This window comes from Chenopodium album, chromosome 4, assembly GCF_948465745.1.
Source record: "Chenopodium album chromosome 4, dcCheAlbu1.1, whole genome shotgun sequence".
NCBI classification, from domain to species: Eukaryota; Viridiplantae; Streptophyta; class Magnoliopsida; order Caryophyllales; family Amaranthaceae; genus Chenopodium; species Chenopodium album.
This window is the reverse complement of record NC_137837.1, coordinates 10,647,294-10,791,171: the sequence shown is the minus strand read 5'-3', so window position 1 is coordinate 10,791,171 and position 143,878 is coordinate 10,647,294. Positions and strand designations below refer to the sequence as shown.

General features: G+C 36.8%; 10 protein-coding genes and 1 pseudogene across 14 annotated transcripts; 7 read left to right on the top strand and 4 right to left on the bottom strand.

Moving 5' to 3' along the window:
- The first annotated feature begins 5,630 nt into the window (after window positions 1-5,630).
- On the top strand, window positions 5,631-10,332 carry LOC145628894 (putative serine/threonine-protein kinase WNK9). The gene is made up of 7 exons (XM_081681327.1): window positions 5,631-6,100; window positions 6,224-6,261; window positions 6,478-6,705; window positions 6,976-7,196; window positions 8,126-8,283; window positions 8,411-8,849; window positions 8,960-10,332. The coding sequence occupies exons 1-7, from the start codon at window positions 6,026-6,028 to the stop codon at window positions 10,024-10,026; spliced, it is 2,226 nt and encodes a 741-aa protein (XP_081537453.1). The 5' UTR covers window positions 5,631-6,025; the 3' UTR covers window positions 10,027-10,332.
- A 19,747-nt stretch (window positions 10,333-30,079) lies between these two features.
- On the bottom strand, window positions 30,080-39,376 carry LOC145628893 (FLUCTUATING-LIGHT-ACCLIMATION protein 1, chloroplastic-like). Its single transcript, XM_081681326.1, has 6 exons — window positions 38,579-39,376; window positions 37,281-37,383; window positions 35,979-36,034; window positions 32,875-33,039; window positions 30,470-30,583; window positions 30,080-30,302 (listed from the first exon to the last, which is right to left on the bottom strand). The coding sequence occupies exons 1-6, from the start codon at window positions 39,242-39,244 to the stop codon at window positions 30,210-30,212; spliced, it is 1,197 nt and encodes a 398-aa protein (XP_081537452.1). The 5' UTR covers window positions 39,245-39,376; the 3' UTR covers window positions 30,080-30,209.
- A 1,777-nt stretch (window positions 39,377-41,153) lies between these two features.
- On the bottom strand, window positions 41,154-48,330 carry LOC145626662 (uncharacterized). Of its 3 annotated transcripts, none has more exons than XR_014111050.1 (5): window positions 48,194-48,330; window positions 44,659-47,700; window positions 42,641-43,606; window positions 41,908-42,187; window positions 41,154-41,757 (listed from the first exon to the last, which is right to left on the bottom strand). XR_014111050.1 is itself a non-coding variant. In XM_081679128.1 (3 exons), exons 2-3 carry the CDS (start codon window positions 47,641-47,643, stop codon window positions 43,562-43,564), a joined length of 3,030 nt encoding a protein of 1,009 aa, XP_081535254.1. In that variant the 5' UTR covers window positions 47,644-47,700; window positions 48,194-48,330; the 3' UTR covers window positions 42,242-43,561. The 3 variants fall into 3 exon arrangements, 1 of the variants encoding a protein (XP_081535254.1); XR_014111049.1 differs by having other exon boundaries at window positions 41,154-41,752; XM_081679128.1 differs by lacking the exons at window positions 41,154-41,757; window positions 41,908-42,187 and having other exon boundaries at window positions 42,242-43,606.
- A 1,825-nt stretch (window positions 48,331-50,155) lies between these two features.
- LOC145626661 (guanosine deaminase-like) lies at window positions 50,156-52,785 on the top strand. The gene is made up of 4 exons (XM_081679127.1): window positions 50,156-50,275; window positions 51,092-51,282; window positions 52,216-52,320; window positions 52,433-52,785. Exons 1-4 carry the CDS (start codon window positions 50,260-50,262, stop codon window positions 52,616-52,618), a joined length of 498 nt encoding a protein of 165 aa, XP_081535253.1. The 5' UTR covers window positions 50,156-50,259; the 3' UTR covers window positions 52,619-52,785.
- A 953-nt stretch (window positions 52,786-53,738) lies between these two features.
- LOC145626660 (guanosine deaminase-like) lies at window positions 53,739-56,900 on the top strand. Its single transcript, XM_081679126.1, has 4 exons — window positions 53,739-53,940; window positions 54,896-55,086; window positions 56,286-56,390; window positions 56,500-56,900. Exons 1-4 carry the CDS (start codon window positions 53,925-53,927, stop codon window positions 56,683-56,685), a joined length of 498 nt encoding a protein of 165 aa, XP_081535252.1. The 5' UTR covers window positions 53,739-53,924; the 3' UTR covers window positions 56,686-56,900.
- A 13,888-nt stretch (window positions 56,901-70,788) lies between these two features.
- On the top strand, window positions 70,789-86,105 carry LOC145627628 (uncharacterized). The gene is made up of 7 exons (XM_081679993.1): window positions 70,789-71,478; window positions 71,541-71,936; window positions 72,411-72,780; window positions 72,928-73,166; window positions 73,286-73,939; window positions 74,057-74,211; window positions 85,541-86,105. Exons 1-7 carry the CDS (start codon window positions 70,789-70,791, stop codon window positions 86,103-86,105), a joined length of 3,069 nt encoding a protein of 1,022 aa, XP_081536119.1.
- A 528-nt stretch (window positions 86,106-86,633) lies between these two features.
- LOC145628892 (guanosine deaminase-like) lies at window positions 86,634-89,876 on the top strand. Of its 2 annotated transcripts, XM_081681324.1 has the most exons (6): window positions 86,634-86,984; window positions 87,558-87,615; window positions 87,930-87,989; window positions 88,175-88,365; window positions 89,285-89,389; window positions 89,475-89,876. In XM_081681324.1, exons 1-6 carry the CDS (start codon window positions 86,970-86,972, stop codon window positions 89,661-89,663), a joined length of 618 nt encoding a protein of 205 aa, XP_081537450.1. In that variant the 5' UTR covers window positions 86,634-86,969; the 3' UTR covers window positions 89,664-89,876. The 2 variants fall into 2 exon arrangements, with proteins under 2 accessions (XP_081537450.1, XP_081537451.1); XM_081681325.1 differs by lacking the exon at window positions 87,558-87,615 and having other exon boundaries at window positions 86,638-86,984.
- Window positions 89,877-97,468: 7,592 nt separating this feature from the next.
- LOC145628891 (putative transcription factor At3g04930) lies at window positions 97,469-99,459 on the bottom strand. The gene has a single exon (XM_081681323.1). The coding sequence runs from the start codon at window positions 99,266-99,268 to the stop codon at window positions 97,766-97,768; it is 1,503 nt and encodes a 500-aa protein (XP_081537449.1). The 5' UTR covers window positions 99,269-99,459; the 3' UTR covers window positions 97,469-97,765.
- Window positions 99,460-107,192: 7,733 nt separating this feature from the next.
- LOC145628890 (uncharacterized) lies at window positions 107,193-108,048 on the top strand (annotated as a pseudogene).
- Window positions 108,049-111,255: 3,207 nt separating this feature from the next.
- On the bottom strand, window positions 111,256-127,342 carry LOC145628888 (5'-3' exoribonuclease 4-like). The gene is made up of 22 exons (XM_081681322.1): window positions 126,826-127,342; window positions 123,133-123,235; window positions 122,967-123,043; window positions 122,684-122,875; window positions 122,403-122,522; window positions 122,232-122,294; window positions 122,004-122,141; window positions 121,732-121,896; window positions 121,436-121,513; window positions 119,984-120,070; window positions 119,071-119,163; window positions 118,025-118,120; window positions 116,608-116,678; window positions 116,232-116,360; window positions 116,071-116,147; window positions 115,952-115,992; window positions 115,745-115,819; window positions 113,596-113,747; window positions 113,411-113,515; window positions 113,254-113,329; window positions 112,956-113,038; window positions 111,256-112,303 (listed from the first exon to the last, which is right to left on the bottom strand). Exons 1-22 carry the CDS (start codon window positions 127,030-127,032, stop codon window positions 111,703-111,705), a joined length of 2,829 nt encoding a protein of 942 aa, XP_081537448.1. The 5' UTR covers window positions 127,033-127,342; the 3' UTR covers window positions 111,256-111,702.
- Window positions 127,343-138,486: 11,144 nt separating this feature from the next.
- LOC145628887 (cysteine synthase) lies at window positions 138,487-143,609 on the top strand. 2 transcript variants are annotated; one of them, XM_081681320.1, is made up of 11 exons: window positions 138,487-138,641; window positions 139,591-139,645; window positions 139,738-139,847; window positions 139,969-140,026; window positions 140,278-140,541; window positions 140,631-140,768; window positions 140,917-140,968; window positions 142,430-142,509; window positions 142,866-142,925; window positions 143,049-143,129; window positions 143,275-143,609. In XM_081681320.1, exons 2-11 carry the CDS (start codon window positions 139,604-139,606, stop codon window positions 143,365-143,367), a joined length of 978 nt encoding a protein of 325 aa, XP_081537446.1. In that variant the 5' UTR covers window positions 138,487-138,641; window positions 139,591-139,603; the 3' UTR covers window positions 143,368-143,609. The 2 variants fall into 2 exon arrangements, with proteins under 2 accessions (XP_081537446.1, XP_081537447.1); XM_081681321.1 differs by having other exon boundaries at window positions 138,630-138,713.
- The last annotated feature ends 269 nt before the right edge of the window (window positions 143,610-143,878 follow it).

The following is a 143,878-nucleotide window of genomic DNA, read 5'->3' as shown; positions in this document are numbered from 1 at the left end:
ACTTGGGAGGTAAGAAACCACAAATTTTTTTTTAAGACAAAGAAGTTGATACCTATGTACCAATACACTTCATCACATACAAATTTACAAAATATTGGACTTATTCTTGTCATATTAATTTTTAATTAATCATCTAAAATAGATTCAGATGCCTTAAGAATGATATGCTAGTTCAAATATACAATTGAAAATTTAATAAGATTGATATGAAGATTGAAGAATAATATTGTTGTCTCTTTGAAAGTGTGAAGGGTGAAGTGATGAGTTGGCAATCATCCGAAAATTTATCAAAATCTTCCTTTACTTCAATGCGACTGCCAATCTTAGCTATTTCTGTGTGGGTCCCATCTACAGTTTTACCCGTACTCACCCGTACTAGTACTTATTGATTATATAATTTGTACCTTTCCTTTTTTTTTTTCCTTCTTTTTTTTTTTAGGTGAGAAATGTGTACATGTATGTTTGTTCTAATCCACTTGCTTAAATTAAAAAAAAAACTTGCACTCGTAGTTAGTTACATTGATAAAATTGTTGGTGTTTCTTTGTTTGTAATTGAAGATTCTGTGTTATATAGATAAATTATATGTAGTGAATTGTCCCATATTGAAAAAATACAAGTAATATGAGATTATTATTATTACTGTTTCTTTGATTGTAATAAGAAAAATGAAGAGACTAAATTATTTTATTACTATCCCATTGTTTTGGGATAGAATCTAAGTTGTAAAATGTACTCTCATCTTCTTTAATTTTAATTTTGATCAACAATCAGTGATCTTAGTGGAATATAATTTGGGTCGTGTTAATTCGGGCATCGATAGTGCTTGATTTGTATGGTGTGGCTATACATATTTTTTGGTGCAAGGACAAAATTTTGTTTAATAATGCAAAAGACTGTTAATTTTTCTAATAACAACAATTATTACTCGAAAATTATAACTTATTTTATTATAATGCTCAAAAATTAGAGTTCAAAACCCATAATCGACATTATAATGCAAATATGTAGAGCAATAAGAGCATCAAATACCATAATAATTTTTCCACGACTAAGCATGGCTAAGTTCAATGATCGATTATATAGGTTTCTTAAGTGATAATGCCAAAAAATAAAAATCATGCAAGTTGAGTTTTAGAATTCCCAACGAAAATGTATCCTAACATGCAACCAAAATTTGAAGATGTTATTCTTTGTGCCCTTTATCTAAACAAACTCATTACCACCGCTAATATCTCACACAATGCAAGAAACGCTTGAGTAGCCTTATTCAAAACAAGAAATTAATTTAATAAACTTACCCTAATTTTGTCTTATCTCAAGGCAACTTTCTAGCTAGTTTAATTCAATTGCTAATAAGATTTATTTTATAGTCTCTCCATTCTTTTATTAGATCGAGTTTCACTATTTCTAACATTTATTACTCACATAATAAAGAGAAATGAGACTTTAATAAAAAGGACGGAGGGAGTAGTGCATGTAGACATTCACTAATGTGCATATAATCTTGACTTTGGTGTGCAATGGTTGTGAAATAAAGTATTTAAAAGTCCACGACTTTGTTAGCTTCTCGAAAACATGTAAGTTGAGGCTCTTAAGGCATGACCGCTAACAAGAATACACTAGGTATTCGATCCGTCACTATTGTTAAAATCGAATGTATTATCTCCCGTTCAATGTCCTAGCTAGCATGTAAGAAATAAAAAGGAGATTTTGCCAGATTCACAATCAATACGTTAGGATTTTTTTTTATAGGCAATTGACTTTTTCTTTTCTGTCATCGTACGTTTATTTCGGTAATTGTCATATTGACGATTGAGGTATTATTTTTATCCTCTCAATACTTATTTCATCATCTAAATCTATGTTATTCCATTTTCCTTCCTCTAATCTTTTTACTACAAAACTATTTTGTTTTGAATTAATACATATATTTATTAATGCATGATGTTGAATTGTTGACTGTTAACCTATTTCAAAATTTTGATATTTTGAAAATATATAAATTTATGACAAAATCATTAACCTTTCCTATACTTTGTACTAAAAAATATCGAATAAAATCCATAATATATGTAGTAGTTAAATGGTGCAAGTGAATATTGTCAACAACTTAAAATGACAAAAACAACAACTTATATTTTCCCTGGCTTCCTCGTATACATCCGTCAGCGCCCGTGGTATAGCCTTGAATAAGTTACGTTAAGTCCACTGAATTGCATCAAATGGCCAAAATTCAACAGCAAAATATTAACTTATACGAAGTTGTTTTCATGTTAACCCAAAATTCCAAATCCAAAAATAAAAAAATAAAAAAAGGAAAAGAAAAATATCAAGAACTAGTGTATACAGTGGAAATATTAAAAATATCAAGAAATAGTGTACATTATTGTGGTCCCTAAACCTCACGGATCTAGAATCAATATCATTATACAAGCAATATTTTTAGCATAATATAAATTACATAAATAATGTTACAAATAAATTTGTGGCCCAACATCCTTCTTATATTGGATATATTTAAAGTTAGGTGTATATACATGGTTTTATTTTAATAATCAATTGTTCAATATCCCTCATATTAAAGTCTACAAGTGACGAAATGAGTATAAAATGAGTAAATGAGCACAAAATAACCAATCTCTTCGAATATATCCGTCTAAAAATTGAAAACTAGCCTAATGTATGGTATTAGTTTTATATTCCACTGATTAGTGTAGCGCAATATTCTACTCATATGTAATTGAAATAGTAGAGAGAGATCGAATAGATAAATGAGTGATTGTGAGGCCTAATTCAAAATATAAAGAGAAATATATAAACCTAAAATGAATCAAAATAATTAAGTAAATTATTTAGCTAGACCTAAATGGAAAGTGCATGGTAAATTAAAAAGGACAAATGGAGTAAGTTGATGTATATTTTTGGCAAAACATCAGGTAGTCATCGAAGCAACAAATAGTTTATAGCTTATATTGATAAAGGCTTAAAATTATAGTGAAGGTTGACGGTATGAGTGTTGGGCAAAAATAGTTTTTGGAATTGTAAGTTAAAGAAAGGCCACATATTTTTGTTTAACTTAGGTATAATTTGAATGCTACTCCGTACCTGCTATATTTGAAGTAGTAATATATTTAAAGTTTGATCATAATTGTTATCTTTACTATTAATTATTACCTGAACCAATACCTTGTCAAGCACTTATAATTTATCCAATTAACTAGTGTTTTGACCTAATCAAGTGCTACCTCGAATGCCACCCATAGAAAATTATATATGAGTGTGTCAAAACTTAAGTGCAATACAATATCAAAACTTATTTACAACGTATTTTACCTAATCTAATCATATGTTATCTAGTGTAAAAAGTTAAATTAAGGCCCTCTTCACTTCACCGTAAAAAATTAATATTTAGTAAAATTAATTTCATTTCAATAAAAATAATTTTGGTTTAGCAAAATTAATTCCAGTTCATTACAAATAATTTTAGTTCAGTAGGTAAAATCAATAACTTTAAATAATAAATACAATGGAGATCCAGTAAAAATAATTTCAGTTTCAATATAATGCAGTAAAAATAATTTAAGTTCGCCAAAAATAAGGTGAAGTGAACATGGCCTAAACGAAATCTAACGTATTACTATCCCTTGTCCCCCCGCCCTCCCAAGATAAATAAAAAAATAATAAGTTCATCCAAAATATTATACTATTTTTAAATAAAATTTCCATCTCAAATTGATTTATTTTTCATTCAATTTTAACATAACCAAACCCTACCATGCATTTTCCTTTATATTCCCATATATAAACCCCATTATATACTACTTCCCCCATTTCTTTTTAGTTGTCACGTTTCTTTAGTCACGTTTGCTGCCAATGTACAAATTCAACTATTAATATCTTTAATTACCATTAAGAAAAAATTATGAAAAGTTGATATTAATACATATATCGTGATGAATCTAACAAGCTAAGGTCTCACATGACTATATTTTCCATTACGTTTAAAGCACAAACCATGGTCAAAGGCGAGTGTGTGAACAGTGCTAAAGTCAAAATGTGTTGACTAAATAAAAACAGAGGCGGTATGTGTTATATATTCAAAATCAACCAAATATTAATGTATTATTTGCCCTATGTAAAATCTTAGGAGACTTCAATAAAAATTGAATCTAATATTTATTGTATAAGAATATAAGATATATATTACAAAATATATTCATATTCATATGAGATTTGTAGATTCGTCTTGATTTTTAATTTCCAGATATATAATTGTTACATTTTTATACAATACGTAGATTGAGATCTTTTAATTGCAATATTATGTTGAAAAGCATGCTGATATCAAACAGGACAATTAATAAAGAACAAAGTGAGTATTAAAAAATTTCAAGTAAATTCATATATTGTTGAATTAGTAAAACATAGAGCATGTTCACTTCAACTTAATTTCAGTTAAATTCAGTTCAGCTCCAATCAGTTTTGTTCAGCTCTTAATTTCTTTCTCTCATAAAATATTCATTTCAGCTCTATTCAGTTCAATTCAGCTCAGTTCAGTAAACTTGAACTGACCCTTAGATTGAAGCCTTGTGGTTTTTTCAAAAATTTAAAAAAGTAGTGCAGAATGCTAGATAAATCATTATTTTATTTACATTAAACAAAAAAACTAATATTCAATAAAAATAATTTGAGTTTAGTAAAAATGAGTTTCTATTAAAATTGGAGTAGTTTTAATTGATTAAAAATAATTTTAGTTTGAAATTAGTAAGGAAAATAACATTATAGAAAAAAATATACTCCCTCTACCCTCTGTGTCTAAATAAATAAAACGTTTTGACTTTCATGAAGTTTTAGAAAAGCTAGTTAAATTTAATAAAATAATAAATAGTGGGGTATAAGTCGAGGAAAAATAAAAGAGTAAGGAATTTTGTGGGGACCATTAGTTAGTACGGAGTAGAATGTTACTCCCTATTAAAATCTAGAGAGAATATTATTCAAAAAAAAAAAAAATACTCCACTAAAAAAATATTAATAAAATAGAGAGAAGATACAAAAAAAAGGGAAATATTTCATTTATTTAAACACATTCGAAAAATAAAAATGTTTCATTTATTTAAATACATAGGGAGTAATAGAGAATTAATATAATATTATTTAAGTTCAGTAAAATTAATATCAATTCAATAAGAAAACTAATTTCACTTAGTATATCACAGTTATTTAGGGCCTGTTTACACTTACTTAATTTCAATTCAGTTCAGTTCAGTTCAGCTCTAACCAGTTCAGTTCACTTCAGCTCCAAGCCTCCAATCATTTCAGTTCAGCTCCTAATTTCTCTCTCTCATAAAATATTTATTTCAGCTCAGCTCAGTTTAGTTTAGTTCAGTAAATGTGAACAGACCCTTAGACACGAAAAGATTGCTACAAGTTTTTTGTGATAGGAGAGCCACCAAAATAAGGTAACTAGAATCAATCCTAAAATCTCAAAAAATTAGAAGGAAAGTTGTAATCACTAGAGCACCACGCTCTTAAAGAGTATTACAAGTTGGATCCAATGTGCCAGAATCTCCACACATATAAAAATATATAATCCCCTCAAAATTTCATTTCATTTCGATTCATAATTTGCAACAAAAGTATACTTAAAACTTTCACGAAATTTAGAGAGAGAAATAAAAAGGATAATCAGTATTATTATAACCAAACACACAAATAAAAATCGAAACAACTCCTCTTTCTTTCTCTCTCTTGCTTGTCATGTTCCCTGCTTAGAAGTGGGTAGCTCTGTAAATGTCTTGCATAACGTTTTTTTCCTTCCTTTTTTCTCATCACATGAATAATTGATCAAACTTTTTATCAAAAAGAAGTGGGTGTTTTTTTTTGTGTGGTGTCAGAGCTTAAAGATTAAATCAAATTAAAAATAAAATTAGCTGTTACATTTTTATAGATATATATATTTATTGAAGAAAAAATTGGGGGAAAATTAATTAAAGGGGTTTATTGAGTTAGTGATTGGTGAAGGAAATGAATGGTTTTTCACATCTTGAAGATGAGTGCTCTGAGTTCGTTGAAGTTGATCCAACTGGTAGATATGGCAGAGTAAGCAGAAATTAATTATTTTTTCTTAATTTTTAAAATTTATGATTACCATTTTAGTTTGATTTTTCTGGGTTTTATTGTTAATTTTTTCAAAAAAATTGATTTTTTTTTTCTGTGTTGCAGTATAATGAAATCCTTGGAAAAGGAGCTTCCAAGATAGTGTATGAAATCTGAACTTCTACCCTTTAATTTTAGATTTCTTTTTTTTTTTTTTTTTTTTTTTTTTTTGTGATAATGAGTAGAACTGATTTAATTGATTTATCTCATCAAGATTAATTATTTTGTTAATGGGAAATATTTTTGGGTGATTTTTTGAGATGGGTATTTGCTAGATTTGTAAATTAATTATTTTTTTTTTTGGTGATTTGTGTTGACAGATATAGAGCATTTGATGAATATGAAGGGATTGAAGTTGCTTGGAATCAAGTAAAACTTTATGATTTTCTTCAAAGTCCAGAAGATCTGGAAAGGCTATACTGTGAGATTCACCTACTAAAAACATTGAAACACAAGAATATAATGAAGTTCTACACTTCCTGGGTTGATACAGCTAAGAGGAATATCAACTTTGTTACTGAAATGTTCACTTCTGGCACTTTAAGACAGTAAGTCAACATTTCTCTAGGAAGTTCTGTGTTAATATTCGGGATTGATCAATCTTACACACATGAACTAGCTGCAAATCCGCTTCTTGGATTAGCGAGTGATTTTCAATTAGCTGTATATATATATGTATTGTTCGTCGTGTGTGTCACATTGATCAATCTCGGATATTAACATCTGCCAACTTTTCTTTTTCCTTGACCAATTGGATTTATTTTATAATGTTATTGATACTTTTTTACTTATTATTTGCCAATCTTTAATTTGGTTAGGTATAGGCTAAAGCATAGGAGAGTAAACATCAGGGCAGTGAAGCACTGGTGTAGGCAGATCTTAAAAGGGTTACTTTATCTTCATAGCCATGACCCACCAGTGATTCACAGAGATCTTAAGTGTGATAATATATTTGTTAATGGTAATCAAGGAGAAGTTAAGATTGGTGACCTTGGTTTGGCAGCAATACTCAGGAAATCTCATGCTGCTCATTGTGTCGGTATGCTTCTTCAATCATCTTCTTAACTTAGATTTATTTATGGGTTTTGTGTCTGCTCTTGGAAGGTTGACATTTGTATGGTGTAAAAGTTGCAGACCTGTGACCTCTTCAATGCCCCAATAAGCATACCGTGACACTAAGTTGTCATTGTTCTAATAATGTAATTATGCATGTATGGTGTCTGATTTGGTTATGTAATGGACTGCCTTGACCCCACCGTCGACTTAGGTGTTGGTAATAGGGGGTAATAATGAGCTGAGCTCGAGCGTGGGACTTTTTTGGCTCTGCTTGAAATAGTTCAAACTCGAGTTAGTCGAGCTTGGAGAATATATTCTTTTGCTCTACTTGCCTAGGTTAAGGTTGTTCTGTGCTTGAGCAATAAGTTGCAATGAGGCAACTTTAGCTTCAAGTTGCAATATTTCTGTTGCACCATATTCTAATTTACAATCTTTGCTAGCATGCTCTGAAATCAATACTCTTTAATTTACAAAGCTATGTTATGTCAAGGTATAATAAGAATGCTAGAAAAAAGTTGACGTGAACTACTTTTGAGCTTCCGAGCAATTGCCTCAGCTTCAAAGATCTCACTCTTGATCGAGCTTTGACCACTTTGAATTGGAGTAAACAAGCTCATTAACATCCCTAGTTGTTGTCATTTGGCTTGCTCTATATTTGGTGTGGTTTTTGATGCAATTTTTGTAAATAAATCAACTTTACTATTTTAAATGAGGTTTCGATGTCCTGTCATTCAGCTGTGACATTTAGCTGAATGTGATCTGATTAGGTAATTATAAACTTACAAGGTTTATGGAGTTTAGAAGTTATTGGTGTGAATAGGATTATAGGGAGTAGAAGATTTACTGGCATTGTTGGCAAATGGGTTTAGAAACTTTATGATGAATGTGTGGAATTTTTTTTTTAATCTTCAGGAACACCAGAGTTTATGGCCCCGGAAGTCTATGAAGAGGAATACAATGAATTGGTTGATATTTATTCATTTGGGATGTGCATACTGGAAATGGTTACTTTTGAGTATCCATATAGTGAATGCTCTAATCCGGCTCAAATCTACAAAAAAGTTATATCTGTAAGAATTCTGTTCCTCCAACAAAAACCCTCCATGAGATTTCTCGAGTACTTCTGTACTTTCTTTTATTTCTTTTGGAAGGACACTACCATATTCTTATCAATATTCGTACACTACTAATTTTTAGGGTAAGAAGCCTAATGCTTTGTACAAAGTGAAAGATCCAGAGGTACGACAATTCATTGATAAATGTCTGGCAACTGTCTCATCTAGGCTCTCGGCAAGAGAACTTTTGAATGACCCATTTCTCCAAATTGATGATTATGATGATGATTCAAGGCCAACTGAGTGCCAAAGTGAATTTGATGATCTTGGTTCTTTAATGAGACAGCCTTCTTTCCTTGAACATTACAACAGTGACAGCTCCTACCTTAATGGGTACTCCAATGGCGTTGATTTGGAATCCTATGAGTGGGGGTATCATCCAAGTGAGATTGAAAGTTCTGGTATTGACTTATTTGAACACCATGAGGATGACCATTCTGCAGATGTCGACATCACTATTAAAGGAAAGCGAAGGGAAGATGGAAGCATCTTCTTACGACTTAGAATAGCTGATAAAGAAGGTCATCCTCTTGATATTCTCATTTATGTTTATACCATGTAAACCTTTTTTTTTGGTTCTTTTTTTTGTACGTGCACGGATCTAAGCCTGTCAAATTATTTATTCGTGCAGGACGCATCAGGAATATTTACTTTCCTTTTGACATCGAATTGGACACAGCTTTAAGTGTTGCAACTGAAATGGTTGCTGAGCTTGAAATTACTGATCAAGATGTAACTAGCATTGCAGATATGATTGATGGGGAAATAGCCGCACTGGTACCTGGCTGGAAGAAAGGTCCAGGATATGAAGAAACTCCCTGCTTTTCTGATATGAAATTGTGTGAAAATTGTGCTTCTACCCATACTTCAATAGGCTCCTTAATGGATTTTTTATCGAGCAATCCTGGAGCCTTCAATCCAGCATTTTTAGAATGCCCTAATGGTTGTGCTGCTGCTATACATGGAAGGTTTGAAGAGATCACATTTCAAGTTGATGGATCTGAGGATCATGGAGTGAAAGCTTCAAAACTATCCACTTCATGCCATACTAATGGTTGCGAAAGTGTGGAACTTAGCTCACCTGGCTTTGGAGGAATTCATTCTGATGAAGAGCATGAAACATCAGGTAACCCTGGTTTGCCTAAGGTTGAAAATAATGTAGAAAACCTGACCCAATACGAATCCAATGATGGTGAAAATGAAGTTCAGTGGGGGCTCAGATGGCTTAAAGCCAAATACCAAATAGAGTTGAGAGAAGCCAAAGACCAGAAGCTCGGGATTTCATCAAAACCGTCAACTCCACGTTCCTGTCATGGAGATCAAGATCAAGGAGATGACAGGTTCACACAATCTTTACACCTTAACCTGTTATTAGAACACGAAAGAAGGATCTTGCAGTCAGAGTCTGACAGTCTTCAGCATTCATTAAACATCGAAGATTTACACAGGAGCTGCCCCAAACACGAAAGAAGTGTCTTGCAGTCAGAGTTTGAGAGGAGTGTTCAGCATTCATCAAATATCGAAGACTTAAAAAAGAGCTGCCCCATTTCAAGAATCCCAAGGATTCAGAAATGTGAGGCGATGGAAGGTTCTTATACTACACAGAATTTGGCTACTACAAAGAACTTTACTGGTTCACTCTTACCAAGTGCTCTTCACAGGACTACATCACTTCCTGTTGATGCTGTTTATATATAATAAAATCTGTGAGGTGTTTATATGATTCTTTTTTTTTATCGACTTCGATACCAATTATAGAGCCTGGCCTGTATAAACCATATCAGTATCCCCATTTTTGTCAAGAAATTGGGAGGAGTTGTGGTAGCTATTTATGAGATATTTAGTCAATTTTTTTCGAGAGACTTGTAAAATCTCCCGGGTTAGCGATGTTTGGGTCCATTTGGCATCCATGTACATTACTCATTTACCTTAGATTAGGAAAGGAAATGTGTTTATCTTATAATTAATTTTCTCATAATATAAATTATTTTCCTTTTTGTCAAATTAATTAAGGTGACTAATTCAGTATCTCTAGACTATCAAAGATCTAATAAAAACAAAGCGAATGGAGTTTCGACTGTTTACTATATTGAGTGGCTTAAAATCAAGAACTTTGTTTCTAGGATTATATACATTCGAATCTGAATGCATTTTAAAATAAGCTTATGGCCTGTTCTGCTTGGCTGAAATGAGCTGAACTGAATTGAACTGAATTGAATATTTTATGAGAGAAGGAAATTAAGAACTGAAAATAATCTGAAAAGAACAGGCCCTTAGGCGATGCAACCATTTTTCCTTAAAATCAATAGACCTTTGTTCTTGCTTAACTTGTGAACCTAATTGACATATTCCTTCTTGTTATTCATCTTAGGGCGTGTTCTCTTTAGCTTAATTTCAGTTCAGCTCCAATCATTACAATTTAGTTCAATTCCTAATTTCTTATTCTCGTAAACAATCATTTTAGCTCTGTTTAGTTCAGTTCAGTTCATTTTAGTTCAGCTCCAGTCAGATCAGTTCAATTCAGCTCAGTTTAATAAATCAGAATAGATCCTTATTCTTCTTTACCTTTCTTGTTTATGTCTTATAGATTAACGATAATTTATTTTTTTTTATAAAAAAAGAAAAGTAAGAGAAGAATTATAAGGATATTGAGGTGGATTCAATGTTCTGCACACTGTCCATTCCTAAAAACAACCAAAGAAGAAAGCAAAATCTAAGGTGGACTTCATAAAGAGGGTTTGCATTAAAAGACAATAGGAGTGAGTGAGTAGTGATGGATGAAATTCAATTCAATTATTCTGGCTTTGTCAGTTTACATAAGCTGCCATACTAGAAAGAAACTCCAATTTTAAAATTTTTAATATAATGCTTCCACCGTCTCAATATTACAACAATTAATCTCTTTCACTATTTATTACTCGACCATATAATATAATTCATACGTTAAGTAAAATATAGTCATATGAAAACTTGTTAGATTCATCTCATAAAATGATTTTACAATATTAACTTTTTTTTTTAAAAAAACTATTACTCTTATAAAATTTAATGTATTTTGAGATGCGTAATTTCATTCTTGTAATATTATTGGAATGAAATAAATATACTTGTATTTTTTTATTGTTAAAAAATGAATTCTTAAATTTTACTCCAATAATAGAAGAGCTTTGAAGAGGGACCCCACAATTTCATGCATGTAATCTACTACTTGCAGCATGGCTCTTACTCAACGGGCCCACTTAGATGTGGGTTTTATGTATTGGGACTAATTGAAGGTCCACATTATCATGATCCTTCACATGATCATGATTTTTAATTTGACTGCTCCTCCCATGAATCTATTTTTTTCAACATCATTGCAATAATTTTATTGAATTTATTGCTCTTACTTCAAATACTGCCTCCATCTGAAATTAATAATTCGTTTGAAAAAAAAAACCTACAAAGTTACGATATCTATAATATTATTAAAACTCATTGGGACAACATGCTAACGATATGTGTCACTCATATGCCACATATGCACTACATGTCATCCTATGTGTCATCCCTCTTCTCTCACCATATTGAATTGTAGTAATGTTTAGTCTCTTTAACAAAAACACTTCATTGGTCTAACTTTAATGTTATATAATATAGTAGTGTTTTAATTTAATTGAAAAACTTTTCATATTGACCTCTTATAACATTGTTATTTAGTTATTATTATTGTTCAACATTAACTCTTCTAAATTAATTTAATCAAACTTATAATTTATGATGATTCGGACATCGCCCGGGTCAATAACTAGTTATAATAGTAAAACTAATGCGTATTATATTCACTTGGATCTTTTATATTGCATAGTGATAGAATGAGTATAAGAAAATTTAAAACTTAATTTGGTAAATTCATTATGAATCCTTAATCAAAACAGTAGTATAAATTATATATAATGAGTATTTTCAATACATAATATTTACCACTTCTTGATTGCCAACTTTCTACTTTAATTTTTTTTTTTTTTTTTTAAAAAAAAATAAATAAAAAATCATCCTCCATTTGTCTACGAGTTCTAGCACAAATATGACATTGATACACCTTCAAGATTGAATGACCTAATAGCAGAACAAAGTGAAATCAAGCGATAGAGTTAATAATCTAATGACTCAGAACTTTAGCTTAAGTTTTTATTTTTTATTTATCTTCTCTATTCTATTTCTTGAAGTGTCAAGTGTGTGTTTATAGACTTTTTATAATTTAATGTAATTTGAAACAGAAGAAATAGTTTGAAACAAGTTTCTAATAACAAAGATAAATTGCTCGACAATTTACAACAACTGTTACCCTTAACTCATTCATATAACATTGACAAGACTAACTAAAAATTTTAATTGATGGTGGAAACATAATTTGTGTATGACTGGTAGAAATTTTCTCCAAGAGTTTAATGCACAATTATATTGCACATAACATTTGATGCATGTACCAATCAAAGGAAACATATATCAAAGTTTATTAGGTGCATTTATATGGGATACACAATAATATAGATGTACTCATTGTGAGCCAATAATAACTAATTAACTATACCCTAAAAGGCAAAATTACAATAAATTACATTATCCAATTGTCCAATCAGGCAGAATTTCTTGCAATAACTACAACTACTTTTAATACAAAAAATAAATAAATGGATTTGTAGGTTATCCACCCCTTTTCTCATAAAACTTGGAATGTCTTTCATTTATAGTTACATTATCACAATGATTGTGCGTGCAAAACATATTGTAAATGATCATATTTCTCATTATTGCAACAAATTTATCAAGGTGGCAAAATGATAAATGCAAATTATTAAGAAAATCATTGTCATAACATGCTAATGTATAGAACTTAAATAATACACCTTTAAACATTATTATAGCTAACTTCATCATATAATAAAACACGTTTTATTATATCTGTTTAAGGATGCTTTCATTTCGCTTAAAATCATCTAATTAATTCTAATTCCGCCCTTTTCTTTATTATTATTTTTTTGCTCATGAAAGATTTTAAATAGGATGAACAGTACAAGAGGAATTAGTTGACATATTGACTGAAAGCTAAAGGTAAAATCTTTTAGATACTTTGGTCTTAATAATCAAACATATAGATTCAACATTCAAGCACCATTAAGCAAGGCCAACCTTTTTGAAAATTGCAAGCAGTCAATTGTATAAAACCAAGGTAAGGAAATCGGTAAAAGGGATTTTGAAAACTTAATTAGCGTACATCGATCTAGAAGGTTGGACTAGCAAAATTTTCATGCTCTCTCTTGTTCAAAGTACATTACTTTAACCAAAATTTACTTAACAAGCAATATCAATTGAATGATATTTGAATCTAATTAGCATTGATATTGCAAATTGGAGACATTTGTGTAGGTAAAGGGATAAAAGTGTAATATTGGATAACAAATTAACAAGAAAAGAAATACTCTTAAGACTAAAGTATAAAGAATAAAATACAGACCAATTAATGTTAAATTAATAGCATAAAACGTTAAGGGTATGTTCTCATTGACTGAACTCAGCTGAACTGATGAACTTAGCTGAGCTGAACTGAACTAAATTGAATATTTTATAAGGGAAGGAAATTAGGAGCTGAGCTGAGCTGAGCTGAACTGAACTAAAAACTGAACTGATCGAACTGAAAATAAACGTATGAGAACAACCCCTTAGAAATTAAACTAAGGCGATATAAAATAGTATAAATGACTTTCTTGTAGAACTTTCTAATTCATGCATGTATCTATATAAAGGTGAATGGTTAAAGAATTATTAGGATGAGGTTAGACTAAATAAAGTGATGGCATTGGTAGGTTAGGTCATGATTAGATAACTTTTGGAACATACTTAACTTTATTTTCTTCATATCAATCATGTGAAGATAATGATGATGGATAGATGACATGCTTTTTTTTAGTAGTTTACGATCATGATCAATTAATTAATTAATTAATTTCATTAATAAGCACAAAAGAGAGTGATATTATTTGACAACGCCTGTGTTCCATTAAAGGGCAGAAAACACAAAAGCAAAGTGACGCAAACATTTTTGTAAATTTTTAAAAAAAAAATTCAGAAAGCAAAATAAAAGATAGATTCCATGTTGAATGCAGCACACGGACACCAGGCCAGGTTAATTATTTTAAAATTTTTAGTTTTTAACTTATATTATTACGTGAGCCTTTTTTTTTTTTTTTTTTTTTTTGATAAAAGTAGTCTTTGCACGTCTGTAATTCATTAAATTTTAAACCTATTCTTCCCTAACAAAAATTATACGAAGTAAATAAAATAAAGCTATCCATTTTTAGACCCCTCTAGTAATGGGAACATTATCAATACTTAGTCATCATGGAAGTTAAAATTGTACCCGTGTTAATATATAAAATTTTTATAAAGTTACTCTAGAGTATATGCTTCTTCCGTTTCTTTTTAGTTATCCGTTTATTTAGTTACGTTTGTCAATGCACAAATTAAATCATTAATATCTTTAATTATCGATAAGTAAAAATTATAAAAATAATTGATATTATGAAAATATACATGGTGACGAATCTAACAAGATCTTACTTAACTATATTTTTCCTTACATTTAAATCACAAAACATAGTCAAAAGGTGATATGTGAATAGTGTAAAGTCAAAACGTGTAAACTAATAATAAACGGAGGTAATATCTCTATAGTCTATACTGGTTATACAATTAAACTGTAATTATTATTATTATTATTATTATTGGTTTCCAGCAGCTAGCAAAGTTTTTATCCTAATCTTTAAATAATCCAATCATGAGTTTATAAAGGATTTGATGGACCAAACAGCCAACCGCCGACGTTATAGTGTAAATGTAATGCAACTTTTTACCTTTGTTAATGCTACATGCATGGCCGACATGTCATCTACCAACATTGTGTTTTACATCTCATCTCATCTCTTATTATTATTATTATTATTTTTATTTTTATTTTTATTTTTGGCCATATTTAGTTATTCATATTAAATATTTGACGTATTTGTCTTTTGTTGTTTTTAAATTGTGTATTCAAAACTCAATTAAGAAGGTTTGTGATTTGTATTAAGAAGTAAATAATGGGTGATATGATTACTTACTAGACAAGTAATATTAGGTCAAGCTAATAGGCAAATAGTAGATTTATTGCATAGTTTTAACTTGTCATTTTTTATTGTTTCAAAAAAAAAAAAAAAAAACAAAAACAAAAAAAAAACCTTGTTAATTATTACTTATTATTATTATTATTATTATTTTGAAACATTCTTAGCAACTCCAATGGTTGCTTTTAGGGACTAGCTTGCAATTTTAATAATTTTCAAGCTAATAGCCAAAGCATTGGAGGATAGTTTAATAATTAGCTTGGCCAAGCTAATGCCAAGCAAATTAGCTTAGCTAAGCTAATTAGCTTAAAAATTCATTGTCTCTAATAAAATACTAATTATTTAAAAAATAAAGGTGAAAAATCTAAATGCTAATTAGCTTAACCATTGTGGCATAAATTAGCTAGAATGAAGAATAGCTTTGCAATTCTATGTGGCATGGCAAGCTAATTTGGCAATTAGCTTGCTGTTGGAGTTGCTTAGTTACTTGTATTACTTGTTCTTGTTAAACTTAGACATTATTACCAAGTAGACAAAATATTGGACAATTTTGATTAATGTCTATTAAATATTTAGTCCAATGGGTAATAACATATAATCTAACCCAAACTTATAATTAATGTCTAAAAAATTGATTGTTGATTCGAACTGATCGATAAAATTAGGTAAATGGACATACTTAACTCGAATTAAAAATTACTCCATTGCATCAATCCTAATTTCTAACAACTTATTGTCACCTTTACTGATATGGATCATTTAAAGATTATTTTGATGGGTATTTTCTGACTAGATATGGAACTTTTTGAGAAATACAATGGATGGAAATAAATATGTGAGCATGATTGATGGTTTTTAACCTTCTTATCATAAGAGTACTATATAATTTTACAAAGGTTATTAATTTATTCTGAATGTTGGACTTTGGCATTAAATTAAATCATACTCTATTACATTCCAAGGTGGACTATAAGTCAAATATAATCAACCATATTACAAAGGACAAAAATGTATCTAATCATGATGAGGCTATTCATGACAAATTTGTCTACCATCTTTAGAAAGTTTTACAAAAATAATACAAAAAATTGAAAATATCTATTGATTCTTATTACATAAAACAAAACGTAGGAATATAAATTAAAGAGATTGAATATTTGAATGGTATTGAATGATACATGCATGGGAATCCAGTTAAATATTACAAGAGAGATTCGGTTGCACCCACCATTCTACAACTAATGCTCATGAAAGTAACGTTAGATCCACATTATCAATTGAGGCAGAAATCATATCCTAATGACAACACTTTGTAGTTTGTACTATAAGTTATAAAAACGGCTAATAATTTGGTTGATGATATTAAATGATAGTAAAGATAATGAATCATGAATTCCTGGTAAATATATAAGAAAGCTATATGTAAGTTTCCGTGAATAATTCTATTGTTAAACATGTGTGCGGTGGTATTAAGTGATAAATTTAAAAATGGATAAATAAAATGACACTTTTGATCTGTATGAAATCACATATCTATGACCAATCCCTCGTTAGAGGAGTTTGATTGACCAAATATTAAAGTATCAGGTTTCCACGATGGTAATAAATTAAGTAGAGTAGCTCGTTTAATTTTAGGAATAGTTAAAGAAAATTTAACTTCATATAAAACGAATTCTATTCTAAACTCAATTGGTTATATAAAAGTAAATTACTCTGTAACTTACTAGACATAAATATTGTTCATTCAATAATTCTTGTTATTCAATGTGAAACAACCAATCCCAATTCAGTAGTAGATTTTCGACTAAAATTAATAAATAAAGGCAAACCAAACAAGTGTAGGAATTTTTGATCAATAACCCGACATTTTTTAAAGGTGATGTGTATTTGGAACGTATCAAAGCATTTAATATACCACGTAGAAATGAACGAATGATCGATATTGATTGAGAGCCAACTTCAATTCATTCTTGTGTCCCATAGACTACTTACAAGACCATTCGATGTATACTTGGAACTGTCATATGTCCCTTTGTTACAATACCTCTCCCTTTCATTTTTCCATTTCAGGATGCTGCTTTTTTGGATCGAGGACTTGTAAACTAGTAGGTCAAAACCTAGCTATATGCGCTTCAGCAAATTCTGTGCACAATGTTATTTTATTTATTTATTTAATTTTTTAAAATCTGCCTAACTTGTACGGAGTATAATTTTAAGGGTAATGTTATACATAATCCTTAGGGTTACATATAAGCATTAAAAACGTTATTAAAAATTGTATAAAACTGGGAATTCATGACAAAAACACACGCAGATCAGTGTAATTAGTGTGTTTTATACAATTTATACAATTTTCAAGAATGTTTTTAATGCTTATATGTAGCCCTTAATAAACAATCAAGGACTCTGTTGAGAAATTATTGGGTGGTCTAAGATTATTATGCTGTATATAGTCGTATGCTTGTAGCTAATTCTAAAATTACGTGTATTAGTTTCCTCATAAGTTAAAGATATTTAAGGTTGATCAAATTTGTAGAACCCTAGAACCTTTAGGATTTTTGACAATATAGTCTTAGTCATTTACATATTTTTCTATTTAAAGTTACAAATTCATTGAACAGATTTAGAAAAAGTTAGCATCAATAGCGTACATCTACTATGCTTGCTTGATTGCTTCTTTGAGGATCAATCACAAATTCACAAGTATTAGCACAAAATGAGACGAAAGTCACTTTGTCTTACACAATAGTTAATTATTCCATAGATGGTATATGGTGTTGAACATAATATTATTCATATTTGCAACGTTACAAGTTTTAAATTCCTTCTACATCATTATTCTTTACGTCTCTAGAAAAAATGAGAAAGCCTATCTCCATAGACGATTACCAAACTTCATATCAGCTATCACTCGTGAGGCTAATTTGAAGTTATAAATTCAAATCGAAGTTACGCAAAGCTTGTCATAAATTCTAGCAAACCATCATTAATACGGAGTAATCTCTAAGAGTACTCAACTAGTTTTCAATGCTCAATAGAATAGATGAAAGCGATATTATCATAATAAATTCCTATGATTGAATGGAATGAACTGTAAAAGACCAACCATTCATAATCTTAATGAAGATTTTTTTCGAAATTTATTCTCTATATTGGAGCATGCATTTTTGTTTCCAACACCATTGCTAAAATTTACTGTTTGGGTCCAATTTAGTCCAATTGGGCCTAGACATTAAATGATCCAATTAAAAGCCCAAGGTCAAGGTTCAACTCTCCAATTGTGCTAAAGTCAAGATCAGTCCACAAGACATGTCAATTGGGCCAAGGCCCAAATTCTCCATATATGCAAAGGTATAAAAGCCACAAATATTACATTCGTACAGATGGATTGATTCACACAAAGCCTCAAGCAATTAATTCTCTTGCATAGCTTTCTCTCTCTACACATTGTACTGACTTTAGCATCGGAGGGGCCTTCCTCGGCAACACCCCCGAGGCTAGTTTACGTGTGTTTGCTGTGCAGGAAACCTTCGGCCCAACGTCACTTGGACCGAATCCAGTCTTCACCACTTCAGTGGGCCTTCGGCGAGGCCCCATTGTTTTCACCCGAAACAATTTGGCGCCGTCTGTGGGGAAGACTTTCAAAAATCTTTAAGCCAAATTTCTAATCAAAATCATCTTGCAATCCTCTTAGTAACAATGGCTAAGAACCGCAAGAGCAAAAGCCTCCGTCAAGGAGCAGGCGAAAAGCCTAAAACTCCATCACTCTCACCGGACCGGAACTCTCCCAAGGGTGCCAGTTCGGGGGGAGGGTCATACAGGGAGGATTCCCTTTCTCCCGTAATTCACAACTCTCATCATAGGCCGAGTCCCTCTCGGTCTAGCAGAGGTCAGTCCGATCACAGGACTCATTCAGTGCCCCAAAGCCAACCAAAGACCATCCGCTCTCATTCCCACACTCAGCCGAGGACCCCTTTGACGGGGCCCAGCTCGGAGGAGGTGGCGAGAGCGCTGGCAGTGCTCATGGAGGCAATGAGGGCACAAAATATGCCTCCACCTCGCGATCGAACTCCTCCGCATACCTGGCATCAGCGGAGGAAGCTAGACCATGATGGTGGGAAACCTCCTTCCTTCCGGGAACTGGAAAAGTGGGAAGAGGATACCTGGAGAACTGAAAGAGAGAGGAAAAAGAACCCTCAATTTTTCAGAGGATCCTCAACCTCCCGACCAGAAACGCATAAGAGCAGCAGCTCAGCTTCTCGGCCAGAATCTGCTCGCCGAGAACAACCTGAGACTGTTCGCCAAAGCGTCCTCGACCGACTCGGCGGTAAGGAACCGAGCGTGCACAGTCGCCTCTCGTTCCCTGCAGCCGAGGCCCAAACTTCCCAGCCAGGGACGAAAACCACTCCTACCTCTCTAAGAGGGCGGAGCGCGGTCCCTTCGGCCAGGAACAAGGGCAAGGCCGTTATGCTACCCACCAGTTCCCCATTCGAGCAATGGATACTGGAACAGCACGTGCCCACGGTTAAAATACCGTCGCACATCACGTATGATGGGACTTCGGATCCGAAGGACCACATTGCCTCGTATGAGGCTCATATGCATCTTTGCCCCAGGTCCGAAGCGACTTGGTGCAAATATTTTCCAACTACTCTCAAGGGGGTCGCGCAAGCATGGATCTCCAAAGGAGTGAAACAAGGCTCTATAACAGGGTGGGATGATCTGTCCTCCAAATTTAGGAGCAAGTTTTCCACGGCAAACCGCCGAGAGAAGACTACTGCAGAACTCATGGGTCTGCAACAAGGGGAGACCGAAAGTCTCCGAGACTATCTGACCCGGATCAGTAACGAGTCATCCAGCGTCTCTCAACTGGACCAGGGGCTAGCCGTTTTTGCAATGCAGAATGGCCTTCAGCCTGGGAAGTTCCTAGACTTCATGGTCATGCATACCCCGCAGACCTTGGAAGAAGCTCTGAATGCCTCGGATAAATTCATCCGAGCCGAAGAGTGGAACAAAACAAAAACCCGACCTCAATCTGGGGGAGGGAAGCAAAAGCAAACACCCTCGTCTGAAGGCCAGGGCCAGAAGACAAAGGGAAAGGCGAAAGCCTCGGAGCAATCTTCGGCTTACGAGCCGAAGAAGGAAAAATCTGCCCCATTCACAGGCAGATATGAATCCTATACTCCACTCTCTCTTCCACGCGCCAAAATTTACAGCATGACAAAGGAGGAGCAGAGTTACAGAAAGCCGAGACCACTCCCAGAGTGGTATCAGCGAAAAAATAAAAATCAGTGGTGCGAGTTCCATAAATCACCGGGACATAACACCGAGGAATGTATCCAGCTGAAGGACCAGATCGAGGACATGGTCCGGAAGGGATACCGGAAAAAATACATCGCGGATTACCGCGAGAAAAAAGAGGCCGAGAAGTCAGCAAAGGACTCTCGGCAGGACCTCGACTTCCCCCGGAAGAACAGCAAAAGTGCGGAGGGAAAATTCTCTCCGATCAATGTTATCTCGGGAGGAACATGCTCTCGGAGGGAACACAAGCGACACCTTAGGGCTCTGACCCACCAGGTGAACAACGCTGACGTTCAGCCTCCCCAGTCGCCGGTGCCGAACATGACGTTCACAGCCGCCGACTGCCGGGGGGTAACATTCCCTCACGAGGATCCGTTGGTGATCATCGCCACGGTGGCCAACCACGACGTCAGCAAGGTCCTTGTCGACGGTGGCAGCGGAGCAAACATTCTGTTCCGAAAGGCCTACAATCAAATCAAGCTGAAGCCCAAGCACCTTACGCCGGTACCCTACCCGGTATCCGGATTCAACGGGGCTTCAACTTATCCAGACGGGAAGGTGACACTCCCTGTCACCATCGGCTGCGATGAGGCAGCCAGGAACGTCATGACCGAATTTTTGGTCATTGACGCTCCTTCAGTGTACAACGTGATTTTGGGGAGACCCATAATTCACGAGATCCAAGGGGTCGTCTCAACCTATCATCAGCTGATGATTTACGTCTCGGACGCCGGCTTCCCCGAAAGGATCCATGGCAGCCAAAAGGACGCCCGAAGGTGCAACTACCTCAAGCCATCCACTAGTCGCCCAGATGACGACGACAAGGATGAGGAGGAGAAAGAAAAAGAAAGAGAGCCAAGCACAAAAAAGCCGAAAGGCCTAAGTGCTTCGGCCCAAGGATCTGTGCCCAGAGAAAAAGGGCCAGAAAGGGAAAAGGCTAGCTCTCCATCTGAGCCGAAAGACTTAGAGAGCCAGCCGAAGAACAAAAAGTCTGGGACGCCTGCTGACATAGACAGCAGGCCAGATTGTGAAGAGTCCAGTCCATCAGCAATGGACATGGACCAGCAGACTGAAACGGTCGAGTTGGCCGAAGGAGACGCTGAGAAATGTGTAACAATCGGGATGGACCTTGATCCGAACACCCGTTGTGAACTTATTCAGCTCCTTCGGGACAACAGAGATGTGTTTGCTTTCTCGGCAGCTGATATGCCCGGGATAAGTCCAGACCTCATCTCCCACAAGCTTAATGTTGACCCAACGTGTCGACCAATTAAGCAAAAGAAGCGGAATTACTCCGCTAATAAGAACCGAGACATCGCAGCCGAGGTCAAAAAGTTGCTGGAGGCAGGCTTCATCGAGCCTTGTCAATATCCAGAATGGCTGCCAAATGTGGTGATGGTTCAGAAGGCCAATGGTACCCGGAGGATGTGCGTTGACTTCACGGACCTAAATAAGGCCTGTCCGAAGGATTTCTATCCCTTGCCGAGGATCGATCAGCTAGTCGATTCGACAAGTGGCCACGCCTTGCTTAGCTTCATGGACGCATTCTCGGGGTATCATCAGATCTTCATGCACCCCGACGATCGAGCAAAGACGGCATTCGTCACGAACGCCGGGGTGTACAATTATAAAATGATGCCCTTCGGATTGAAAAATGCGGGGGCAACCTATCAAAGGCTGGTGGATCAAGTTTTCGCCGATCAAAAGGGCCGAAACATGGAAGTCTATGCTGACGATTCGATCGTCAAAAGCAAAAAATCCGAGGACCATGTTAAGGACCTGGCTGAAACCTTCGCCACCTTAAGAAAGCATCAAATGAAGCTGAATCCGAAGAAATGTGTCTTCGGCGTGAAGTCGGGGAAATTCCTTGGGTTCATGGTCAGCAAGAGGGGGATTGATGCCAATCCCTCCAAAGTCAAAGCAGCGCTTGACCTTCCTGAGCCGAAAACAAAGCGGGACGTTCAGCGGCTCACCGGAAGAATGGCAGCCTTCTCGAGGTTCATTTCCAGAGCTTCGGATAAGGGGTTACCCTTCTTCAAAGCCCTGAAACTCCCAAAAACAAAAGAGCTCGTTTGGGAGGAAGAGCAAAAAGAAGCCTTCAAGCAGCTTCGGGAACATCTGGCTCAACTCCCAACGCTGGCTAGCCCAGCAGAGGGAGAAGCTTTGTATCTGTACGTGGCTGTCAGCCCAGCCACCATCAGTGCAGTGCTGCTGAGGGAAGAAAACAAAATTCAGCAACCGATCTACTTCGTCAGCCACACGCTGACGGATGCCGAGACTCGCTACCCTCTACTCGAGAAAGTCGCTTTTGCGGTAGTGGTAGCTGCTCGGAAGCTAAGGCCCTATTTTGATTGCCATCAGATAGTGGTCTTAACTGATCAGCCGCTGGAAAAAGTCCTCGGCAAAGTTGAAAAATCTGGTAGGCTGGCCAAGTGGGCTTTTGAGCTCACCGAATTCAGCATCAGCTACCAGCCGAGGGCTGCCATCAAGGCTCAAGCTCTAGCGGATTTCTTGGCCGAATGCTCGTACCAAGAGACGCTAGACAATGAAAGGAAAGTCTGGACCGTGTTTACGGATGGATCCTCCACCGTAAATGGTTCGGGGGCGGGGGTAGTGATAACCTCTCCCGAAGGCAAATCCTTTGAGTATGCACTAAAATTTTCTTTTAAGGCTTCGAACAACGAAGCTGAATATGAGGCAGCAATCGCTGGCCTAGAATTGTGCATCTCCCTGGAAGCCGAACATGTCTGCCTGAAAACAGACTCTCAGCTAGTTGCATATCAGATCAGTGGCAGCTACGAGGCCAAAGAGCCCTCCATGATAGCCTATCTTGCCAAGATCAAATCGGTCATTGCAAAGCTAAGAACTTTTGAGGTTCAGCTGATCCCAAGGGGTCAGAATGCTCAAGCCGATGCACTCTCCAAACTCGCCAGTTCAGCTCTCACTGAGCTGAACAGATCCGTATATGTGGAAGTGCGTCGAGAAAGAAGTGTCGACGAAGCACCTGAAGTGTGCTGCGCCGACCCAGAGCCTAGCTGGATGGACCCCATCCTAGCTTTCAAGCTTCGGGGAGAAATTCCTGAAGATAAAATTTTGGCCTCCAAGCTAAAGAGAATTAGCTCAAGGTTCATTGTCTTCAGGGGGGAGCTTCTGAAAAAATCCTTCTCAGCCCCATTGCTGAAATGTGTGGGACCAACAGATGCAGATTATATCCTACGAGAGATTCACCTCGGCATCTGCGGGAACCACATCGGGGGAAGGACATTAGCCCACAAGGCATTGAGGGCCGGATATTACTGGCCCACCATGATCTCAGATGCTAAGGAGCTGGTTCGGAAATGCGAAAAATGTCAAAAATTCGCACCAGTTATCCATCAGCCAGCCAGGGATCTTCAGCCGATCCTTAATCCACTCCCGTTTGCCCAATGGGGACTGGATATACTGGGACCATTTCCAGATGCGGTGTACCAGAAAAAATGGCTGATAGTCGGTGTTGACTACTTCAGTAAATGGATCGAGGCCGAAGCAGCCTCGAACATTACCGAGCAAACTGTCAGAAAGTTCATCTGGCAGAATATCATCACTCGTTTCGGCATCCCGAGAGTATTTGTCTTCGATCATGGGAGACAATTCGATAACTTACCGCTGAAGCGGTATACAGATCAGTTCGGCATCAAACTGGCATATTCAGCGGTATGCCACCCGCAAAGTAACGGACAAGCTGAAGCCGCAAATAAGCAGATCCTAAATGCCCTCAAAAAGAGGGTGGAAGATCAAAAGTCCAAGTGGCTGGAGGAGCTCCCAGGAACCCTATGGTCCCTTCGGACAACGGAAAAAGAGGCAACGGGCTATTCACCTTTTGAACTGGTGTATGGGGCTGAAGCCGTCCTTCCAGTGGAAATCGGCTCTGAGAGTTTACGAGTGCACCGCTTCTCGGCTGAGAATGAGCAACTGATGAAGGAATCTCTCGATTTCCTCGACGAAGTAAGAGACTTAGCCCGAGGCAGAATGGCTGCTTATAAGCAGAGAATCAGCAAATTTTACAACCGAAGGGTCCATGCAAGGCCTCTTAAAATTGGAGACCTTGTCCTTCGGAATGCTGCTGCAGTTCAGAAAGGCCGAATCCATGGGAAACTCTCAGCCGCATGGGAGGGACCCTATGAAATCTGTGACGAGCTTCAGCCAGGGACATACCGACTTCGGCAGTTGGATGGAACTGAGTTGAAAAATCACTGGAACGCTGATGTACTGAAGAAATATCATGTGTAAACCCTTCGGGGCAGAACAATCTTTGTAAGTACGTTTTGAATTAATGAAGGGCCTTGGAGCCACCATTTATATAAATATTTGCAACTTTTTATTCTTTCAAAGTTTTCTTTACTCTATCTACTCTTTAAGGGTTTTTATTCAGCCTCGTCTGAAACCTTCGCCTTCGGGTAACTGGGTTTCAGATTGCTGACAAGCCCGTCTTTTTAAAGAACACTGGTCTTTCAGCTGAAGTCAAACTTCAGTAAGACTTGTTCTCCAAAGACGTGAGTCCATGGACAAGTCTGGGATATTGCCTTAACTGAGCCTTGTATCCCAGAAAGCCATTATCCGAAACATTGCCTTCAGTTGGCCCTGTGTTTCGGATATCCATTTTTTAAAGATAGACAGGAAATCAAGGATAACAACAACTGTTGGAAATTTTTTATTTAGCCTCGTGTGAAACCTTCGCCTTCGGGTAACTGGGTTTCAGATTGCTGACAAACTCGTCTTTTCAAAGAACACTGGTCTTTCAGCTGAAGTCAAACTTCAGTAAGACTTGTTCTCCAAAGACGTGAGTCCATGGACAAGTCTGGGATATTGCCTCAACTGAGCCTTGTATCCCAGAGAGCCATTATCCGAAGCATTGCCTTCAGTTGGCCCTGTGTTTCGGACACCCATTTTTTAAAAGATAGAGAAATTGCTTATTCAGCCTCGTCTGAAACCTTCGCCTTCGGGTAACTGGGTTTCAGATTGCTGACAGACTCGTCTTTTTAAGGAACTCGGATCTTTCAGCTGAAGTCAAACTTCAGTAAGACTTGTGCTCTAAAGACAAGAGTCAACTTCATCTGAAAGTTAAAGAAACAAAACCCAGCTCAGTAATCCAAAGATATGAATCTTCAGATTTCTGAGGGGACAAGAGGCACTACCAGTGCAAGTTTATGTTCAGCAGAATTCTTCAAGCCGAAAGCTTTGTACTTGGCAAATTTTTGCGAAAATTTCAAAGTCCAGGAATAGCAAAGCATTCAAAATAAGACAAAGCAGTTGAAGAAAGGAACATCAGATTAATGATTCATGCTCAGAAAGTGAGCTACAAGTTCAAATAAATTAAAGACTATATCGGCAGCCGCCCACAAGCGGAAAATAACAGCTGCCGAAATACGTACAGAAACAAAAATAAACTGTTTGTACGACAAGGCAAGCTGAAGCAAAAAACAAGGCAAAAAATTCAGAAAGCGGCAAGTCTAAAGTTGAGCGCACGATGAACCGCAAGATTCTGAAGACGACTGCCCGAGTTCCTATGCTTCAGCCCGAGGATCAGGCTGATCAGCATTGTTGGGCCCCATGGTGGCCTCAGCCCCAGCAGCAGAAGAAGCAGGCTTTGCACTCTGCTGAGCCTCCCTTTCCCTCTGTTCAGCCTCCAACTCCTTTCTCTCAGCTTCTTCTTCGGCTTCTTCAGCCTTAAGGATTTCAGCTTCGATTGGAGTTGCATACTTCATGTGAGGGTCTTCGGGATCCTGGACCCATTCAGCACATTTGGACCAGTCGAGCTCCGGCTCAGCATGTAGGCAGACTCTCCGGCACACTCTGAACCCGTTTCTGAAACCCATTTCATACTCTTCTTGGGTGTAGATGCGGACCTTGAGTAGAGCCTCAGCATCAGCCAGCTTCTTCTTCGTCTCCTCCAAGTCCTCCTTGGATTTCTTTAGCTCATCAGCGAGCTTGGAGGAAGACTCTTTCTGCTCGTTCAGCTCCTGCTGAACTTGGGAAGCCTCGGTCTGTGTTTGGGTCAACTTATCTTCCTTGACCTTCAGCTGATCCTCAGCCTCTTGGAGCTTAGCTAGTTGAGCTTCAGCGGCAGTAGCAGCTTCTGAGAGTTGGACATTCCGAGCATGGAGCACCTCTTCAGCAGCCATTCTGCTGGCTTCAAGAGCTTCCAACTTCTGCTGCACTTCAGCTTGTGCAGCAGTTTCTTCTTGGATTCGGCTCCCAATGGCAGCTTTGAATTTGGAAATATCCACTCCCATGTGCTCCTGAAGGAATTTTTCCCCTTCCATCAGTGGGGGGAAAACTTCCTTCTCCATAGCATCGCAGAAGGTCTGAAGGGCTTCAGCAGCTTTCTTTTCATACTCTTCACCCTTCTGCTGCTTCTTTTCAGCCGCTGCCTGCTTCAGCTTAGCAAGCTTTAGCTCTTCCTCAGCTACCTTCTTGTCATGCTCAGCAGCGTCTACCCTATCTTGTAGGGTATCTATCAGCTCTACAGTAAGAGTCTGATTTTGCACAAACTGGAAACAGGGGCACAAGTCAGCAAAAAAAAAAAAAAAAAAAAAAAAAAAAAAAAAAAAAAAAAAAAAAAAAACAGAAGAGCTGAATTGAAAAAGAGATAAAGGCAAGGAGAGAGAATCACCTGCATCATCAGCAGTTGGTTAGACCTAGCTGGGTCTGGAACTGATCTGCTGGATTTGCCCATCCCAGCAGTGGCCTTCAGCGACTAGATCCTTGCCCTATCTACTTCGGACATGCCAGCAAAATTGCCGAAGTAGGCTGCAGCACCTTCTCGGTTCTGACCCCATATGAGGTCCCAGATGTGATCTGGGATTGGCATTCGGGGGGCCGAGAAACCCATTTCTCCAGACTGCAGCATCTGGAAGGAAGGGAAGGATGACGATGAAGCTTCTTGAGTCTTGGATGGCTCGGCATCCTCCTTCTTCTCAGCAGAGTCAATTATTATGACCTCTGCTTCTTCTTCAGGTGTGAGGACGAAAGCCTCAACCTCTCTTGCAATGTCAGCTGTGAAACCCTCAGCGTTGGGCATCACAACATCCTCATCTCTGTGCTCAGCAGCACTCTCTTAAACTTCCTCTTGAACCCCTCCCTTAGGATCGGGAGTTTTCTGATCCACCTCCATCTCGGGAGGTGGCGGAGGGGTCCTCGGAGGTGATTGAGCCGGCGGCCGGGGAACCCTCGGCGATCCACCGCCTTCCTCAGGTTCCCTTATCTCGATGCCGATGGTCATCGGCCTCCTCTGAAAGTCATGTGGGCCGATGATGGCCATTCTTCGTCGCCTTTTTTAAAGCGGCTGCTCATCCATGTCTGAGTCTTCAGACTCTTCTTGTACCTGGTCTTCGGGACGAGCAGGGGCTTTACCCTCTCTCTGTCTATTACTCTCCTCGGACTGTAAAAGACAGGGGGGGATGAAGAATATGAGTAACAGCAAAGAAAGCAACAGCAAAGCTGAAAAGCTAAGTCTAAAAAACTCACCGAAGTCTTCAGCAAAGCCTCGTCTTCTTCAGCTGCCCTAGCTGCAGCTTCTTCTTCAGCAGCCCTGGAGGACCCCTCTCCTCCTTCACAAGCTTCAATAACCCGTGCAACCTCTTCGGCTGTACGGGCAGCTTCAGCTTCTTGGTCTAACAGCTGAAACCAGGGATCCCTCTTCTTCCACCAAGGCTTCTGCTTCTGCTTCTGATATAGAGCAACGACCTCAATTTGGAAATGGGAAGAGTCTAGATGGACTTCCCTATGCTTCGATTCAGTGATAGAAGGGGCTCGATCAATTACAACTCGTTCTCGGTTAACGCCGAGACGATCGTAGTTAATGCCGACGTTGGTCTCGTCACGCTCTGAAAAAAAGAAGAGGGAAAAGATTAGTTCAGCTGGGTTGGCACAGCAGAGAAGTGCGAAGCAAAAACAGAGAAAAAGAGATAATTAAAAGGCCTCGGCCCCAGCCGAAGAAGCTTACCATCCCTAAACTTTCGGCTGAGGCCGACAGCTGCTAACATGTTCTCTTGGAAGACATAATGCGTATCGGGGAGCCAAGTCTCCGGGATATGCTGCATTCGACCGTTGCCCCCCGGGTTCGGCCGCTTGCCGAAGATGTTCTGTTGATTAAGGTTCGGATCTGAACCGTCATCTTCGGGGGGACCCAAGCTTCCCATGTCGGGATCAGGCTCGGCAAGATACCTGGGAGCGCTGAAGACGCAAGGGTGGTCCGGGTCCGTGGGCGCCCTAACCCAGATCCATTGACCTCTCCAGTCCTTGTCTGAAGAGTCGTTCGGCCACATGGTTAGGTACTGGGGCCGAGACTCAATCCGGTACCACCCAGAACCGCCCATTATCCGTCCAACTTCCACAATTATTCGCCCAACCGCCGTTATTTCCTTAATTGCGGTTTAAATTCAAATTTCTTGGATTAATTAAATCATTTACTTCCCTCCTTTTCTGATTAATCAAACCCGACCCGTCATCCTTCCAAATCGGGTCTGGGGGGCAAGTTGTTTGGGTCCAATTTAGTCCAATTGGGCCTAGACATTAAATGATCCAATTAAAAGCCCAAGGTCAAGGTTCAACTCTCCAATTGCGCTAAAGTCAAGATCAGTCCACAAGGCATGTCAATTGGGCCAAGACCCAAATTCTCCATATATGCAAAGGTATAAAAGCCACCAATATTACATTCGTACAGATGGATTGATTCACACAAAGCCTCAAGCAATTAATTCTCTTGCATAGCTTTCTCTCTCTACACATTGTACTGACTTTAGCATCGGAGGGGCCTTCCTCGGCAACACCCCCGAGGCTAGTTTACGTGTGTTTGCTATGCAGGAAACCTTCGGCCCAACGTCACTTGGACCGAATCCAGTCTTCACCACTTCAGTGGGCCTTCGGCGAGGCCCCATTGTTTTCACCCGAAACATTTACTACCTCACTATTGTGAGTTTTTCCTTCAGGATCTTGGAGATAAAACTCTGGTTCCGCCACTGACCTGTATTGTTTAACCCCTCATCGCTTGTTACCATCACAGCGGTTGTAATGAGCGCAGTCCATCTGTTTTCCCTGCCTTCCAAAACAATACACTATTCTCATCTAAATACTTTGTAGTATTCTGTACACCATTTGTTTTCAACTTATCCACGATAAATCTTTCAGTAATTATATCTGATATTAGCATTGTATTCAGAGTTTCTGGAGCTCAAAGAGTTTATGTATTACTTACAAATGCTTATAGGTTATATAACCTACAGTATAATGGAAAGAGAAAAAACGTAAAAAAGGGCCATCCGAAGAAATGAAAAAAGAAAAGAAAAACATGTTCAACACTCCAATTAGTATAAGACATATCCTATCAGTATAGCTCATAGTACTCAAGTTATATATATATACAGGTAAATAAAAGAAAAATGTGGGTAGTAACAGTACTCATAGAGGCTTCAGAAGGGGGTAATCTTCAAGTAATTCTCTCTCTGACAATGTATCATTTTCATTCTGAGGAGTCCAAAGCACCTCTACTGCCTGCAAGGATTTTATTATCTTTTAAAAATACGCCCAAGACGATGGAACAATAAATCAGATAAGCTGAATTTGTTCCCACAGAACTTGCTCTTACTTCCTTTTATGCAAATTATCTTCTTGTGTTCAAATTTTAACGGATTGAAAGAAAATTAAGCAGGATTACTTACCATGGTTTTACTTGACGGGATGGATCCAAGCTTTTGCAGGGCTTCTTTCAAATCCATGCTCCCGTTAATGGTAGGCATTTTAACTACTCCTTCAGCAGCCACCAAAATGGTAATCTGAACAAATATTGACATTGGCATTACAGAAATAGAATCTCACATATATTGACATTGGCATTAATAAAATCTTGAGTGGTTAAGTACAAGATGATTACTGTTCCAAAAAAAAAAAAAAAAAAAAAAAGAAAAAGTACAAGATTATTAAGTCAAAATGAAGTTTCATTAAACTCCAACAAGTACCCTTTCAATTTGCAGTGGGGAAAGGGGATTAAGTTTAAAAAAAAAGTTCAAAATCAAATGACAAGAATGTAGCAATAGCCAACCATGCTATGAATACGATGCCATACTTACTAGCAGAGCCAAAATAGACTTAAAGCCGCGGAAAAACTAGAATAAAAAAGGGAAATATCACCTCTGTTGGTGAGACTCAAAAAGCTTCTATAACTAGTTAAATACGCACAATTTTTTAAGCACCAATGGCTAAACCCAAAATCTATTGTATATCAAGGACTCAATGTCCAATGGCACAATTCTCTTGTGAGTTTATACACTAAGCATTTATAAAATACAAGAAGAGGCTTGGCTTAGTTGGCCAAGTCTCTCAAATTCCAGGTGAGAGACCTGGGTTCAGAGGCGTAGCCAAGATTTTTAAGCTAGGGGGGCCGATGGTTGAATTATATAAATATATAGCTTATTATTATAACATTTTTTTCCTGAATTGCAATTTATGAGTTTTCAAATTAAAAAAATGCCAATAATAACAGATTTCATGTTAAAATTATTGACAATTTATTTTCTTATGTATAAAACCAGAGTAAATTCACTTGTTGACTATCAACCACTCACTTTAAATTAAGAGCTTCTTATTTCATGATTATACCCATCATATTAATAAAAAAAAAAAAAAAAAAAAAAAAAAAGGTGATGTATAGACAAATTATTATATTACTGAACTAGTAGACAAAATTATCCAATTCTATAGACAAATTAATTAGACAAAATTATCCGATTGAATACAAGTAGAAGATTGAAGAATTGAAAAGATAATTCACTTATGGAAGAGTTGAAGAACTTTAGTATAGAATTTTGGCAAAAAAAAAAAAAAAAAGAGAGGAAAAAATAAAAATGTTGAAAAAATATTAATAATAAATCACTAAGTAAGATCAAACCTTGAACCTATGGGGAAATGGTAAACCCACTTACCACTAGGCTACCAGAATTTCAACAACTTATATGAAATTATTAACATATATACTATTAACCTGGAGGGGCCGGTTAATAAAATTAAGGGCCGCGGGTTTGAGCTAGAGGGGCCGGGCCTCTGGGAGCCCCACCTATAGCTCCGCTCCTTCCTGGGTTCGATTCTCATCAAACTCACCTTGGGAGGATTTCCCTTATTCCCCCCTCTCAAGGTTAGTGTTTACCTTACCAATTTTACAAAAAAAAAAAATACGTAGTAGGAAAAAAAAAAAAAAGTTACAGGTGAATTTAATTGTTTCTTTCATAAGACAGAAGAATTTCTATTTTTCTAGAATGAGAACTATTGAAAATTTAGCAAATTTCATCACCATTCTCAATTTTGCTAAAGCATCTAATTAGCAATTAGAAAATGGCCAAGTAGAAGAGGCTTATTTAGAATAAATATGGCTTTTAGCAAGCTTTATATTAGCATTTTGGTAAGTTTGCGTCTTTGAGCCTAAACATCAAAAAAATATGTTTGGTAAATGACTTTTCAATAGAAAAAGCTAAAGAAAAGTTAAATGACAGTTTTTACCAAACTGTAGTCATTTCAACAACCAAAAAAATGTTTTATCAAACATCTTTATTAACTCAAATAATACAAACAGCCCACTAACATGATGGCAATCAATTGTAGGCTAGTTCACTTGGCTTGTTTGGCAACTGTTTGAATCAGCTATCGATACAAACAACCCATGACCATGATGGTAGTCAATTGTTTAATGCTGGTCAACTATTTGCATTAGCCATAAATAAAAATGTTTCGTAGAAAATAAATTGCTGGTTGTTAGATCTTAGATGTTACTATGTAGTAGTAAGCAACTTGTACACTTTTAGCTAAAAAAAGTGCCAAAGAGCTGCTCTTGACAGCTTATTCATCTTGGCTTATTGAAAAACCATTTACCAAACATTTATTTTAATTGATTGACCAAAATATCACACTAATAACCAACAGAAAAGCCACATCAGAAACAAAAGAGAAAATGCTAATCCATCCCCCCCCCCCCCTTCCCCCGGGGGGGGGGGGGGGGGGGGGCAGAGTTACTCAATCAAAGAGCAAGCAATTACTAAATTCAGCATAAGAAGTTATCCAATGATTAGTTGATTACCACTATGTACTCATTGCTATATCCACTGGCTCTCGTGCTTCTGGTGCTCTGCCTCTTTAAGTTATTCACATTTACGAGTGTTTCTTCATCAAATTTACCACGTTCCTCAATGGAAAGTTGATTGAACCTCTTTTCTCCCTCCTCAATACTCTTTTTGATGTCAACCTGATGATTGTCAAATTGAACATATCAATTACCCATTTTATAAAAAATAAGCAAAGAAGCATCAATAGGTGAGGTCACAAAAATTGCTGCATTAAGGAAAAGATAAAGCAAAAAAAAGAGATAAAAAAGTAATACCTTGGCATAAATCTGAATAACAAAATAATAATCAGTTATCATATACTAAGGGCAAACAGGCAAAGTGATCCAAATCCCAATTCCAATCCCAGCCCCAACAAAACCACGAAAAGGAAAAAGAAAAAGAGGAAGGGAGAGCTTACTCCTCTTTTCTACCTCAGTCACAAACACCTCCCTACAATTTATGGGCCTATGAGAACCACAGCGGTTTGGATCAAAGGTAAGCCTTACATAGGTGCTTCCACAAATTTTGAATATGTATATCATAAGCAAATTGGAAAAAAAAAACTTGAGCCATCATTTTAGAGGTAATAGACTAATAGCTAATTTCCTCTCAGATATTCTTTGTTGCCAGAAGAGAAGCTCTGGATTCTGATGGTTGTGAATTAAGTCATACACCTACATCCAAAATGGCTTTAACATATCATCATCCAACAACTCTAGATAATTACATCCATTTACTATCCCTTTTCAATTATTCAGGGTCAATGGAAAGGGGTATGAATAGCCAGCAAGCAGGTTCAACCTTTCCGATGGTCAGGAAGGCCTTAGGATGAATGGTTAAATAAGAAGTTCAGAACAAATCTTCATCCCCAGGGGGCCAATTTTTCAAAGCAGTAATTCATACCATGGAAAATTTCTGAGCATATACGACTAAGCGATAAGATATAGTGTGCGCACAGAGTCAACTTGGTGGTAATGTAATTCCGATTGTCTTCCTGTTCTAGAGAGTTTCTCTAATATTGTACCAATTAGCATATTAAAACTCCTCATAAAGATACATTCAGTGATTTCACCAAAAGCTTTTGATGAACATTGAACAACAACAATGAACAATGTTGAAGTCTTATTCCCAATATGATGGGGCTGCCCACATGAACCAAAAAATTAGGCTTCAGTGATTGACAACATCAATCCTCTCCCTTCACTTATCAAGTGATATACACTTCCCTAAACTTAATTTCCTCAAATCATTCTTAACTCTCACCAATTAAGTCATCTTTGGCCTCCCTCGGCTGGTTTAAAATTCCCATAACCCCAACTGCCCACTTTCTTAGTTTCTTATTCATCTTCTTGGTTAATGCTCCACAAGCTGATCAACATAGATGACTCTTATTTCAGCCTCAAAGCCCTCAATGGTAACCTTTATTCCATATATCTTTAAACTATATTTTATTTCTTAAGCTGTTCACACAAATTATTTGAACAAACAAATTTCAAATACTCCTAAAGGCCAAAATTCCAACACATAGAACTACGATTGTCTAATAGCCAGCTTATAGAAGTTTCCTTTTAACCTCAGAGGTGCTACCATCACGCAATATCCCAATTGTTGGTCTCAAATTGATCCATCCAGACTTAATTCAGTTAGTGGCATCTGGTTTTAAACTGAACTCACTTTTGGTGAGCTACATACAGCTAACAAGCTTATTATCTTGAAAGTTTCCATGAGATGAAATTGTGCAGTAGCGTGCTAGTATAAATCAAACCAAGTCTATGGCTTATGCACTTAAGCATTGTTCATTATCTCAAAAAATATTTTCAAAAATCATAAATTTGAGTAAGTTCAGACTTCAGGTAAAGAACCAATTTGTAACAAGTTCAGGTATGTTCAAAAGGCTTTGAGTTGGGGAAAAAAACCCCAAAGCCTTATATCCTTGCAATTGATCAAGATACTAGTGCATACCCACTTTTATGATGATCTCTAATCCCATTCCCTAAGAAAAAAGGGACACAGGATAGTGGAAGTAATCGCCAGTCTTTCTCTTTTTCAGACACATTAGCTGGACTTGATATCAATTCAATGGTATTCAGCTTCAGCTATCAAATTTAGGGTGAAAGAACTGTAGGCCAAAGGAAGCATAAACAAGAAAGATAAGCTGAGTAACCAGCCAGCCTAAATAAAGAGTAAAAGTAGAAAGATGTCTCTCAACTTACAAAATCTTTTGATCAACAGTCGGATATCTATTCAAAGCAGTAACTAAAGCAAAATGTCCTTCCTGTTACACTCCTTTGATTTCACACCGGAATGACTAAACTTTATTCTATGGAAACATACCGTATGATGCAGTATTCCCACTGCTCCCTCTCTTTTTACTGATTCTAGCCTCATATAACCAGGTCTGAGTGTCTGACATGTAATTATAAGACGGTGACCCACAAGCTTCTACAAGACACCAATTAGTCAGCCATTCTTGATACCAATTCTGGTCCTTTTAATCTACCCCCCTGGTCCCTGTTCATGAAGTGGGAAGCTGATTTCACTACCATCAATGAACCTTGCAAGGACATTAGTGCTGGAATAGTGTGTGAATTTTAGAGTATCTGGCAGCCGATATATAGGAATGTTAGTAGCCAGTCCCATCACTAGCATTATATTATATCAAGTGTCTCCACAGTGTGGCCAGCACAAAATCAAAGTAGGGGGACACTGTGTCACTGTCTATTTTCTTTTTCCCAATCAATAGGTTTCTATTATTTTGCAGAAAACAAAATATTAGCATACTCGGTACTCAACAAAAAAGCATTTAGCAAAAAATGAATGTCACAGCTTAAACTCTTCAACTATGAGAACAGAATTATACGGAGTAAATATGAAACTAATTCTTATTACTACGTATATCATATCGAAAAAAATGATATCAGATATTAAATACATAAATTCTTTCAATAAATGATGTCAATTAGCATATCAATTAAAAATAACTCGTCTGAGTGTAATAATTAATAATAAATAATAATGATAATAAGTTTTAATTTCTGTAACAGAAAATCGTTCCCAATCCAAAAGTAAATCAACTCACAGATGAATAAGCTGAGATGCAATAATCAGGATGACGAAGCAAGGCCAGCATTGTTTCTGCAAGCATCAAAATTAAACAATCTTGCATGCGTAAGACAAAGTTAATATAGAAGAATAGGCTTTCAACAAAACACCCACACCCCCTCTCCACCCAAAAGAAAGAAACAAAGAACCGTCAGCTAAGACCTTAAATAGCACGCCGAGAAGAACAGAAAAGGAGAAAGCAAATACAGTAAAGCCTCCCATGATATAGGAAGATGAAGCAAGAAGTGAACTAGATGACCGATATGAATATATGATAAGCTGAAAAAAGCAATTTTCTAGCAAAAATATCACAAAACAGAAAGATCATTGTATTTATTCTTTTCAAAATGGGCAAAAAGATCACAGAGTGATCAAAGGTTTGCAGATAATGAAACTAACATGATAATATTTTGAATCATCATTAGAGCACTCAATAAATTCAAAATAAGTGATTCATAGTGAAAATTATACTGTATAATATTTAACTCAATACCATTAAAACCATAGCTAACAAATCTAGTCATTCCTCCTACTCTCCCCCCGCCCCCCCCCCCCCCCCTCCCCCACACACACACACACATACACAGTCCCAAAAAAAAAAGGAGAAAGAGCAAATTAAAGAACACAGTAAAAAGCTACTTTATCGATAAAGTATTCACACAAATATAATTGGGAAAAAAAATTAAGAAGCTGCTAGTCAGCTGCAAATCTGAGGAATTAGTAAATATTCACAACCCACATTAGTCTACACTTATCGGCAATCATAGTTGCAACCCCTTAAGCCAGCAGTAGCTAGTTGCTATGATTAAAAAAGGAAAAAGAAGAAGAAAAAAAAAAAAAAACACTTCACTGCCACTTACTTAAAAAGACAATCCGGCACCCTTACCATTGCTATTCTAATCAAGCCGAAACCAACTAAACACTACACAGCTGTTGTCCTCTCAACTGCCAATAAATAAATCAACAAGGACTATAAATTGCAAGAAGATTATACAGCAATTCCAAACCAATTTTAAAAAGGTCTAGGCAATATCATGGCTTCAAGTAATACCCATAGATAGGACTCATAGGAGGCATTTACCCCCTGCTAGCTTCACTCCCTAATTTCATCTTAATAGACAACAATCACATGCAAGGCACACCATAGCAATACTAAGAAGTTATATAATTACATGCCACAGAAGCTATACACTGCCATGGAATGAAAAATCACAAATGGACATAGTACTTTAAGCAGAGAAAGATTAATGTCAAATGAAGAATAGAATGCTATACCCACCTGTTAAAACAAAGTTTAGACCCTCTGGGGTTGATGTATCAGCAACTTCAGCAATCCGGTTGAGATCACTTTGAAGTGATCGTGCCATGCCCAACAGTCCAACCTAAAAAAAATCAGAACTAATGAATAAATAACAGCAATAATATGGACCAGAAAATTCAAATCATACATTCAATAAAGGGCTAAAGGCTATATTACAATACTTAGAAACATGGTTCAATACTTCCAAAAATAGTCGAGCCAATTTTCTGCAAATAATGCATGCGAGGAGGGCCCTGTTACAATACTTAAAAACATACTTTAACACTTCAACAAATGGACATGGTGGTTTCAAAAAAGGTTCAGATGCACAGTACAGTTTTACCCCTAGCCAACGTAACCAGTAAAAAGGTTGTTGTTTCAGGAACAAGTGAACCACAAACAACCATTTTAAGGAATAATTATAAGCAACATAAGATTCCTATGAGTACTTAAATTAAGGTGTAATCCCAAATCTATTAAAGTCTTCCACGTCAAATATACAATCATCTAGAGTCCTATATAAGTTACATGATTTTCCAGCTCACTTCCAAAATCATAATGCTCTTGTTCTCAACTTCTCATCCCAATTACCAAGTGAAAATATCACAAAATATCAGCACTATTTAAAGAAAGCAAAAGTGCCAATCCCTCAAGCTGTACTTCAAGCCCTCCTTATCCAATTCCCAAGTTATTGAACTAAAAGATAGCAATACACTAGTCAAGGCTACTACTCCCTGCATCCCACTTTAACAAAGCCACAATTTACTTTGGAACGTCCAAAAATAATAGGCCACTATTCATATGTAGTAAGCAAAAACCATAATTTTTCCCATATTAATCTTACTAATATTAGGTTTAAATCTGCAGTATCTTAATAAGATGATTGTTCTCAATAGTCACAAAAGTTTTCAAGGGATATATGGTATATCAAGCCAATTTCATAAAAAGACATCTTACCAACTAGGGCCTACTAAAGTGTCCGGAAATAGAGTAATAAGTTAAGCATCCCAATACATTCTTGTCTAACTCTAAAATTACCAAATGAAAATCAGGGAAATGATACACAAAGTAAAACTCTTTATGTATTTCCAAACATCCATAGTTGAAATTTAAATGAGTTCTTTCCAAATTAGAACATAAAAAGCTACCACTAAAATATTGATCAAGCTAAAAGCCAAAGTAGAAACTTAAATGAGTTATTTCCAAATTAGCTCATAAAAAAAGCTACCACTAAAATATTGATCAAACTAACAACAAAAGTACAAAAAACACATTACCTGAAGCTTGATCACACTAGTTCTCTCAGTAGCAGTCATAACCCCACCATCAGACCGATCAGAAAGGAACCCAGAAACCAAAATAAATGCAGCAAATCCCATCATAATAAAGAACAAACTAGAACCAGCTCCAACCCCAAACGCCGGTCCAACATACAACCCAGCACCTCCAAATGGCGATGGTGCGAAATACGGTACCGATTGTGAAAACCCGGGACTCGAGGGCCGAACAGTGTAGCTCTGAGACCCTGACATTGACGATCTTGAAGAAAATGATCGCCCTCCCATTCTCCCACCGGAAGCCGCCAAAGCAGAATTTGGGTCATACATTAACAAAGCACCAACTAACAAAGCCGCAATTGCAGGCTTCTTAAGCGCCTTTAAGGCCTCAGAAATCTTATCAAGAACAAACCCAATTGAATTTAGGGTCTTCTCTTTGATACCCAGTTCGGAATCGGGAGAATTCGGGTTTTTGGCGTCGCATTTAGGGGTAAATTTGAAGGGTTTTGGGAAAATTTTAGGGTTTATAGAAGGGGAAGAAAATGGGGTTAATGAGGTTAATCGAATTGGGTAAGGACGCAAAAGAGGGGTGGATTGAGGAGAGAGAAAATTAGGGTGTTTAGCCGTGGTTAATGCGGAAGGTTCGAGAAGTAAGGCAGTTGCCATTGATGATGAAAGCTTGGATTTTGAAGGTGAAATTATTAATTTTTTTTTTTTAGGGGTTTTAAAGGGGAAGATATTTAAAGGTGTGTTGAAGAAGATGAACCAGAGAATCGAAGTAAGGTGGGAAATGGAAGAGTGGTGGGCTGCTGTCCATGCAAGCGCCAAAAATGAAAAACCTCATCCTATTTGTATTTTGGATTTTAGATTTTACTTGTAAAAATAATTACAGTATAATTTAATTTAAAATTAATTTAGAAGCCTAATTGCACGTGACTTCTCTGAGGAGCACGTGGGATGTGGTGTGATTTGGAATTAGAAATTGGTTAATTGGACTAACAAATAACAACTACTACCTCTGTTAAATATTATGATTACTCCCTCCGTCCCAAAAAGAACGACTCATTTGGGTTGATTACGCGGGTATTACGGAAGTTAAGTTAAAAGAAGTAAAAGTATATTGGAAAGATAAATTTACATGGGGTTTGTATAAAAAAAAAATAGAGAGAAAAAGTAATAAAATAACATGGAAAATGAAATTTTTATATGGGAAAGCTAATTTTGCACAAATATTGTTGCAAATTGGTGGTGTTTTAATGCAAATGGGTCATTCTTTTTGGGACAAAGTTTTGGCCAAATGGGTCGTTCTTTTTGGGACGGAGGGAGTAGTTGCAATTTTAAAATATTTATATCTCACAAATAATATCCCAAACTTGCAATTAATACTCAATGGAGGTAGTAATTCCATCACTCACTAGTCACTAGAGTTATTATCGAGGGTCAAAATTCTCTAAAATGCACCTAATCGCAAATTAAATTGTCTATGTGTAATAGATTATCCACTCTTCAAAATTCTTATTTAGGGAATTAATCTTCCTCCTCGAATTTTGTAATTTAGGCTCTGTTCAATTCATTTTAAAATAATACTATGTAGTATTCAGTAAAAATAAGTTCAATTCAGTAAAAATATAATTTTCTTTTGATATGTAGTAAAAATAGTGTCAGTTTAGTTCAATAAAAATAATTTTTATTTAGTAATATTCAGTAATTTCATAAAACAAATATACTTGAGAATCAGTAAAAAATTTGTAAGCTTTAATCAATAAAAATAATCGGTAAATCCAAGTTGATATGTCATATTAACGAATTTTGTTGATCAGGTGGCAAACTTGTAAATATGAACGCTACTATTCATTATTTTAATATTACTTTTGCAAGCTGTTTTATTGTTTTCAAGTTGATTGAAAACGACATGTTTCTATCGTTTGGCAGCAGTAACAGTGAATTGAAAGTGGGCTTCAGTTTTCATTTTCTCTATCTTTCTCAATCATTTCCCCCCTCCTTCTATCGATTAATAACACCAACAAAGCAACAAAATTATCAATGTAAATTTCAGTTATCAATTGCACAAAAAAATGAGGTAATTTCTTTTTAATTTCTTTTTAATTTAGCTTCAATGGTGAACGGGGGAGGGAAAGCTCATCACCTACCCTTTAGGGTTAACCATACCTTTTATTTCTCAATTTGTTTTTAGGGTTTTCAGTTAATTGGTATTGGTGATGTCAAAATTGAAGTAGCTTGAAGATGAGTGGGAGGAAGAAGAAGATGTTGGTGTTGATGATGTCCCAGTCCAAGTAGCTTGAAGATTTGTGGGAGGAAGAAGAAGATGAAGGTGGGTGAGGAAGGGGAAAGATGACGAAGGTTAACGTCACTTAAAAGGCCATCCAATGAAGTTTGCTGCAAATGACGCATATATCCCTAACTTATAATTTGAGAAGACTATAATACCCCAAGATAACGGAAAACGTTTATCAAGTAGATCAACTGAGTGTGGCTCAAAAATAATTTCAGCTCAACAAAAATAATAGTTAATGGATAAGCATTTCACATCGACGTACATAAATATTTAGCGTCTTCAAGAATCATTAATGGTGATAGCAGAGTTTTCTTCATTCTCCTCCATACGCCCTGCTCCCCAAAAACGAGCAACAGTGACGTTCACAAATCTTTTATTAGACTAGAAAAACGGCCATAGGATAAGCATGGATAAAATTCCAGTCAAAAGCCATCTAGATTAGCTTTCCAAATTTCAACAGAAGGATACATATTTTCTGCCAAAAAATGCTTATAAATAGAGGAAAACTCTCTCAGTAGCTTCTACAGACTTACAAAAGAAAACGTATTGACCTTTGTAAGCTGACAAGATGGTATTCCATCTGCCTTCTTCATGAGGTAGTCCATCTTGTAGTTGGTACAAGTAATCAACTTCAAGACTGCTTCATCCTCACTTCAACTTGTGCCGAAAAAGTCAAGTGTGCTAATGGTTGATGAACAATGCAGGCCTAAACCCAATAACCCATATCACCAAAGCTCGAATGGCAGGATGATACCCATTTTTGCATTTTGCTTGTCAAAATAAACAAGAACTGCAGGATGTCACTAACATGCTGATTCTGTACCAGTTTCATGTATAATTTAGATCTCTTGAAGATTGATACAATATGAAGACACATCCTGCACTAGACATGCAGAAAACAAATTGAATTGCTAAAATTGCTTAGGAAATAGGAACAAGAGACTAATTTAAACAGGATGGATGGGTAAAGATCTGCAAAACTACTGTCCAGATATTGTATTTGGAGTGAGAGAGAGAGATCTTGCAAAATTACCAGAAGGTTATACAGAGAAGTTGCTCAAAAGTATCACATTTATGGACAGGAAGACTCCTAATGCAGCTACCTTTGCCAAGTCAGACTGTGTGAGGCAATTTATTATTAGCTGATAATAATGATAATCATCTCTACATAGTACGGGATCCTGGTCATTCTTTTCTGTGAATGCTGTCAGAAGATGTCCTGTGTTCCCCTGATGCCTGTTGCCTTTAGATTCTTAGTTATTGTCCTCCATGCCAGAAGTCTTTGGCAAGATCTGTCTAAAATTCTTTAAGCTCTGCAAGTAAACAGATCAATTTGATTATTTGAAACTTACATATTGTGACCAAGACTTACAAAAAAAAAAAAGCAGCAGCCTGAAGTAAAAGTAGGTGATCAGCGGAGATGTGATAGCTATGATGTCCATTGATGTGATGACTACGGAACTATGATGTACATATAAAAACAGTAGGTAAAAAGGAGAATGGTTGAATCGTTTAGGCTATCAAATGATTATTCTTAGCTTCACACACAAAGCAGTGAGGTAGTGGTTCTCAAAAAAAATAAAAAATAAAAAGCACTGAGGTAGTGGACATACATAATTATGCAACGGTCAGGTAGGATATATTGTACAAACAATCTGTCACACAATCAGATTGACAAGTTGGAGTAAAATAATTGTAACGAAAGATGAAAGAAAATTCTGCATATGGCAAGCTGTGGTTCAGTTGTAAAAATATTTTATACATACCTTGTTTGCTTCCAAGTCCTGTTTGATGAAGAATTTCTGATCAACGTTGCTGACATCGATCAATGAATAAACTCATGAGAACTATTTGGTCCTGTTTTTCAAATCACATAAGGCAAAGCTAAGAGGGTTGTTCTTGCTCCTTCATTCCCAATCTTTCTATTCAGGATAATGCTCTATATTGTGCAATAAAGTATTTCACAAGTCCTTGTGAAGCAAGAAGAAAACAGAGGAAAGAGAGTAGATTCCACTCTTACAGCAAGCAATGGATGCACTTGGGTGCGAGGCCAATAAGGACACTTGACGTTGAAGAAGTACTGCCAGCCAGCTGAAGTCAAGGCTTCGTTGTTACTTAGGACAATGGTTTCCAAGCTAGAGACTAACAGTCACTCGTACCCTTTCCTTTAATAGGCTCATAAGCTTATGGGCTTCTGGGATTTGAAGATCATAGCTACATCTTAAAATTTCTTACAATTTCCTCTGATGAAGAAACAAGAGGTATGACAATCTTACTTTCTATTGCTTCCCAAGGCCTTGATTGAGCCCTAAAATTGGCACCAGTTGTATATCAAGAAAAGGTATACCTCATTTACACTGAATCGAATTCACAAATCTTATATGCATCATCAGACAACAGTCAACTGCAGAACATGCAGCTCGCCTACATTGAGGATCAGCTTGGTGAAAGGCGTAAAGCTGCCATACAGCAATGTCAGATACATCCATTGGTTGATGGAGCAAACTAACAAGTGAAGAACTTTTAAAAGTTTGATATCCTTTGTAATAAAGCACACATCCTTCATACAGAGCCCACTTCCATAATATTGAAGACTCCAGTAAATAGCAGCAGATGACTGGAATTAACAAAATTGATCAAGCTTTCCTTTCGAGCATCATCGTGTTGTAATGAACAAGTAGTAGTAATTAGTTTCTTTGAACCATTTCCTTGGAAGGGAGCCACTTTAAACCCTGGGCAAGTCATTAGAATCAACAATTGTCACAAACTATACACCCAAAAGAAAAAGGAAAAACAAACATCTGAAAAATAAGGACCGGCGGTAAATATCATTAAGCTGCAACTCTACATGGACTAAAATTATCCACAAATACTGAATTACTAGATCTCAGACTGGCCATATTTTAGAAATTTTGCATCTTTGACCAAAGATGAAAGATCCAGACGGCCACACACATTTATCAGAGAATTTAGTTTTTGAGTATCTGACATGGGCACTTTTGTTGATCAAAAGACTAAAGGTATGTAAGATATGCCAACAAAGGGTGCAACAGATAACTAGAGCTGTCTCTGCATTGTCAGATTTGTCACTCTAAATTGGCAAGTCAGCTACTAAGCAAATTAGTAACAAGTTAATATTCATCCTAGAAAAATGACCTTGAAAACAAATTTGTATGGTCAACTATAGAATTGTGGTACCTTGAAGTTCTAGAATATTTGGAGAAGTTGCCAAAAACCAACAATAAAGGGCTCATTTGGCAATACTATCAGTTGTGGTTTTATGATTTTGAAAGTCACAAGATCTAAATAGAATTATGAAATAAAATAAGTTAACCTACACTAATGAACACAAATTCTGACAAAAATGTTGATAAAGAACAAGCCCTAAGATTCACATTTGAAAACAGCGACCTTAAAAAAGACAGGAATATTTGTCAAAAAGACCTTTTATGTTACCCATTTTGTGAGAAAGGACCTTTAAAAAAAGGTGGAGAAAAGGACCTTTTATGTGTTTTTATATCATGAAATGGGACCTTACATCAAAAACATATATGCCTCTGTGGTTTTGTACATAAGTGTCTTGCTTCTTAACATTAAGGTTCAGGCAATAACTTCAAAGATAAATAATTTAAAATTGTACAAAATTTAGAAACTTAAGAAGTTTAATAAATCAAGCCACTTTAGAAATTGGAACCAGGAAAATAGCAACTTCATCAACATTCTTTAAGCACACAACGAAAATTATAAATGCAAAGGTAAGAAAAGAGGGAGAGAAGAAACAAACCATCAGGCATGTGCTATGTGAAATTTGAAGAGCTTCCTCCCAGCGATTTGATTTGATGAGCCCCATGATAAGGTGGAAAAATACACTTGGCTCTGGAACTCCTCCATTCCTTGTCATGTCAGCAAACAACTTAAAACCTTCATCAACTTTGGATGCAAGACACAAATTCTCAATCAGTGAGGAATAAACATGAGCCACTGAATGACTGGGGGCAAATGACGATATCTCTTTACACAATTGTACTGCTACATCCAGTCTTCCTGCCTTACAAAAGCTATCAACTAGAATTTTGTAAACAGGAGCAATAGGCACGAGCTCATTATCACTTAAAACGTCTAGGAGACCTAGGGAGACAATAAATTCTTGGTTGAATCCTTCGATAACTTTCTGATAGCTTGCAACATGCATAGGCCAATATGTCTGCTTCATCTCCTCCAGAAGGTCGTGAGCCTTATCTAGAAGGCCAAAAGAGCAACAGTGATTTATCAAAACCCTATAGGTCACATAATTTGGAGCACACCCCTTCTCATGCATCAAGTTGAATAGCTCAAGGCATCTCTCAATTTTACCAGCTTTCCCAAATCCATCAATCATTGCAGTATAAGTCACAACATTCGGACTGCAACCCTTTACATCCATCATCTGCATAAGCTTATAAGCCTCATCAGTCTTTAGTAATTTACACAACCCATCAATCATCTCAGTGTAAATTACAACATTAGGGGCGCAATCACTTTCCAGCATTTTCGATAAGATCGTTAAAGCAAGATCCATCCTTTTATCTTTGAACATCTTGTCAATAAAAGAGGCATAAGTGTATATGTCAGGACTGTATCCACGTTCAGACATTTTTGTAAATATCTCTTGTGCTTTATCAAGCTCCCCCACCTTGCAAAATCCATCAATCAAGGCATCATAGACAATGTTATTTGGTTCACAACCATCAGCAAACATTGCATCCAGTAAGTTGTGAGCATCTTTTACCTTGTGTGCCTTGCACAACCCGTCTACCAAGGCTCCATAAGTGAAAACATTAGGTGCATTAACATCAGAAGAATTTACCTTAAAATACATATCTACATCAGGTAAATTTTCTTGTCCTCTCATCCTAGCATATATTTGGCTAGCTTTGTCAATGTTTCCAGATTTGCAGTAACCATCTATTAAAGCAGTATAAGTCACAACATTTGGTACACATCCATCTGATAACATCATTTCAAATAGCTCATTGGCTTCACCTATCCTGCGTGCTTTAAGGTACGCATGAATTAATGTGGTGTAGGTCACCACATTAGGAGAACAACCATCTAAAACCATTTCGTTGAACCACTTACGTGCTTGGACAATAAGACCAGCCTTACAGAACCCATCAATCAGAATAGTGTAAGTATATACATCTGGAGTAATACCTGATCTTTTCATTTCTTCAAATAGCAAAAAAGCCTTCTGTACCTGTGAATTATTGCAAAGGAATTCGATAACCTTTGAGTATGTACTGTTATCAGGCACAAAACCCTTACTCATCATTTCTTGAATAACATTATATGCTTTGTCAAACTTCCCAGCGTCACAAAGGCATCTGGAAAAGCTGCTTACATTAACCTTATTTAACACCAATCCCTGGTCAATCATTTCAGCATAAACTTGCTCTGCCAATTCTAAATCATATGAATTAGGTAGCTCCTTACAACAAATTCCACCAATTAATATGTTATATACCAGATAGCCGGGTTGGCAACCACAATTTGCCATATTCTCAAGCAACTTGTATGCATAAAAATAGTCACTTGAAGCGCAATATGCATGAATAAGTGAATTAAATATTCTACGATTAGGGTAACATCCTTCAGCAATCATCATGCTTAATATTTTCTTACACCTACCCAGCTTCTTTTTCTTCAAACACCCACAAAGCAAAACCCTGTATGTTACTACATTGGGCAATGAAGAGCTGCATCTCATTTTGTTCAAAATATCCATGGCTTCATCAAAAAGAGAAGCTTCACATAAACCAGATATCATTGTTGTATAAAGTTTTGTGTCGGGGACAAAGTCTTCCTTCTCTACCAAGTCCAGGGCTTCACCGCACTTTCCAGCCTTGCACAGAGCATATGCAAAAGAATTCAACGTAGAGATATCCATTTTAAACCCAACATTTGACATCTCTGAATGAAGTAGATGGGCAGTGTCTAACCTACCAGCTTCTACAAATACCTGAACAAGAACATCATATGTTGACTTAGATGGTTTGTGACCAAAATCCTTCAGCCTCCCAAGCTCCTCCAAGGCCACATTCCACTTCCCATCACGGCAACACTTCCTGACCAGAACATTAAGCAAGTTTTCCAGAACCCCCCTATCTTCGTCCTGAATATCTTGAAGAAAATGCTTGGGTATCCTATCATTCTGATCACACCCCATTACATCCAACAATGCATCATAAACAGGAGTAGTATGACTATACCCAACTTGCTGACCAGCCCATAAGAAAAACTGAACACTCAGCTGAGGGTTTTTAATAAGCTTCATCACATCAATTAATAAAGATTCGCTCAATTTGTCCCTAAACTTCCGAAGAAAGTTTTGGGTTTTGAACTCAAATACATTGCTACTCTCATTTATTGCACCTGAAATCAATAAAGCATCAGCTGAGAAATTACCCTGCTCTGCTACCAGCAATGAAGAATCCGAAGAACCCACAATGCAGTCACGCAATTGTGAGAATTCTTTGCTGGAAAGTGTATCTTCATGATAGTTGCTTGATTTAGAGAGAGCATCAGAATCAATCAATCCTCCAAGGGTATCTGTGGAAGAATGGTCACTGCTGCTCAAGAACTTGATGTGGGCGCATGAGAATCGGATGATACGAAATTGGCCGAAGATGAAAGAATAAGAGTTTGAAGAAAACGTTGAAAGCAGCGGAGATGACTTGTTTAGAGTCAATCCCAGCAATATTTTGCTCATTCTTTGGAGGATAAGGGGCATAGAGTCATGATCACCACAATTCTGCTCAATATTATTTGTTGGGTGTTTTGATTACACCTAAAAAATTCACACAACTGATAAATTAATGGGGAAGAACTGAAAAATAAAAAAGAAATTAAATAATAAAATTCCAAAGCATATAGTAGGTTGCATCACTAATGTAATGACCCATTAACAATGAATAAACCCTATATGCAAAACTCCAATTCAAGCCTACTTACATGTAAATTATAATATGACCAACAATATTTCAAAGCATATAGTATTTCATAACATTGAATTTGTTACATACTACTACATGTGTTCATTTGATTACCAAACTTGTTATATCCTATTCCTATATTCTCCATAATCACGAAGCTATGTTAATGTCAGGCAGATTCTTCCCTTAAATGTACAAGAAACCACAAAAATGTAGCAAATTTGTGGGCATATTGAAATTTGCAAGTTACCCAATACAAACTATAAGCTAAAACTCAAAATCAAAACCCCAGTACACCCATTATTCCCAAAAATAAGCAAAGTTATTAAGAATTGAAGGGAATCTAACCTTGATTTGAAAGTCACAGGTTGAGATATACTGCAAGGTGGTGGTAGAGATGGTGGTGCCGCTAAGAAGACGGAGGAACTGACCGTAATGTTGGTGTTGGAGGATAGAACGATGGCGGCGTTGGTGGGGGGAAGCCGGGAGGGGTTTAGAGCATATTTTGAACTAGTGTATGCTCACTCTTCTAATTACTGCTTCCTCCGTCTTTTAATAAGTATTATAGTTTGATCAAACACGTATGTTGAGATATGATTTTGACCATAAATTTTTCTAATTATATGTTAGTGAAATTATATAATCATTCATTATTTGGATTAAAATCGAAATTCAATCCAATCAAATTGAATTGTTGATTTTGATAGGATCTGAACTTTATATTGTATTGAATTGGATTGATTTTTTTTATCCAAAAAAAAAAAAACCGAAATATGAAAAAAAATATATAAATAAGAATTTTTAATATTGATTATATTAAACTATGTTTATAATTACATTAATCATGTAAAACTATGTTTTCAATACTCATATTAATCATGTACAACTATATTTTCAAGAATTGATTTTACTCATATTAATCATGTACAACTATATTTTCAAGAATTGATTTTATATAATTGTATTTTTTATTTTATAATCACATTTAAGCTCGAAAAACCAGCAACTTATTTTCATTTAGATTTTCATATCAAATCCAAATAACCGAATTTTAATTCGGATTGGATTTAGGGTCTGTTCACATTTACTGAACTGAATTGATTGGAGTTGAACTGAACTAAATAGAGCTGAAATGAATAGTTTATGAGAGAAGGAAATTAGGAGCTGAACTGACTGGAGCTAAACTGAACTGAAATTAAGCTGAAGTGAACAGACCCTTAGTGAGAAATTTCGGATCAGGTTGGATTTAATAATTGAAAAATTAAAAGTATTTCGCATCGGATTAGATTTGGGCTAAATCCAAACCGTAAACCAAATGGATGCCACTATATGTAATATGACTCATGATCAACAGTGGGGCTCGATTTTAATGAAAAAATTGTTGATTTATTAACGAAAATATCATGTGATAAATAAAATTGTTTATCTTAGTGATAAACTTGTATAGTTGTATTTCTCGATTTTCAATTACTATATATAAAAAGATCAACGGGAAACAATTTACACGATAAAATAGGTTGGATTAGTGGTAAGACTTTTGAACTTCATTTTCCTTTCCTTTTGTACTAAAGGCAGGAAAAATAAGTTAGTGAAATAATGGAATAATACAAGTTTGATTGATTAAAAATAACAACCAAGTCCCAAAAAAATTAAGGGGTTGTTTAGTTACAAAAAGAAAATGGTGGAAGTGGAAAATCATGGAAATTTGAAAATGGGTGAGTTGTTTGATTGACAATAAAAAACGTAAATGTGGGAATTGCAAATTTATGGAAATTTTGACTTTCTACAAAACATTGGAAGTTAATTAACTAACCCTCTAGGTAAGTCAAACTTCCCATAATTTGTAACTTCCTTCATGTCAACCAAACAACTTTATACAATTCCCATAAATTTGATATAAAAATTTAAATATTTAATTCTCCTGAAATACAAATTTCTATAGGAAGTAAATTCCCATGGCGATCAACTGACACCTAAAATATAGAGGTAACAAACATTGAAACATGTGTGATGTGTTGAGTATTTTTTTAATGCAAACATAAACACCAGGTTACAGTCGTTACACAATACAACTATTTTTAATCAATTATTATCCCAGCAAACAAACAGGCTGTAAAAGATGAGGGAGCCCCAGTTAATCTCGGAGATTAACATTTCAGTTTATCTCTCCTCACAACTTTATGCATTGATCTCTGTGCCACTTTATTATTTTCATTTTATCATTTAAATAATAAAAGAAAATGAATAAGTTGTGAGAGGAGATATATTCACAGATTTATCTCAGAGATAAACTTGAATTTACCCGTAAAAGATGTTTGGGACATATTAATTCTTCCATTCAACACTTTCTCTATGTTTATGTCCCAATTTCTGAATACTCAGAATTCTGTTCATTGTTGATCTGCATTCAAATCATGGAGTATCCTAATAGTATGTCTCTAAATTTTTGCCCTTTTTATTTTCCTTTGTTTTCTTATTCTGCTCATTTAAAATCCTGTTTTCCTGAAATTCAATTGGACCTAATAATTGATCAACTTTTTATTGAATTTTAGTGGGTACTGAATTATTTGTTCTGATGTTCTGTGTTAGTCATATATGAATGATTTAGTAGTCATTTGCATTTACCCGCTTTAATCAGTGATTGAGATAGCTGATTGCTTGCTTGTCCACTCACTCAATCTAGAAATTATCCTGAGATTCTTCCAACCTGTGTGAGTAATGTGACATCTCTATTACCCGTGTTGGATCCTCGACACTCTAACATGACATTTCAACATTTATTTTAAAGCCAAAATCATGAAATATTTTCACAATATAACCATTAGCCAAGTCAAATACTTACGCACTTACCAGTCCAGCACAAGTACTTGAGTCCGAGTAACAATAGATTCAACCTAATGGTATTTTAATAAAAGTATGACATGTTTAATAATAGTTGGGCTAATCCTAATCTTGATAGTATTCACTATATGATTCTTGTGATCTTGTCAGTATGAAGTCAAAATTGAGTTGAAAATTTGTATGATGATATGTACAGGGAAAATACAAATTAATCTTCGTGATAACAAAAATTGTTTATTTAGTGGCATTTTCGTAAATAAATCAACAAAACATCCTAGCCAGTATGACATTATTGTAAATAAGTCAACATTTATGGGACCCGCATTTTAATGCCACGATCAACAATGCTAAATGTAATGTATTTTTTTTTTTTTTTAAAAAATCCAATTTGGACTGCCTATGCAGCTGTACAGGATAGAGATGAGAAATTCTTGACAAAAGCAATAGAGGAAGCTTACAAGGGGGTGGAATGTGGACATGGGCGCCCCTTTGGTGCTGTTATTGTTTGTAACGACGAAGTAGTGGTCAGCTGTCACAACATGGTGTCGAAAAACAAAGACCCAACTGCACACGCAGAGACCACGGCTATAAGAGAGGTTAGATTACTAGCTCTGCTACACAATGGACCTCATTGCTTAGGACATTGACTAAAGCAAATCAGTGATATTTGTTTGACAGGTTTTATGGATTTGTATGATCAATGTGTGTCTATCTTCTGTGAATTCGTTCAACTGTATATCTTGTGCTACAATATATCCACTCAGTGTTTGAATAGAGTGGATAATTCAAACTTTAAAGGCTGTTGATTGCTTTTATTTATCTTGAGTGTCACGACTGAGGTTCATTACAATAGGGCTAAGAAAATACTGCAGAGTACTCGATTTGATGTTTGTGTTTACTGAATTCTGCTATGTGTTTTGTCTTAGTGAACTGTCCTGTGCTCCAACAAGCAAATATGCCTTTCAAATTGACTTCTAAACAAGTTTTGGCTTTATCACATTTACTTGTTGCTCTTGTGCTATTTCTATCATTAGAAACTTCGTGAATTTAGTTAGTAATACAAGGATTGATGTGCTGTATAATTCTGAAGCTGTAATCCTGTAACTGTATGCTAATTTATTGAAATTTACATTATCGTTCATTAGATTTCTACACATCTTAAGTTTCATGACATGTGTGTTAGTAGAAGTTATACAGCACTTTCAATCACTCAAGGCCTATTTTGAGGATTATAGTATAGATATATGCATGTAACATTGTAACCTTACCAATTGTACAAATGAGAAAAAAGGGGAGGCTAGATGTCCATTATATACCAGAATTTTGTTGGGTAATGCTCCTGAGACTGTACTGAAGTCAGTTTGAAATTCTGAGCCAAAAGTGGACGTCGTGATCTTTAAGGATTATTGTGGTATTCTTCTCTGTGATAGGATTTGCGAGTTACAAACTTTGCAGTTTGAACTATAACATGTCAATAAATCATGATCATCAGATACTTCATTTTTTTTTAATTAGATTGATTATTTCAGGCATGTAATAAGCTTGATCGAATTGAGCTGTCAGATTGTGAAATGTATGCATCTTGTGAGCCATGTTCAATGTGCTTTGGCGCTATACAACTTTCGAGAATTAAGGTTAGTTTTAATGTCTATGAACATTACTTAATTCTGATGACTATGCCCAGGTTGCTGATCTTTATAGCCTGTCATATTTCAAAAAACTTATTAAGTTATTATACTTGAACAGAGGTTAATGTATGGTGCTAAAGCTGAAGCTTCGATAGCAAAGGGCTATAAAGCTTCCATTTCTAATGCATTGAGGGGCACTGGAGTTTATCAAACGACGACTGACATCGAGATCAAACAAGCTGATGGCAATCTAGCCATCATTGCTGAACAAGTATTTGAGAAATTTCCTAAATCCAGTGCTTAATAATAAGTACAGCAGTCAGTCAATTTTCGAATTTTGTAAAATGACTCCATTTCTCCACCAATGTGGGGATTAAGAACTTTATTATCTTCAATGAAGATGTTCATGAATTATACAAAGGAGTCTTTTATGGCTTTAATTGAACTAATATAATCAATTTCTTTATGTAAGTTTAAGCCTTTGTTTAGTTTACCACCACCTCTTCCTCCTCGTCCTACTACTACTACTAGAGATGAACATAATTGAAATGGACAAAACTGAAAGGAGCTGAACTAAACTTGACTTAATTGAATATAAATGAACATAACTGAAATGGACAAAACTGAATGGAGTTGAACTAAACTTGACTTAATTGAATAGAATTTAATGGAGCTAAATTGAACTTGATTGAGCTTAACAAAGTTGAATTGAAATGAAATTTTGAAATATACCATTAAAAGAACAAAGACTAATGGTTTTGAGAGTCTTGTTAGGGCCTATTCTCATACGTTGAAATTCAATTCAATTCAGTTCAGCTCCTAATTTCTTTCTCTTATAAAATATTCATTTCAGTTCAGCTCAGCTCAGTTCAGTTCAGCTGAGTTCAGTCAATGAGAACAGGACCTTAATGACTCCCTCCGTCCCAAAATTACCGTTACATTCGACTTTTTATTATTGTATTTTTCTTGGTATGATTTTGACCATTAATATGTTTAATTGCTTACTAATAAAAACTACTCCCTTCCCATTATTAAAATCCAACTTTTATAACTTTTGCTAGTGTGATATTAAAGATAAATACGGTTTAAGATTTGCATCAATATACGTAAATGAAAATTTATAGAAGAAGTTTTAAATTTTATTTCACTAAGTTAAGTGACCAATAATTAAACATTTTTCCCCAAAAATGCTAGAAATTGCTCAAATTTCAAAAATATCATCCTTTTTTACATTTTATTACCTTGGTAGAAGGAATTATTTTTTATCAGTACACGAAATTTGAAGTAGCAATTTTTTCATACTTGAAAACCTTTACTTGAAGATGACTGTTACTTCAAGTAGTGGTTATTGCTGTACTTTTTTTTTTTTTAAATCTCCTTGAACCCATGAATAATAGATTGGAAAAAAAAAAAAAAAAGAGATTGTATTTGTGGAATAGGGTCATTTATCAGCATTATTGAATATTGAGGATAACATTCCAATAATTAAAGGTCCAGCTACATGTTTGACAAATACTCCATTCTTAAAATATTTGTACTGTGTCAATTCCATTCCACACTTTCTCCAATATATCTTGGACTTTTACTCATTCTTAAGCTCAATTCAATTCATGGAGGATGCTAATGGTATGTCTCTAACTTTTAGCCCTTTTATTAATGATCCTATTTTGCCTGAATTAATTTCAATTTGACTATATTGTAATTGATTAAGTTATTTGTGTTCACTTTATTGACTAGTTTATTTGTGTTCCCTTTTATTACCCAAAGTTAGTTGTTACTCAGACTCTATACTTTGTCTCAAGTATGCATCAGTGTATATACTATTAGTATTGAACATGTTATATGTTAAGATGCTTACTGCAAGCTACATAATTCATGTACTAATATTTATTAATTGTGATTTAAGCCAATCTAATGGCAGTGGTCTTTTTTCCCTCTTACTATTTGCTCAACTTTAGGAATTTCCCCTGTCATCACCGATTTTAGCTTCTACACATCCCTTAGGCCCCGTTTGGTATGATGTAAAATGTTTTCATGGAAAATGATTTTCCCATTACGTTCCATTTCCCTATGTTTGGTTTGTGAAGGAGCGTAAAATAATTTTTCCAATGGTGGAAAACATTTTCCTTTCCAAAACAAGAGAAGCTAAGTTTTTCTCCCTTCTTATTTCCATTTTACTTTCCTCTCATCCATTCCCACATTTTTTCAAACCTGTTTTAATTTCTCTTTAACTTTTCTTGTAAAAACCAAACAAAAGAAAACTATCTTGCAAGTGTCGTGGTTTCCCTTGAATATATGTTTTTCATTAACCCCGTTTGGTTTGATGTAAAACATTTTCATTATAAGGTTCCCTTTCTAGTATTTGGACTGTACTCGCTCACAGCAATTCTGTTTTCATCTTCTAGCATCTCTTAATTAAATAGTAACATAAGAGGAAATCAAATCATAAACCGTTACTATAATATAGTTGTATGTTTGGACGAAGGGGATTAAGTTAATCCGCCTTTTGTGTAATAGTACCCAGTGTATGACTTACTGCTAATTATATTGTTTCCTTCTCATATTTGGACTGTCTAAACAGCTATAAAAGATAGAGATGACAAACTGTTGACAAAAGCAATTGAAGAATCTTATAAGGGAGTTCAATGTGGACATGGGGCTCCTTTTGGTGCTGTTATTGTTTGTGATGATCAAGTAATTGTCAGCTGTCACAACATGTCGCGGAAGTACAATGACCCAACTGCACACGCAGAGGTCATAGCCATAAGAGAGGTTAAATTACTAGATTCGTAGTTATTCGTGCTTGCATTAATTTGCTACATACAGAATGAAACTCATTGCTTAGGACATTGATTTACTGCAACAAGTACTATATGTTTAGGAAAAGTTTCGATATAAAACATCATTTATTTTTTAGCTATGTTATATGGTCTCTTAATATTTGTTTAGGAAAATTAAAGTTTCGATTTATTTCTTTGTGAATAAGTTCGATCAACTGCATCTCTTGTACTTCAATTCTTATGTTTCTTCCGGGTTGTTGAATAGAATAGACAGTTTTGAGGTTGCTATGCATTAAGTTGTTAGTTTGTTACTGTATCTTGAATGACAAGCTAGGGCATCTTCAGGTTCCTTTTGCCTTATTATTCAAGCTTAATTTATCTCTTTTTGTTTTGTCAAAGATGCTTTAGTTAGGGATGGAACGTTAATGAGATGTTTGTGCTAATTAGAATCTTCTTTGCTCCAACAAACCCAATATGCCTATAAAATAAGTTTTTGGCTTTCACAATTGCCTGTTGCACTAGTGCTGTTTCTACACCTGACACTTCTCGAATTTAGTTGCTGATTCTGTGATTAATATGCTATTTCATTCTGTTAGCCTAATTTCTATCTTATTGCAATTTGATCAAGAAATTATAGTTTTCCTCTGCACTTTCTACTTCTCTTTGTACTTGTATAACTCTAAAACGGCCTTATGGTTATGTTATAATTCGTATCATTCTTCCATCTTGGTTGGATAGTACTGTAATAAATTAAAACTGAATTTGTGTGACAAGGGAATTCATAAACCATAGGGCAAATGGGCAATCCCTCTTGGTTGAATTGGCTAATGCTGTAATACTCAGGGTTCTTTTTCTGAGTATCTTGGAAATGTGTAACCATATGGTTGTACAAATTAGTGAAACGGAGACTAGTAGTTGATTATAATCCAGAGCTCAGATGATTTTTTGAGGCCTCATTTGGTATAGTTTGATTATCAGTTCCTGGTTTAAGTTTCTGTCATCTATATCAGGCCTTGTTTCAGTTTTTTTTTCCTTAAATCATTTTCGGTTAACAGTATATCTTATTAGGAGGCAATCTGTAAATTTTTTTAGTCTGCTTCAAATAAGTGTAGCCAAGTGAATCCTCTGCTAGTTGTATTTGTTTTCAGTTGTGACCTCCCTTTTTATTTTTCACAACATTGGTTTTTTCAGGCATGTAATAAACTCAATCGAATTGAGTTGTCAGATTGTGAAATGTACGCTTCTTGTGAGCCATGTTCAATGTGCTTTAGCGCGATACAGATTTCAGGAATTAAGGTTTGTAGTAATGTTTATGAATACCACTTATTTCTGATGATTATGCCCAGATTCTTGCTGATCTTTGTTCTTGATAATAATGTTTTAAACGCTTGCATTTTATTAACAGAGAGTAATCTATGGAGCAAAAGCTGACACTGCTAGAGCAATGGGTTATAGATCTCCCATTTCTGATGCATTGAGGGGCACCGGAGTTTATCAGACAGCAGCTGACCTCGAGATCAAACAAGCTGAGCACAATTTGGTTATCATCGCCGAGGAAATATTTGAGAAATTTCCTAAATCTAATGCTTAAGAAAATAAAAATACAGCAATAATCAATCAATATATGCTGGGACTTGCTCACATTATTCCAGGAAAACCATCTATCTGAATTTGATCCCATGCATGAAAACACATTTTTGTAAGAAGGCATAATTAATATGAAATGATTTGTAATATTATTTTAGATTAAAGGTGTTATATTTATAGGACGAATTCAGTTTTTAATATCTTATTTTTCTTTAATAATTACCTTAATCTTAAGTGCTAAAATGGTCAATCATCACAATTTCACAACTAGCTTAGTCTAAATTAGTAAATGACACCATAAGTGACATTGTTGGTGTTAATATAACTTCTTTCCTACATTTACCTCCTCTTAAAAACTTAATATGCGTATAGACAACATCATTTTGAGGATTACTTAATGTTAGTTGAAACGAACACTATAAGAAGGGGGGTGAATTGTAGGTAAGTTCCTAGTGACTACTTTTGCAAATTAAAACACGGAAAATAAAAGGAACTTTGCAATGCACACAGAATTTTACGAGGAAACCTTCCAGGGCCCAACTGGAAGTATTACCTCAACCCTTCTAAGGGATTTCAACACAAAAACCAATCCACTATAATAGGGCAGACACCAAGTTATAAACCTATTATAAGACAGACCTTTACTCACAAGTTCCAATTAGAACTTGCCACACAGTAGGACTCTATCCTACCCAATTCAAGTTCCCAACTTGAATTCTCTCGTACTCTCACAGTACTACTACACAGTTCTTGCACTCAAAGCCATATAACCTGTATGCAATATAAATTTTGTACACCCACACCCAATAACCCAACCAATTACAGAAACTATAACACCTAGAATATGTTAGGCAAGCAATGCACGAAACCCGAAACTAATATGACAAGATTAAAGCTTGGCAAACTTACACAAATTAAGCTCAGAGATTCTTCACGCAAAACTCGCAAAAACTTATGAAGAGGTGATCTCTACTATTTATACAAGATTAACTTGTATATCTAGTAGGGTTTTTCAAAAGATAAATAAATTAAATTAACTAAATCACAAAATATAATTTTAAGTAAATCTTTTTAGAAGAAAATCTATTTCGGAAAATAAGATAAAATAAGTTTTAGCAAAACGAATAAAATCTTTTGTTAAAACTGATTTTAAGAAACAAAACAATTCGAAAATCTTTTCTTAAATCTATCTTTTATCTTTTTCCGTTTTAATTATATTTGCCAATTATCTTGTCACGCTTCTAATAAATTTCGTGCATATCTACTTAACATATTTAACAATAAATCTAGAAGATAAAATCTTAACTACTAAATTAATATCGATGTGCCGCGTTTCTGTAATCCAGAGTTACTTGGGCTTCACGTAGACCAGGAACAAGTTCCTACTGTCACTCGTTCTTCGGCCTTCAATTGGAACTTCGCAGACTAAGTTCCTTCCAGAACTTACGGTCTTCAGCTTGCATCCTCCAAGTTCCTGTTAGGGAACATTCCTGTTAAGGAACTCCGTTCTTGCATTGTTAGAGAACTCTTCTTCTATATTGTTTGACTTTACGTTAAAAGACTCTTCATGTCTTCATAGTCCAAGTTATTTTTCCACCTCCAAGGTCAACTTCACCTGTACTAGTCAAACACTTATAAACCTTTATTAGTTGAGTTTGCTTTAGTTTAATTTCATCATCATCAAAACCTTTAAGTTTCAACACTTAACAATAAGAAAACACAAGTTTATCACCTTGATAAACAAATGGTAAAAGTGTAAAAAATTATGATATAAAAAATAAATTTATATAATAATTTTTGAGAATTATAATCTAATATTTTTTTGAATAAAATTATAATTCTATTTGTACATCTGAAATATAGGTATTTTATTGAAAATAAAACTCTAAACTAACAATTTTATTCTAAAATTATATCCAAAATAGAATTCTAAACTAACTTTTCTATAAAATCTATTTAAATCTATCCAACGTGGTGACACTTGGTGAAAATTTGGAATGCCAAGTGTTGCTGCTTCGTGACATGACAAAAAATTTAGCTTTATATATTAAATATATGATGAATTTTTTAAGGTGAAATGAACAGGGCCTAAATCAGTAAATGACACCATAAATGGCATTGTTGGTGTTAATTTATCTTCTCTCCTACATTTACCTCCTCTTAAAATCTTAATATGCATATAGACAACACCCATTTTGAGGATTACTAAACAATAAGAAAATACAAGTTTATCACCTTGATAAACAAATGGTAAAAGTGTAAAAAATTAACAACTTTTTATTAAAATTGGGTGCCATAATTGTTGATATAATTACAAAAATGTCATTATATGGGTAGAATTTTTTTGTTGAGTTATTTACCATTTTGCTATTTTGATAAACAAATTTTGTTTCTCAAGGTGATGATAATGAGGGCTTCCTCAACAATTTGATTATCTATAAAGCTTGCGGAGGGAGAAGGGGACAAGGGGGAACAACTGTCACCCCACTTAAAAAATTATATTAGCGAAATTATATTTTTAATCTTTAAGTTTAATTGTTTAAATCTCAATTTCTAATTGTTTGAATGATACCATTTTATATGGATAGTTTGTATCACTTGAGTTGTTTTGTTAACATGTAAATTTTTCACACTTGTTTTAAATAGAATTATAGAAATTCGTTAGTTTGCTAGAATGTTACGGTTGTTCAAATGTTAAATTGTTGATTGTGTTAAGTTGTTTGATAATTTAATTGAATTATTGATTCAAAATTTTCAATTTAATTAAGACAAGATTTCAAGTGTCCCTTTAATTCAAATAAGTCCAAGGCAACTAGAAAACTACACAAGCAATCTTTGACAATTCACATTTTAATGAATGAAATCCGAAGAAAATTAAATGATTATTTTAACTCAAGAAAATGATTTGAAAATAAGTACTAGTAATGTACCATGGGAAGATGAAGAATTGATATGTGATGTTGAGTTTCTTCCTCATGATCTGAGAGAAATAATAATGAACATAATGGATTATTATCCCCTAAATTAAAGAAATGCGGTGAGGAGAACTTATATTTTTTAATAAAAAACTTTCCAACCAAAAAGCTAGCCATAACTTTCCTCCAACAAAAGTGCTTGATTTATGTAATTTTTATTATTTTAATTTGGATTATATGACCAAGTATCTTGGATAATTATTTAACTATTTATTGGTCAAGTAATTTTTTTAAACTTTTTTTGTCAAATTATGTGATACCTTTTTGTCTATCTGATTTGAATGTTCTAATTCCGCCATTATTTAAAGTTACATTGACTTAGGGCACGGCAGCATGGATGCCTAACATCCTTCGCACTCAAAATTGATCAAAGCATAGACAGTGGATTTCCTATCATTAGAATTTCTTATTATCAATCAATTTTCAAACATAAAACCTTTAGCATAAATCAATTTTCAAATTAAAAACTAAGATTAAATTAACTACCACAACACTGCCATTCATAATATAGTGCAAAAATAACACAATTAACCAAAAAAATCATTCATCTCCACTATTATTGCTTTCCTAATATATAAAAACTAGTTATTGGCCCGAGCAATGCCCCGATACATCGTAAATTAATAAGTTTGATCAAAATTAATGAGAAAGGTTAATGTTGAACAAGATTAATAAGTGGGTGAAAATATAAAAATATATATTATCTTCCATTAACATATAAAATATGTCAAATTTAGATATAGAGGTTATATTAATAAAGAATTTTAATTTTAAAATAAATTTTACATTATTATAGAGGATTAAAGTTACTCCAATAAAGAATTTTTTAAATTAATTACACATTATTACAATTTAGTACGGTGAGCGAAGGGTGGTACTCATAAGATGACATGATAGACATGACGCACATGTGGAACCAAATACTTCCTCCATTCTATTAATATTGCAACAAGGATGAAACCACGTATCACAAAGCACATTTTATATGCTAAATATCTATAATTGTATAAGAGTAAAAATTATAAAAAGTTGATATTGTAAAAGTATTTTATGAAATGAATCCAACAAGATCTCACATAACTATATTTTGTTTAACGTATAAATCATATTATATGGTCAAACAAGCTAAGAGTGATGAATAGTGCAATAAGTTCATTGTTGCAATATTGATAGAGCGGATAGAATAATAAATAAAGGTGACACATGGCATTAGCATGTTGTCCCTATGAGTTTTAATGATAATAATATTAATACAACAAACTTTAATGCACATAAATGTATTCACAAACACAATAAGTACCAAAAGTCGCGATGATAAATAAAGTATGACCAAAAAAAATTTGTTATTATGCAAAATAAGATTATTGCAAGTCTATTATTACAAAATACATCTTAGGTAAAACTAAAGATATAGAGAGAGAAAGATCACTTTCTCTTTTATGTATCTAAATTCCTCAAATGCAACAAATTGGAATTATATTGTAGAAACCAAAACTGAAATTTGTAACCTATGGTAGTCCACCATCAAAACTTGTGCTAACGATACCAGGATTTGCATTGGCAATATTGCCATCTTCTTTTCCAGATTTACCACCTCTAGATTGTTCCTTTTTCCTTAACTTCCAACACGTATATTTGATATGTCCTTTGGCATGACAATAGTTACAAACATTGTGCATATTAACATTCTTGCCACTATCAGGTGTTTCATTTTCCAAAAATCTATCTTTGACAACCAAAACATCATTTTGAGGAGTACCTGACTTAAGAATTTTACTATCTTTTATGTCTCTTTGGATAAGGGCATTAGTAACATCATTCACGCTCAAAATGTTCTTACTACGTATCATGGTATCACGAAATTGTTTGTATGATGGTGGCAAAGAGCACAACAACTTAATAGCCAAATCTTCATCATCCATTGATACATTGATTTTTTGTAAATCCGTTAATATAGAAAAAAAACTCATCTAAATGAGGCTTAAGGGAGTTACCTTCTTCCAAACGTAGATCATGAAGTCTACTTTTGAGGATTAGACGGTTGGTAATGCTATTTGTCATGTATAAGGACTCTAACTTCATCCACAAACCTAGTGCAGAAGTTTCATCGGCAACTTCTCTCAGAATTTCATTAGAGAGACAAAGTTGTATTGCTGAAAGAGCCTTCAAATCAATCTCTTCCCACTCCTCCATGGTCATAGTCTTCGGCTTCTTAGAAACACCATCAAGAGCCTTGTAATAACCGTTATGAACCAAGATAGCCTTCATCTTCAATTTCCATATAGCAAAATTGACTGATCTATCATACTTCTCAATATCAAATTTTGTTGTTGACATGATGACAACTCAAGATTTGAGAAAATGAAACCTCAATTTATTAACTTGAACTTCTCTCTGATATCAATTCTTATTTTGAACAATAGTTTTAGTGTTTGAAACTAACAAAACAAAGGCAACAAGAATACTTATATTGATAAGAGTAGGAGGCGAGGGTAAAAGTACAAGGATTTACATGGTTTAGTCAATTTGACTCATTCCATGAGTAAGGAGATCAAGGCCAGGGCTTCCCCTAAATTCAATTTCGGCTTTCCTCTTCTTTGCTAGATTAAAGTCATAGTAATAATTATTGACAATCCATTTTTTTTCTTATAAACTAGAAATAATAAATCTTTGCCTTTCCTTTATAAGGAAAAATAATATATTTCCTTTTTACTATGATTTATGGCCATATAGGGAGAACAAATAAAATCAATTTCTTAAGGTAAGCTTGGGACTTAATTACGCTTTGCGAAACTGAATTAAAACAACATGGAGTATTTTTGAAATATGCCTCTAAAAAGCAAGGGCTAATTTAATTAAAGTCCTATTGGTTACTCTCTCCATCCCATAATAAATTCTACATTTGACTTTTTATTATTTTTGTAGTATGATTTGGACTATTAATAATTTTTTTGAAGGAAATTAATATCTTTAACTACTTGTTAATAAAAATTAATGAAAAGTTATATTTTATAAACCATATCGAAAAAAAAAGCTAATAATATCATATTGAATGATATTTCATTTAAAAACCATAATTCATTTTTATTTCACTTCAACATGTTAAATGTTGCCAATAATTGGATGCTTTCCCTCAATAATATATTGCTAGACAATGCTCCAATTTCACACATATGGTCCTTTTTTTTTTAAAAGCATTTTTCCAATCCATCATCTACATCAACAATTAGGAAATTTTTTTCCCAGATTGACAATAGATTAAAGTAGTGATTTTCAATCTTAAATTCTTGAAAACCATTATTTAAAATAATAGCTTTTAGGTAAGTTAGAGATGAAAGAAGACAAAACTTTTCTAAGAAAAAAAAGGGTTGCTTTAACTTAAAACACCAAAAAAAAAAAATATTCTTTTACCACGCAATTTAAACAAATAAATTTTTTATTTTACTACCAAAAAGAAAAATTAAAAGTTGGAATTGCCATCACTTATCAATACAAATTGAATTCTTTAGTAGGGCCTAGACTTTAACGTTTCCCTCTAATTCCATCTTCAAATCCACTATTTTCTCCCCTTACATCAATTTAGAAACCAAATCAATCTCGGTTACTCTCTTCTTAGGTCTTAATCCCATAAATTGAAGCTTTATAATTTGATCATTCATCATGTTTAAATTGATGTATTAATTAACTACCAATTTTCAAAAAAATAAATGCAAATGTTTAGTTGACTATAAAGATTTTTACTTTTTAGTGTTGAACTATTTTGGTTAGATTAAGTTTACCACGTGCTAACTAACATATAACTGAGCTATTACCTCATAATTAATTATTTTAAAAATTTTAAATAGTAATTAATTATTAGCTTATGAGGGAGAATTTGTTTTTTTCTTGCTTGGTGGATTGCGGATAAAGTTGTTTCATGGATAAAGATTTGTGTGGAATCGAAAAAGAGGTTAATCCTTTTATTACAATCAGATTAATCAGACAGAAATTGTTGTTCACGGCTACAATAGATTAATACACCCCTCGTCAAAAGGTCGTAAATTACAGCGATATGAAAGAGGGTATTAAAATATGCAATAACTACTAGAAAACATTCGATTTTTGGCGGATAAGTTCCGATGGACATAAAAATCCGTGGATTTAATTTCCATTGAACATCCCTCAGAATTTCTGACGGAATTTAAATCCATCAAAAAATATAATTTTTAGTGGAAAATTTGCAACGGATTTTAAGTCTCTTATCGAGGGAATCATCGTCAAAATAAAAATAAAAATAAACCCAAAATAAAGTTTAGTACTGTGGGGAATAAATTTCAAGCCTTTAAAATCCCACTAGCTTGAACCCCACTGTGATCATACACTAAAGTACGATGGCGTCCAAAAGGGAAGAAGATAGAGCAAAAGAGTCGCCAACAAGTTTTTAAGGAACTTGTAAACCGTTCACGAGGTGAAGGTTACACCCCTTAACGATCCAAGAGATCGTCAACTCCATAAGGTCATGAACCAAATAAGGGTTCGGGGATGAAGGTACAAATCCAACCTAAAAGAGATTGAACCTGCCCTAATAATAGGCCTCTACTTTATTCTGATCGTATTCATGTGCGCTTTCTGACTAACATGCAATCAATAGGATTAACCCTAAACCTGTTTAATCTATGTTGGTTGAATATTAATGCACAAACAAACTATTATTGACGATCACTTGAATTATAATCATAATTAACCTAACAAGATTATTAATTATCTTATTAAGCGTGGTTGCAAGTACCAAATTCCCTTTAAACATGCAATAAAGGGTGTGATCAAGCAATAACAATATAAAATAATATGTATCAAGCAACATAATAAATAATCAACATCATTAATAACAATAATATCAATCATAATTATAATAATCAAAATCATGTTAAAGCATAGCAAGATCCTAGGCATGATACTAACAAGATTAATAACAAACCCTAGCATGTCACTAAACAATAAAAATCAAATCTTTAGCCCTAACATGATACTAACATGAATAAATATTAGGAAGAATATAAAAGGCATCGTACTTTTAATCATACTTAATATTAAAATTACCCTAGACATGATACTAGGAATCATAATAACAATATAAACATGATATCTACATCATAATATCAATTAAAACCATTAAAGTACTTACTTGGATGCCTCGTACCTCTTTCTTTCACGTCTAGGGCGAAGGCAACTTCGAATATGGCTAGGTGTATCTAGATCTTGTGAATGCGGAATTTTGTATTAAAAACAAGAAAGAATTGAATGCTAGAGAATTAATGATTGTTGATGAAAGCTAATTAAAACTAATTGTTGATGAGAATTCCTGAATGAAAACGGAGTTTTTGATACGATATTTATAGAAAAAATTAGCCAAAAAAGATAATTTAACAAAACAGAGTCTGAAGATCGCAAAACAGGATTGGCGTCAACCCTGGCTAGCTGGCGCCAGGCACCAGTGGCTAGCGCCAGGCGCCAATGGCTAGCGCCTGGCGCCAAGCCTGGTTCCAGGCGCCAAGGCCTGGGGTTGGACGCCAGTCTTGATTCCAACGCGTTTTCGAAAATATGATAAATTTCTCGTACTGGAAGATAAAATAATATAATTTCTTCGAAAATGCTATTTGATCTTGATTAAAACTCTGAAAAGTCCTAATTGAATTAGGAATGAAAAGAACCTTCTAGAATATTCTAGAAGACTAAAACCATTCCTAATTGCATTAGGAGTGATAAATCATATTAGGCCCTCCCCTAGATCATTGGGCCGCACATAAAGCTCAAACCGGGCCCAGTTTAGTAAATTGGCCATAACTTCCTCAATATTCATCGGAATTGAGCTTATAATATATCGTTGGAAAGGTCTTTGCAAGCCCCATCCAACTACACCACTATTGGACCCATATCATGGACCAACCAAACTGGATTGGCTGTTTTCTTAAAATAAAGTTTTCAAAAACAGGGAGCAAAGAAAAGAAATAAAACTTTCCGCAACACTAGACCTTTCCACACTTTCGTTTCATTTGATTATGATTCGACGTGAAATGTACTCATCACTGGGTTTGGTTTTGGGGAGACACAAATGGGTGTCTACAAGTACACCAACCTTAATTAAGAATTTATGAAAGATAAAAAAAAAAAAAAAAAAGTAATGTAAGTGCATTTAGTGTTAAATAAATTTTAAACAATTTGTTTTTACTCCGTAGTACTAATAAGGTTAGTGTGGAAGATAAATAATAAAATATATCGAATCCTTAAAGAAAAAATATAACCAATGAAAAATACATGTGTTGCCATTAATCGCCAAGGGAGCACCTAGTCTTGAAAATACAAGCTCATTGTAGCGAAAAACAAATTTTGTTAATCATATGACATTTTCATAAATAAATGGAAATTTTAGATTTTAACACCACACAAAAACCCGAAAATGGTTTTTAACACCCCAATTAATAAAAATTATTTTAACACCAGACAAATTTCCAAAAAAAAATGGGTATTACCACCACTTAACGATTTCCGTCCCAATATTCCATTACGTGTTGTCCACAATAACACGTGTCACCATTTTATTTGTTTTAAAAAAAATTAAAATTAAAAATCCTAAAACTACCCAGCCACCACCATCGCCCTTACCCAACCCACCCCACTGCCCTCCCCGAACCCACCACCGGCGACGCACTCGCACCCCCAACCCACTTGAACCCTTCCCTCCCTTTCCCGTAGCCGTTTCACTCCCAAAAACCACCAAACCCAAAACCCTCCTTCCCAAAGCAACCACGAATCCGGCCACAAATGGCCGAAATTAGCCGGCAGGAGGAGGGTTCAAGTGGGTTAGGGGTGCGGGTGCGTCGCCTGTGGTGGGTTTGGGGAGGGCAGTGGTGGGTTTGGGGGATGGTGATGGTGGGGCTGGGGTAGTTTTAGTGATATGTCCATTTTATATAGTGTTTTACCCCGTCCCTTGGTCGTAATTGGTAGTGTTTTTGGCTCTTTAGAACCACTTTTATTACTAATTGGTGTTTTCGTAGTTTTGGTTGACTTTTGTAGGGATTTGCAATTTTGGAGCATTTTTCCGAGATATTATGAAGTGACTACGAGCATTGGAGGAGCACGACCAGTTTTTATAGCCCAGGGCCGGTTAGAGTCATCGAACCGGTGATTAAGGGCTTAGCATTTGAGATTCCGAGGCATTTGGACCGAGTATTCAAGATCCGAAGAGGAAATCCGGATTGGGTCGAAGAATCAGAGCCCAATCGAGAAGTCCAAGCTTGCCCAAGTGTCCGGGCCCGGCCAAAATAGGCACCGCCCGAAGGCGCGCCCGGCCGGGCGAGGAAGATTACCTTGCGCCCGAGTTCGCGCCCGGTCGGGCGCGAGAGACGCATATATTGGAAAAAAGGCGAGCCCGATCGGGCGCGAGATTTTTAGGGGTGCTGTTCATCGATATTTCTTAGTTTTAATTAGGAGTAATTATTTTTGTATACTCCCTCCGTTTCATATTACTCGCAACAATTACTAAATATGGGTGTTTCACATTACTCGCAACAAGTTGTTTTTTTTCCTTTTTTAGTAAGTTTTTAAGGGTGATTTTACAAAATCACCCTTACTTTTATTTAGAAAACACCTTAATTAAACTATTGTTTTTATCTCATTAACTTAAACTCTACATTTAATCATTTCCACCAAAATCATTCCCCCCAAACTAAATTCATCATCACTTTCAATTGCCAACCACCACCACTACCATCACCAGTTCACCACTACTACCACCATCACCACCACCACACCCAGAAATTCTCTCTCTTTCTTCACCGATCTACCCTCGATTCGACCGCAACAACTCGCCAGAAATCACGCCGCTGTCGGTTGCCCTCGCTTGTGGGTTTTGGGTTCGAAATCTAGGTACGTGGGGTGGTGGTGGGTTCGAAATTTAAGTTTGTGGGTGGGGTTCGAAAATTTGGGTTCGTGGGTGGTGATGGGTTATGGATTCGTTGTTGGTGGCGAATTCGTGGGTCGTGATGGGTTGTGGATTCGTGAAGATGATGGGTTGTGGATTCGTGGTGGCGGATTTTGGATTATGAGTTTAGCTAGGGTTCGTCGGTTGTAATGGGTGGTGGTGGGTTGTAGTGGGTTCGATGGATTTGTGGGTGGTGGCGGGTTCGTGGGTTGAGTTCAGGGTTGTGGGTGGTGGTGGATTGTAGTGGGTTTGGTGTTTGCTGGTTTCGTGGTGGTGGGTGGTTTCGTGGTGCTAAATGGTGGTGTTGGGTGGTTTCGGGTGTGCTCAGTGGTGGACTGGTGGTGGTAGGTGTTGGTGGTTGTGCTAGCTGTTGGTGGTGGACTGGTGGTGGTAGGTGTTGGTGGTGGTGCTAGCTGTTGGTGGTAGGTGGACTGTTGGTGGTGGTGCTAGCTGTTGGTGGTAGCTTAGGTGGACTGTTGGTGGTGGTGCTAGGTGTTGGTTTTGGGTTGGATTAGTACTTAAGTGTATCCCTAATTTTTCAATAATCAAGCTTAGGATCCTTTGCCTAGGAGTCCGCAATCCCCTCCTTTGTTGCGAGTAACTTGAAACGGAGGAAGTATATACGATTTAATGCCTTTTGTTTTAATACTTCTTCACTTAGACTTTTTCTCTCTACTTAGTCTTAGATTATTTTCTCTCTCTACAACTTTGTTCTCTATTTTGTTCTTAATTCAACTCCTTAATTTCGATTACTTTGGTAACGATTCCTTCTACTTTAATCTCAGTTATTTATTATTATTTTTTTTTATCATGTCTTGTTTAATTGCTTTGATTAGTTTAATTTTAATTATTTCTGAGTAGTTTTCTTTCTAGGGTTTATGGGGATCCATAAATAATATCAAGGGATAATTTGTTATTGTTGATTATTGATGTTGCATGATAATTTCTTATTGAATTGTTTTAATGCTTTACAACCAGATTATGAATCGAGCAGATGTGATTTGCTTGTAAAAGTATAGCAATATTGAATCGATGAATCGAGCAGATGTTAATTTGATATTAAAGGCTATTTTCAATAGGAACTTAGATCTAGTAAATTGTGAGAGCCTATTAGATCTATGTTGATTAATAAATTGCGAGAGCCTGTTAATCATGTTAATTGTGCGATGTTAATTATTGATTGTTATGTTTTACCCTGAAATATTATTTATTGGTGAACCTATGCCTTAGGCCTTTTTTCCTTGATTATCTCTACCCTTAACCTTAGTAGTTTATTTTTCCTTCCATATTATTAATTTGTTGCTTAATAATTTAGATTGTTTTAATTAATTAGGAATAGAAAGACCAGTTTCCTTGTGGATTCGACTCTACTTCCCTATCGACATTAGTTAGAGGATTTAGGAATTATTTTTGATTAGGTGATACGAATTTAGCCTGTCATTTAGGTTTGTTATTTATTTTTTTTCTTTTATTGGTCAATAATAAAGCGACACGTGGCTTTAATACCCTACTTAACGGATTTCTAAACAAAATAAGTTAAGTGGTGGTAAAATCCATTTTTTGGAATTTTGTATGGTGTTATTTTATTTATTTATTTTTTTTGTGTGTGTTAAAAACCAATTTCGGATTTTTGTGTGGTGGTAAAATTTAAAATTTCTAAATAAATCAACAACCCTTTTTCATTAATTCTTGTTCGATTTTATTAAACCTATTTTATTTGTCGTTAATTGTCGATTGCAGATATAGTGTGACTTTAATTAATGAAATAGAGTGTCCTTTGGGACTACTTCCAAAACAACCAGAAAGAATAGCCTTAAATTACGAAACAGTGTCAAACAAAGTACTCCCTCGAAAGAAAGGGTTTTGCTCTTTGAAAAAAGGGTTTTGCTGCCGCGTTTCTCTGTGGTTCTTCTTCCAATTACTCGTTTCCTAGAGTGATGGCAGAGGAGATTATTGCTTAGTGCTCGAAATTACGTATTGATGATGATGATGCCGGAGTTGTAGATTTGGGGGGTGTGAGATCGAATGATCAACCGAATAATTTCGACCTTCTCTTGATTGGGAGGGTTTTGACTGAACGTCCCTATAATGTGGAAGCGTTTAGGGTCACAATGAAGAAATCATGGACTCCTGCGAACAATCTAGTAATTAGGGTTCTTGGACCAAATTTATATGCTTTCTAATTCTTCCATTGGCGGGATAAGGAAAAGGTGTTGAAAGGACGTCCTTGGTGCTTTGACAATATGTTGTTAGTCTTAAAGGAGATACAAGGGGATGAACAACCGGAGAAAATTCCCCTTATTCACTCCCCTTTCTAGATTCGATTGAAAAACCTCCCATTTAATTGTCCTTCGAATGAGGATGTTAAGGCGCTAGTCTCAAATTTGGGTGATTTTATTGAGATTAAGGACGACTTGTTAGGCTTGGAACGATCTAAGCGTGTGAAGGTTATGCTCGATGTGACAAAACCTCTAAGTAGGTCTCAACGTATCCTTGACAAAGGAGGGAAGGAGGTTCGAATTGAGTTTGCCTATGAGAGGTTGCCATTTTTCTATTTCACTTGTGGTAGGATGGGGCATGCCGAGAGGGATTGTAGCATGGTCTCTGAGGAGTGTCGTGAACAGAGGTTGGGGTGGGGGAGGTGGCTGCGTGCATCACCTCGAAAAGGGAGAATTAGAGACTTGGAGGAACTTGGTGAGATTGTAGCCGCAAAGAAGACCCTCTTTGTTACGAAGGATGCTGATGATGAAAACTATGAGAGGGAGAAAGGGGCTGTTGTTGTAGAAGAGGACAAGAGTGTCGATGAGCCTAGTTCTACTGTGTTGGTGCGCAATGAGGAGATGAGGCAGGAGTCTCGATTACTAATCATCTCTAATCCTAATATTAGTGGGGAAAAGGAGCATAATGGTCCTTTTATTTTCACTGGTGAGTCAGATAGTGGTGGAAGTGGAGGTGTAACTGGTAAAAAATGGAAGAAATTGGCAAGGCCTATAGGTGAATATGATAGTGTGATGGCTGATGCACAGAGCCTGGTGGAGTTGGGTAAACGGGAGAGGGAGGGGGGAAAGGAGCAGAGGGGTGTAGGAAAATCTCAAAAAATTTCGTGTGATGATACTAGTATTTCTGGATGGTGGAAGGCGGAGGTTGCAAATGAGCAACCCCGCCAAGCTCAATGAGTATATTAAGTCTTAACTGTAGAGGGTTGGGCAACCCCTCTGCAGTTAGCGGGCTCCGAGATCTTATTCGGAGGGAGGCCCCGTCTGTGATTTTTCTATCAGAGACGAAATTGAGCGCAGTTGAATTTCAGAAGGTTCGACGAAGGCTTGGTGAGTTTGAAGGATTAACGGTGGATTCGATGGGGAGGTCAAGTGGTTTTGCTCTTCTGTGGCGTAAGGGGATTGACATTGTGCTTAGGACAATGTCGGTCCATCACATTGATGTTGAAGTTAGAGGCGGGCTAGGGGATGTGGTTTGGAGACTCACGGGTTTCTACGGATGGCCAGAGGTGCATAATCGATTTTTGTCTTGGAGGTTACTCGAGGATCTTGCTGCCCAATCCCAATTGCTGTGGGTTTGCTTGGGTGATTTTAATGAGATTTTTTTTGCGTCAGATAAGGTGGGAAAGAATAATAGGGCGGAGTGGCAAATGGAGAATTTCAGAAGGGCTTTGGCGGTTTGTAGACTTCGGGATATTCCTTATTTGGGCTACAAGTATACTTATGATAATGGGAGAGAAGAGGGGGAGAACACTCAGTGTCGATTGGACAGAGCGGTTGCATTAGAAGACTGGTCGACTTGTTTCCCCGATGCTCACCTATTTCAGCTTAATAGGGAGTGGTTGGACCATGCTCCTATCAAGCTTGTGATTAATAATAAGGGTAAGGAGGGACCGAAGGAAAAGCCATTCCACTTTGATCTGAGCAGATTTGGCAAGCTGATGTGTCGTGTGAAGAGGTTATAGAGAGTGCTTGGTTGGGCGGTTTCAACTTGGAGTCGAAGCTGAATTTGTGCGCAACAGAGTTGAAAGAGTGGAGCGTTAAGAAGTTTGGTGAGGTGTTTAAGGAGTTGAGGAAAAAAAGAAAACAGCTCAGCAAGCTTAATGGAGGTGTATTAACGGCTGATCAATTGGATAAGTGGAGACAACTTATTCGTGATATTGCTAATATGGTGCACCACGAAGAGATTTATTGGCAGCAAAGATCCCGAGTGTTGTGGCTGGAGTCGGGTGATAGAAACACCAAGTTCTTCCACCAAAGAGCTTCAAGTAGGAGAGCAAAAAAAAGAATTCGAAAATTGGTGGATGACAACGGTGACTTTCAGGTTGGAGATGAGAATATTAGCAATGTGGAAGTAGCATATTTTAAAAATATGTTTTCCACCTCGGCTCCATCTATGATCACGCAAGCAACACAAGACTTCTAGGGCCGAGTTACTGATGATATGAACAAGGTGCTGCAAGCCAAATATACGGAGGAGGAAGTAAAATGTACCCTTAGTCAAATGCACCCAATTAAGGCGTCGGGTCCGGATGGGATGTGTCCACTCTTTTTTCAATCATACTGGAATATTGTGGGGCCGGTGTTTTCCAGTACTGTGCTCTCTATTTTGCGAGGTATGCCTATGCCATCATATTTAAATAAAACTTTCATTGCTCTTATCCCAAAGAAAAAAGATGCTGAGAGGATGTCGGATTTTAGGCCGATCTCATTATGTAATGTAGCTTATAAACTTGTGTCAAAAGTGCTTGCAAACAGATTAAAAAATTTTCTTGATAAAATTATTTCCGTTAATCAGAGTGCCTTCACTCCGGGGCGCTTGATTACGGATAATATTTTGGTTGCATTTGAGCTATTCCATCATATGAAAAATTCGACACAAGTGGAGGGGAGTATGGCGATGAAACTTGATATGTCGAAGGCCTATGATCGTATTGAGTGGAGTTTTTTAGAGGTGGTGCTAGAAAAATTTGGGTTTGATCTCTCGTGGCGTTCGTGTGTAATGGAGTGTGTTAAGTCTGTGTCCTTTTCGGTGTTGGTGAATGGGATTCCTTCGGAGGAGTTTGTTCCGAGTAGGGGTATCCGGCAGGGTGATCCCATCTTTCCGTACTTATTTATTCTTTGTGCTGAAATTTTTTCTAATTTATTGCGGAGAGCGGAGGAAAGAGGTAGTTTGAAGGGTGTGAGAATTGCCTCTGCTGCTCCCTCAATTAATCATTTATTATTTGCCGATGATTGTATTATTTTTACTAGAGCTTCGAGTGATGATGTCGCTGCAATTTAAGATGTTCTTACCCTCTACGAAAATTCGTCAGGTCAGAAGGTTAATTTTGACAAGACGACTGTCTCTTTTTCAAAAGGGGTCATTCAGGGGCGGCGGGTGGAGTTGGCTAACAAGCTCGGGGTTAAACTTGTTGATATTCATGACAGGTATTTGGGTCTCCCAACGGTTGTTGGTAGGTCTAAGAAAGTGATTACAAAAGGTGTGAAGGAGAAGCTCTGGAAGAAATTGCAGGGGTGGAAGGGGATGGTTCTATCTAAGGCGGGTAGGGAGGTTATGATAAAGGCAGTGGCCCAATCTCTCCCTACCTATGCGATGAGCGTGTTTAAGTTCCATCCTCTTTTTGTGATGAGATTTGTTCGTTGGTTGCTCAATTTTGGTGGGGTCAAAAGCAAGGTGGGAGAAAGATTCATTGGCTAGCGTGGAAGAAATTATGTAGACCAAAGAATGAAGGTGGTTTAGGCTTCCGTGATTTCAAATTATTCAATTGGGCTCTTCTTGGGAAGCAAGCGTGGAGGCTAATTTTGAAGCCGAATAGTCTTCTTGAACAAGTGCTCAAAGGCAAGTATTACCCATCATCTTCCTTTATGGATGCGAATTTGGGTAGTTGCCCAAGTTATACCTGGAGAGGAATTTGGGAAGCAAGGTGGGTGGTGAAGAGAGGACTGCGGTGGAGAGTTGGAAATGAGAGTTCGATCAATGTTTGGGATGACCCTTGGATACCTAAGACCCAATCCCTGCGGGTGCTTTCTTCGAGGGGATCGAACAGGTTAGACTTGGTTGTAGGGGACTTGATTGATTCGGTCAAGAGGTGTTGGGATGCTATTGCAGTGTCTTCATTGTTCCTGTCCATTGATCAAGAGAGGATTTTGAGTATTCCTCTAAGCTCTAGGCTGCCAGAAGATACCCTTTGTTGGGATCTTGAGAAGGATGGGAACTACTCAGTGCGGTCTGAATATAGGGCCTTGTTTGATGATGATTGGAAGAAAAAAGAGGAGGCTACTTCGTCCCCGAAACTAATTTGGAAGAAAATATGGAATGTTAAGGTGTTACCTCGAGTTAAAGTGTTTATGTGGAGAGCGTGTCAAAGTGCGCTTCCTACTCGCAAAGGGATTGGCTCTCGAATTGCTGGATAAGATGACACTTACTATGTGTGTCACCAGGAAGCTGAAGATGTGCTTCATGCCCTCAAAGGTTGTGCGTTAGCTCGAGATGTGTGGGAATGCAGCGGTTATAGTGCTGTGATTTCCCGCAATTTTAGAAGTGTTGTTGATTGGTGGGAGTACTTGCTGAAGGAGGTAGATGAGGTTTGTTTAGGGTAATTTTACCCTGCCACGTGGTCCAATTAGAGGGTGACATGTGTCAGCCTCAGATTGGTCCAAAATGGACCAATCCCTACTTGACACGTGTCATTCCAGAAATAAAAGGGAAAAGGCGGCCTTCGGGCCCAAATCCCGAGAACGCCGGAAAATGGCGCAGCCCACCAATGATTAGGGTTTAGTGACCTAATCAGGGGCACAATTCCCAAAGACCCTATAAATAGGGAGATGTCCCTCATTTTGAGGGCACGTTTTTACCATTTAATATACCCGCATTCTCTTACATCAGAGAAACACCTGAGCTTGGAATCCGAGCAGATACCCACCTAAATTTCCGTACTCTTTATTCCTCTTTAAGTCATTAACTTGACCGTCGGAGGCGGAGCTCCAACCACCCGGAGTCTCCGTTATTTTGCAGGTGCAGCTCAAGTCGGATCAGTCTTCGTGACGTAACTCTCCCGAGGGACAAAAACACCCACAACATTTGGCGCCGTCTGTGGGGAGAGTACCTCAAAGATGGTTCAAGAGTCTGTACCACCCCCTAACCGTCTGGGCGAAGACCCGGAAGTCTTTACAGACCATGAGGAGGATGAGGATCCTCAGGTCGAAACCTCTACAGCCGAAGACGGCTCTCTCAGAGTCAAGCGCATCCGGCCCAGAGAGACCCTGGAGCGGGGCGCCTCCCAGGCGGGTCCGAGCAGACCCACTAGGCAGCCGGAAGGGGCAACCCAAGCGGCAGCTGGATCAGTCCCTGTCACCCGAGACGAACTCATGAGGTTCATGATGAGTTTCAAGGGTGAAATTACAGAGCTGATCACCAAAAGCCGGGCTGGCCCAAGTAAAGGTCAGTCGGCGAAGAAGACTCCTCCAGAGAAGGGGAAGTCCATCAGAAACCGGCAGCCCACTCCTCATCCAAAGGAGAAGGCAGCCGGGACCATTGATTGGTCGAAAATTCTCCTTCCTGGGGGGAACACCAATAACCCTCGCCGGCCTCATCAGCCGGTGAGAAGTAAAAAATCAACTCTCGATGCCCGGGAAATCATCAACCGGAAGAGAAATCAATCGCTGTCTGAGTCGGCTTCAATGTCGAACTTTCCAGACAGCTTCAACAATATTTCTGCAGGGAGTGCACCCTCCTTGCATGAGAGTCAGACAGGCGGTAATACCGTCCATTCTGGCCCTCATATGATTGGAAATGTACCGTATGTGCCTACTCAGGCTTACGGACAGTATCCTCCTCACTTCATGCAGCCGGCCTTCTTTGGGGGTCAGGCGACATACCCAAATGTCCAGCCACTGGACTGGCAGCTCTGTCTGCTGTGCCTGGGTGAACAACCTTCTGCGTTCACTCGGGAGATAACCGAGGCGGCTCAGCCGGCCAAGGTTAAGAACGTGTTGGTTGGTACCTATGATGGTACCACCAATCCAGAAGACCACCTCATGGCTTACACAAACCTCATGTACCTGCAGGGGTTGGATGATGCCACTTGGTGTCGGTGTTTCCCGGCTACATTGAAGGGCATTGTCCAACAATGGTTTGACAATTTGTCGGCCGGGTCCATCGATAGCTTCAGGAAGCTCGCCTTCTTGTTTGCTTCCAACTTCTCAATGAACATCCCTGCTAAGAAAACAAGCCTTGATTTGAGCACTGTTAAGCAGGCAGAGAGAGAAGGGCTGCGCTCATATGTCAGGCGGTTCAATCTGATAAGAATTCAGATTCAAGGACTGTCTGACGAGGTAGCTTTTACAGACTTTTTTAAGGGTCTGAGAGACGGGTCGACTTTTAAGTTCGACCTCGTCAGAAAAGGGGCTTTCACCCTACAGGCGGCCCTGAGGGGGGCGGAAAGCTACATTCAAGCTACCGACCTCTGCTCGCCTGGTAGCCAGTCGGACTCTAAGAAGTCCGACAAATAGAAAGACAGCCGGTCAGCTCAGCCGGCCAAAAACAAAGAAGAGAGCAAGAAAAGAAAAGAAGTTTGGGCGGTTACTGACTCTGACCAGCCGTCCCAGAAGAAAAAGAAAGAGTTTAAACCGTACGTCCCCAAGTACGAGTTTAACAAAGACTGCAACTCCATCCTCATGGAGGTAAAGGACCGGCTGTCCATTGAGAAGCCGAATCCTATGAAGAGTTCTTTCCAGTCACGGAACAAAAATAAACTTTGTCAGTTCCATGAGGAAGTTGGCCATGACACCAACGACTGCTTTAGTCTTCAGCGGGCGTTGGACCGTCTGGCTGACAAAGGGCTGCTAAAGTCCTACATTACTAAGTCCCCAGCCGGGGCAAAAAAGGAAAACAAGGGTCAGTCCTCCAAGACTACCCCCCAGCCTGCTAGTAGTTCGGATACCGACAAGGAGCCGGTCTACACTATAGCAGGCGGGTTCTCATGTGGTGGCCCTACCATCCGGGGTACCAAGAGCCATCTTCGAAAGATGGACAAAGATGATGATGAGCAAGCGGAAGCCAGCTCCTCCTTCCCAGACGTCTTGATCACTGAGAAGGACAGGGGCAGCGTCCGCCGCCCGCATGATGACCCGGTGGTCATTGAATGTAAGGTTGCCAACCAGCTGGTTGGACGGATCCTTATTGACACCGGCAGCTCATCAGACATCATCAGCCTTCGGTGCCTGTAGAAGCTGAAATACAATGTCAGCAGCATGCATCCGGTCACCCACCCCTTGGTTGGTTTTGGGGGTGGGATGGTCTACCCAGCCGGGAGAATCGACTTACCCATCCGGCTGGGAGAGAAAGGCCAGGGACGACATATTGTCGTCAGATTCTTGGTCGTTGAAGAGTTGACCGCCTTCAACATCATCCTTGGCAGGCCAACCCTCAACATAGCCAAGGCAGTAATCATCCCGTCCCTCATGCTCATCAAGTATGAGAGGGATGATGGCTCCGTTGGTTCCTTGAACGGGGATCAGAAGACGGCCCGAGAGTGCTATCTCTCAGCCGTCCGAGATACCGTGGCCCCAGGCGGTCAGGAACCAATAGACCTTGACAATGTCAAGGATGCCGACCCAGCTCCCGCCCCACCAGCAGCCGGAAAGAAAAGAAAGGCACCTCTGCTGGTGGAGGTGAAGAAGGAGAAAAAATAGCAATCACTGACCGATGAACGGTCAGATGAGCTCCGTCCCCAACCGGCTGGCGAAAGCATTGATCTCGTTCTGGATGACAGCCGTCCAGAACGTACTGTTAAGGTTGGGACGGTTGCTCATGCTACCTTGGGTGCAAGCTTACACCTTCTGCTGAAGGAATTCAAAGACATTTTTGCCTTTGAAGTAGAAGAGATGTCAGACGTCAGCCCGGATCTTGCTGTCCACAAACTCGCCGTGGACCCCAAAAAGAAGCCCATCCAGCAAAAGAAAAGAAACCACGGCGAGGAAAGAAGTCAGGCGGCAGCTGCCGAAGTCAAAAAGCTGCTAGACGCCAGGTTCATTCGGCCTTGTAATTTCCCCGACTGGGTGGCCAATGTGGTCCTTGTTAAGAAACCGAATGGGACCTGGCGCATGTGTGTTGATTACACAGACCTCAACAAGGCGTGTCCAAAGGACAGTTATCCGCTTCCAAAGATCGACAGTCTGGCCGACTCTACAGCCGGTCACGCCTTGATGAGTTTTATGGATGCCTATTCCGGCTTCCATCAGATACCCCTGTGGAAGAAAGATCAAGAGAAGACGGATTTCGTCACTGATCAGGGATTATTCTGTTATACTGTGATGCCGTTTGGCTTGAAAAATGCGCCTGCCACTTTCCAACGGATGATTAATACGGTCTTCATTAATCAGATTGGGAGGAATGTGGAGGCGTACATTGATGACATGATAGTCAAATCCAAGCTACAGACGGATCACATTGATGATCTCCAAGAAACATTCACCACCCTCAAGCGGCATAAGGTTATGTTAAATCCTAAGAAATGCGTCTTTGGTGTTGAGTCTGGGAAGTTTCTCGGATTCCTGATTGATCAAAGGGGGATAGAGGCTAACCCCGAAAAGATACAGGCGGTGATTGACATGAAGTCACCCCGCTCTATTAAGGAAGTTCAGAGACTCACCGGTTGTCTGGCCGCCTTGGGGAGGTTCCTCAGTCGGTCAGGTGACAAGTGCCTCTACTTTTTCCAAGCAATCAGGAAGAAGACCAGATTTGAATGGGGGGATGATGCTGAGGCGGCGTTCCAGAGGTTGAAAGAGCATTTACATTCTCTGCCTAGGTTGGTCAGTCCTTTGCCTAGGGAGACGTTGTACATGTATTTAGCCGTCTCAAACCATGCCCTCAGTGCCGTTCTCCTTGCTGAGCGAGACGGCGTGCAGCTCCCGATTTACTTCATTAGCCATGTTCTCAAAAATGCTGAACTCCGGTACCCCATGGTTGAAAATTTTGGCCTTGCTTTGTATATGGCATTCAAAAAATTGAAGCCTTACTTTTTGGCACATCCGGTGGTGATCTACACGGACCAGCCACTCAAGCGGCCAATGTCTACCTTGGACTCATCCGGGAGAATGTTGAAATGTGCTATTGAAATGCAGAGCCTTGAAATCACTTACGAACCAAGAAAGGAAGTGAAAGGTCAGGCGTTCGCCGACTTCATTGTTGAAATGACTCGTCCGGTGGCTCCGGATAATCTTGATCAGGTTTGGAAAGTGTATGTAGACGGGAGCTCTACAAAGAATGGCTGTGGTGCAGGCGTAATCTATGAGTCTCCTGAAGGAGACAGATTTGAATATGCACTACGCTTCAAGTTTCAGGCCTCTAACAATGAGGCGGAATATGAAGCCCTGCTGGCCAGCATACGCATGTGTAAGGCGGCAGGGGCCATGAAAATTGACGCCTACTCTGATTCTCAATTGGTCGTTAGCCAGTATGAGGGAAGTTATGAGGCTACCCATCCGGCTATGATCAAATATCTTCAGGCAGTCAAAGAAGAGGTCGGGGCACTTGAGGAATTCCGACTGAATCAGGTGCTTCGGTCTGAAAACAATCAGGCGGACGCATTGTCAAAATTGGCATCTTCCGCCTGCCATGACACGCCTTGGTCTGTCTTTTGGGAAGTCCTGGAAAAGAGAAGCATCTATGAAGATCCCATTGGAATCCTGGACCGAAGCTCTACCTGGATGGATGGCATCCGAGCTTATCTTTCAGACGGCACCCTTCCTGATTCGCCACAGGAGGCAGCCATCCTGAGGAAGCGAGCTGCGAGCTTCGAGTTGAGAAACGGAGAGCTCTTCAAGGCGGGGTTTCTTAAGCCCCTGTTGAAGTGCGTCACCCCAGAAAAGGGGAGGGAAGTTCTCGAAGACTTGCACTCGGGATTCTGCGCCTCTCACATAGGCGGCAGGTCCCTAGCCGTCAGAGCCAGACGACGTTACTTTTGGCCCACTCTTGAGGCAGACGCCAAGGAATTGGTGAAAAAATGTGACAAGTGCCAAAAGTTTGGAAAACTTATTCATCGTCCAGCTACTGATCTGACGGCCATCCACAACCCAATCCCGTTTGCAAAGTGGGGCATGGACATTCTAGGTCCTTACGCGCCTGCTCCAGGCAGAAAGCGCTATATCTTAGTGGCTGTGGATTATTTCACCAAGTGGGTTGAGGCTGAGGCGGTTAAAAACATCAAGACCTCAGACGTCATTTCCTTCATCTGGAAGAATGTTATCACCCGGTACGGGGTACCCATGTCTATGGTGTTTGATAATGGTCCTCAGTTTGAGACGCCTCAGCTAAAAACTTGGTTGGGAGATCAGGGGATCTCAAGCTATTTTGCATCTGTTGGCCGGCCCCAAGCAAACGGCCAAGTTGAAGCTTTCAACAAACTCATCTCAGACGACATTAAAAAGAAAATAGAAAGAGCCGGTGGCTTATGGGCAGAAGAATTAATCCATGTCCTATGGGCCATCCGGACAACAGCGAAAGGGGCAACCGGTGAAACCCCATTTCTCATGGTTTACGGTGCTGAAGCCGTCTTGCCCATCGAACATTACGAGCCGACTCTCAGGGTCATGCTGTATGATGAAGAGGCAAACTAGGAAGCAATGCGTCTGGCATTGGATTCGCTCCCAGAACGCCGGGGCAATGCCGTCTTGCGTCATGAGATTTACCGTCTGAGAATGACTAGAGTCTACAACAAAAAAGTACACAAGCGTCCTTTGAAAGTTGATGACTTAGTGTTACGAAAAATGGAGGCAACCGGTAGGGCCAATGAGTTAGGAAAGCTAACACCAAATTGGGAAGGCCCCTACCAGATCTATGAAGAAGTAAGGGACGGCACCTACCGCCTGGAAACCCCAGACGGCAGGCGCCTGCCTAGAACTTGGAATGTAGACAATCTGAAAAAGTACTACTTCGGAGAATGTAAATTTTTGTAAACAAATGAACAGTCAATGAAATCAGACTTTGTTTGCAAATTGTGTTATTGTTTGATTCCCCATCCGGGTAATACTCAGGCGGGCTCTCTTTAACCCAACTAGGTTTGATACTTAGTAAAGGTTACGTTAGTTGGACCGCCTGGGTAATACTTAGATCCCTTGTTTATTTAGGTTTGATACTTTGTTTATTCAACCGCCTGATTATCCGCCTGGGCAATACCCAGACTAACCCGTTTGTCTAAAAAACTAAGTTCGATACTTAGTGTAAATTCAATACTGATTAGAAACTAAGCACAAAAACGTTTAGTGGCTACACAACCGGTCTCAAACAAGACCAGAGGCTAAAATGGCCGGATGGTTGCTCATTCTATAAAATCGCCTGGCCCAACATGGACAAAGGCGTCCGACGACACCCCTCCGGGTGCAATCGTTGCAGAGAACAGACTATTTGTCAGTTCTACGTATCCATGCAGACGACAAAAATTGAACGACCAAATTGGTCAACTCATAGCCGTCTGACCAAAATAACCAAGAAGAACGAATAAGTTCCTAGATACCGGATGCCCATAGGCATCAGTTGGTCACCGGCTGAAGTTCTCACTTAGGTTATTTATTCCAAAAATTGCACCTCTCACCCCAATTGGGGCAAGAGTTCAATGGCTATGAAATCTCTACCAAGACGGACATACGCCGTCTGTGTAGTGACCGAAACGCCTGTTGGTGTACGGCTGTGCATTTGGTTTGGGGCAATCACTACTGTGATTGATTGATTTACAAACATATCATGCTCTTTGCAGCATCAGACGTTTTCAAGTCAATCAACCAGCTCCACTTGAAACCAATCACACAGCCGTCCAGGGGCAAGGACAGCCAGACTATCGACTAGTAAGGCAAGAAATCGCCGCATGCTTTTGACAAGTTGGACAAAAATAAAAATTTGCAAAAAAACAAAAATTCAAATGCAAAATGATCAAAACCGACTTAGTCGGTGCAATTCATAAAGTCCACCCAACCAAACGGTTGTAGTGGATTAAAATGTTAACCGGACCTCGGTCGGGAGAGAAAGAAATTGTTAATTAACCCGGCTCCACAGCCGGTAAATACACAGATACTCGGCACGCAGGCCGGAAAAAGCAAGTTTTGGCATATAGCCGCTGAATAAAAGGAATTAAAAGAAAGCAAAGGTTGGCATACTGCCGCCGAGGGATCACTTCTGGCCTGCAGACGGAGCCTCCTGGTTCTCCTCCTTCTCCTCACCATCTGAGGGAATCTGGTGCACTTCACCAGTCCCAAGAAGCTCAGGCGCGGTCGGCTCATTGTGGTTGAGCCAGGCTTCGAAGGAGGCAGGCTCTGGCTCGCCTTGCTCTCTCAAGTACACCACGTACTCGGCATAGCTGTGCGCCATTGCCCAGATGTTATAATCTGCGTCTGGGTATAAGGCAGCCCAAGCAATCTTCATACTGGCGTCGTTTTCAGCATCACTCTCAGCAACCAGGCGGTTTTGCTCCGCCTCCAGGGTTGCTGCGAAGTTTTTCTGAGCTTGAGCAGCATCCTTCTCCAGCCTCTCAACCTTGGTCTTCAGTTTGCCAAGGTCCGCCTGGGTCTTTTTGAGCGCCTCATCAGCCTGTTTGGCGCTCTCGTCTGCCTTCTTCTGGGCCTCCTCCGCCCCCTTCTTGGTCGTCTCAACATCCGTTGCCCGCTGGTCGGCCGCCTTCAGATCTAGCTCCAGCTGCTGGATTTTAGACGCCTGTGTCATAATTATTGCTTTAGTTTCAAGTTCATTTACGATAGTTGAGTGGAAAACAATATTATCAGGGTCAATGGCGGACTTCTTGGCCCTTTTTACCTCTTCCCGTTTGCGGGAATAAGGACGTTTGAGCCCGTCCACCCGCAGCATGGCCTGCAAAAAAGCAGGCGGTATAAGTATTGCAGGCGGGATAAAACACTTGGAAAAAATAAAGTTGAGTTGATGAGTTTCTTACCTCAGCCAGAAGGGATAGAATGCGTTCAAAGTTGAACGTCTCTATCCTAGGGATATTGTCCTTATCCCTCTTCCGGACGGCCTCCAGCATGGCCTTGGCATGCTTCTGGACGTCTGGCCAGCGGGGAGATTGATCTGCACCACAATCAATAGGTGATGAGTGCGAAACTAAGGCGACACCTATTTGTAGCCGGCCGTCTGAGGATGACGTCTGTTGGGAGTGGGATTTCACCCGCAAAGGCCACCCCAGCTCAAGCGGGGATTCAAAAGGGTTCTTACCTTCAGAGCCAACCAAGCGGGTACCGCTTGCAGGCGTGGAGAACCCCCCGGTTGCTGTAACGGGCTTAACAAGGTCAAGGCACAAGCTGCCGCCTATCTTATCGTTTCGCCGCGCTATCCGCATCTGCTGATGCCCGGCTGAGGCGCCAGGAGTTGATGCAGAGGCGGACTTTTTTATCTTGTTGAGAACGGCCGGGGCCTCCTCCCTAGCCCGTTTGAGATTTTTCTCAAACGATTTCCCAACTTCTCCACCCTGCGAAAAATAAACAAGTCAGGGTTAGTATCCGGACAAGATAGTTTTTAAAATAAACTTAAGAAAGGGTCAGGCGCTCAATACCTTGGCCCTGAGCTCGGCCGCAGCTTTCTCCGCAAGCTCTTTGCGGATGGCCGCAGAAGACCGCTTGGGAGTTTTCTCCGTCTGCAGCATGTTTAGTGCTTCTTCTGCAAAAAGAAAGAAATTGGTCAAAATCATAAATCAATTCCGATAGAAAAATACTACAGACGGTATGAACTTAGGTGCATACGTTTATTAAACATGTGCCCTAGCCCGCAGGCGGCTAGGAAACATTCATCCCTGAACCAGGCGCTCTTGGGAATCCAATTCTTAGGGACTTTTATTGTTTCCCCGGTTGACTTAGTTGCTTCTGTGAGGCCGAAAAAGTCTGCCTCGATTATTTTGTCAAAGTCTTCCTCTGGGATCCGGGGAAGAGCGCACTTCCTGCCCAACAAGTCGGGCTTCTTATTGTACAGACGGAATTCATAATTTTCCCGTCTAGTTGGGGCTGACATCAGGTAGAACCTGTGCTTCCAGCCATCGAACTTGGAGACCTTGTCCAAGGTCATCATGTATTGCGGCTGTGTGTATACCACGCCCTCCAGCCGCCTGGGCTTCTGCTGAGGTAATGCATGCTTGCAAAGGCCTCACAGCCGGGGTTAAGCCCTTGGAACTCACAGGCGGCAACATACCCCAGAATGTTGGTCCAGGAGTTGGGGGTAAGTTGCCAGACCCCAAGGTCGTAGCCTCTCAAAATTGCCTTTACCGCCTGGTGAAGAGGGAAGCGAAGGCCGGCTTTGAACGCCGCCTCATAACAGCCAAAATAGCTGTTGGCGTTCTCTTGATCATCCCCCCAGGCGATGGTGCCCAGCTCAGGCGGCACCCAGATCTTATACCCGTCTCCTAGCGGGTGCATTTTCTTAAAATTCTCTAAGTTTTCCCCCATTTGGATCCGGTCCTTGAAGGAGACGTGGATGCTGAAGGGATCGTCCTTCTCACTCCGTTTTTTCCTTTCTTCCTCCTCGCTATCCGGAAGAGGGGGCAAGTCATCGCTGCTCTCAGAGGTAGAGGCAGAGCTGTCACTCTCCGTCTCCCCCTCACTTTGGTCCATGGGGGCAGAGGCGGCCTCGTCGCCGCCTTGGTCACACTCTTCCAAGAAATAGTCAGCAGGGGTTGAAGGGGCGCGCGGAGGGGATCTCTCTAGAGCCGTCTGGTCTCCCTGACCAGACGTTTCTCCCTCAGGTGTTTGGCCGCCTGAGCCTTCGCTTCTGTAATTTGGATCAGTGGTCGTCTGCATTGTCCGAGCCATGGTGTCCTACACAGACACATAACTGGTCGGAATCCATGGCAAAGGGTGGTCCTAACACCCCGAGCCGGCACTCCCAGTCCTAGACTCAGCCGTCCCTGGTGACCGGCTGGACTCTAACCTAGGTTGTGCCGTGTGTGTTGGTGATGCATCCATTTATTGCAAGAAATATGTACAAGCAGTGAAAAAAGAAAAGAGCTGAGAGAGACAGAGACGGTACCTTTTGACTTGGTATCTGAAAGTAGGCGGGACCGGCTGGGTCGCTGAAGAACAAACTTTCTTGCTCGCGTCTGACTCAAACGGATGACTTATGTTCTCTCAAAGTTTCTCTCTAGAAAATTTTTGTAAACGTACAAAATTATGAGGGTAAAACGGCTATATATAGAGGGTAAATTTGGGGGTATTTCCGTAATTTACCCGGAAGGTGAACGGTTACTCTGTAACGGTAAAATTACCGCCAACCGGAGCGTGACATGTGTCACAGATGCCACGTGGCGTGCCACGTCACATCTGTGAGGGGCAAATGTTTAGGGTAATTTTACCCTGCCACGTGGTCCAATTAGAGGGTGACACGTGTCAGCCTCAGATTGGTCCAAAATGGACCAATCCCTACTTGACACGTGTCATTCCAGAAATAAAAGGGAAAAGGCGGCCTTCGGGTTCAAATCCCGAGAACGCCGGAAAACGGCGCAGCCCACCAATGATTAGGGTTTAGTGACCTAATCAGGGGCACAATTCCCAAAGACCCTATAAATAGGGAGATGTCCCTCATTTTGAGGGCACGTTTTTACCATTTAATATACCTGCATTCTCTTACATCAGAGAAACACCTGAGCTTGAAATCCGAGCAGATACCCACCTAAATTTCCATTCTCTTTATTCCTCTTCAAGTCACTAACTTGACCGTCGGAGGCGGAGCTCCAACCACCCGGAGTCTCCGTTATTTTGCAGGTGCAGCTCAAGCCGGATCAGTGTTCGTGACGTAACTCTCCCGAGGGACAAAAACACCCAAAACAAGGTTGATGTGGAAATTATATTTTCCATATGCTGGGCTATTTGGGGAGCTAGAAACTCCTTTGTAATAGAAGGAGTCCAACCTGACCCCTGGAGCATTGTTGCTTATGCTAGGAAGGTTTGTGGTGAGGTGAGGGATGTGAGGGCTGCTGCGAACAAAGGGTCTTGTCGTGTTCCTGAGCAGCATGTTGTATGCTGGAGTGCGCCTGCTGAGGAGTGGGTTAAAATAAATGTTGATGCGAGTGTGCTGGGGGAGGTAGGGACTGGTTTGGGTGCTCTTGCCAGGGATGATAAGGGTGAGGTTCTATGCTGTGCTGTTAATCAATTTAGGGAGCAATGGAGCGTCAAGGATGCAGAAGCCAAAGCTGTTTGGTACGGGGTTCAGATGGCTCAAGCAAGGGGCTTTAAGAAGATTGCAGTCGAGAGTGATAGTATGTCTGTCATACAAGCTTTGCAGGGAGCAGCTGGAGGACGTAGTTCCTTTCAATTAATTATTGATGATATTTTAGTTATGTGTTCTAATTTTGAGTCTGTCGTGTGGTCTTTTGTTAAACATAGTGGTAATCGGGTTGCTCATTATTTGGCTCATTTTCAGCCATGGGACTCGGGGCAAAGGTTGTGGGTGGATAATTTACCAACTGATGTTATTTCTTATGCTTTGAAAGATATAGAAATTTAGTCCTCTGTTGGGAGGTTTCTTCAAAAAAAAAAAAAAAAACCGATTTGTAGCTATATCCCAAGAATTGAATAGAAAAATTCTCTAATAGAGAGAAACAGAGAGTGAACATTTAATTTTTTTTTTTTTTTTTTTAAAAAAAAGAAAAAGAAAAGGAGGAAAACAAGAGATTAGGGGCTTACCATCAACGTAAAGGATAAGATCATCATTAAATACAAGTTTTTTTTTGGGTGAAAATCATAAAATACAAGTTAATCTTTATAATTAACAAATTTTATCAATCTGTTGACAATATTGTAAATAATTGCACTTTAAAAAAAAAAAAAAAGTTTATAGGCTACTCATTGTCGCATTTAACCTTTGTGGTTGCGGCTAAGCAATGTTTAGCAATAATGGGTTATTTGTAGGATTTTTTTTTTTTTTTTTTAAATTTTTTTAAAAAAAAAAAAAAAAAGCAATAATGGGTTATTTGTAAAAATTATATATAAAATAAAAAAACGTAAAAAAAGTGAAGCAACCCACCTCTCCTTTCTCCTTCAATTCTCATCTCCATTCTCCACCACCACCAATCCTCCATTATTATATAAAGAGTACACTCTCTCTCTCTTTCTCTCACAATCTCGTTATCATCCTCTCTCTCTCTCTCCCTTGTAGTTTTCTGTGATCGGTAGTTCAACACATTCACACTTTCTTGGAGTCTTCTTCCTCTTTTTTTAATACCATAAAAATTTGACTCCTCTTTTTCTTTCTCTATTAAATTCAAGATCTTTCTAATTCTTGGTCTACCCTTTTCCATCATTATCTGTTATTTTCATTCCAATTATTGATTACCCATCTGGGAATTTCCCTCATTGTTCATCATGGGTGATGCTAATGGTAATGGTATGTATCAATTTTTAGCCCTTAATCTTGTTTTTGCTTAATTTAATTGTTGCTGATTGATCAAGTTTTTGATGAATATTTGTGGGTGTTTAATTATTTGTTTCTTTGATGATGCTTTATGTTTGAATTTTTCCGGTGATTTTGTTTTTAGTGTTTGATTGATTGTTTCTGGATTTTGCATTAATTAATTCTCATCTTACATCGTTGATTTATATACTGTGGTGGGGTTGACTTGTGCGAGGTTCTGGTTGGTAATGTAATTCTTGATAAGAATAATCAATAAAAAATTATTTATTTACATACCCACTTTGAAAAAAAAAAAAAATACCCTTTTGAATTATGTGCAATTGAAACAAAATCGAGATGATAATATAGAATTTATCATATGATTGGCAAAATTTGGCCTGAAATTGGTCTAAGATCAGTAGTTATTTGCTTCTGAAGAGTTTGTTCTTGGTATAAATCTATGAGCTAGGATTATATTGTGATCTGAATAGCTTTTGAGTTTAAAATTTTGTATGATTAGAATTTTAATTTCTGTTATTATTACTAATATTGGGTGTAATTGCTTAGGGTTTGATGATTTTTGAAGAGGCTATGAATTGCCTTGATTATTTGGAATCTACCATTGGTATATTTGATTTGGGTTCAACTATTTGCCTTGACTTTATCACTTCTGTATCAACATCACAAATCCACTTCTTTAAAAGAGCACGTGTATTGTATACAATAAGTTTAGTAGTCCCTTTGCGAAAATGACTTTTATGTGATTTGGGATGACTAAATTATTGTATACAATACACCCGTTGTATACAAGTTTTTGCCTTGAGCTTAACTTTTTATGGATATGTTATCCTATACATCGTGTTTATAGCTTTCCTTTTGATGATTATCAATTATCGTATTTGACTGACTTAGTTGTTTGCATTTACCTTCTTTCATCAGTGGTTGAAGCCATAGATGGAACCATCTCTCTGGCTTCTGCATTTGCTGGTCATCAAGAAGGTAATCACACAATTCTAAATCTGTTTATGTGATGTCTGAAATATGTTGTATGATGAGTGAGCTAGCTATGTTATTGTCAGTTATATGCTTATTATAGTAATTCGCTTTTTGTTTGAAGCACCGCCTATATGATGTCTTACCGGTGATCATAATGTTTCCGTCACCTGTTTGTACTATCTAAACAGCTGTACAGGATAGAGACCACAAATTCTTGACAAAAGCAGTCGAGGAAGCTTATAAGGGGGTTGATTGTGGACATGGGGGTCCATTTGGTGCTGTTGTTGTTTGTAATGACGAAGTAGTTGTAAGCTGTCACAACATGGTGTTGGAGTACACAGACCCAACTGCACACGCAGAGGTCACAGCCGTAAGAGAGGTTAGATGATTAGCTTTATGGCTGTTTGTGGCTATTTATGGATGCATTTCTTTGCTATCCTATGTACATTTTTGCTTAGAAAATTGACTAAGCAACCCAGTGTTCTACGTTTTGTAAAGATTTGGAAAATTTAATTGTTTGGCTTTGTAATATTGAATTGTAATATTTAACGTGTTGCTTTCTTGAATTCGTGAACATAGCTTGTATTTCAATGCGTACACTTCTTCCAGGGGGGTTGAAACGAGAGGAAATTGATTAGGTTACTAAGAAAGTTTGTCATAGTGTCTTGAATGTCGGGTTTGACCTTTTGAGCATTAGCAAGCTAAGGAATTCAATATATTAAAACTAAATTGCTCAAGTCAATTGAATTCAGCTACGTGTTTTCCCTCACAAATTGTTATGTCTAAAATACAGGAAGGAGTATTTAATTTCTCCTATAAACACAATACGCCTCTTGCAGTCTTGCTGTAGTCTGCGGTTCAAGTGACTAGAGAAATTAGGCTAGGGGGCATGTGATATGTTTTGTTTAGTCATTTCCTGAGAACCATTACAGTATTTCTTTAAGGTAAGAAATCTGTTCATACAGAGGGCTTTATACAAGCCAGTTGCTTCGTTCTGTTCCCAGCTTTCTTCATGTAGAGTAATGATGGATGATCTGCTAGTTATATTTTTTTGAGCATAATGGTCCGACCTATCTTTTTTTTAAAATATAGACTAGATTAAGCTTGAAATTACTCCGTATTTTTCCTAGTATAACTGGATTTCCTATCTTTAAGGATCATTGGGTGCTTTCTTCAGTTTATAATCCAAATTCTGCACTTTTAAAGTAGTGTCCCATTATGTAACCACCCTGTTCTGTCTCATTAAACTATGCATTATCTAATACTTAAATTATTTCTAATGAGGTCGGTTATTTCAGGCATGTAAAAAGCTCAATCGACTCGAGCTGGCAGATTGTGAAATATATGCATCTTGTGAACCATGTCCAATGTGCTTTGGTGCTATCCATCTTTCAAGAATCAAGGTTTGTTTATCATTTCCTGCACACCTCTTTTGCTTGATGATTATCCCCAGATTTTTGCTGATCTATATAATTTTGGTTAAAACAGAGGTTAGTGTATGGGGCTAAAGCTGAAGCTGCCATAGCAATCGGTTTTGATGATTTCATTGCTGATGCATTAAGAGGCACCGGAGTCTATCAAAAGGCTAACCTTGAAATCAAACAAGCTGACGGGAACCAAGCAGTCCTCGCTGAGCAAGTATTTGAGAAGACCAAGGCTAAATTCTCCATGTATTAAAATTTCCCATTTCCAGTTCTTAAGAATAAATTCATTATTCATAGAACTTCTGATTTTCTGTACAAATTAATCCAGGAAATCTTTCCTACCGATTTAAAACACCATTTCCTTTCTCGAAAATCATCAGATTTTCATGGTGTATAGCTGCACTCTACACAATTGATCGATGCATACCATGCTTATATTCAATCAAACTTGTCTACTTCAAATACCTTTGTATGCTTTTCACTGCCTGGCTTTCGGCATTCAAGTAGACACATGATTTGTATGTCCTTAAGTTCCTTAACTAATCAGGTCTGTTGAGAATCACGTTGCACATTGCTATCATTTCAACTTAGTGGGGTAGTGAACTAGTACAAGGTTTACTTGGAGATTAGATACCCTATTGCTCAAGGAGTCAAGGAGGCAAACGGGTTGTTTGTATCGAACAACACAATCTAAAGCCAAATTTGTTCCTGATCGGTTTGAGTTGGGTCAATTTCAGTTAGTTGCCTTCTTCAATCGTTACCATCTAAGGTTATCTTCTCCAATCGTTAGCATCTAGGTGGATACTTACGTGGCGATCCCACTTTGGATAGGGATTCATGAGTTACATGTGGAGAGATATCTTTCCTAGACAACAAATGGAAGCAAAATAGTATATGATAAAAGTTAATGAGGTGAATGCATATACATACATCTTTGTTTTGGTGTGATTGAAGAGACACTAAAGATGACGTGCATCTTATGATGCAAAATTGCAAAAGGGTGGTTGTTAGTTGGTTAGTTAGATACAGTGCTTACATGTGTTATTAGTGATAACAAAGAATCGATCCTTTTCTTAATTAAGCTATTGTTAAGAAATGATAAACCGACTTCTTTAACTTTAAGCACTACTAGAAGATTCGAATAATTAATAGTAATATAATAGGAGTAAAGATTAACACTTGTATTCCTCGTGGAAAATTAAAAGCATTTCAACGTAACCTTATCCAAAAGATGGACAAAACTTTGAATAACTTCAACAATGGATTCTTATAATGTGAACAATTTCAAATTGCATGAGTCATCATTGCCTAAAGTACATGTTTTCTAGGTTTTTAAATTGTAACGTTTTATCTTTTGCATTATCACGGCGTATATTATATTAAAGGTTTTTTTTTCTAAATATTTTAATTTTAATATTTTTTTAAAGTCGTCATTATGATTTCCTATAGCAACAAATGCGACATGCATTAGACATGTACAGTGCAGAGTTGTCCCTCTATTCTTATTTAGTGAATTAATATTAAAGTTGGGTACTCAACTTTAGCCTTTGTTGCAAATTGGGTACTCAACTTTCAATATTGGCAAATTGGGTACTATGACCTGCCTGAATCTTCTTTTCTGGCAAGTAACCTACACTATCAGGTTACCATATTGCATTCTATTAAATGAAAAAAACTAAAATAACTCAACCTCTTTATCTCTCTCCTTCTTTTCTCTCTTCCTCCCTTAACAAACCTCCATTTATTTTTCAATTATGCAATAATATTTTCAACATTTCTACTTTTGATATTTGCAAATAATTATTGGTGCAATTCAAAGTTTTTTTTATTTAATTTTGCGAATTTTTTGCTAATGATCAGATTACAACTAGCACATTTAGTGGAGGTAAATTTCTTTGTTTCTCTATTTTAACCATTGGAGATGCAAAATTGATTTAAATGGTTACTGAGGTTTTAAATTTTAGTAGGTAGGTTGTCTGGGATAATGAATTGAAGTGAAAAGTATTTTACTTTTGGTTAATGTTTTTAGTATATGGGAGATTTTGAATTGCCATTTATGTAGAAAAAATCAACTAAACAACAAAAAAAAATGTAGAAAAAATCAACAATTTTTTTTCTTTGACTACCACCACAGCACCACTGCATCCACACCCCCACGAAATTTCCACCTCCATGAAACCCACGCCCACAGATCCGACCACCCTCACGAAAAACCCACAAATTCAACCACCCCCATGAAAGCCCTAAAAAATCCAACCACCTTCACGAACCCAGACCACCCTCACGAAACCTAGGCTAACACCCTCGCAATTCCAACCAACCTCACAAAACCCAAGCCACGAAACGCACTCACGAAACCTCCCACAAATTCAACGGAATCCACTATGAAAACCCCACAAATCCGACGAAACTCCCCTTGAATTAGTTTCTTTAAGGTCGGAGAGAAAGTTTAAGCTAAAAAAGGTTGAATAGGAGAGAGAAAACTGGGGAAAGATGATTTTTTTGGTTAATTAATTCAATTGAAGTTTAATTTTTTTTTTTTTAATTTTTTTTATGTTATTAATGTTTGGTAACCTGTTAACCTGTTGTTAAAGGTCAAAATTCAGGCAATACCCAAGTTTAGTACCCAACTTGCAACAAAGCAAAGTTGAGTACCCAATTTGCAACTTTGGGCAAAGTTTAGTACCCACATTTTGTATTTACTCCTTATTTAGTTGACACATTATATTTGATCGGTGTAAAATTTTTATACAATATTAAATAATTGGGGAAATGATTATTTTTTTCAATATGACTAGCAGATAATAGGTCCAAAGTGAGACTTTGTGTCAACTAAGGATTGTTTTCTTCATCACCCCTATTATATTTTATTACTTGCTTTATTTTTCTGGACATGAAATTTTAGGAGAAATTAAGAAAAATTATTATTTTATGATAGAAGTGGGGTTAATTGAAATATTAAAAAAAATCTAAATAAAATATAGGAAATTTTAATTTTTAACACCTCAAAAAAGCACAAAAATGATTTTAACACTACAAAAAAAAAAAAAAAAAAAAAAAAAAAAAAAAAAAAAACCCCTATTATATTATCACCGCAAAAAGTTCACAAAATTTGCTATTCCATAATTTTGGAGAAACTTAGAATTTCAATTTTTTTTTTAATTTTCTTATAAAGATAGAAATTGATTTATTTATATAAAGAGATCTTAAGGAAAATTACTTTAAAGTTATTTCTAAGCCGATATGATCATCAGTTGAGGGGTAGTCTAAAATTGAGTGGCTTCTATTTATTTCTCATCTGTAAGTTCTAATAAAGTTAACATTAGAAATCCGAGAGAAAATCAATCAGTGTTATGTAATTGGTCTCAAATCTATTATAATTGTGTATTTTGTATTCCCCAAAATCAATAATTAAAATCATTACTCTCAACTGCCTGTGGCCATAGCCAATGTATTGTTGGTGAATGGCGTAAATCTATCTGTGTTTTCTTGTTAATTTTACATTTAATATTTATTATTTCTAGCATGTTGCATCTGTTACAACAAATTTGTTTAAATATTCTTTTTTAATGTTAATTTTTATTATAATACAAATACCTCACTTTTTTTAATAGTTCAAATACCTTACATAATGAGAGATAATAATGGCCAAAGCTTTATACTGCGAACGTGAAAATGTATAATGTTAGGAATTTTAAGATCAAAGTTGTAGGTATCGTGCTTTTCCTTGCATTCTTTCCCCTTCGAAAAATTAAGAAATTGAGAGATGATGTAACTATGTAACTTGTAAGGTGTTAGTATGGGGTAATTTATATATTAACCCTGTATGATGCATGGATTATAAATCTGTGCACTAGGTGAAGTCACTACCAGTTAGCAGTTTTATATTTATATTCCTTGTAATGTACTTTGTCTAGCCAACCTCTTAGAATTACAATTTGACAAGACCAAGTAATCCTTGTAATGTACTTTGTCTAGCCAACCTCTTAGAATTACAATTTGACAAGACCAAGTAATGTGAACTCTTTTATTGTTTTATGGTTTGAGAAGTCCCTTTACATGATTTGATAATCAAGATATGTATGCTAAACAGCTAAAGTCTAATGTGTATGGTATGCATAGAGTGAACCCCACGTTTTAAGCTCTCCACACCCTCATGCGTGTATTGGCTAGAATTTTGACTACTTATTACACCAGCTGGCCTTTCAAATTGAAACTATGAAGCTACAAGTCTACAACAAAAAATCCATATCATATCACATTACTACCAAAACGAGCATGTCTATTATACATCCTGATGTATCTAAAATATACTAAAAATCTAAATATAAATATAGGTATATTAGAGGCTAGGTAAATTCAGTGATTTATAAGTTTCTAAAGTCGCAAGACACTTAAAAGTCCACGTTACTTTTATATATTCTTAAGTACACTCGGATGTATGAAAGAAACTATAGACCAACACGGATGAATCGAGGTTGGAACAATTAGCCAAAAAGCGTGAGCAGCACTATGTAGGAAGTTAGACCAAGTTAAAGGGCAGGTAATACACACCGGCCAAATGAATATAGAAAAAGAGCCAAAATTAAAAATTAGGGTGAGATTGATGAGTCATATATGAGAAGGATGATCACAACCATTAGATTAGATGAAATTGAGCCAACTTGGTGGAGACGGCTAAAGACAAAGACAGGCTCACCCAAACCAACCAAACTCTTACTTTAATTTGGATTATTGGACCACTTCTTTTACTACAAGGCCAAGACTAGGCTATTCATCAATGGACTTATTACTCGTACTATATCTAGCCGTTTGCTTTATTTTTATCATATGTTTGTGCAGTGATATATAAATGCTCTTTCCTTTCCTTGTACGGCCCTATGTTATATACGTCCTCCCTTCTTTATTACGGAATAATTGAAAATTTGGGTTTTATAGACCAGGTGTACGTGGTAAGGAATTCACCTTGTTAGTTGTACGTGACTACGATGTCACGAGTTCAAGCCCGGAGTTGGTTAACCTGTTAGAGGTAATAGTGTAGTAGGGTCCCGTTTCCTTACCAATCAAAAAGAGAAGAAAAAAAAAAGTTTTGTTACATTTATCAATGTACATTTTATAACATTAATACCTTTATTAATTGTACGTTAAGAAAAATAATAATAAAAAAAAAAAATTTAACATTTTAAAAGTATATATCGAGATGATTTAAATAAGACTTTATATAACTATGTTTTAGTTTTACCTCGTGTATAAAGAGTTGAAGACAATTAAAGAATTTGTGTGAATAAGAATAGTGTGAAATTCTTATTTGTGTGAATAATAAGAATAGAAAAAGTATATATTCATATATACTTACGTGTTCCTTTTCTTGTTATCGTATTTGTAAGCTCACAATACACTTCAGTTGTTCTTCGATATTAGGCCACGGTTTTTTTTAGGTCGTTGTCGTGTTATAGATGTTAATGTTAATCGGTTTCCTTGTTTCTTCGACTCCATATGTTATTGAGAATTTTATGGATGAGTTTCATAATATTTAAATAATTTTTTATTTCTCGAACTAGTCTATTTCTCTCTTAGTCCCTCGCGTACTTAAGTAGACGTAGTATAGTGGTGAAGATTTTGCCGAGCCAAGTTATTTTGCTGCTAAGGTATGTTCAAAGGAGTGATGAGTTATCAAGAATAACAATTGTCTGGGATATATTGTTAAATATTGTCTTGGAACAATTTTTACCATAAATTAAATCTCACATAAAAATAAACCTTATCATATTAAAATGCTAGCCTAGCAGAATTGATTCAATCTAAAAATAGTTCAATCAAAACTCGAACAACATCCAAAATTAGAAATCAGTATAACTCTGATCCAATAAAATCGAGAATAAAGTTCACATGACTAAATTCGATATACTAAAAACCATAATTAAATAAAAATAACCGGATCGATCCCAATTTAATCGGAATAGAATAGACAATTGGACACCAAATCGAATGACTCATCCCCTAAATCGTAACCAAACATTTTTCCGATTGATGCTCAATAAGCACACATGCCACATGATTTCCCCTAATATACAGCACTTGATACAACGTGCTTACCGGCAGTATTTCGGTTTAAGTGGTCCATCATAAACTTAGAATTAGTCTTTTTATACAGGCTAGTTGGTCAAAGTTACATGGTTAAGGGATCAAATTGTTCTTTATTAACATTTCCAACGACTCAATGGGTTAGATAGATAACCACAAGTCTTGGTCACCGGTAACAAGTTTCTATGACATCAACTTCTAACGCACTTCTCTTACTATTCGCTAGGAGTAAATTGTTAGGTAACAATGGACAACTTGCCAACGTAATAGCTACTTAACCAAAACAAGGGGCGACATTGAAGAAAATTGTGACACCCTTAAACGATGATGTAACGCGCTATGTAGAGAAACTTGACCCCGATCTGTTTCTTGCTTTGCCAATGTGTCTGCAACTGTAAGTAGTCGTTAGGGTCTTGCTGACCCAACCACGTAACAGCGTTACGCTTTTCAAAACGCCAAACGAAGAAGTCCAGCATTTGCCTAGGGAACAAATTGTGCATATTCTTTTAACACACGTCATTGGAAAGTGTTAGAATCTGGGACTTGGGAGGGTTATTTGAGGTTGTTTGAGGTCCATTGTCTGCCATTGTTTGGTTTAAAAAGAGAAGGGCGTCTCCCATACGTTCTTCTTTGCCTCTTCACCAAATTGAATAGGTGTTAACCCATTGCGAACTTATTCCTTTCACACTTTGCGATTTTTAGGACTATACTAAAAATGCCGCATAACATGAAAGAGATCAGTAACAGCACAAGTCATTTTTACCAGTTGTTACGCGATTATATAGCAATTGGTAAAGGGTATACTCGTATTTACTTCTTATGGCCGGAAATAATTATCATATTGTACTACCTTTATAGTTCAGGATATGACATACTCTGCGCTTGACAAAACTTGATGATAATTGTATCATTTTTGTCAAATCCCAATTATAGTATGTTCAGAAATTCAATAATACATATTTCTGACTCTCCATACTTGAGGATGTAAAATAATATTCACTAGGCAACCCTTATTATTGTGAGACAGTCTCATCCAAAACTTTAATATTAGGAAATCGTCAAATCGGGAACTTGCCGGCCCAGCCGGGCAAGAAGGATCAAGACACATATGGGATAAGATTAAATGGGGAGCTTCCCATGTGCCTTGATTGAGAAAACTGAACCATGGTGGACGCCCAAAGCTCATAAAGATGCTCCCTTAGAGGCTGGACCTCCCCATGATCACCATATCCTTTATTTTATTCCAGCAACAATGATTGAGACAAGCAAGCTAAACATCTAGCGCTAGTCACCAAGTACACAGTTTTACGGGTTGCTACAAGTTAATCATAGAACTCGGTATGTTCTTAGATAAACTTCCCTAACTTCGAACATCAGAAATCACATCCATTTGGGCAATGAAATGAAAAATACTAAATAGAACTTCCAAAGAGTAACATGCTCCTGCTTTGACATAATAGGAAAATGTTGCATGACTTCAAAGCAGAGTAACACAAGCTCAACTAACATAGACTCCATCACTAATAATCGAAAATTAACAATGCTTTTGCCTAGAAAAGGATCTAGCTCTCTCGGAACAAAAGAGTAATGGAGCTCAAATAATATGAGACACCTTCCAAACAAACAATACCACCATGTAACTATGATTAAACAAAATCTACAAAGAATTCTAAGAGCACCTTCAAACTACACAAGAGCAATCAGCAATTAGTTGGTCAAATTGATCAACACGAAGTCTTACCCATAAAAACACGAAATTGGCACAAACACAATTATACTTTGTAGTTTGTAATGCTTGAAGTTACTCAACCAAATAATTATTAGCAATGCTAAATAAACATCATGAAAAAAAGGCAAAATCCAGAATTCAGAAAATCATAATTATTGACTAATTGTAGTATTATGTATGAAATTGTGCAATAAATAACTATACAGAAAGCTTAAAACAAACCCTCAAGCAAACCAGCACTTGCAGAATACGTCAATATGAATCCCGCCTTCTCTATTCAAATCATTGCTATACATAAAATTGAGTTGAGCAAAGAGCTACACACATTGAATTAACATTATTCAACAGCTCTCTTTTATGTCAAACTAAAAGAAGGGGATAAAAAAAAAAAAACAGAAAAAATCTATGATCTCGAAGTTGCTACCTACACATATATAATCAGCCAAATCGATATTCGATCATTGATCAAACAGGAAAAATAAATTAGAGAAACTCACAAATCCACATCAACTAACCTACTCCGATCACCCTGATACAGAATTTTAACTCCCCATTGATCTGAGCTCATCCAATGACAACTTAATTTGATCTTGAACCAATTCCAAACGCTTTGAATACACCTCAAGCTCCAATATTTGCTGTTTTCTCCACTTGTCATCCATTACATCCCCACCACTACCCCCAACCGAATTCACCCCTGAAAAATTCAGGGGAACCGCGTTCAATGCCAATGCCCCGACCCCCTTAATCCCACCACTACTGCCTCCAAACACCGTTCCATTCACCGTATTATTCACCATATCCTTAACCATCGGCGACAAACAACTCCTCACAGCCTCCTCTATCAACCCCTGCATTGTTGAACCAAGATTGACATTACTACTACTAGTAATATTATTATTATTATTGTTGTTGTTGTTGCTATTATTATTATTACTACTATTTTCAATCAAATTACCACCCTCAACACCAATCATTCCCCCCAAATTGACATTTCTCACATACTTATCCTCAACCTTCCCCACCCTAGGCCTCTTCCTCGTCGACAATTTCGCAGCAGGACTATGTAAATTCGACATCATAATATCAAAACCAGCAACATTACTATTATTATTAGCATTAGTATGACTAAGACTGTTATTATAACTACCACTGCTACCTGCCTTATGATCAACCATCATCGGTGTCGAAACCGTGCCTCCTCCACCACCACCACCACTAGCGCTGTTGTTGAGATTAATATGGCTGATAACAAAGCTACTATTCGGAGGCCGAGGCGGAGTCGCCGATGCGAAATTGGTACCAAGATTAGGGTTAGGGTTTTGATCGTCATCATCAAATTCAGCAACACCACGAAAATTGGGAGAAATGTTGCTCCAAATCTTCCTAGAAAGCTCAAAAGTAGCTTGATCATGAGGACTCTTGAACACAAATTCCTTCCCAGAACTCATCTTACTGATAACATTCCGATACTTCTTCTTCAACCTCCTCAATTTCTCCACCAATTGATTCTTATTGAACTCCAATTGCAGCTTGGACTTGATCTGATCATAAAACGCCGCCGTATCATGGTGATGACCAGACGACGTCGTACCACGGCTGGAGGTATAATCGAGAAACCCTTGCAAAAGCTCGATCTCATCCTCATCAGTCCATAACCTCTGAAACAGCCTTCTAGAATCATCGATCGGCTTCTTCTCAGGGTTCACAACCGGCGAAACGACCAACGAAGACGACGACGAGAGGTGATCAACACGGTGTCGTTTCGGATCAGGCAAAGCGATTGTAACAGCATTAGCCGAGTTGTTGTTGTTGTTGTTGGGGGGAGGAGCAGGAACAGCAGCAGAAACGGAGGAAGGAATAGCGACGGTAACAGCGGTGGAATCAACGGCGGCGACGGTGGAATCTTCATCGCCGGAGGAAGATTCGGAATCAACGACGACATCATCGTCGGGAACACCGGGGTCGTTGAGGGGTTCGCTGTCGTCGTCATCGTCGTCGAAGTCGTCGTCGTTGTAGATAGGGTGGTCTTCTTCGGAAGCCATGGGAGAGAGAAAATGGGGTGAGGTGGGTTAGGGTTAAGGAGAAAGGGGGGAGGAGAGAGAAAAAAGGAAAGGGGGACCGGGTGGTTAGGAGAAGAGAGAGGGAGGGAGGTGTTCACGAGTAGTTTGTTGAGAGGATGTGTTGTTGTGTGTATTGCGTGTTGGGGTTGAGTTTGTTTGTTTGTTTGGTTAGAGAAAGAGAGAGAATGAAGGGGGAGCCACTTGTTTGTTTGTGTTGTTTTATTGTGGGTTGAAATAAACAAGGGTTAAGTGTGTGGGTTGATTTGGTATTGGTTTAGGACAAGGAAGACTAAATTAGGACAAGGATTTGGATATTAATGAATTATGGTGGGTTGGGTCACTGGTGGGTGTATTCACAAGTCTTAATTCAAATATGTTGTGGATGGATCATGGATGGACTTCGTGGTGGTTGTTTTTTGAATTGAGCTGAAATAAATATTTTATGAGAAAGGAAAATTAAGAACTGAACTAAACTAAACTAATTGGAGCTGAACTGAACTAAACTGAATTGATTAGAGCTGAACTGAACTGAAATTAAATATAACGTTTTCTTCAATATTCTTTTTTAAAAAAAAAATTACCACCAAAATGGTTAAATATAACGTTTTCTTCAATATTCTTTTTTAAAAAATGCTTACTAGAGGTTTTGGGGATCATTTTTGTCAAAGGCCCCGAATTGTGGTCAAAATCTATAAACCTATACTAAAGGCGAAACCTAGAATGACACTTGTCATTTCCTGGTTACAAAATTTCCCGCCTTTTTTCCTTTCCTTTTTATTTTTTATTTTTTTATTGCCATAATAGTTATTTCCATTTTAACAATATATTTAATCTGATTATACTAAATTTTTTTTACATATATTTTGTAAACTAGGAAATTTTTAGCTACAAAAATATTAACATAGATTAAAATAAGGTATTGTAATATATTATTTTTCAAGATTATCATAATATTATCAACATCAAATTTTTTTCTCCAACTTTTATCATTTGATAATAAAATTTATTTTAATTAAAAAAGAAAAATCATTTGGTAGCATACTTTGTATAATCTTGAAATTACATAACATTTATAAGAACAAAATCTCTGTTATAGCATACATGTATATTTTTTATACAATCCAATCTTTACGTATTTGGTATAAGTATAAACTAAAATTCAAGTTATTTTGTTACAAATAATTTTTTAAGATAAATTAATGTTGAATTTACACCATTATTTATAATTTATTTGTTGTAAAATTTTATTAAGACCGTGCATGGCACGGGACTTAACCTAGTTAACTAATAATTATAAAAAATGCCTTATTTTACGTGTGTTACGCTAATCATACAAGGTATTCTTAGTATGCAAAACGAGACATTTTCAATCATTATTTGTAAATTTTGACTTCAAATTAGACCCGTATGACAAAAATGACCCCAAAACATCGATTTTGTCACGAAAATCAAAGAATTTTTTTACAATAAATGTTAGATTTAACGGGTTTTTTTAAGGAAATTTTGACAATTACCACCTTCTGTTATGTCCATTTTAGCAATTACCACCTTCTATTTTTTTTTTTGAAAATTACCACCTTCTATTTTCAAAAACATCAAAAGTTCCACCTTCTTGCCTCTCAACTACCACATGACGTCATTTTGGACTCATTCTTTCCCTAACCTCCCTATTTCCCTCACATTTCTCATTCCTAACTCGATTCTCATCCCCCCTATAATCCCCCGTATTTTTAAATATATTATAAATGAAATTATATTTTATTTATAATATTTATTTGTATTTTTCCGGAATTTAATTTCAAAAGTTTCAAATTATTTTGGGTGAAAAATTATTTTTATTCAATATGATTTTTATGGACCATCATTCTATAATTCATGTCCAAACAATCAAAGCCAATCTCACTTTACATACTTGATTGGCCCATTAATTTTATGAGGCCCAATCTTACAACTTGCCCTACACCACTCTCTCTCCTATAAATACCCCATACATCCCCAAATTTTTCCCCACACAAAAAGGTTAGTAAACTCTCTTCTCTTAATTTTATTTCTCTTATTTTCCCTTTATTTTTCTTTTCTTTTATTTTTTCCCTTCTTTTTCCTTTTCCTTTTCTATTATTTTTTTTTTCTTCTTTCCCTTTCCTCTTTTCTTACGTGAGTTTCACTCACACTCGCCACCTGCTGCCCGCCACCACTGCCGGTCTCTGGTCACCGCCCACCACCGCCGGCAACCCACCAGCGGCCCAGCCGTGGCCCACCATGGCTGCCTCTCTCTCTCCTTTGTTTTATTTCATTTATGCTTAATGTTTGATTAATTAGTTTTGGGTTTTGATTTTATAGTATAAAGTTTATATTTTTAGTATCAAATTATATTTATTTTATAAATTTTCAGATTTTATGAATTATAAACCTAGGGTTTCAATTTAATGAAATTGGAATTTTAGGGTTCTAATGAGCAATTAAATTGGGGCTTTTGTTCCTATTGAATTTCTAATGATTAATTAAGCATAAAAACATGTTTTTAATGAAGTTTTAAGGAGTTTTAATCTAAATTATAATGCTGAAAATTTGGTTAAGTATTAATTTATTGTTGTTGGTTGTTTTCTAGAAAGTGATTATTCCTTAGGAGACTTTTAAGTGATTAAAAATGACACAAAGGATTGTTTACACGAGGTACGTACATGTCTACTTCGTTGTAAGTAGTATCATGTTTAGGTACCAAAAAAAAGAACTTAGTTTCATGATTAGAGAACACTTGGATGAAAATTGTTTGGTTATACATTTAATTAATTCATGTGCTTATGTTTATAAGACATGTTTTGGTGAATTGATTATGTTTGTATGGAATTATGGATGCAAACATGTTGAATTATATTGTATTAATTGTTTGTATGGAATGTTGATACAAGCATAATTTTATTAGATTGGTTTGTTAACCACATTTGGATTATTAAAGGATTGGAATTGAATGGTTTAAGTGGAATGAATTTATTAATTATTCCACAAGGTTGTTATTTATTTTATTTATTAATCAAGCATGACTTGTTAGTATGTTGAGTAAAAGTGGATTAAGCCGAAATGGCTAGGTGGGTTGACTATGTTCAACAATTTGGACAATTTGGAAGTTTAATGAAATTAAAGGTCAATTTGTGATGTGATCACCCTTGTCCTAAATAAGATTAAAAGTGAATTGATGTATGATTGTTATGTATGGTCTTCTTGAATGAGTCGGTTATTAATTAAAATTGTAATCACGTAAAGTGAAACATGGATGAGCAATAAAACTCTGGAAAGCGTGCACTTCTAGAGTATTGACAATTATAGGTTGGGGTACACGGTGGTAGCCCGTGGCTTTTCCGAGGCTTGTTTGATCAACATGTCCTCTTTTCTTTTGGTATTTACATTTTATTTTATAATGAAAGTTAGATGGGATCCTAGACTAACTTTGTGAGAATGGAGTCGCGTCCATTCTTGCATCGCGCTAAACTTTTATTTTAAATGGTCATTTGGGACCAAAATGATTTGGTGGATTGGACAACCTCGTCTATTGCTTACTCCAAACTAAATTAATTAAATTAAATATAAAGAGTCAAGTGTTTGGAATTGATTAGCAAGTATGTTGAGTCGATTGAATTGTTTAAGTGTGGAGTCTTGATTAATGAATTCGTGTTGTATGTCTATTTACTTTAATTAGTTGAGCATGCTAGGTTTTGTGCGTTGTAGCTTGTATGTACTCAGCTTTGCTGATTGCGTGCTTTTGTGTGTTTTCTTTTGGTCATGGCCTTCGCCTTTCAATGACCCTGTGATGATCCAATTATTACACTTGTATTATTGGGGAGCAGTATTGCACAGGTTAGCTTGATGATGTGAAGTTCGGGGATTTTACATACGCATTGTCAAGGGATTGGTATGATTGAGAGTATTCGTTCTTTGTGTTGAACTTATTTATGTTTTACTATTTTAATTATGTTTTGGGATTTTGGAAGATTGGTTTGGTTTTAATAAGGGCCTTTATGGTTCCAATTTGTAAGCTTTGACTTATTGGGTTTCTAAATTATATTATTTTAAGATTTAAGTTGGATTTCCGCTGCAATACTTTGATAAAGCCTTAACGTTTTAACACGTGGCGGTAACATGTCAATGGATCTCCTCTATTTTTATTTAAAGTAAGTGGTTTGAAAATGGGAGAATTATTGGGGTGTTACACCCCCTTTCACTTTAATTCCCCCAAACAATCAAAAACACTTCAATACACTCCTCCAAATCAAAATTGACGAACAATTATTGGTGGTTTAGGGGAAAAAAAGTAAAAGGGGAGATGAGAATCCACATAGGAATGAGAAATGTGAGGGAAATAGGGAGGGAAGGGAAAGAATGGGCCCAAAATGACGTCTTGGAGGCAAGAAGGTGGTAATTGCTAAAATGGACATGATAATTGTCAAAATTTCCTTTTTTTAATGGAAAACGTTAAATGGTGGTGAATTTTTATTTATTTATTTTATTTTTATTTATTTATTTTTGTCTTTTTTGGGTGGTATTTTAATAAAATACATATTTTCTTTATTAAACAATAAAACTTTGCACATAATGTTTAAATGGGGAAGAAGTTTTGATCCCTAAATTAAAATAGCAAGTTACTGTAATCAAAGATTTATTGCTTTTAAAAATGAAAACATTACTTAAGCAATTGCGGATGAAATTGTGGATTTTTGTTGAGTTATTTACTTAATCAAGTATATTACGGTCTTCATGAATTTGCATCTAAGTAATAAAGACATTAGCATGTTATTTTGATTTTGAAATGTCATAGAATACATTAGGTATTAAATACTTGCGCAAAATTCAAAAGGAAACCATTTTGTGTTCTATCCCTAAGAAAGAAAGAACGAAAATAGGAATTGTTTCTCGTTATTACTTGTTTCTAATTATTGTTTGCATCACTTGATTTATGTTAAGAGAATGGAAAAGTTACTTCTAAGTTGAAAATTAAGAATCCATTTATTAAGATATAAAACTTTCCACGTGTTTTTTCGACTAGCATTTAATTTTTTGGTGTTCCATCCGGTTCACTTTTTGGGCTTCTAGGTGGTTAGGTTCCAATCCCCTTTCAATTGTTATTACGGGGGATCGAACACAGGTCTTTCCTACCAAGTATAGTCTCAATTATCATTACACCAACAACCAATTGGTACTAGCATTTTAACGAGGAAGCAATTATGATCACTAACTAGAAGGAGCTAAGTTACCATATATCTTTCCTTTAAGTACTTCCTAGTTTATAATTTTAATCCTAGTTTATAATTTTAATCATAGTTTATAATTTTAATTCCAAAGATCTATTGCTTAAAATATGCAACAACTCTTATTTAAACATTAATATTTACTGTGAGAATTTGACATAATTTTATGAATAACGACTAATATTGAAGAAGTAGAAAGAAATGCAAAGGAACTTGTCCAAAAGGATGTAAAGAACAAACCTCAATTTGTATAACATGATTTGTTGCTATGCCAAGAAAGTAGAACGACATGAATTGTTGCTCTATAATGCCATGGATATTATCTAAATCCACATGTTTAAATATTTAAAAGTATCCTAGAAGAACCTTAGGTGTTACGGGGTAGTCTCAATCATTTACTATTTTCTCACTAAAATTGTACGAGAAATATTGTGTATACAAGATTTAAACATGCAACCTTTGTTTTTATTTATCGTTTTCTCATATGATTTGAACATTACGCGGTAGTCTCTATCATGCAACATTATAACGGTAAAGTAATTTAAAGTTTCCCTCCATCCTTAAAAATGTCGTCTCAAATTTCATTTACTCAATTATCTCAACCTAAAAGACGTCGATTTTGGGATAAAATTTAAATTCTAGTATTCCTAATAATGTAGTGAAATTTGGTCAATATGCTCATGCTCGAACTAATCAACTTTGCAAAGTATTGTTCACATCTAAATTCTAAGCATGATGTGATATTCACAGTCGCTATAATTATCCAACATAAGCTTAATTCCAATCCTAGTTATCTTAATAAAGCTTAATTTGATACAACTTCTCTATCCTTTCCAAGGATCAAGTAGATTGGACATTCAAGTTTGTCAATAAAAAGATCGCTACATGGACAACACTTTTTAATTATGTCTCTTCATGGACGTATTTCCTACTATAAGCTGATATCATTTGGCCTCAAGAATTTTATTAGGGTGATTAATAAGAGGTTAGTCAATACAAAAATATAAAAGTAAACGGCCATCACCGGTTCTCCGCATAGAGATGAGCATAGGTCAGACTGGCAAGAGGCCAAGAGCCCGTTAGGCACGACATGTAAATACCCTAACCTAGTAGAAGTCTGCCACATTTTCAAGAGAGGTACACTAATGAGTTATGGGTTACAGCGTTACGCATCAACATTGCATAAGAGGAGGCACACTAATGGGGCATGGGTTGCGCATGAACATAATTTTCATGGGCATGAGCCCAACATGTATGAACACAAGTACACAACACATTTTACCTACTTATATTTAATCAATTTTACTAAGAAAAAATGTACTTCGTATATAAACTATTAAAAGGGGTCAGTGGAATGGGACACAAATCACACAATGTATGTGCTAAATTGATGAAAGATCGATACAAACCTGACACAACATGAGTACATGACACTTTCTTGACCCATTTTGACATAACTTGCTTGAGTACGAGGCACGTAAGAATGTACAGACTGGCGGTTGACCCATACCCAGATTTATGCACGCACATGTGCTCAAGCATATATAGTTAATTATTTACATACATGTATCAAATATATATGGGGGGTGTTAAATATCGCCATAAAAAATGTTTATAACCACCAACATTTTGTATGAATGAACAACCATGCTCTTAGTATTTCACCATTATCTTCCCTCTTGCCACCAATCACTAACACCTTGACACCACCAACTTGATCGGCGAGTACTACCACCACCACCCTGATCGGCGACGACCACCACCACCACCTTGACTGGTGACCCATTACATCCCCCCTAATGACGACCCACCACCTTCCCTTACCGGTGGGAACCGTGCCCGGTAACTGGTTTTCCGGTTACCGTGGTTGTTGGAAAAAAAAACCACCACCTTCCTGCGGCGAGAGAAGGTGGTGGGCCATCATTGAGGGGGGTGTGGTGGGTCGTCGTTCAGGATAGTGGTGGTTGTCACCGGTCGGAAGGGGTGGTGGGTCGGCAGGGAGGATAAGGGGTGATGAAGTAGTAAGAGCATGGTTGTCCATTCACACCAAATGTTGGTGGTGGTGATCATTTTTTTTTTTTGCGGTATTTAGCAATCCAAATGGTCACTTAATTCTAACTTCGTGAGTTAGAAAGAGGTTAGGTCATTAGACCTAAAGCAAACAGTTCATATACAAATATATAATCTTCATTTCCCTCATGCTATGTACAAGTACTAGGCAAAATCCTCTAAAGTTCACTTCTTAGATCTATAATAAAGAAAGTTAAAACAAAAGTTACTAGAGGATTTTTCTTTCCTAAATTAGGTGTTCTAATTTGAATATGAAAATTAGATAGAAAGAACCAGAGTTGGTTCTTATTTAACAAAGTTGATTAACTATGCTATAACTAAAGATTTTTTCACTTCACTAAATACTTAGTAATTCTTATTTAAATTTAACAACTTCTGATCCGAACTAGTCTAGTCTAAACCCGAACTCATCACCTATATTAAGCTATAACCTCTTCAAATTTCTAATGTGATTAAAGTCTAAACACCCACAAACCATTAAAAAATTGGTTGAAACTCATACAAGTGGAGCTCACCCACAGGATACAAGCAAAATTCTTAGCCCCACACCTTATCCAACCAACACCCTCCCAAAAACAAAAGGTCTAAAATTTGGCATATGCCTTTTCCATGGATCCTCATTCTTCCCTCCACAATCTTCCAACCTTTGAACCAAAACCAACATACTTAAGCTCACCATACTCTCAAATTATTCCCAATTTTTGAGCCATTTAACTCTAAAACCACCATTAAAATCAATATCAATGGCTTCTTCCATTACAAGACCAACAACCTTCTCATTCCACCATACTTCACCTTCACCACCAAAACCCAAAACCCAATTCATTTCATCTATCATATACACAATGAATTACAAAGGACTTACACTCGAGGCGAACCACTCAAACCGAGCCGGTTTCGCCTCGAAATCAATTGATGTGTCAAAGGAAGATAAACCCATTTCAGAACAACCAAATTCAGAGGAACCCAGTTCATTAGATACAGAAAATCTTGATAAAAGAAGATTGGAGGAGAAATTTGCAGTTTTAAATACTGGGATTTATGAGTGTAGATCATGTGGTTATAGATATGATGAATCTGCAGGTGATCCTAGTTACCCTGTTCCTCCTGGATTGCCCTTTGGGCAGCTGCCCGAAGATTGGAGGTGCCCGACTTGTGGGGCAGCAAAAGGGTTTTTTGAGAGTAAGAGTGTTGAGATTGCTGGGTTTGCTGAAAATCAACAGTTTGGACTTGGGGGTAATTCTCTTACTTCTGGTCAGAAGGCTTTGATTATTTATGGTAGCTTGTTTTTGTTCTTTTGTTTGTTTTTATCAGGTTATTTCTTGCAATAGTATGATTTTGTAATGTAGATTAATTTTTGGGGTGGAGATATAATGTTATGTGATGTAATGTAATTGTTATACTATATTATGTGAGTAAAAAGGAAAAGGTTCAAGAATGGATGATTTGGTACTTGGTAGTGGATTTTTTGGGTGCATGATGATGAATTGTGTTTCTTTTTTCGTGTTTTCGATATTGTTTTTGAACAAGGTTGACATGCTAATGGTATGGATTGGATTGAATTGAATTGAAATCGAATGTGGGGTTTGTCATTGTTCGTTGTAAAGTATAGAATGTTAGAGAGGTAGTTTTGTAGCTGTGATCAATGGAAGGAATTAGCTTTTCTTTGACATGAGGTTAAGGTTGGATACATCTGAACCCCTTGTGTTTCGACATGAGTAGGATCCATGTAAGAGGTGCTTATTAGCAATGTATGATCACGGGAAGGAATTAGCTTCTCTTTGACATGAGGTTAAGGTTGCATACATCTGAACCCCTTGTTTTTCAACATGAGTAGGATCTATGTAAGAGGTGCTAATTAGCAATGTATGATCACGGGAAGGAATTAGCTTCTCTTTGACATGAGGTTAAGGTTGCATACATCTAAACCCCTTGTGTTTCGAAATGAGTAGGAGCTATGTAAGAGGTGCTTATTAGCAATGTATGGTATGGTATACTACGATTTCATTTGGGTGAAAGAGCATTGAGATTTCTTAGAAGTTCGGGTGTATGAAGTGATAAAAGCCTCCTTACCCCCATCTTTGGGAAGCATTTTAGTTAACAAGTACTTAGTATTATGCAGCATGACACGATTCATTGCTTTGAACATATTTCAACTACATTCGAGGTTTATTGTTGGTAAGATCGAAAATGCTCAAATATTAGTTGATTGCAGTACGGATGAATATTTTGTTTGATGATGAACTTTTTCATCAGCTCTATTCCTATAATCAACTTGGATTTGGGATTTCTGTTTCACAGTTTTAATGTTATTGCGGTTGCAAATATATGTCAGCAAACATATATACATTCTTATTCTTGTTTGATCTTATTCCCGTTTAACAAGTTCCCTGCTCAAGAACTATTAACTGGTAACTTCCTGATGTTTTGAACTATGTAACTCGAACACTTCATTCCACCTGAAGTTCTTCTGGCAATTCCCCTTGACACTCTAACTTAGGTATGGACACTTTACACTTTACTTCAGACCAAAAGCACCAGATTTTTTCATAAAGTACTCGATTTTGACACTTACATGGACGACGTACCCATGTAGCCATGGCTGACAGAGTGACATGATACTGATATTACTGATCATGATCAATATGATCCACCTTGATTGATCATAATCAGCTCATAAGTCATCAGCCAACTCAGCATTTAGCTATAACTAGCTCCCTTATTTCTCATTTGTTTCCTTAACAAACTTCCTACCTTTAGTTTTGTTATTACATGTATAAAAGCTGCATTAGGTTCATTTCCTTGATTATGTAATTCTTTCTCTGTCAATGAAGATTCTCTCTCATTTTCTTTCTAACTCTCTTTAAATACAGTATAATCCCCGATTCCCTGACCAGTAACATGTCACTTTGTAACTGAATGTACTGCATTGCTTACTAAATAATGTGTAAGATTTGTTCTTTGTTGAAGCGATGGACTGTTATTAGGTTTTCAGTAAACCTGTAAGGCTGTAATGTCTAATAGGTTAACCTAGACGATTATGTCATCGCTGGTAGCTGCTAATCAGTCACAGGGCATGACCATGAGTTTATATGAGAAACTATCCAATGTTTCTTGTACATCGTTATAAGTAGAATAACCCCTCTACAAATGCTGGTGATCTTTATGAAGTTGTATAGGATATGCTTCATAAGCAAAAAGACGTTTATTTCTTGAGTTTCATGACAGAAACGAGAAAACCCTCTTACCCACCCCACCTTTGGAGTAAGCTTGCTGCGAAAGACCCCCCCCCCCCCACTCCAACACGCAATCTCATTCTCCGACTGTGATCCAGGCTCTCTTTCTCTCTCGGCTTTGACAACCTTCATCTACACCCCTTTTCAGCTCTATTTTAATCCACCACCGTCAGCCTAATGATTGCAAGTGACTAGTGACAATCTTCCCCATCTCTCACGTGTTTTGTGAAGTAATTGATCACAGTGGCATGACCTTAAGGTGTAGCCCTGAGTGCAGTATCTTGTTCACTACAACAATATTCTAACCTCAAATTATTGAAGCGACTTTGTCCATTCTATCTATGATGAAGTAGAATCAAAGAAGAATTTCCCCCCTCCAAAGGGAACCTTCACCAAAACAACCACTGCAGTGTATATGTGGCTAAGAATACGCCTAATCAACGCAAGAAAAGGATAATTTGTGGCTAAGAATACGCCTGATCAACGACTTGACAAATTTACTGCAACATTGTATTCCCGATAATCCACCAACAATGAATAATACTAAGGGGCCGTTTGGTTGGGGTTAATAATCAAAGGGAAAGGGAATGAATATGTCTCATTCCCTTTGGTTGCTGTTTGTTTGTCATTTTTTTCATTCCCTTTACCCATTTTTATTTTTTACTTTACCCAAAATCCTTCTAGCTTGATTCCCCACCCCCCCCCCCCCCTAGCCTTTTCCATTCCCTTTCCTAAGCCACCACTACACACACCAGCCACTACCTCACCCACTTACCCCCACCGCACAAACACCTCGCCGGAGCTCGCCTAGTCCTCGTCGGGTGTCGCCGGAGCTCACCCAATCCTCGCCGGCAGGTGCCGCACCTTCCCATCTCCAAATCAGAACTCGCCGCACCTCCCTCTAAAGAATTCTCCCTTCCCGGAAAAACTTAACTCACCCACGAAAACCCATCCTCGTCCCCTTAAAACCGTCGGCCGTCACCTCCCTTACCCTCGAAACCCTAGCAGCTAGGGTTTCGAGGGTAAGGGAGGTGACGGCCGGCGGTTTTAAGGGGACGAGGATGGGTTTCTAGGGTTTTTCGTGGGCGGGGGGAAGGTTTTCGTGGGCAGGGGAAAGTGGTTTTCCGGGCGGCGAGAGGTGGGGAAGGTGTGGCGACGGGCGACGATGGTGGAGGAGTTACGACAACGAGCGGTGAGGTGGTGGTTGGGCGGTTGAGTGGTTGGAGAAGTCACTACCACCAATGCACAACCCCTCATTCCCATGCCTTTGATTTTTAAAAACAAACAACATAGTATAAAGAAAGGGTTTCATTCCATTCTCTTTGATTCCCTTTGTTCATTCCATTCCGTTTACCTCGTGTGAACCAAACGGCCCCTAAAAGTTTTATACAAGTACTGATATCAAAGATGGTGAAAAGCTTGATGAACACAAAAGAAAAACATATAGCCGTATATTGAGAAAAGAAAGTTGGCTTATCAGCCAATGTGTAACTATGCCATTGTTCATTTCTTACTGTGACTACCCTGATTTCTGTAACAACTTGAATACAACTGATCTAGATCTTCGATGTCAAATTGTCAAGTGTCTACTAATGACCGTACTCCTAACTGTAAAGTAATGATTTTACAGATGCACGGCCACCAAAATGACCTAGATAACATGTCGATACACTATAACAGAACATGAGCAAGCATGCGAAATTATGCATCTGACAACAATTACCACGTCGCTTCTGCACGTCCTGAAATAATCAGGTGGCTCCTCTTTGCAATGAGATGTCACAACAATTGTGTCGTTGATCCAAAACATGCATGTACTATACAGATCAACAATAATTTGGAACAAATGTCCACAGTTTTAGCAATCAAATCATTCTTGTTGTGTTGGTCGTTGTGTCTTCATTTGGTAAACTTGTTTTTGCGACTTCTGGGGTGATGTCTCCTGCTGTCTGAATTGCATATTGTTTCCAGCTACTGGTCTGTTAATCCAGTTGATAGGGGGTGACGGAATAGGACCCATATTTTGGACAAAATTGTTTTGTTGACTATGCATGGGCCCAGAATTTTGCATCCTTGGCCTCATCAAAGCTGGTGGTCTATTACGAATCCCTCCTAGTGTCATATTCGACATAGCAGCTCCTAAATCACGGTCATCCTCTCTGTGTGGTAATCTGTCATTGTGTCTACTTCCACGGGGCTCATAGGGCATTCTGTGGCCATTTGCCATAGGCCGGGGCGTATGATGATGCCCATAATTGTAACTGTTATCATCATAGTAGCCTCTTTCATACCCTGCAGGTCCAGCTGGCCTTGGCCTATTAATCATATGGCTTCCTGGATGATTCCGATGGGGCATATAATCCAATAATCCAGGAGATGAATCAGTATGTTTAATATTTAATGTGTTCTTAAGAAGACGATGAGCAGCTTCACCCAACTGAGGCCCCCGTATTGCTCCTGGTACTTGAGGCCTGAGATACAAGGGTAAGCAGTATTAGAAAAAATCTAAACAAGAAAAAAGTGTTTCAACAATGACCCTGACATTTTCTATTTCCAAACGGTTGTAATTTTCCACGATAACAAGGAATGTGCAGAAAGGTCATTGAATCATTTGTCTATCTTACATGGTAGTCTATTGATAGGCAGGGGACCTTGGTAGCAAGTAAGCATAGTGTGAGGTCTACTGTTAATGTAATAGCACTGGTGAGTAGACCGCGATTTAAGATTCTACTATGTATTAGATTTTAGGTTTTTTTTTTTTTTTTTTTTTGAATAAAAACTGAGTATTAGATTATTATAACTAATTGTCAATATACTTCTAGATAAGGCAGATATAGTCACAAAAGTTTATTGGATCAACTGTACACCAAGTCCAATCTGACTGACTCAAATGGAAACTCTGTTAGACATCCAAATAGTAAGCCGTGAAAGGAACATAATTAGGGATGCCTATGTCCAACTCAAAACAAATCCATTATATAAAAACTCCTGAGTAGGGAAAAGTTGTCTACTAAAGTATAATTGAAAAAATAACTCATTTATTTTTCATGTGCAAATATGATGCATTATTTCTGTTGGTAGCCAAAAGAACCATGTAAAATCGAAGATGGATTCAAGCTATACCTTTCACGTCCAAATTGACGCCTATTGCCATTGTCTTCATGCCATAACGGGGGGAAAGGTTTCACGTCAGTAGATTTGATCACCTGCAATGAAGAAAATGCAAGAAAAGTTGAGGCTAGCAGACCAAAAGATAGACTGAATTCCAAAAGATAGTTGACACTTCAAGCTATCTGTAGAATTCACTAGTTTCCATACATTAGTAGTACGTAAATATCATAAATCACTGACAAGTCACAAAGTAATCTACGCCTTAGAGAATATATATGAGTGCTGTCTCGGATACTAAGAAACTACATACCTTAGCTGGTATAATTGCACCCTTTGGAGGCTCCGGGATGTGTTTACGAGGCAGAGGATTCAAATATGTCACATTTCTGCAAAATAGATGTTTCTCTTGGTGGTAAGCACTAATACATTCAAAACTCATAAACATGACAGCAGCAGATCATACTTACAAAGTTTGGTTATTCATAATATTGGGTAGCCCAGCAACTGGTGAAGCGACCACTTGCCTCCACCCATTTCTTTCAGATAACCACAAATAACCATTCATTCCACCACTGCATAAATATTACAATGACCATCGAAGTTAAACCTTTATCAGCTTTGAAAGTCAAAAGGTTTAAACTTTTAAACCTACCTGGCATAGCTGTCAATTGGCCAAGCATATCTTTGGTCAGGAGGCATCTGATAGTAGAAATGGTAATATGACACAACTTGAGCAGCTAAAGGATGCGCGGGATGGATATATAGCATATCAAACATCACACAGTTCCGGCGCTGCTCATCTACCTGCCAAAGTGATATGAATCAGAGTAAGTTCTACAGAATCAACTTAACTGTGAGCAATTATCAAGATCCTAGAGTCAGATATGATAAAACCAAAGGCATACTATTGAACTCAGACATAAAGGCAAAAAAATTGCATGAGATGACGGTGCTTCTAGACTCTACATGATCGAAAGTTGTGTGCATTGAATTTTAGTGTAAAAGGATATCTATGACACAGCATCAGGAAACTCAAAAATGGATTTTCAATCAAACAGAGATTTTTAAAAGCTCTCTCATTTGAAATCCCTATTTGGGTAAAATTCGAATGCTTGGCAAAAGCAGGCAACCCTGTTTGGGTTAAATTAGGGTGCACAAAAGCAGGCATTTAAGAGTACATTTTACACCTCAAAAAATCAGATTCCGTTTTGAAAAAGTGTACTTAAAAATCTTGCTTTGCCTTTATAGTTCATCTAAAATTATCCCCCAAACCTCACACTTGGAGCTTTTAAAAGAATGCCCAGCAAAACCTTCATTTCAAGTTTCAACAGACTTTGCTTTCATAAATCCCTGAACGAATGCGCTGAGCATAGAGAAATTTACACCAATAGCAATCAAAGGATGAATTAATCCCAGAACAAGAGGATATCTAAACTGATTAAGCTAACTGAAATGATAAATTAAAAAATTAACAAACAATAATGAGCAAGAAAAGCACTTTTAAGTTACTCGAGTAGCTGATTAAAAGCATATTCTTCAAGAATTTAACCTATCTCTACAAAGAAACCATCACAGAAAAGTAGTTTGAAAAGTTTCTGAACACAGACAAACTATGCTTCTGATTAGTGGCAAAAGAGGCTCAAGGAATATGGAAACAGCAACAAATATAAGACCAAAATCCTTGTAATAAACACCTCCACTACAAATCCCCAATTCCAATTCCACCAGCTTCTTGTATAAGACTGACTAGCAGACTTTCATTTATAATAACCATTGTCCCAAAGTCTAAATGAGGCTCCTGGCCTCCATGCCACTAATCTCAAGTAGGCTGTGCAAGCACCCATAAAGAAACTGGGACTATGAAACTTGGTGAAAGCTTGTTCACTATACTTGGTGAAAGCTCATACAGGCTCGAAAAATTTTCTACTATACTAAACCTACTTTACTGTATTTGAATATCTTTTACTTAAACGTCTTTGTAACTATTTCATCGTATATGGGCATGAAAACTCCACCGTAACTTTTTTCTGTAGAAAGAATGAAAATATCTTATATAAATTATGCAACAAAACTTGAAAGGAATCATTTCTAATGATAGATTACAGCTCGTTTATTTAAACAAGCCCGATTTAAGCTCATTCAAGCACAAGCTTAAACTCGAAATAAACGAGCACGCTCGTGAACAAAGCTCAAACAAGTCAAACTCTTAATGAGCCAAGCTCAAACAAGATTTTAAATAGCTCGTTCAAGCTTGAACACTAATAATTTTTATCAAGCTTAGCTCGAATAGACTAAAATTCGGCTTGACTCGGATCGATTGCAGCCCTACACAAGCTCCAGCCCTAAGGAGGTTATAGCCAAAGATATCATATCCTCAAGCTATCATTTATAGCTAATCTAGTCAATATCCACAAATTCAAGCAATGTCCAGCGCTACTCAGAGCACTTTGCTTCAGAGCCTCCAGATTCCTATAGATAGCCTCAAAAAAAGGAGGAAGAATTCAAACCCTTGACATGAGCAAGCTCCACCTCCATCCTGCTTTTATATACACCGTCAAATTGCCAATGGAGGGTAGCAAACCCCAACTCTGAAAGGCAATCAATTGTGCAACAAATATAATACTGGCCAGACCCTAAGACCGTTCAATCTGATTTCCTAAAATAACATAAAACGTGCAAGTGTCGAAACTCAATAGAACTGACTAAATAGTACAAGACTTTAGCAATGTGATGACAGACAACTTAAAGGACAATGCTATAGCACAGAAAGCAAGAGAAATGGGGATTCCAAAAAAACTAACCGTCAAAGTTTCCTCAAGTTTCTTGGTTTCAGCCAGCAATTTCTTTTCATCAATGAATGGCAACTTTGCAACACCCTGGTGTCCAAAATTTTGGCAAATAGGAGAGGGGAAAAGATTAGATTAAGAAGAAAAAATAATTATTGAGTTCATCAGTTTAGCAAGAGGGAAAAGGAGAAGGAAACATGTCCTAATGGACCTAAATAATACCTGCCAAGCGAAACGTTTACCATTCATATCAATATCAAAATCTGGGAAAATGAAGCTGACATGAGATTGTGACAGAATATGTAACTAACTTCTACCTAAAAACAGCAGAGTAACATTACCAGAAGGATAAAACTCAAGCAGAGGTGAAGATGGGTCTGTCATCAATTTCCTGTACATCTCCGGCAAAGCGTTGGAACTGTACCATTAGAAGAAAACAAAAAATTGGTCAAACATATATCACAGAGACAAGCTGATAACTGAAAACATGAGCAAACAAAACCTTGCAGCTGGTAGAGTTCCCAAGAGTTGATCAAATGGCTTGAAAGGCTCTCCCAAGAAAAATGTAATTTCTAGATCAGCTAGATCTTTTAGATCAGAAGCAAATGGAGCATAATGGTATGGATAGAACCTTCACAAAAGCATCAGATACATTAAAAACATAAAAACAAAAAAACAAAACAAAAACAAATCTGGAAGACCCAGAACATGTCATATGCCACCAATTAGAAAAGCCTTCAAACATTTAAGAAATCATACAGACATAAATTATCCCAAGTAAAATTAGTGGTGAAGTAAAGAAGTTATACAGACATGATTTATTTCAAGTAAAAGATTACAGTAGACAGTAAACATTTTTGAACAAACAAACCAATTACCATTGCCATGAGCAAACACCTTGGTAGTAGTAACGGCAAACCCAACATAAACCTTCCACATATTTCAAAACCTGCAAAAAAGTAAGATCACGAGTCAAGGAAACAAATAAATTTTGCCAAGAAATAATTCAATAGTAATAAATCTGATCATAAAAGACAAAAAGTCTCCGTCTCGACACTTGATTAAGTCAAGAGTCAGTAACTTATATATATGCTCCATAAGCAATACAAGATGCAGCAAAAACATATCAGGTTATTCAATCGATCTATGTCCATATCCTTAAAAACAAGAAGCAGGGGAAAATAAAACCTACCGCAGCACCATCAAGTGCTGGATTTCAGACCAATTATAAAAGGCATATAAAACTCTTTTGATGGAGGGGTGAGAGAAGGGAGACCACCTATGAGGTCCAGAAATGAAAGCTTCTCTTCTGGAAAGATACCTATGATGGCAAAGTTGAAGAAATCTAACAAGCTATCCATAAACAATTAAAAGTGAAAGCTATCATATATTCTAAGAGCAGAGTCCCAACCCAAAACCACACAGCACCATAACCAACCCCCCAAGAAATGAGTTTAAGGAAAAAGAAAAGATATTAGTATATACAAGGGACAGACTACATGATCTCACTACATGCTACATCAGTTTCGGTTCTGATAACAACACCGACACACCAACCGGCCAGGCGGACACCACTGAAAATGAAAACTCAATTATATATTTTAACAAGGCAAGAAATAAAATCCCAAAAAATGGCTGCCCATTGGTGAAAAGAAAAAACAGCTTTTGCTTTTAGAATCAAGGGTGCAAAAAGGATCTATAAACTAGTAGCTTATTATAGACTAGCAATCTGATTTGTATATTTAAATAAATAAGCAGAAATTTTAAGAAGAAAGATTGAGGCTTTAATTACTTAACAACTGTTTACACAACCGATAGGTTTAGCCTATCAAGCTCTATAGTGACTTGAGGTCACAACTCTCCAAAGAATTCACTCCAAAATTCTGCCTAGCTTCTCCATTTTTCCCCTCTCTCTATTTATACTAAAGCTAAAGACTATTAACCTAATAATATTAGACTTCCCAAATTGCCCTTGCTAAAGTTAGTCTATTACACATTTACACCTATGTCATAATATTACAGATGCCAGTTCCAGTAAGAAACTATACCTAAACTTAACTTCTAGGACATTGGAGAAACAACATGTCTCTCACCAAACAAAATTCACAACAATGTACAACACTTCTGCCACAAGGTAAAAAACTATATGAACTTGAGCAGACAAAGTATTCTCTAAAAACTGCAATTCAGAACCAAAAACAGAGAAAACATTGCAAAATGAAGAAGAAAAAAATGCAGGATGCATAATGTCTAATACGTATTCAATTGCTTGAGTGTGGAAACTGAATCACTGACCACATCTTTCCTGATTTTGTCAATTTCCTCTGGACTGGATGCACCAAATTTATCGGCGTAATATCTCTCCTTATATCCAGGCTCCCCAAGCTTGACCTGCAGAAAACAATACTAATTGATTACTCCCTTCTTATATTATCTGAGCACCTAACATAGCTTATTGGATACTGTCTTTCATTTAAAGTATCAAAGAAATGTATAATTAATTCGTTTTGAGTACCAATGTTCAAATACTAGTCAATTTCAAATATCAATGCAACAGCTGATACCTCCTAAAAATGTGTGCCAAACCTTAAGAACCAGATATAAAGGAGCAGAGGAAGAGATATACTTAAGAAATTAAGAATGCCTGAAAAGAAAGATCTAACTACCCCAGCAATTAGTGCATAAACAGCAATGTAATTTAAATGGTCACATCACACACAATCTGGTTCAATATATACTAGATATGTTGCAAACATCTTTTTAAAAAATATTGCAAAACATAATTAATTACAAAAATTAGTGATGATATCACACAAGCAGAAAACATCTTTTAGAGAGTAAAAAAGAAAATAAGATATGCAAATAGATTCCTTTACATTTCACCTTCCTCCAAGCAATCATATAGTAAAACAACAATGATGCCTAGACTCCTGGAAGGTTGGAGCGGTATTTTGTTCAACCAAGAACATTATCACGGCATCCTAAGCTTCAATTAGTTTTAAGGGAATAAAAGTAATTTAACAGATTTGCTAAATGTACATGAAACTAGAGCCAAATCCAAAAGTTTTCCAAGTAGATATAAAATAAAAATAAATAAAAGGAAGCACCACCACAAAGCGACTAAACTAAATAATGATAAGGGATCTGTCCTCTGGAATTTGATGAATTGGCCAATATCATCATCCATATCAAGCCCATAATGAAGAAAAATGAGAGCTAATAAAATCAGCCACCAAAGATCAGCCAATTGTTTCCCAGTTCCTTAAAGTCATGCTACTGGTCAAGACCAATAGCAGTGGGGTCTTCGAAGATGGTCAAATGATTAAGCCGATAGTTCTCACCTTGTCTTCCGCTGGAGGTGGTGGCTCTTCAAAGGAGGGATCTCCTGATTCTCTTCTAGCCTTGTTTTTCATATCCTCATTGTTCTCATAATACTGTAAATCAAAGAAGGATTATTAATAACCCACAACCCCCCAAAAAAACAAGAAAAGAATTTATATAGAGAAATGAATAGCAACATGAACAACTAACTACAATTGTCATGGAAACAATATAGAACTAAATTAACCTACTGCAACATAATTTCGACTTTCAAACAAACAAACAAAAAGAGGATATGCAAATTTATATAAGATATTTAGAAATAATAAATCATAAAAATGTAACAATACTAGATGAAGCCCGTGCATGTTTGAATTTTTAAAAATATATATATATATTTTTTTTTATGTATGTGCTAAAATTTGTTATATATTTAGATAAAATTCATAATACCACCTCCGTTACATATTATTTGCAACGATTAGACATTTTTCCTCTCTACTTTATGTCAAATCGTTGCAAATAATATGTAACGGAGGTAGTATCAAAAGATAGAATTCTATATTTAATTAATTTAAACTTAAAAATCTCATTCGACAATTTTGCTTACATGGCATTTAAATTTTTTAATTCTAAAAGAAATTAATAATCTCTTATTTAATTGGCTACCACTAAAATTTATTATCCTACGTGGCGCGCTAAGAAAATTAAATACTACGTGGCTCTCTAAAAACTCGGGAAAAAACTCCCCTTTATATATATATATATATATATATATATATATACTTAGGACATAAAGCATATGCATAGAAATTGACACACTGCGTGTCTGCATGTAGGCAGAACCCAATGCATAACACCCACATTGTCAATACATTGTCAACTGAAGTACATCAAATAAATTATAAGAATAAAAACCAAGGTGATGGGCACCTGCTGCAAGCGAACCCGTTTCTGGAAGATTTGCTCTTCATGAACTGCAACTGACTGAACAAAATGTTCCACTTTATCTAGAAAGACCTGTATACCAAAAATACTACAGTTAGCTCCATTCAAGAACTACAAATCAATCAATCAAAGCCTATTAAATCTCCATTTTGCAAACATATTATGCGTGTTAATACTCTGTCATACTAATTACTGCCAAAAAAAATGCAAGATAAGGGAGATTTAAAGAGGTACTTAAAGATAAGTATAAAGTTGGACTAGCATAAGATATGGCTGTAGGCCCAATGGCATAAACTAATCAAGTAGTACCCCTACCTTCTAAAAAGTTTGAGTTAACTCTTATGAATAGTGTTTGGGCAATTATATAAAATATTTATTTACTTGTTTGTCCTCATTAATATTAATTACTCTTTTTTTTTTAACTCTTAAAAATAGTGTGTAGACATTTATCCCTAAACATATTTGTTTATATAATTTCCCTCATTAATCCTACCAACAACTAAAATTATGACATAAGACTAAATCGAAAGAACTCCCTTGAACAACTAGAAATTATGACATAAGACTAAATCGAAAGAACTCCCTTGTTATGGGCTTATGGCTAGCTATGACGTGTGCATTGCGCACGTTAGCCTCCCTAGTTTTCTTAAAAAATACATACGAAGCATATGAATAAATTTGAACATACTAAAATATAAAATAACAGTGAGAAACAAAACAAAACAAAACAAAAACTGCCATTCAATGATTCAAAAAAGCATGGCTACATTTCCTAGTTTTGAAAAGTGGTGTTTCCTCATTTCTCTTTTCATTATTGTCCCTGTCTCCATGCTACATAGGTCATCATTTTATGAAAATTTACTAATTTTTGGGCTTTACATTTGTAGACAGTGCAGTTTCTGAATTCAAGACTATTGACTAGAAGAACAACCATCTATGTTCGCATTCGCACTATTACAAGGTTTGCTAAACCAAATGTAATGACTAGCATCCTATCAGTGACTTATAGACAAATCACATAGCATGTGTAAGTGCAGCACAATCACCTTCCAAGCCTTCAAGGAGAAATTCTAATAAAAAATTCAAAACTACAAATTATTTCCTAGTCATTAAACATCTTCGATAGAATAAATGCCAAATTCCTCAAACAAACACCTCAGTGTTTTTAGGAACTATGACATTTTCTGGCAAAGATAAAGAACCTTCATCCCAATTTGTTTCCCCATTCATCGATTGACTTTTCTAAGCAAAGCTAATTCTATCTAAAAAACAGACATTCAAATTAGCATAGAACATTGAAAGGCAATAAACAATTATTTGCAACTATTTTCATTCTTATTATACCATTTCCCCAACTCACTCCATACTACATTAAAAAAATCCATTTCCATTGACATATAACTTAAACCATCAAATCTGAATTGGGAACCAACTTACTTCACCAGCATCAGTAAGATAACCACCCATAGCCGCAAATTCGCTTCTGTATACATTCATCAGCAGGTTTATAGCACCCTGAATCAGAAAAGAAACAGGTCATACAGGTGTAAAGGAAGATCAATAGCAACAAGAAAGGTTGGGAGAGAGAATTTCCACATTGATGGTGCAGACATCTAAATACTATGAGCTTTGTAATCTAAGAGGGAAGATAAATTATGAGCTAAATAAATTCATAACATGGCAATAAAAGTGAAAGCACGAAGTGTGGATGCATAAACTTTCATAAATCATACCTCTCGAATTTCTAGTGTAGGCATATGCGGAAGGAAGTCATTGCCAACGAAGAAACACAGGAACACGAAATCATCAATTAAACGTTCAAAATTCATATTAAAGGGAGGATTAGGAATTTCCAGGTCAAATTGCAGATATTCTCTTAATACCCAAATTTGGAGGAACTGCAAAAATTCATAGACAAAACAATTCAATAATTACAGAGTAGATAAACATGGCTGCAAACAAATCAATCAAGAATTACTAGAGCCAAGGATGGCAAGCAAGCAACCTGATATTTTTTCTTGTATATAGGAGTGTCATCTACCAAGTTTCCATTTTTATCAGGCTTAGCACGACAATCTGCTGCCAAATGACCACCTTGACCACAAAGAAAACATTTCTCCTGTTGTGAAGGCATAGTGATGACCTACATTGGAAGCAAATTGGTTAAAAAATGACAAAGATAAACAAGCTCTATCAACTATTTCACTAAAGCACAATGTAGAATGTAACAAACCTCTCTCAGAATTGAAAAGTGCACCTCATGCGTGGCCAACGCCAACATAATCAGATCAGCATCCTGTCAATTGAAATCAAACAGATTGTCAATAATATACAAGCAACGGGATGAAATCAGTGACAGTATATCAATGTATGGGGATACATAGAAGGATCATAATGAACTCACCAAACCATACAAGCAGTGTCGAGTATTGGGATCAAAACCAGGGAGATCTCTTTGCAACCGAATATACGACATAATTTTATGTTCTCCTTCGCCGGGCACATTAGCATCGGATAGAATAACCTTCAAACAAGCACCCAATGCAGTCGAATAAATACATATAGAGAGAAATTATCCTGAAATCAAGAAGTATATGGGGAAGAGATAAAGAAGGGATTACTCCAGTATAAAGGAATCATCCGATCTTCAAGGGAGTAAGATAATGGGAACTATTTGACACTAACCTTTACCCTCCGCCAGCCAGCCTGGTTGTTCAACCTCTTCTGTACATAATACTGAAGTGCCACCGAGAGCACAAACATAAATTCTGTACCTGGAGTGATGACATTTGAGTCACTGGTTTCTCGCCTCTCCCTAGAAGCCAAAGTCCTTCCTTCAGCCTCAAACTCTTTTTTCAGTCTTTCCTCCTCTGCTTCCTAGGAGATACAATATGCACAATATCAGGATTTTCAGAATTGCCAATAAGTAAGAAAAAGATCAGCCAAATAATGAGAAAGAAAAACTAACAGCCTCTGCAGCATCTTTTGCAGCTCTGAAGCGCCGTGAACGTTGCTGATTCATTTTAGCCCTTGGAGCAACTCCATCTATCGTATCCAGGATGAAAAAAGAATTATTCCACAATATAAAAAAGTAATAATAAAAGATAAAAAGGGAATATGGTAAGGAAATTTACCAATTGCCATGTAGAGAATCTTCCTTGGACGAACCAATGAAAATAAATGATCAATATATGCAAAAATCGATTGGAACACCTCATCATATGTTGTAGGTGCAGGCTGCATCATAAATAAAAAAAATAATAAAAATAAATAAACATCAAAATTGGCAAGTTCCCCTTTTTCAACTTTCATAACATTTTTCTGATTAACTTCCTAACGGCAAAATAAGAAAACCTTTAGAAATTCTTACAAATTATTCACTCTGCTCTATTTAGTCTTTCTCTAAAAAGGAAGTGAATCAAAGATAAATTTTACAATGAAGAAATCGATTTGCTACTTCATAAGCACTGGTGACAAGCAAGCGTTCACTGCCATTATTTCATTATCATGATATTGACTACGAATATTACAGGATACAGAATTATGAACCCGAAGACCCTAAAGCCAGGTCACTCCTCCAGTAAAAATCTGATGATTCACATAATCAATTTCTGGTTCAAATTTGAAAAAAGTAATTTAATACTAAGTCTGTCCAAATAATGTCCCATTCCAAAACTTGCCCATCCACACGAAGTTTTGTTCTCTCTCTCTCTCTCTCTCTCTCTCTCTTCCTTTTTTTTTTTCTTCATTTTAAATCTGATTGAAGTTTTGCTCTTTTCCTTTTTTTTTTTTTGAACAATTAAGCTTAGGTTTTTTTTTTCGTTTAAGTTTATGGTTTTTCTTTTTTGTTTTGATTTGTGGTAGCCACAGGTTTGTAGGTGGTTTTGGTTTTTTATTTTTCCTTTTATATCTTGATTCCCAGCTCTTATTTATTTGGAGTTTGCGACCTAAGCCAAATTTGAAACAAAGTTTAATCATTGAAGATTGAATCGACCTCTTATTTGTGTTGTTTAAGACGTCGAATTAAGTACCCCGTAGTTTTTCTTTTAATCTGTGTTGTATGGATTTTTTTGAAACATTTTATGGATTCATAATTTTTTTTTTTTTTTTTTTTTGTCGTATCCATGCCATACCCGTTTTTTTAATTTTGATTTGCCGCATCCCGTCCTCGTACCCATACCCATTTTTATACCCGTATCTGTTTCTATGCAACCTAGCTTTCCCAAACCTATACATATCACTTCCATTTGTAGCCTTCCCAACACACTTGAACATTTCTTACTTCATCCCTTTCTTTAAATTCCCAACCAAACATCTTTCTCCAACTCTCAAGCCCTCCCTCAACCATCCAATCCAAAGATGAAACTGAGAGCTTAGTCTAATTTTTCCTCAATTCTTCCCTTCCATACACGATATATACAAATTATTATCTACCATGGCTATCTCAATTAAGAGACGCTCATAAAATCTTCCTACAACTTATGCTATTTCTCTCTTCATAACTCAAACTCTTCATTTTACCTTAAGTACGTGTATCGGATCCTCCACTCGGACATAGGAATGAACCTTCATTTTGGACCAAAATCATGAATTGCTTTCACAAAATAACCTAATTGGACACTTGGACATGTAACCGTGATGGAAATGGGTACCCAAGTTCAAATAACAGATCGTTCTCTCATAAATTCCTTGCTTCCATTTTTGCTTCACTGTTATCAAATTGCAAAATCTGTTGGAAAGCACTGCTATTGGTGATTTGAGATCTTGGTAAATTTTATTTTTATGTTAGGTCAAACTCTAATAAAGATACCTTTCAATATAAATTTAGAATCTTTACCTGTTGTGATAAGTTTGGGCTGACTGTTAGGTCTCTCGGATTTGTTAACATGACAGTAATGCACCAAAAAGATTTCAACTATATCTGTTATATTTCTTGAATTTCATGAAGCTTAAGATAATTTTAGTTTTTCTCTCCCCATACCCATTATTTTCTTTTGCTGATAGATCATTTTATGTTTTGTCCTTTTGATGCTAGGTCATCCTTTACTGTTGACCATTTTTTGGGATAGAAACCTTCAATGTTACTTTTTCTGTCTTTGAGTAGATTAAAAGTATTCAGTTAAAGCAGGTAAAGCAGGCAATGGATATCTATGTGAGCATGGGTTACAGGGTTTTGCCAGCCAGGTCAGAGTGAAGGACAATATTAAGCATGGTGGCATGGGGTGGATAAGGGTGGAGAAAATCCTACGCAGGTACATAATATATATGGGAACCCCTTCCCTAAACCTGTTTCTTTGTCCCATAACCATCCGTAGATGTGAGAGCTAAGCTGTTGAAAAGAGCAACAGGTAATAACATAATAGAGAATCTTTGAAACCTATCCTTTTTACTGTACAGCTGTACGGGCAAGGAGTTCTGCATAAGCCCCCAGCTGCAAAACAGGAATCAATGGAGCTGGCATGCAAAGTGGAACTTACAAAAGCTTAGGTAAACATTCCAAAGTGCAGCCACTAGTCTCTTATCAACATAAAAGTATAAGCTTATGAAAAATATATTTAATCGAAAAATTGACAGTATATACTAGTAATGCAATTACAAAATCATCTGCATTTACCAAACATCAAAATTACAATCATTCATCGATAAACACTAACCATATTTTAGATAAAAACTATACTAGCATCCTCCCAAATCACCACTTGCTCTCCTACTAATCTCCTCCTATACCTCGATGAACTTCTTCTCTCTCTCTCTCTCTCTCCCTCCCCTCACTCTCTCTCCCTCCCTCCCATGCGTCTCTTTATCTCATCCCCACAACCAAGGGATGCCTATCACCCATAAACTCCTCCAACCAAACAATACCAAGCAATCCTCTTGGGTTTCAATCCCCCTTTATGCATTTACCAATGTACCAGCACTAGTAACAAACACCAGTAAAATATTTTCTTAACAGTTTATAAAACAGAAAACTAATATTGTGCAGTTTTATTGACATTGTATGAATAACCACCAGAATTGACAAGCTATCTCCAAGTGACTAGTTAACCAATTATAGAAAAGAGAGCTACATTGCTTAATACAGTGATCAAGCCCAAAGTGTTTAAAACTTCAATTTGAAAGTGTTATCCAGTTCAATGCGGTCATCTGGCGTTACCAAAGAGAGTATCTTAACGTATTTTCCGTGCAGATATCACATTTGCACTCACTCTCTCAACAAGGAACAACAGTTCTACTTAGCAACTCCTCAATAACAGCAGCATATCCCATATTTACTTGATTTTGATAATGAATCAAACCACAAATTTATCACAAGTGTCTAGCCATCAAATACCAATTTAAAACCTCACACATTAACAACAGTTCAAACTAAATTTCCCAAATTCTCATTTACCTAATGTTGGTAAACAGTACAAACAACACATAAAAAACCTCATTCTTCATCACATGTAAAAAACGAGCATTCGACATCTTATCTAAGCCAAAAAGTAACTGACCAATTCAAGTTTCTTAGCCAATCAATGACCTCATAGCTCTTGTTTACACAACAACCAAAAGTTCAAACTTGAATTTACGAAATTCTCACATACCAAACAACCCAAAAGTTCTTACTCAAAACCCCAATTCACAGAACATAATGCCCAACTCAAAACCTCAAAAAAAAATGCAATTTACAGTTTAAGCATTACTTACACTACTCTCCACCAAATTAGAAATCCTAAATGTCCCACGTACCCAATAATCCAAAAGTCCAAAACTTTAACCAAACATGCTCAAAATTCCCAAAAAAAAATTCAAATTAAAATTTTTTGAAAAGAAAAGAATATTACCCTTTTATCCGGGTGAAAACAAGGATGAATAATTCCATTCATATCCAAATACAAATTATCAAACTCCATGCCATTAGGATTAGGTCTTGAAACATCAACAGGGTAAACGACGCCGTTTTCATCTTCCTTTGGTTCTTCTTCAACAACGTTGGAGATCGCCAATGGGTAGCGATCAGCTAACCACCTATAGAATGCGGGAACCCCCATTAAATTAACTAATCAGATAATTGAGATCTGGGTTTGTTGTAAATCTTCAAGAAATACACAGCTGATTGAAGAAGGAAGGGGAGAGAATTGAAGATGATGAATTGGGTTTTTTTTTTTTTTTTTAATGATTTTGACCTTTTTATTATGATGAAGAAGAAGAATTCTAAGGAGGGAAATCAAATTTAGGTGGAAAGGTATGAATGCTGGGTTTTTTTGGTCGATGGTTCTTAACTTTAGTTATGTTTGTATTTTGTATAGTGTCCTTTATCTTCTAAAACTTTACAACTTAAAACTTTATTGCAGACTATAGTTTAATTTTGGTTGGCTTAACTTGAGATACTACATATAACGATTTAGTAAAGTCGTTCATCTTATCTTAATTTTCATAACTTAAGTACCGTGTATTTTAATGAGAAAATGCAAGTTGATGTACATAATACTTCCTCCGTGTTTTTTTAAGTGTTACAGTTTGACCGGCACATAGTTTTAGGCAATTTAATTGACTTAAATAAAATAAGAGGTAAGTGGGGTAGTTGGAATATTAAAAAATTGTAAAATAAAGATAGTGAGGTTAATAGTTTATTGAAAATTAATGAATGTGAGATGAAAGATATAATAAAAAAGTACTCCCTCCGTCCCTAAATTACATTCCTCTTTGGAAATTTACACGGGAATTAAGGAGAAAAGAATAAGACAAATAACAATAATTAGATAATGCAATGAGAAGTACAAAGATAGATTAGTTATTACTCATGACATGTCATCAATCCTTTGCAAAAAAAAAGGACCAATCACATGCTCCTAATTGAAAATTTTTAACCAATCATATTCATTGTAATTTGGCACAAGGATTATGAGTGAGATTAGGTAAGGATGAGTGAGAAAGCATTAAATATAAAACAGAAAAAGAGAGTTGATTTACTAAAAAAAAAACTTACCAAAAATAGAAAGGGGAAATGTAATTTTATAATACCAAAAATAGAAAGGAGGAATGTAATTTAGGGACGGAGGGAGTAGTAGTGGGTTTGGGTAGGGACCATGAGAGGAGAGAGATATAATATTTTAATGTAGCTGAAAGTGTAACACTTAAAAAAAACACGGCCGGAAATAGGAAGTGTAACACTTAAAAAAACACGGAGAGAGTAAACAAAAATCGTTTATCAAGTGACATTCCATAAATAAGTTATTAACTTTTGTTTAATGCAAGCCCCACAAATGTTGATTTATTTACGAAAACGTCATAATGATTGAGATATTTTGTTGATATATTTACATAAATGTCACTAAATAAACACTTTTGTTTCATGAAAATCAACTGACGCTCCTTCTTTTTGTTCTCCTCTTCCACAACTCCTTGAATTTGGTTGCTTTATTTCCTTTTTTCGATCAAAATTAGGTTAGGGCTTTTATCTCACTTGTAATTTTTTTTTTCTTCTTATGTGAGGTCATCTATGGAGCACAAATCAAATAAAGAGGGAAAAAAATTCTATGCTTTGTTTTTCAATTTAGGGTTTAGATGAAACATTAGTCAAAATACATGGTAATTCCAAGAGAGTAAAAAACACTTTGAAAAGTTACAACATGAGCATTCATGTTTATGTAGTTGAAGGGGTTATAAACTTATAATACCTTGTTACTCTCATCTACAATTGTTGAACAAAGACAACTAAGAAAAGTTTTAAATTTAAAAACATTATATTGCTTGAGTTGCTTCTTGGTTCAAACTCCATGAAAGGAAAGTTTTCATCAAAGAAGAGTTTGTTTTTTTCGTCAGGATAAGGGCCTTAATGGGCTGGAACCTCTCATAGGTTCTCCTGACCAGGTTAACGAGATAGACACTTTGAAAGTGGAGGGGGGGAGGGGGAAGGGTAAGGGAATCTCACCCCAAAGTGTCATTAGTAGGGTTTGATCCCACAACCTCTTGGTTGTGAGATACAAACTTTGCCACTAGACCAAGCTTAGCTTGGTATCAAAGAAGAGTGTATGTCTTCCTTCATTTTCATAATAAAAAACGATGGATCATTTTCTTAATTTGAACACAAAAGGCTTTCAACATTCAGTACAATATTTCTTATGTCGTAAAGATATTAGATACTACATGCAATTTTTATTTGTACTTGCCAAGAGTAGGCACACAACACAATTTTAAATAGAACAAATAATTTTAGAACGTGTCACCACTTAATAGATTTCATCCAAAAATTAATTAATTAGGCCCACCCGTCCTTATTGTTGCTCTTTATTTGCATGTTGTTAAATATTATAGGCTCATAAAATAAAGGAAAGGGGGGAGAAGAACTTAAGGAATGAAGGCTTATTTAGGAATTTATGCGAGAAAAAAAAAGGTGGAATTAGGATTTTAATTTGGTTGTTTGCTATTGATTTAGGCAATCGCAATAATGGAGATATGCAGTGACATTGGTGGTAGTCATCATTAACATACATGCTAGAGGATTGCGAAAGTAATAAGAAGGAAAGAGAAGAGATAGTAGAAGAATTGAAAATCTAAAATAGATTAGAGTAATTGAATCGACAACTATTACTCAATAAAGGATTCAAAACTTAGAACTTTTGGTTGGCTTTTACATAAGTTTCGGGTATAAGTGGTAGCGATACTTTGTGGTTGTTGGAGGAATGATCAAGGAGCGGCGAATAGGCATTTTTGTAAATAAGTGAACAACTTTTATTAATATGCGAGTTCCACAAATGTTGACTTATTTACGAAAATATCATACTGATAGGGATTTTTTTTATTTATTTACGAAAGTGCCATTAGATAAACAAAATTTGTTTATCATCAAGATAAACTTGTATTTTCTCATGAATGTTGGGTTTTTTTTTTTGTTGGTGGTTCTTAACCTTTTAGTTTTTTTTTACTTTTTCTTTTTCCCACATACAAGAGTCTTGACAGTTGATATCTAACCAACATCCATGAGCAACCGTAAAGTAACCTAAATTGTTATTTACTCAGTTAAGACAATTACTTGATAATTACGTCACTATTTCAATTCCGTAAATACTAAAAGTCAAAAAGTGGGAAAATTACCACCAATCGCAAACAATTAATCATCATATGAGCTAAGTAAAGTAACCTAAATAAGGTAGTTACTTTTCCAAGCTCTGTTCACCCATTTTCAAAGTTCCACGTTATAACTCCAAAGTAGCTTTAGTGTGTACGATGTAATCTTATCGTTAAGTTGTCGTTAGCTATTGTCGCTATTTTTATATTTCCTCACCACCAAAACTCAGCCCTCACGACCCACCACCCACCAACACACCCCAGGCCACCCGCCAAACCCCACTTGCAAGCAAAACCCCACCAGCGACCCCTACCATCACCCATCACAGCTCCACCACCACCCATCGCAGGGCCCACTACCACCTATTGCAACACCAAATAAAGAAAGTGTTCGAATGCAATGGAGGAATTTGATTCGAATTGAAATTTCGACAAATTGGTTTAGGGCTTTTGTTTCATTAGATGCAAATTGCAAAATTAAGTTATTAATTGTTGTGTTCGTTTTAAAATATAGGAATTTGGTTCAAAACAATAGAAAACCTTACTTTTTCCCCCAATTTGATTTTAATCATAAAAACATCAATTTTGGTTCTATTAGATTGAGATTATATACACAAAACTTGGTTTAATTGTTATTTCGAATGAAAATTTGCATGAATTATGGTTAAATTGGTTGAAATTGTTCGACGTTTGCCCAAAAAATTTCGAATAATGGTCGAAAATCTGGGCATGAAGAGGAGTTGAGAGATAAGACAGGAGGGTGACGTAGTGGTGGGTCGAGGAGAAAGGGGCGAGGCGCAGTGGTGCGGTTGGAGGTGGAGTGGTAGGTACTTGTGAGGGAAGAGAGAGAGGTGTTTTGGGGTTTTGGGAATTTTTTGTTTTTTAAAAATTTATTTATTTTGAAGTTAACAGAAAGTTAACTTAAGTTAATGGAGGGATTAGGACAGGGTAACATCATACACATTAAAAGTACCTTGGGGTTACAGTGTAGAATTTTGAAAATGGGTGGACACAGCTTGAAAAAGTGAATACCTTACGGACAGTCGGACACTGTGTAGAAAAACACTTTTTTTTTTTTGGTAAGGAAAGTCTTTGTTACTGGTATATAGTTTACTACATGTCTACAGTAGTTATGTTAGTATTTTGTATAGTGACCTTTAATTACATACTATAGTTTAACTTAGGTTGGCTTTATTTGAGAGCTATCGATTTAGTAAAATCTTTCATCTTATCTTTCTTCACAACTTACATTTTAAAGAGAAAATACAAGCAAGTTGATTTTCATGATGAACAAAACATTTCCATAAAAAAAGTCAATAACTTTTGTTAAATGCAGGTCCCATATATGTTGATTTATTTACAAAAAGTCATAATAACTGGATATTTTGTTGATTTATTTACATAAATGTCACTAGATAAACGATTTTTGTAATCCGTATATCATGAAGATCAACTTGGGCTCCCTCTTTTTTTTTTTTTTTCTCCTCTTCCACAGTTCCCTTCTTACTCGTTGAATTTTGTTGCTTTATTTTCTTTTTTCAATCAAATTTAAAATTAGGTTAGGGCTTTTATCTGACTTGCATTTTTTTTTTCTTATGTGAGGTCATCTATTAAGCACAAATCAAATAAAGAGAAAAAAAAGTTTATGCTTTGTTTTTCAATTTAGGGTTTAAATGAAACTGTAGACTTTTTGTTTTCTCTTTTTGAGAAATCACAATATATGGTAATTCAAGCAACATTTAAAAAATTAAAAATTAAAAAAAAAAAATACATTTTTAAAAGTTAAACATGAGCATTCATGTTCATGTTAGTTCAAGGGGTTATAAACTTATCATACCTTGTTACTCTCATCTACATATTTAAATAAAAACAACTAAAAAAAATTTAAATTTAAAATCATTACATTGCTTGAGTTGTTTCTTGGTTCAAACTCCATCAAACGAAAGTTTTCATCAAATAAGATTTTTTTCGTAAGGAGAAAAGGGTCCTATTGGGCCAGAACTAGAGCAGTAAAAAAAAATGACACAACCCGAGAACCCGACCTAAACCGACAATGATATGAACCCGACCTGTACCTGAACAATAATGGGGTGAAACTAGTGCCCTGTAACCCGATCTGAACCCGACCTAATGTTAATAGACAACCGATTTAGTCCAATACTTTATGACCTTAACCGGAACCTGCACCCGACTTGATAATAACTGTCAACTGATTTAATCTGACCCGACAATAATCCGAACCCGGACTAGTACCAGACCCAATTAGAGCCTGCAAATGGTTAAAATCCAACACAACCTGTTATTGAACCGAGTCATGGAAGGTTAAATAAAATTTTATATACCTTTTGTTCAATTGCTTAGCTTATATACTCGTACAATTCTGTAAACCCTTAATCCTTAACAACATATTAGGTTCAACTTATATACCTTTTGTTTTCTATTACTTCATATATAGGTTTAATAAAAGGAAAAATTGCTGGGAATAATCCCACCTTTGGATTATTTTTAAATAATCCCACCTTTATACTCCATCTGCTCCTAATGGTCCCAACCGGTCAAATAACTTACTATACCAAGTTACCTTACACGTGTAAGTTTGTGATTGGTCAAAACAATTAAAAAAAATTAAAACAAGTTTTAAGTTTTTTAAGAAAAAGAATAAAAATAAAAATTAACTTAATAATTGAAAAAATCACCCATTAGCCTCAGCCACCCTCCCTGCCGCCTGTTCCCACCGACGTTGCTGTCGGAATCCCCTGCCCCACAGCGCCGACCACCAGAACGACTCCCCAAGCGCCGACACCCTCCCCCCCTCCCTCTCTCCTGAACCACCAACCTTCTTTCCACCGTCACGAAAACCCCATTAAAACCAACTATCCCCAACCCTCGAGAACCCGGCCATTCTCCGTCCTGATATCGACTCCCCTGCCTTATTCCCGTTTCGATTCCGACTGCTCTCCCCTACCCCCGTCCCGATTCTGTTCTCCCTCTCCTTTCCCCGTCTCGAGTTCGGCCTCTGTAAAGCTGTGACTCCAACCCAGCTGCCACAGGTTGTCCAGCGGACTCACCGGAAGAATAGGTGGGCTGATTCGCTGAAGGCCCACCATGCACTTGTGTGGGTTGAGAAGCTACTGGGCTTGCTGGACTCGTTGGAGAAGTGGACTGATGAGCTTGGAATGGTTCTCCAACTCCAAGTTCTTCCCTTAATTTATTTTCAGTAAAATCTTCATGAATTTCATAAGCATCATATTCATTATGTGTGATATTGACCACTTCGGGACTTTCAAACGGAAATACTTCCTCAACAAATTTGACATCTCGGGAGTCAAAAAATTCTTTATTTTCCAAATCAAACAATCTCCAACCCTTCTTTCCGAACGGGTATCCAACAAAGATACACTTTCAGTTACGAATAGCGAACTTATCTCCCTTAGTTTTCTGATTATGAGCAAAGCACAAACACCCAAAAGTACGAAGAGCATCATACAAAGGTGATTTACCAAAAAGTACCTCAAAAGTAGTTTTATTCTGCAAAAGAGGAGTGGGGGTGCGATTGATTAAGTGAGCAGCCGTAAGGACACACTCTCCCCAAAAATAAATAGGCAATTTTGCTTGGAATCGTAATGCCCTCCCAACATTCAAAATATGTTTATGTTTTCTCTCAACTCGTCCATTTTATTGCGAAGTTCCAACACAAGATGTTTGAAATAAAATTCCAGTGGCATTGAAATAATCACGTAAACAATTAAACTCAGTCCCATTGTCACTTTGGACCACTTTTATTGTTTGAGAGAATTGACGATCAACCATAGCAACAAAAGACATAAACATTTGAAATACTTCTAATTTATCAACCAACAAATAAATCCAAACAGCTCTTGAATAATCGTCAACTATTGTTAAAAAATAACGAGCTCCACAAGATGAAACATGTCTATAAGGACCCCACAAATCACAATGTACTTTTTCAAATATTCGAGAAGCTTTATTATTACTTAAAGGAAATTTGTCTCTTGGATGTTTAGCATGCATACATACTTCACAACCATTATTTAAATGCTCTTTACTACTACTAACACAAGGAATTAACTTAACTACTTTTTCCGAAGGATGACCGAGCCGACGATGCCATAGCTCCAAAGACGATGTTGCTTCCACAGAGGACACAAATTTCGGTTTGCTAAAGTATTACAGTCCGTCTCTCCTAATCCCCGTTCCAATCAGCTCCTTCGCTTGGTCCTGTATAGCACAAACATGTGAATCAAATTGAACAATAGTTTGTAAATCATCATTAAGTTGAGAAACAGAAAGTAAATTGCAACTTAAAGTGGGAACATAAAGAACTCCAGTAAGGGTAATTTTATCCGATAAGTAAACGGATCCGACCAAGGTAGCCACCACTTGTGACCCGTTCGGCAAACCAACAGGGCAGTCAATTTTTTGAGTGTCAAACAACTAAGAGGAATCCCCTGTAACATGATGTGTGGCACCGGTATCAATGATCCAAGATGAAACATCAAACTTACCGGTCAATCTATTATCGGGAACATTAGCATTACCGACAACCCCCGCAATGGCTTTCCATTGCTCCGGTGTGAATAGCTTCCCTAAGGCCGAAACAGAAGAATTTGATGATGAAGAAGACACACTACCACTTGTAGCAGCATTAGCACGAACTTGTCCTCGTCCTTGGCCTGTTGAAGAAGATCTCTTAGCATCGGGCCTACCCACAAGCTCATAACAGTGATTTTCAGGGTGACCCTGCTTCTTGCAGTGGTTACAAATCTTGTCAGCCCAGTGATGTGTCTATTTTATATAGTATTTTACCCCCGTCCCTTGGTCATAATTAGTAGTGTTTTTGGCTCTTTAGAGCCACTTTTATTACTAATTGGTGTTTTCTAGTGTTTTCGTAGATTTGGTTGACTTTTGCAGGGATTTATGCTTTTGGAGTATTTTCCCGAGATATTTTGGAGCAATCGCGAACATTGGAGAAACACGACCAGAGTTTATAGCCCAGGGCCGGTTAGAGCCATCAAACCGGTGATTAAGGGCTCGGTATAGGTGATACCGGGGCATTTGGACCGAGTATTCAAGACCTAAAGAGGAAACCCAGATTGGCCCGAAGAATTGGAGCCCAATCGAAGTCCAAATAGTGGCCCAAATGAGCCGCCCGGCCAAAAAGGCTGGCGCCCGGAGGCGCGCCCGGCCGGCCGAGAGAAGCTTAGTCTGGCGCCCGGTGACGCGCCCGGCCGGGCGCGAGATTGCTATTAGAGACAAAAAAGGCGCGCCCGATCGGCCGGTGCCTCGCCCGATCGGGCGCGTGTTTTATTAGTTGATGTTTAACGTAGTTTTAATTTGTTTTAGCTTAGGATTTTTGTACGGAGTATAAATACTCCTCCGTAATACGTTTTTAGTATCTCTTCTTCTTCTCTTCCTCTCCTCTTTACTCTTTCTTTACTCTCTTAATTATTCTCTTAGAATTCTCTCTCTAAACCTTTGTTCTTAATCTACTCTTAATTCCAGATTACTTTTTGGTAACGATTTCTCTTCCCTTAATCTTATTTGTTTATTTTATTCCTTTCATCATGATTTATTTTATTGCTTTGATTTGTTTAGTTTCTATTATGTGTGAGTAGTTTTATTTCTAGGGTTTATGGGGATATAATAAATAATATGAAGGGGTAATTTATTGTTGTTAATTATCAATGCTAGATTAATTTCCTATTGATTGATTTAATGCTCTGTGACTAGATAAGGCCTATCTTTTATGCATGAGTTTGACAATATTGATTCAAGATGCGAGAGATGAGAATTGATGTTTAGGTCTAGTTTCAATAGGCAGGTTAATTTATAAATGGTTAAGTCGAGATTCAAGAGATGAGATTTAATACCGATAAATTAATTGTGTGATTGTAATACGTAGCGAAAGCCCTTTACAATCTGGTTAATTGATGCATTGATGATTGACTATTATTGATTGTTGGTATTGCATGATAGTTTCTTATTGAATTGTTTTAACGTTTTACAATTGCGGCTTGTAAAAGTATAGCAATATTAAATTGATGAATCGAGCAGATGTTAATTTGATATTAAAGACTATTTTCAATAAGAACTTAGATCTAGTAAATTGCAAGAGCCTGTTAGATCTATGTTGATTAATAAATTGCGAGAGCCTGTTAATCATGTTATTTATGCAATGTCAATGATTGATTACTACGTTTTACCCTGGAGTATTATTTATTGGTGAACCTATGCCCTAGATCCTTTTATATATTGTTTTCTCCCTATTCCTATTCTTTGTAGTTTAGTTTCATACTCAAACATAAATATTGATTACTTAGATAATTTAGATTATAATAATTAATTAGGAGTAAAAAGACTTGTTTCCCTGTGGAGATCGACCCTACTTCCCTATCTACTTTAGTTAGAGGACTTAGGAATTATTTTTTATTAGGGGATACGACTTTACCCTGTCACCCAGCAAAATGAAGCCTCATGTCCTATTCTGCAACACTTCGAACACACGGGTTTATCCCGTCCTCTGCCACGATCATGTCCTGCTCGAACCGCAAAGCCCACAGCATCTGTCGGCTTTGAGTCAGCTTTGAGTTCGGCCTCCAAACGTGAAGTGCGAACTCGTTCTTCTTGAGTCACCAATTGATAAGCTCTGTCAAGGCTCGGAAGAGGATCTTGAGACAATATATTTGTGCGGAGTGAGGAGTAATAATCAGGGTACAAACCCATTAAAAAATCATGTAAGCGTGCTTGTGCTCGGCGTTCTTCATGTAATCTGCCAGCTGAACACGAAGCACAACAAGAGCAAGAAATCAGAGGCTCATGACGATCCAACTCCTGCCACAGAATATGTAATTTGCCAAAGTACTCAGAAACAATCATTAATTTGCTCTGTTCGCACTTAGCAATTGACGAACGAAGTTGCTGAATTCGGGGGCCATTAGTTTGAGAGAAGCGCTGTTTTAGGTGATCCCAAAAGGGTTTAGCTTCTCGAAATTTTAACAAAGAGGATTTTAATTGTGGATCAATCGTATTTGTAATCCAAGAAATTAGCATAGCATTAATTGCCGTCCAATCAGATTTCGTGCAAGGAGGTGATGGTTCGTTGATTATTCCATCAAGAAAGTCGAACTTCCTCCGAGCTTCCAAAGCCGTTTGAATGTCGGCAGCCCAAGAGTCATAGTTGTCTGCTATGAGACGTGTAGGAGTAATAAAATCCCCTGGTCGATCTTGCGACCCGAGGTAATATGGGGAATTTGACTCGATTTTTGTAGGTGGTGGTGGTGGTGTTTCATCACCGCCAGCCATGATAAATGAAAGAAAAAATTAGAGACTTTGGCCTGATACCATGTAAAGCTGTGAAATTTAGCTTGAATTTATATCTTAATAGCCTCCCACATATTTCCCCGCCGCAATTTTGTCCTCCGTCACACTCCCTTGCCTTGATTTCGGCCACCCAGACCACCCACAACACAATGATAACTCCGATCGGATGGTTTCGCAACTCCGGCGATCAACCGTGGCTGGCTGGAGCTGCAGTCCCAGTTGCTCCGATTGTATTGGGGTGGCTTAGGGCTGCTGCTTTTTTAAAAAATTGATTTTTTTAATTTAAAATTTTAGACAAATTGTATGGTGACACGTGTATTTTAGCCTAAAAAAAATAAAATAATACCAATTTAGCAAGTAACCGGTCACTTGGGATTGTTAGGAGCGGATAGGGTATAAAGGTGGGATTATTTAAAAATAATCCAAAGGTGGGATTATTTGTAGCGGACGGCCTAAAGGTGGGATTATTGCCAACAATTTTTCCTTACTAAAATATTGATGATGCTTGATCAAATAATGGAAGGTATAAATATATAGGTTCAACTTGACCACACCGATATTTATTTGAATTGAACTTGAACCAAAACCAAGAATGATCCAACTTTAAGATTATCTTACCCAACCCTAACTTGAACCCGAATGTACCATCTATTAACCCGCCCTATCTCGACTCAACACAATCTGAACCTGAAATTGAACTCGATCTGAATTTGACTTCAATCGAGCCCGACCAACACCCGAAAATGGTGAATGAATCATAACAACTTAAATTTAAATTGACCCGACCAGAACCTGATCTGAGGTTAGATTGACCCGGCATAACCAGATCCTGATTTGACCCGAAACTTGATTATTGACATTTTGACATACATGCCAACCAATTAAGGGAAGAACTATTTTTAAAAATGGAAGGATTATATTTTATTATTATTATTATTATTTTGAGCTTTCTTGATAAATGGAAGGATTGTATTTTGATGAAAATAAAAATAGAAAATAGAGAAACCTTGAATTTGAATGACAAATTAGGACAACATTGTGGAAAATGGGCATATTATGCCAACACATATCCACATGTGAAATGATATTCGACATATAATTCTATATTTTTATTTAGTAAAGTCTATAAATCGTGCATGTAAAACAATTAATCATAAAATCAAACAAACGATTTTCTTGGATTATTTAATCACCTCTTTCCTCTGCAATCACTATCAATTCTTCCCCAGATTTCTATCTCAATTTTAAGGTTTGTGAACATCTTCTCCCTTTGACTTAAAATTCATTGCTTTCTACTGCTATTTTTCATTTCTTCAACTGGGTATGTTAAATAATTCTCTATTAATTTTGTTACACCCCTTTTATTGGATTTTAATTGTTTACAATTCTGTGTTTTTCTGGGTTTTTTAATTTATGATTTTGCCTATTTCTGTTTGCTCTTGATTGCTTGAATTCCGAAGAAATTTAATTTTTTGAGTGTTTTTGCTTAATTGATTGGTGGGTAATTTAGGGACTTCTGTTTTTTATTTTTTGTTTGGTGTTTTGAGGGTTTTTGATTTTGCATGGGTATAATTGCTATGATTAAATTTGTTCTGGAAAAACTGTGTAGCTAATTTTAATGGAGTATTCAACACATAATTGACATTGGTAAGAAATTATCAATGGTTTTGTTTGAGAAGGGGGTTTGCAAGCACATCTACACATGTAGCACTAGAACTAGATAGAAGCGAATAGGAGAGGATAGATTCTTGAGTCTGGAAGCTGACCCAATTCATTTTGGAATGAGGTTATGGCATTTTCTGGGAATACCATGAGAGATAAAATCAGCTGACCCAATCCAATTTAGGAATGAAGCTTTGGGGGCGGTGTTTTCTGGAGTATCATGAGGGATTGATTCATGATATAGGCAGCCGACCCAAAATTCTATTTTGTAATGAGGCTTAGGCATAGCCCGGGAATGCCGAGAGATATCCATGCTATACTAGAACTATATAATCCATAATATGAATTTCATTCTTAAGTGTCAAAAAGTTTACTACTAATAATTTGATTGAAAGTGATGTTCTTAGATATATAAGTTTCAGTCAGCAATTCCTTTATTGGTTTTTTTCATTTTGTTTATGGTTAAGTGCAATACCTGTTTGACTACCAACTTTCCAAGATGTATGGTTGAAGCTCATTGATTGTGTTGATTGCAGTATTTAATCCAAAATGGTTGAGGAAAAGGCCTTCATTGCTAAAGATGTTACTGAAGTAAGCAGCCTGACCCTTTTGTACCCACATGGTAATATATCATAATTTATTAGACCTTATCGTTTAATGTGTTAAATTTGGGACTTGTGTAGTTGATTGGAAAAACGCCATTGGTGTATCTCAACACTGTGGTCGATGGCTGTGTTGCACGTGTTGCTGTGAAGTTGGAAGGAATGGAACCTTGCTCTAGTGTCAAAGACAGGTTATTTTTGTCTTTTTGAGTGTGTGTAGTTATTTTATTTTTCTGGGGCGAGTGAGATCTTGGCATGGGTATCATTTGCTATATGTGTTTGACAATTCTTCAAATTATTGTGCTCTTGCAGGATTGGGTTCAGTATGGTCACTGATGCTGAGAAAAGCGGGCTAATTACACCCGGAGAGGTTAGTATACAATAACATTTCTGAATATAGAATTTTTATGTTAAGGTAGTGACAGGCAGGGGCAATAATGGCTATCTGAATGAAATTCTACATGATGAATATGTTGATTAATTAACCCCTTTTGGAGATTGCTAGGGATAATTTAGGTGGATAAGCTTAACATGGCAAGGTCTAAGCTCTGTTCAGTGTTGTAAAATTCTTTTGATGTGCTAAATTGCTGATGGATGTGTTCTTTTTTCTCTATGGTTTAGAGTGTCCTAATTGAGCCCACCAGTGGAAATACTGGCATTGGATTAGCCTTCATTGCAGCAGCTAAAGGTTACAAGCTCATTATTACGATGCCAGCATCAATGAGTCTTGAGAGGAGGACTATTCTCAGGGCCTTTGGTGCTGAGCTTGTCCTTACTGATCCAGCAAAAGGTATGAAAGGGGCTGTACAAAAGGCTGAGGAGATCCGTGACAAGACTCCTAATTCATATATTCTACAGCAGTTTGAAAACCCTGCCAATCCAAAGGTAATGCTTGTTGGTTCGCTTTTGTGTATTTCTTTATTGGATTTATAACTTATAGGAACATTGCTCTGACACTTATATCCTTTGTGTAGATTCATTATGAAACAACTGGGCCTGAAATTTGGAAAGGCACAGGTGGAAAAATTGACATATTCGTCTCTGGAATAGGGACTGGAGGCACAATTACAGGTGCAGGAAAATACCTAAAGGAACAAAATCCAGATGTTAAGGTCAGTTCTGAGTTTCTGACATAGATGTGTGACAAATTTCTGATAGTGTGCTATATGAAGTTCTATGCTGATGTTTGTGAATATCTATGTCCGTTTTCTACTTCCTCTTTCATACCCTTATCATATGTTTTTTGTCTTCGTTCTTCAGCTGATTGGTTTGGAACCAGTGGAAAGTGCTGTATTGTCTGGAGGAAAACCTGGTAAGTAACAAAGCTATAACCATTGAAACTCTTGTTGATCCCTTATTATTGCTGGGGAGAGGCCTAAAAAAAATTATTTTAAAATTTATAATCATTTAGTTGTCAGTAAACATGGATAATTGTGCTGCCAGTTTTTACTGTTTTCAAAGGAAAGCCATGCTAAAAGGTACTAGACTTGTCATTGAAGTAACTTCCCAGTTCATCTACCTGTGTTCATCCTATCTAATGCTATGCTAGCCTGGACCTTGTAATACTCCCTCCGTTTTTAAATACTTGCTCCACTTTCCTTTTCCGGCCGTTTTTAAATACTTGCTCCATTTCCTTATTTGGAAAGTTTTTACAATATTTAATTAATTTATCTCACCAAGTGGACCCAACAATATTAATTTCATATTCTCTCTCCTTCAATTCTCTCCACTACTTTTGGGCTTTTACAATTTTTTATTCTTCCACCAACCCCACTACCTCTAATATTTTATTACTTTCTCCAATTTCTCCTAAAACTCCGCGCATGGAGAAATGGAGCAAGTATTTAAAAACGGAGGGAGTATTTTGTTATGGACTGATTTTCTAACTTAGTATTTCTGATTTAACAAGGCAATGAATAAAGATGAAAGCTTGATGTTTGATTGATGATGGCTAAAATGTTACAAATGATAGTTTAATTAGCTTGAGGCTATTACCCTCTTGATAACTTTAGGTTATCACTCTCTCTTAGTAAATTCAGGTTGCCGTTCTCTCTCATTTCCTCAATACAAATCTCATGCCTTCTATTGCTATGCTACTGCCCTTTTATAATCAAGAAAAACTACAAAAATAACCTGTTATTGATAATGTTTGTCCTCTACTGCCCAATAGTATCATAATTTGTTGCCACACTCCCTACTCCCTAGTGCTCCCTTAATTAATTTTGTCTCCTAGTGTTGCTCCTGTCCATTACATACTTGGCAAGGGAGGGATCCAACTTCTCTTGTTTAGATATGACCTGGGGTGTATAAAAGGAATGGAATTGGAGATAACTATTTTCCTTGCCGTTACAATATTAAATCCTTTCAATTATGGAAATATTTGGAAGGAAACTACAAGCTCGCATCTTCCCTCCCCTCCCTTTCCACAATAGCTATCCAAATATATTGCTGACCAGTCAAATTCTGTTTTGGCCTTTAGTACCCACATTGAAACTCTTTAATGCCAAAAAAATCACCACTCACTTCCATGAACTGCATAGCTTACTTGTAATTGTTGTAGAGAAAACCTTTATTGGTTTCTATCCCCAATCGTAACTCGTAGGGATATTATGTACTCAACTTTCTCTGATTATAACAACTGGTTCTTTGTCAACACATTATTCTTGGAGTTTTGAAAAATAAAAGAATCGTAGTCTAAGTTTATTAGGCAATACTTCTATTAGAGAATTAACTTGGTAAAATTGCATGTTTGACTGTTTGTGTACATGTACAGGTCCTCACAAGATTCAAGGACTTGGAGCTGGATTCATACCTGGTGTTCTGGATGTGAATCTTATCGATGAAGTGGTCCAGGTGAGCTTTCTACTCTACATGATGGATTTCTTCTTCTAATTATGTTAGATGCTAGTATGTATATTTCTCTGTAGCTCCACTTATGTCTTGTTCAGCTTAGTGGATTGTTCTTTTCTTTTTTTTTTTTTCTTTTTTCTTTTGTTAATTAATTAGGTAGGTGTTGTCCATTAGAATACAAGTTTTTCTCCGTTAATAGTCACCATTTACTTATAATGATACTCTCTCTAGCTGTAACTTCTTAGTATTACATACTTCACGTATGTGCTTTGATAAATATAAATAAATGGAGAACTCACTGCCTTTCATTTATCTTTTTCTTTTCTTCATCTTTTGTGGCGGGTGGACTAAATATACAGATATCCAGTGAAGAATCTATTGAAATGGCCAAATTGCTTGCCCTCAAGGAAGGTTTGCTGGTAAGTTCTTGAAATTTTAGTGTATTCTACTTGCTTTCTCCACCTGCATCTGTCTTCCAATTTTCTTTGTACATCATCTTTGCTATGATAGTAATACGGTGTTTGGGAAAAATCATCTTTCAGGTTGGAATTTCATCTGGTGCTGCTGCTGCTGCTGCCATTAAAGTAGCTAAGAGGCCTGAAAATGCTGGAAAACTCATAGTTGTAAGCCCACTGCTCTTTTTCTCCTATACTAGGTTTCATTTTACTTTCATAGTCTAATTAAAGACTAATAAAATGGAAATATTACACAGTGAACATGAAGGGATGGCGGCTTCTTTTGACTAATTACATCCTCTTTTTTTATCAGGCAATCTTTCCCAGCTTTGGCGAACGATATTTATCCTCCGTCTTGTTTGAAACAGTGAGGAAGGAGGCAGAGAGCATGCCTATTGAGTCCTAAGCTTTGAGTTTACCTTTCATGATCTCGGATACTTCACAGCCAGTGCTCCTTTAGGGTTATCCCATTTGTCTTAATTTTTTCTTTTTCTTCTTCTGTATTCGTAGACTAGCGTAGCATGGCCTTTGTGTATTGGAATAATGACAGTTATGTTCCTGATCTTTGGTCATACTGCACTAGCAACCATGGTTTGCAATGTACGAAAATACTGTATTACATCCTATTATGAAACTGCAGTTATTGTACATTGTGTTGACTCCCTTATAATTTCCCAGGATTAAAAGATCCTTTACTTTGCTTAGTTTGCTAGGAACTCCATGTGATCAAATCTACCGTAATATATTTCTATTGGATAATCAATTCATATCACAAAAAACTTGATATGCTAATTATATTGAATCCTTTACCCCATATTTTTTTTTACTGGTACCTTTTTACAAAGTACTCCCTCTATTCCTTTTTTTGTGCTATGAACCCACTTCATGTTAGAATTTCATGAATCACATGGCAAATA

Bases quoted from the DNA above. Each gene is read 5' to 3' on its own strand.
- LOC145628887 (XM_081681320.1), top strand. From the start codon at position 139,604: ATGGTTGAGGAAAAGGCCTTCATTGCTAAAGATGTTACTGAA. The intron at 140,542-140,630 runs GTAATGCTTGTT...TCCTTTGTGTAG, and splicing joins AAAACCCTGCCAATCCAAAG to ATTCATTATGAAACAACTGG. The intron at 140,969-142,429 runs GTAAGTAACAAA...GTACATGTACAG, and splicing joins ATTGTCTGGAGGAAAACCTG to GTCCTCACAAGATTCAAGGA.
- LOC145628891 (XM_081681323.1), bottom strand. From the start codon at position 99,268: ATGGCTTCCGAAGAAGACCACCCTATCTACAACGACGACGACTTCGAC.
- LOC145627628 (XM_081679993.1), top strand. From the start codon at position 70,789: ATGAGTATATTAAGTCTTAACTGTAGAGGGTTGGGCAACCCCTCTGCA. The intron at 71,937-72,410 runs GTTGGAGATGAG...TCCGTTAATCAG, and splicing joins ATGACAACGGTGACTTTCAG to AGTGCCTTCACTCCGGGGCG. The intron at 72,781-72,927 runs GTAGTTTGAAGG...AAAATTCGTCAG, and splicing joins GCGGAGAGCGGAGGAAAGAG to GTCAGAAGGTTAATTTTGAC.
- LOC145628894 (XM_081681327.1), top strand. From the start codon at position 6,026: ATGAATGGTTTTTCACATCTTGAAGATGAGTGCTCTGAGTTCGTTGAA. The intron at 7,197-8,125 runs GTATGCTTCTTC...TTTAATCTTCAG, and splicing joins TCATGCTGCTCATTGTGTCG to GAACACCAGAGTTTATGGCC. The intron at 8,850-8,959 runs GTCATCCTCTTG...TTATTCGTGCAG, and splicing joins TAGAATAGCTGATAAAGAAG to GACGCATCAGGAATATTTAC.
- LOC145626660 (XM_081679126.1), top strand. The intron at 55,087-56,285 runs GTTAAATTACTA...TGGTTTTTTCAG, and splicing joins AGGTCATAGCCATAAGAGAG to GCATGTAATAAACTCAATCG. The intron at 56,391-56,499 runs GTTTGTAGTAAT...TTTTATTAACAG, and splicing joins TACAGATTTCAGGAATTAAG to AGAGTAATCTATGGAGCAAA.
- LOC145626661 (XM_081679127.1), top strand. The intron at 51,283-52,215 runs GTTAGATTACTA...TGATTATTTCAG, and splicing joins AGACCACGGCTATAAGAGAG to GCATGTAATAAGCTTGATCG. The intron at 52,321-52,432 runs GTTAGTTTTAAT...ATACTTGAACAG, and splicing joins TACAACTTTCGAGAATTAAG to AGGTTAATGTATGGTGCTAA.
- LOC145626662 (XM_081679128.1), bottom strand. From the start codon at position 47,643: ATGCCCCTTATCCTCCAAAGAATGAGCAAAATATTGCTGGGATTGACT. The intron at 43,607-44,658 runs GTTTGTTTCTTC...TGACTTGCCCAG, and splicing joins CACATAGCACATGCCTGATG to GGTTTAAAGTGGCTCCCTTC.
- LOC145628888 (XM_081681322.1), bottom strand. From the start codon at position 127,032: ATGGGGGTTCCCGCATTCTATAGGTGGTTAGCTGATCGCTACCCATTG. The intron at 122,876-122,966 runs GTTAGTTTTTCT...TGTATCTCCTAG, and splicing joins CAAAAGATGCTGCAGAGGCT to GAAGCAGAGGAGGAAAGACT. The intron at 116,148-116,231 runs GTTTTGTTTGCT...CTAATGGTACAG, and splicing joins GGAACTCTACCAGCTGCAAG to TTCCAACGCTTTGCCGGAGA.
- LOC145628893 (XM_081681326.1), bottom strand. From the start codon at position 39,244: ATGGCAACTGCCTTACTTCTCGAACCTTCCGCATTAACCACGGCTAAA. The intron at 30,584-32,874 runs GTAATCAACTAA...ATATTTGTTCAG, and splicing joins ATAGCAATGAGTACATAGTG to ATTACCATTTTGGTGGCTGC. The intron at 30,303-30,469 runs GTAAGTAATCCT...AAATCCTTGCAG, and splicing joins TCCCGTCAAGTAAAACCATG to GCAGTAGAGGTGCTTTGGAC.
- LOC145628892 (XM_081681324.1), top strand. The intron at 87,616-87,929 runs GTATATTTGATT...TTCTTTCATCAG, and splicing joins TTATTTGGAATCTACCATTG to TGGTTGAAGCCATAGATGGA. The intron at 88,366-89,284 runs GTTAGATGATTA...CGGTTATTTCAG, and splicing joins AGGTCACAGCCGTAAGAGAG to GCATGTAAAAAGCTCAATCG.